This window comes from Lissotriton vulgaris, chromosome 3_1, assembly GCF_964263255.1.
Source record: "Lissotriton vulgaris chromosome 3_1, aLisVul1.2, whole genome shotgun sequence".
Taxonomy (NCBI): Eukaryota; Metazoa; Chordata; class Amphibia; order Caudata; family Salamandridae; genus Lissotriton; species Lissotriton vulgaris.
The window spans coordinates 975,437,116-975,581,294 of record NC_141689.1 but is presented as its reverse complement, the minus strand read 5'-3'; positions in this window follow the sequence as shown (position 1 = coordinate 975,581,294).

The following is a 144,179-nucleotide window of genomic DNA, read 5'->3' as shown; positions in this document are numbered from 1 at the left end:
TCCAAGAATTCCTTTGCAAAAACATGTGTAAGATGAATTTGTTTTTTTAATATGTGGTTCACTGCATATGAAAGTCCAGACAAGTCACTTTCAAACAGAAGATTAAATAAATATGGAACACACTGTTGAAATCTTGGATCTTCTGAGTACAATCTAGTCATATGATATTCTGTAGGTGGAATTTGTACTGGTCGTTCATTATATTGCTGTGGAAAACAACAAGCTTCTAAACTTTTTTCCCAACCACTCATGGGAGTTCCCTTCGCTTGCTTCATTTGGAATAATACAATAGTGTTTCCAATAACTTCTTTTGAATGTAGAGGATGTATTCTTTAATGTTCGCAAATTTCTTCACTCCTGGAGTTGTCCACTTTTTCGATTTGGCCAGTTGAAATTTCTATATCCTCTTCGACAGATATTTCTTGTTCTTCCACATACACATTTCTATAATAAATATGGTTTTGTATAAGATATAATGTAGCCTTTTGAAGTTTGGTGACATCTACTAACCATTGCCATATTTTCCGACTCTTTGTTGGTACACCATTACCTAGAATAACTACAGGTTAACTTTCATCTCTCTCTACACCAACAGTTTCAATATTTTTCTTGAAATCTAAAGGTAAATACACATCTCTTCCTTTTACACCCCTTTGTAAATCTGTTGGAGGCAGCTTACCTGTTTTGGGCTCCATACGAAGTATAGCATGAAACGGGTGCACAGACTGAATAAGAATGGATTCATACCTATTTAAATCTACCAGTTCAGGAGGAATAGCTACTAACTCTAATGTATTATGTGCAGCTCCAGCTGGCATTTTGTTCTCTTCTAATTTGTTGTAACAATATTTACAAATATGTTGATCACTACCCAACTAAAAACGACCTTTCACCAACAAATAAGCACCAAATTGCACCCACTTATCATTGTTTTCCTTTTTCCTTTTTAAATACACATCAACATTTCTAGTTTGAGTTCTATAGTGAGTACGTCAACAACAAATTCAATCATAGTTTGGTTTTTCACAAGAAACTACATTAAACGTTTCAATTTCTTCTGCAAACTTCTCAGTAGTACTATCTTCCAGCTCTTGTTCAACACCTACACTTGAAATTCTCACTTTCTCTACACTCCTCTTGAGGACCAAAGAAACAAAATTATATATCATCAGAAACCTTTTTTACATCCAATACTGAACCATGGAAAAGAGCTGTGTTTATTTCACTTAAAGATATTGCAGGACTTTTTACATAGTACAATCTTCTTACTAACTTCTACATTTCTGAATTATGTACTGTCAATATTCGTAAATGATTAAAAGTACTTTGACACACTTTTCTAGAAAGACAAGCCAGAGAATGAACTTGCATGCTAGTACATATTCTCATTTTAAAAGGATATTGTCCTTGCAATACCTTAATCTTCTGTTTAACACTGTTATTACCATAATCTCATAATAACTGTTGTAATATATCAATAGATTCCTGTAGTATACTACAAATACTAATACAATCCCTCTTATACACTGGAGATTGTGTACTTCTTCCTTGAACTTCTTTAGCTATTACTTCTTCCACAATTCTAGGAACCATCTTTTCTTTTTCAATTGGACAACCGTTTTTAACATCATAACAATGACCCCTGGTATCAACTGCATGAACTAATGTGTTTTGTTGAAAGTAGCTTTCTTCATTAAAAAAAAGTTCAGTGCTAGAAGTGTGCTTCCACTCACCCAAATTGTTTTTGCAAAAGTAAGTTCTATTAACCAGTCTTTTACTTTTCTCCTTCATAAAGTGCATTGTTTTATTCAATAGTTTCATTCTCTTCAATACTAATATAAACAATTTTCTTTTCAAATCAAAGCCTTTTCGACTACACTTTCAATCTGTTCTTTCCGCTTGTAAAATGCTGATCTTCTTTTATATTTTTTGCAATCTTTCAATACATTTTGTAGTACTCTACTTTTATACATTCTCTTCCTAATTTCATTATATTCTTTCATCCATTTTTTAACATGGATTGTTTTCCTTTAACCTGATTTTGCATTAGTTTCTCCTTTTTTCTTTTCCTTCTGATTGCTTGTAGTACTTTTCTTTCTCTGTTCCCCATTTTTAAAATCGATTACATTTTTAAAAAGACTTTGAATTTTTTTTTGTTCTCTTACCAGAAGACTTTGTCTTCAACGTTACATGTTGTACTTCATCTACTTTCTGCTTTTCTCTATCCTTTAAATTGTTCTGTTTTCTTTGTTGTCTTTTCTTTTGAACTTTTCTTGTCATACTGAATATTTCTTAATAATTATGGAGAGTTTCTAAAAAGAAAAGTTTATTATCTTTCTGAAAACTATTTAATATTATTACAATAATCATATACAAATATTGTCATCTATAAATAAAGAAGTAGATTGAGGAGTCCCTTGGTGAATAGATAAGTACAACAGTAGGACCTGGAGGATTCTACAACTGCAAGGGTAGCACATAACTATTGCCTGAGTAATTGCATGACTGAAGGGGTAATATCTGAAGGATTACTGGAGTAAATAGCAAATCAGTGTGTGATTTCATAACTGTAAGAGTACTGCTTGGGTGATTGCAGGCGTACTGGGAGAATGCCTGAGTGATTGGAGGACTACAAAGCTAGTGCCTAGGCGATTTTATAAGTGCATGAGTACTGGCTGAGTGATTACGTAAGTACAGGGGTAGTGTCTAAGTGACTGAAGGAGTGCAACATTAGTGCCTGACTTATTATATAAGTGCATGAGTAGTGGCTACATGATTCAAAGAGTGCATGGGTAATACATTAGTCATTGCATGAGTGTATAGGTAGTGCTTGGATGTTTTCATGAGTACAGTACTAATGCCTGAGTGATTACAGCAGTCTATATGTAGTGAGTGGATCATTGGAAGACTGCATGGGTAGTACTTGGGTGTTTTTATAACTGCATGAGTGTTGGGCCTAGCTAAATATAAAGCAGAATACTATTAAATGACTCAACTATAAGTCTCTCTCTATTGTTAAAAGCATGCATACATATGTCCCTACATTTTCAACTCATCTATGTATCTAAAACAAATATGTATACAATATTTCTGGAATATAGTGAAACTTACAACTGAAACATATAATACAGCCGCCTGAGTGATTGATAACTGCATGGGTAGTGCTCGGGTGATTGTGTGCCTGCAAGGGTAGTCACTGGGTAATTCAAAGAGACTGCACAGGTAATATCTGCAGGATTACTGGAGTACATAGGAAGTGAGTGGTTGATTTTATAAGTCCTTGAGTACTGCCTGGGTGATTACAGAAGTACTAAGGTACTGTCTGTGTAATACAGCCGCCTGAGTGATTGCATAACTGCATGGGTAGTGCTTGGGTGATTGTGTGCGTACAAGGGTTGTCACTGGGTAATTCAAAGAGACAATGGATAATGACTGGCTAATTGCATGAGTGCACACATAAACATTGAGTGCATGGCTAAATTTATGAATAGCACCTAAAGGTACAGTTGACTCATTGAGTAGTGCCTAGGTGAATAGATGAGTGCAACAGTAGGACCTAGATGATTCTACAACTGCAAGGATAGTGCCTGTGTTATTACATGAGTGCATAGGTACAGCCTGCATGATTTCATGACTGCAGGAGTAGTACATAAGTAGTGCCTGGGTGATTGCATGACTGCACAGGTAATATCTGCAGGATTACTGGAGTACATAGGAAGTGAGTGGTTGATTTTATAAGTCCTTGAGTACTGCCTGGGTGATTACAGAAGTACTAACGTACTGTCTGAGTGATTACAGGCGTGCAAATGTAGTGCCTGGGTGATTTTATAAGTGCCTGAGTACAGGCTGAGTAATTACAGAAGTACAAGAGTAGTGCCTGCATGATTAAAACAGTGCAAGGATAACACCTGGGTGATTGAAGCATTGTATAGCTAATGCAATAGTGATTGCCTGAGTACAGGGGTAAAGTCTTGGGGTTAAAGGAATGCATAGGCAACGCCAGCGTGATTGTATGACTACAGGGTAATATCTGGGGGATTACTGGAGTACATCACAAGTGAGTGGGTGATTTTATAACTGCATGAGTACTGCTTGGGTGATTAGAGGAGTCCTGGGGGAATGCTTGAGTGATTGGAGAAGTTCAAAGATAGTGCCTGGGCTATTTTATAAGTGCATGGGCACTGGCTAAGTGATTGGAGGAGTGTGTTGATCCTGACAGGGTGATTGGAGGAATGCAAAGGAATTACCTGGGTAATTGAACCAGTATATAGCTAATGCATTGGAGATTGCAAGACTGCAAAGGTAATGTCTGGTGGATTAGAGGAGTACATAGGTAATGTCTAGGTGATTGCATGATTTAAGGGATAATATCTGGGGGATTATAAGAGTACATAGAAAGTGACTGGGTGATTTTATAACTGCATCAATACTGCCTAGCTGATTAGATAACTATTGTGGTAGTGCCTCAGTGAGTGGAAGAGTGTAAAGGTAGTGCCTGGGTGATTTTATAAGTGAATACGCACTAGCTAATTGATTGGAGGAGTGCATAGATCCTGGAAAGGTCATTGGAGGGGGCAAGGGTATTGCCCGAGTGATTGAACCAGTGTATAGTGAAAGCATTGGTGATTGCATGAGTTCAGAGGTAATATCTGGGGGACTACAGGAGTACACAGAAAGTGCCTGGGTGATTTTATAAGTGCATCGGTACTGCCTGGGTGATTAGAGTAATACAGTGGTAGTGCCTCATTGATTGCAAAAGTGTAAAGGTAGTGCCTGCGTGATTTTATAAGTGCATAGACACTGGCTAAGTGATTGGAGGAGTGCATAGATCCTGACAGGGTGATTGGAGGAGTGCCTGCGTGATTAAACCAGTGTACAGCTACCACATTGGTGATTGCATTCTTGCAGGAGTTATGTCTGGGGGATTAGAGGAGTACATAGGTAATACCAGGTGATTCCATGATTGCAGGAATAATATCTGGGAGATTACAGGAGTACATAGAAAGTGCCTGGGTGATTTTATAAGTACATGTGTACTGCCTGGGTGATTGGAGTAGTACTGCAGTTGCACCTGAGTGACAGGAGAAGTGCATCATCCTGAGTAGTAGCCGAATACTGATACAGCAGCACAAAAGTCAGGTCAATGACATGGTGTACACTTTTGTCCTGCAGCTTCAAAATTCTGTAACTACTCAGGGTGTTGGGCGTACTCAAAATAAAGCATAAAAGCTACACATGTGTCTGTTATAAATCTCGCCATATTCCTGAAACTTCACATGCACATATGTCTACCTTTTGATATCATCATCATATATAACAGAAATAAACAAGAAGACTGAACTTTACATTTCAAAGACACACCTACATTTCTGCAGTGTATATCAAGTGTACCTTTCCCCAGTCTCATAGAAAGTAGCCTAATCAGTAATCCCTTCTGCCAACATGTCTTAAAACTCACTTTTATTCTACAGCTTCACCATTCTATGAATATTGGGCCTAGTCAAACATAAAGCAGCAACCTATCACATGTCCCTACCATAACTTTTGCCATATTCCTAAAAGCATGCAGGCTTCTATCTATACCTATTGCCAAAAGCATTACACATATTAGAATACCTGTGCAAGTAGAAACATAACCCTACTCACAAGGCCATGAAGTCCTCAAAACTTGACAGAGTACTCTTAACATTTCAAACATATGTCTCTATCACAACACTATGCACACCTCAAACATTCACAGACCAAACTTCCAATTTCAAGCAAACACCAAAGATTATGCGGCATATTTCAACTGTACCTCTCTAGAAACTGAAAAAAAGAAGCCTAATCAATAATACGTTATGTCAACATCTTTTAAACCACACTATTATGCTGCGATTTCACCATTTCACTACTACTCACAGTATTGAGACTACCACCTAAAAAGCAACAACATCTCTTTGTTATGCATCATGTACCTTCAAAAGTATAAGTATAAGACAGAAGCACAAATATCCACCTTAAAGCAACACCTAAAATTAAGCGGTATACTACAAATGCACATATCCACACACTAAAACAAAGTACCATAATCACTAATCCATCTTCCAATATACACATATTACTAATACATAACACACCTCACGCATTTATAACTCACCTTCCAAATTGATTTGTAGAATATAAAATATCACAAACTCATAAAAGATTTTCTTCTGCACACAATCAATGTAATGCACATCTCTCAGCAAGGTAAAGCCAATGATGGCAAACTGTCCCTCTCTTTCTCCACACAAATACACGTAAGTAACAAATCATATTGCTCCCTACATTATTTCAAGTTATGAAACACATTTCTATTGATTAGACATTTTAACCGTTACCAACTGAATTCTAAAAGTGCCCAAACTGGTTCTGGAATTTTTCGAAGTTGCGACTCCACAGTGCACCAACGCGATGGAGCCGCGAATCCATACGGGAGTTCAAAAATATATTACAAATAAAAATACCACTATTTTTTAAGAACACACCACTTCTAAAGATAGTACTGACTTGGGAAATTATACTTTAATAACATAACACTTATATATGAATTACGATTTCACATTTTAAGTCCACAGTTAAGTTTCAACACTTCCCCCATTCTGTTTAGTGCCAGTTTCCATAGTAACAGTTCATGGAACATTCAACTGAACTTTCAGGTCACAGGTTTACCATATTTTCAAGTTCAGCACACAAGTTTACAAATGCAAACAGCAGGTATCGTTGACATTTGCAAAATATGAGCATATCCTATCCACTGTACCTTTCAAACATTTTTTACTAACCAATAATGAACATGCTTTTTAAAGAAAGTAACATGCATCTTATTTTTGAGTGTACAACGTTCTTAAACAGCCAATCAATTATCTACTTTTTAAAAAACAGCATCTTGTCCACCATTTTAGATAGCTCTCATTCTATCAACTGACTACCTCAGCTACAGACATCTTTTAATTACTTCCAGACATCCCTTGAAGAAGCTTACAGTATGAATTATTGGACACAGTTATATTTTCTGGTGCAAAATGTATGCTGAACGCAGAGGTATTGACAAAAACCTACCTTTGCAAAATGTGGATATTAAATGGATTACACAGAGAGGATTAAAGTGGCACCAATTGATGCCTTTGGTTAAAACCTTTTTGCATCTTTAACACCCTGACCTCATGATTGTGCACTGTAGTGGCAATGACCTAGGCACATTGACTGGGGTAGGTCTGGAAATGCTAATGAAAGACACCTTTGCACAATTGATGTTACTTTTACCTCAAACTGTGTTTGTATACTCTAATATATGCCAAAGACAGAAATGGACTTGGTTAAATCAATTCTGTCCACAGATTGAGAAAGCTAGAAAAAATGTGAATAAAGCTGTTTCTGCTTACCTCAGAGACCATAGGATGGGCTACATCTAGAACAACTATCTATGTTTTGATATGGATGCTATCTACAGAGGTGATGGAGTACACTTCACAGATCAAGGAAACAGAGTCTTTCTCAACAACCTAAAGCTGTGCATCTGCACTTACATGTATCAACAACAAACTCATAATGAAAACAAGGGCTCTTTTTAGAGCCACCCTATAATATAATAGTGAATACAAATTCTTTTTTTACAGATACATACTTTATTTTTATTTGTTGTGGATTTGTGCACCCAGCGCAAATCTGCTAAAGCATGAATTCAATGTACTACAACACAATACACTTTCAGGTCTAATTATACATTTTTAATTTTACATATTTTTAACAACTCTATCAATTGTAATCTTGTCATTAACTTGAATCACAGTAACTCCTTAAAACAACTTGACAAATACAACACTACCTTCTAAATTATAAACTACTTAAATATTTATTTAAGGTGAAAATCCAATGCGACGTTACACGGGGGCCATGCATAGAGCGCGTTGGGGTCACAACTCCAAACTCAAAATAAAAATAAAAGCACCCCACTTCCATTATTCAGTATTCACCCAGGGGACTCCATCCCCTGGGGCCTACCAGCACACATTTAAAAAAATAATAATTAGGAGGTGGACCACAAGGCCCCCTCCTCAGACCAATAATGGCCCCGGGGACCCTTCCAAGAAGCAAAGCAATGTTTGCTTCTCCCGCCCTGCCATAGCAAACAGCAATGTCGTGGGTTTGGGTGTGGACACCCCGAGACATTGCAGGAGCCGGCCCTGGCGGTCCCCAGGGCCATCAAGTGCTCATTGAGGGGGGCCGAGCACCTCTTCTTACCTTGGCCTGCTCCCTGTTTCTCTTGCGGTCCCTGCCTCCCAAGTTTCCAGCTTTTTCCTCTGTGGTTGTGGTATGGTGGTAGCCTCCCGAGTATCCTGTCATCCGTGGCGGTTGCAGTTCGGAGACCTTCTGAGCCCCAGTTCTTCTCGGCGATAGAGGTGCAAGCTGCTTCCCTGCCTTCCCGTTCTCCTTGTCAACTGGGGTTTTGTGGGTTTCTCCTTGGCCACACCTCTTTTTCTGTAATACTGCAAAAAAGACAGAGAAGTCTTCATTATGGTAAAAACCTCATTTGCACATAGTTCTTGACTAAATATATAATATACATACACTTATCTGAGCGATTTCCTCCACTCCCTGAGGTCTGCCTTGACCAAGTATGATTTAGAGATTTCCTGAAGAAAAATAAGTTATTTTGGTTATTAGTTCCTAAAGTAAGGAATATTCAAGGCATATTCCAGGCTTATGCTAGCACTTAGCTAGCATATTTATTCAGTTATTTTTCTCCTTCCCTAAAAGCCAGCTCTTATATTAATCAGGTGGGTGTAATTAATGTCTCCTGGGTTTTCTATTATATTAGGGTGAGCATCAGAGAACAAGTCAGTGATAAATGTTTCTCTCAATAGATACATACCTCAATATGCCGGTCCAATAATTGGGAACTAATAACCAATAATTGGGTTATTCCATGGAAGATGGGAATCACTCAGGTATTTACATTACTGTCGCTTTTACCATCTATTGAACACTTTAAGATCTGTTTGCAAATATCTTACCCTATCGCAGTTGTCTTTTGTTCCTGCCTACCTGAACTACCATTCGAGTAGGAGACATCGTTGGATCTATTTTTTCTCTCATTTTCACTTCCCCTCTTTCACTGATTTACCACTGTTGTTTTAACAATGTTGGGCACCATAGCCGAATAAGGGTAGTTGGGACGTTTCCATCTTGCATGCTGTTTTTGCAGAATACCCCAGTAAGAGTTTGACACCGGCTTCAGCTATGCCTTGTCCGAGTCCTGACTGCCAATCCATTATTCTATGGCAGCCATCTTAAAAGTTCTTCCTACTGTATTCATCCTCCATAATCACTTTTAAATATCCTGACGCTTCACTCAACCATTCCTTTCTTTTCATAAACCTAGCGTGTATCTCAAGCATATACTGGGCATTTACATATTTGCTGTCTTTTATAAATGCTGGAACCCACGCTTCCATCTTTTAAGATGGCTGACATTGAATAATGGAGTGGCAGTCAGAACTCAGGTAAGTCTTAGATTAATAACAAGAAACCTGTTATAAGATGGCAGCCACTCTTGAGTTTATCGGAATAGCCATTACAAGATGGCAACCACGTATATGTATTGTTAAATGATTGCTGCCTACAAAAGATCTAAATTATTTCTACAACACTGGGAAAGAGAAAAGAGTTTCACTTTAACATCTCCCACAAAAACCTCCAGGGGCTGTATTATAGAAAGGGTGCACTGTCCCTGTTTGCACCGCGGTGCACCTTTAACAGGATGCACTGGGTATAAACAGGGGCACTGAGCCCTACTACAGTTAATGCACTGCCCCAGGGCAAACATGAACTTGCAGCTGCCCTTGTGGCTATGCATTTGTGAAAGGCTAAGTAGCTATTTGTAGCAGCAGCTCTGTCTTTCACAATACAAGTGGCACCTGTCCTGGACTTAAATGGGAACAGAGGGCCCCCTGCGGGCTGGTACAGGAAGTGACTGCACCCGCCTGCAGGGAGATGCCGGGGGGTCTAACGGGACCCATTTCCTTGCTTGTAGGAGTGATCCTTGGAGCGACTGACCGTGCATCATCTATGTGTGGTGCAGTCACTGCACCACACATAGATGGCCTCTTTGCCTCTGTGACAGTTTCCATAACATAGAGCGGTCACAGAGGCAAATTGATTCCCTCATTGAGGGGGGCCATAGCAAATGAGGGAATGTGCCTTTAGTATATCGCTAGGGCTACATGGGTGCCGGTCCCATCTCTTTTACAGAAGGGGCCATGCAAGTGACCCCCAGACCCTCCCGGTACTTTATGTAATACAGCCCTGATCAACTAGATATTACAGCATTTAGTTGAACTGGAGGTATCCTGAAAGATTGAGAAATGAAACACAGCTATATTACGGCATAGTGGGAGCCAGGCCCACCTTCTGTAGGAACAATGTTATTCGAAAAATCTTAGTACCCTTAGGACTGCTTATGAGTTTATATAATGTTGGTGCTTTTTGTGAGTATGTTGATTACTACTCCAGGAAGTTGATTGAATGCAGACAGCTTGTTGGTAAGAAAAGTGTAGTCGTTGTTGTTCATGGGTTGTAAATGTGATGCATGGTGTTTGAGTTTGTCATTGTATATTCCTTGCACACCAGTGCACTCATCAAACAATACAAATGGTGTTTGTGAGAGTATGAATACCTGAAAGTCATCCCTCCAGACTGCTAGTGAAAGAAGCACCCAGAAGCATGAATACGGGTGTAGCTTAATTTTTAACCCCCCCCCCCCCCCCATCCACTGAAGAAGAAAAGGTCCAATCAACAATGTTAACAACGATGATATCTTTTTGGCAGTGGGAAGCAAGAAAGTAGAATCTAATCTAAAATCCACAATAGCTCAAGTTTAAAACATGAAAACAGTTTGCTGAGTTGTTTCCCTCAAAGCTAAATCTTGTAGATATACTGTTATCAGAGCAGGAGACACTTTGAACTAAAATCATGGAGAAAGCTGAATTATTCACTATTGCCAAGTGGGACATTGCACATGAACACAGTGTAGAACATTGCAGCAGATTGCCTAGTGATACACCATTCAAAGAATAATTCCATCACCTAGCAGCTGCAGATGGGGGAGAAATGCACACACACCTGGAAGAAATATTGTCAGCATTAGGTTGTCCATCTGTCTATATGCTGCCCCTATCGCTATGTGCCACAAACCCAAAAATTATATGAGATATTACAATAATTACCACAAACTCAATAGCAGAATTGCACCTGACTATGACACTGAAACAAGACAAGAGCCCATGCCACCTTGGTATGTTTAACGGGAAGGCAATAGAGTTCTCTTCTAAACCTTTGACGTGGGTATTTGGAGATCTCAATGACTCCTCAAGATCAGGACAAAAATGCCTCCATCTGTCTGCTAGGATTAAATATAGCACAGCGTCAACTACCTTTGAAATGTCAATTTGGTGGAAGTAGTCTGAATTCTATTGGAAATATGATATCATTTGAAAGCATAGGTGTTGATCCATCCAAAGTTGGCCAAGACCTAATACATTGAATGAACTTCAATGCTTCCTAGGTTTTATGGGCACTAGTGCATATTTGTAGCATGATTCGCCAGGGCCGTTTCTACCATTAGGAAAGACTAGACGGCCACCTAGGGCAGCAAAAGGGCTAGGGCGGCAAAAGGAAGTTGAGACATTTGCCCTTGTGTGCGCAAAATCTGTGGTTTCTGTGTCGCCCACAGGTGTCTGTAACAATCAGGGCCATCAATCATTCATAGCTCGAGTGCACTACTTATGACGGCCCTGTTTCTTGTTTCTGGCCTGCCCCCAGAGAGAATAGACCAATAATCTCATGAAGGCAGGCCTGTCATCATTTTTTTATCGACTTTTTATTCCTGCATTTGCCTAGGCACGGGCGCGCAGTAGGCCAGGAGTGCTGTTTTCTGGAAATCGAGAGAGGCGGAGTCAGGAACTTCAAGGCAAAGACTAGTTGGCCTACCCTGCAGCCTGCTACTGTTGTGCGTGGGAGTCCCTAGGTGCCCAGCAGGCGTATTAAGGTAAGATCAGTGGTTGAAGTGCCCTGTGTCCACTTTTCTTCCTCTGCCGCTGTCAGATGCCCCCTCTGTTTCTTCCTCTTATTCCCTTCCTTTCTGACTCTAATGCTTTACAACCTGTTCCCACCGTACTTGCTTCTCAAAAGGGGCCGCTTCAGAGACTACAGCCTCTAGCTGTCAGCACGAGTCCATGAGAAAGGCGCCAATGACCGATAAACAGGAAAGAACAGTTTAGTGCCCCAGGCTCCGCAGGCGCTCGACATGTTCGCGAAGCGCCCAGTCAAGAGCATGGGTTAAAACTGGGCCAAAAGCTGGCCCTTCTGCAGCTGGACAAGGCCGGGCTGGGCCCTCTTCTTTGCCCCTTGCTTCTCCCTGAACACTCACAATAGGGAAGCGCTAGTTGCCGACACTTAAGGCACAAGGTAAGCCCAGTTCTTAAATATCGAACTATCCAATAATTACTATGGGTACCCTCGAAAAGAAATACCCTCAGTTGAACAGAGTCAAGTTTCCTGTAACCACCCTGCTGGGACATCCAAAGTTCCTTCCACATTGTCACCCTTTCCAGGGACATCTCTGGTCATACGGTTAATGTAGCTAACAGGTGTGTTCACCATACTTCAGATGCAGTTCATTACATTTCTCTCTCCGAATGGTAGTAAAATGGAGGGGAGGCCAGCCCGGACTGGCCCTTGCGGGTAACTGGGCAGTCCCCGGGTGGGGGCCGGTTTTGGGCCCCAGGGGGCCGATTTTGATACTGGGCCGTTTTTGCAAAATCGGCACTGTAACAAAATCAGCCGAAAACCGGCCCCAGAAAAGAGCGCGGTTGCGCCCCCCCCCCCGAGCAGTTTGCCAGGGTCGGTTTTGGTTCCCAGTCCAGCCCTGAGGGGAGGGGCATTTTTCAATTCTTGCCTAGGGCGGCAAAACACCTAGAAATGGCCATGTGATTCACCAAGATCTGCACACCAATGACTGTCTTGACAAAAAGACATCTTACAACCAGAAAGACAGCGAACTGCGAGAAAAAAATCTGAAAACCCTTACCATAAAATGTGTAAAACATTTGGGGCTAGATGTAGGTAACTTGGAAATACCGATTCCTAAATACCGAATTTTACCGATTCGGTATTTAGGAATCGGTATTTCAGATGTAGGTAAGAATTCGGTAAAAAATACTGAATTCTTAATATTCGTTATTACCGAATCGGTAATTGAGATTCGGTAATAACAAATACCTACCTATTCATTCCTATGGGCTTGGAGGCCCATAGGAATGAATGTGAAGACATTCTGTATTACCGATTCGGTATCAATGAATCAGTAATACCAGGAGGTATTTCAAGGGTGCCAGGGTGTCCAAAGGACACCTGTTGCACCCCTGAAATGTGCATGTGTGCACATGTGGCACACATGCATGCCCTTAGGGCATGGATGTGTGCCACATAGCACATAAAAAAAAGCAAGAAAGTGCTTTTTTAAGGAATTCGAAAATTACCACCAACTTGAAGTTGGTGGTAATTGCCGATTCCTAAAGGCACAAAAGCACTCTTTTAAGTGCTACCTACATTGCATTTAAGGAATCGGTATTACTGATTCCTTACATGCAAGGCCATAAGGAATCAGTATTTACTGATTCCTTAATACCGAAACCTCCCCACATCTCAAATGCCTAAATACTAGTCGGTAACCGTGAAATTTAACAAATTTCGCCGTTACCGACCGGTATTGGGCCACCTACATATGGCCCTTGGTTTCAGATAAACTGTATAATGCAAAGAAACAGTCAATATGCTAATCATGAAAATTATAACTGACTCAGCATTTGTGCATGCAATAATTCATTATCCACATTGATGCTAGTCAATATGTATAGGCTCAGTTCCTTATCAGAGGATTATCCTTCTTTGAGAAGGACTATTTAACGCCTAAACTTGTGTTTTTAGCACTAAAATGGGCATAAAGGTCCAGGAATACATTTAAAGACCAAGTCTTTGTTTGGAACATGACCTATTTTCTGAAGAAATGTAGGATATATGCTGTTGAGCATAGATGGCTCACTCCATTATCCTTGTCACAATGACAATAATAACCCAAATACTTATAGTCTAACCAGGAACTCACCCACATCACCACCTACAGAGAAATGGGGTGACGAATCAGGAGTACTAGCTGTGTGTAATATCCTCTGTGATCAACCAGAGCTTCAAAATCAATTCTGAGACATATTCTGGCTGGATAACATCCAGACGTATACCGAGACATTGCAAATCTGGTGTTGATAGAATTACTTACACTGACAAAAGAATGTTGTGCACAAGAACAAATATCTGATATAGAAAAAATGTGTGTGTTTAATTTGAGATGCTTGAACATCAAACACACTGAAGGGCAAAACTCCAAATACACATATCTTGCTAAAAGTGTGACATAATTGGTTTCGAAAGGTGGCATCGTCTACTAAGGGCCCGATTCCGATCTTGCTAGGAAGGCCACCAGACGGGTTCCAGATCGAGCAAATCCGATTCGGAGCCTATCAGGTACATGCATCATTGTTGGCTTTTGCGATTTCTTAATTGTGATTTTTAAGGAATCGCAATTAAGAAATCGCAAAAGCCTATGCATGAAGAAATCGCTGAACAATTTGCGATTTCTTAAAATTCCTTAATTGCGACTCGCAAATTGCGAATCGCAATTAAGGAATACCTCCCCATTCATTCCTATGGGCCCAGAGGCCCATAGGAATGAAGGGGAAGACATTCTCAATTTGCGATTAGCAATTAGCCAATCGCAAATTGAGAATGCGATTTCAAGGGTGCAGGGGTGTCCAAAGGACACCGTGTTGCACCCCTGAAATCAATCTGTGCACATATGTTGTACACACACATGCCCTTAGGGCAGGTGTGTGCACAACATCAAACTTTGAAAAATGCACAAAAGTGCATTTTTCAAAGTTTTCGCAAATTACCATGAGGTTCAACCTCATGGTAATTTGTTTCCTTTATTTGCGAATTCACAAATTTTTTAAGTTTGATGCATTGTAATTAAGGAATCTCATTTTGAGATTCCTTAAATGCAATCGCAATTTAAGAAATCCCAATTTTGCGATTTCTTAAATTGCGAAAAAGGACAAAAATGGTGATACATCCCAAAAAGTGAAATTGCATTCGCAAACGGCCGAATTTTGCGATTCGCACCATTGGCAAATGCAATTTATAATGATGCATGTACCTGTATGTTTCCAACCAAACCGTCCCCCATTGTGAACAACCAAGTACGATGCGCAGATCTCGTATTTGTTGACCGAATCATTTATAAACCCGATCCTGGCAGTCCGACTCGTTCATAGCCGAATCGTGCCGCACAATGGAGCCAGCTTCAGAACGAGCGAGTACGATGCGCGATTCGGACAGCCATTTCGACTCTATTGTGGTGAGACGAAGTAGCGTTGGGAAACGGGCTTCAGGGGGGCTGTTGACGGCTCCCCTTTACCCGGGGTCCTATGAACCGATCCCGTGGGGGAACCCATGGGTCCCCCCTTTCCATTCATGTGCAGTGGTGCCCGCCACAGAGTGCAGGCTTTTCCCCACACACCTCCTTTTGCTATGGGAGCCTGTGTACACATTCAGTATACAGGCTCCCATAGAGTTCAATAGCAGTCCGAGCGAACCAAGTCGGTCACTATACGGATGCATTGGAATAAGTCACTCGGACTTCCGAAGCACGATTCGCTAAGAAAACCCTCTGGATTTGAGTCGTATGGAGGGCTTTCCTAGCGAGATCAAAATCGTGCCCCAAGTGTCAATCAGTAACAAACAGAGCACATGCCAGGGACTATTGTTACTTGTGAAATATGGATAGCAAGGTTAAAAATGAGAAAGAACATGTGGGAAACATCAACACTCTTGAACGGGGAGGCGGAGTTTCATTTGACTACCTTGAAAGAAATGTAGTAGTACCCTGGAGGAATAATGCTCTTTACATTTCTTGCAAGACTATATCCAGGCCAGCAGCATCTATGGGATTGTGAGAGTACATGACACATGGATCCCTAGCAAAGAGATAAGGAGGATACAGAACAGCATGTCATCAGATGTGTCGGTGTTGGGCCCCATGAGCACACAAGTTTAGGGACCTTCAGGTACATGCATCATTGTAAATTGTCTTCGCAAATGGTGCGAATCGCAAAATTCGGCCGTTTGCGAATGCAATTTCACTATTTGGGATGCATCACCATTTTTGTCCTTTTTCGCAATTTAAGAAATCGCAAAATTGTGATTTCTTAAATTGCGATTGCATTTAAGGAATCTCAAATTGAGATTCCTTAATTGCAATGCATCAAACTTAAAAAATGTGCAAATTCGCAAATAAAGGGAACAAATTACCATGAGGTTGAACCTCATGGTAATTTGCGAAAAACTTTGAAAAATGCACTTTTGTGCATTTTTCAAAGTTTGATGTTGTGCACACACCTGCCCTAAGGGCAGGTGTGTGTACAACATATGTGCACAGATTGATTTCAGGGGTGCAACAGGGCGTCCTTTGGACACCCCTGCACCCTTGAAATCGCATTTTCAATTTGCGATTCGCTAATTGCAAATCCCAAATTGAGAATGTCTTCCCATTCATTCCTATGGGCCTCTGGGCCCATCGGAATGAATCGGGAGGTATTCCTTAATTTCGATTCACAGTTTGCGAGTCACAATTAAGGAATTTTAAGAAATCGCAAATCTTTCAGCGATTTCTTCATGCATAGGCTTTTGCGATTTCTTAATTGTGATTCCTTTAAAATCGCACATAAGAAATTGCAAAAGCCAACAATGATGCATGTACCTGCTAGTTCCTGTTTTAAAACTCACTGTGAAAAGAGTAGTAGAATTTATCCAAGCTTGAGTGAAGGGTAAGGAAGCGTTGTTTATCTTACTGGCGAGTGTGGATTTCTATTAGTGGGTTAGAGTCCTACTAAAGATTCATGTATGTGTGGTTAGGGATTTTTCTGTATTAATGTGCGACAAATTTATATATTCTGTGAAAATAGCGTAGTCTATTTCACGCGAAAAGAATACTTGAGTGTTTGAGAGAACTATCACTTTATTTTAGCGAAACAGTCAAATGGTTTGTTATTTGTGAAGTTATTAACCGAATATCATCGAAAGTTTTGTAAATATTGCGCTGTGAATTTTTTTTATAAAGGAGGGGTTAGTTTAAGGAGCGAGAGCAGGAGCAGATTCTCTGCAGCGGTAGCATACGTCACTAGAGTCGCGCTGTGATTGGCTAACATACGTCACAGGTTCACGCAATGATTGGTTCACGTGACAAGACAAGCTTACAGCTGACTGGCTCATTCTGAAAAACAGTAATTCTATTGGTTGAGCAAGCAGTGACGTAGCTTAACCTGATTGGCTTGTTAGTGACTTTCGCGCACAGATTGGTTGGTGCAGCGGAACAGCAGGAAGTTATTACGATCTTTCCTGTAGTTGAGGAAATTGTTTAAAAACATGGATTATTATTTTCGAAAAGAGAAAAAGAAACTTACGTGGTTTCAGAAATTGAAAAATAAATTTAAATCTGACAAGAGAATTGAAACGAGAAGCGGAAAATTAATTCATAAGTACAAAACTCCTGCAGCTTATATGGAAGGTGAATATGGTTACCATACTTGTCTCTGGATGGAGAATTGGATGAAATATACTGAGAATGATGGTGTTTTAGCATGGCCAGAAGATGGATCATTTAATGTAGCGATTTTGAGGAACTTGAGAGAAAAAATGACAGATCTTGCACCAAGACCTAGACCTACACAATTTGAGGCTTTAGTTGAATGGGAAGATGAGATGCATGAAATGGAACGAGAAAGCAGAGGTTTTCTTAAAAGAATACCTAGGGAAACACACCAGGATAGAATGCGTTGATGGAGAAGTGCAGACATGTGTAATGGTTTGTACCCAGTGAGACTAATTAACGAGACTTCTGGAAAAAAACATTCCCAAAAGAGAAATAATACTAGAGAAGAGAGTGATTCAGAAGATGCGGTTTTAGAGGAAATGTTTAGTAAAAAACCGTCACCTTATCAATCAGTTTGTACATGGACTACTCCGCCAATTCCAAGTGCCCCACCTAGAGAAATTGTTGATGAAACATCCCCTGAAACGATTTTGACCAATAGTAAAACTCCAGAAAGAGTAGAAACAGAATATAACACAAATATGTCACCAGAAAGTAATAATTTTACTGAAACTCCAGTTCAGAGAAGTGAAACCCCAAGAAATGAGATTAGAGCAGATAGGTATGAAGGGTCACCAGTACCAGCTACTTCAGAATATATTCGTTCAGCAAATGAATTAATACAGCAGTTAACCAAAAGCATGGAAGCAGTGACAGTACCAGTAACAATTGGACCTGTTCTTCCAGTATTTGATCAAAAAGAAATTAGACATTCAGCTTTAACTGTTTCATTAAATTCAGAAATTCAAAAAGTAACTGACAAATTTTATTCAGATTTGACTGAAATACATCGAGAGAGAATGAGGATGCCTGACTTAACTCTTATTCAAAGTTTAACATGTAAAACACCAATTGGTGCAGATTCTAATTCTGAATCACCAGAAAAGAGTGTTAATGAAATAAATTTAACTCCAGAAGGTAAATTACTTGATGTTGGTAAACTGAAGGCAGATATAGAGGAATTGATTATTGGAACAATTGGAACTGACAGTTTAAAGGCATATCAGGATTTCTCTGAAAAGGATATTGAAAACATGAATGCTTCAGGAAAAATTACACATATAAAAGATTTAATTACAGTTTTGAGAAAATAGGGTGAATTAAGTAAATGGAGAGCGAAATGGTCAAAGAAAAGAGATGAAGACAGAGTAAGTTTAAATAATTTGGTAAAAGAAAAAGAAAAGGTAGCTAATGAATTTCCAATGAGGAAAATAGCAGGTGGAGGGTTTGTGCATGTTCCATGGATGAGACCTGTCACTGTTCACAAATGATTTTCCCCGTTTGAGAGAAAAACCTGTAGAATGGTATCGACAGATAGAAAGATTTGTGAAAGTTTCAAAGGTTTTGTGGGTAGACCTTGATGGATTATTTGACATAATTATTCCATCAGACCTTTGGCCAGAATGCAAAACTGCTATAGATTGGCCTAGAGAGGAACCTCAACGAGATAAAATAACAGGTGCTCCTTCAGAGGATGTGATGAGGAAATATGAACAGGTAATAGTATTTCTGAAAAACAAGTTTCCTCCAAAAGAAGTAGATTGGGTTAAAATTGATAGAACAATTCAGGAAACAAAAGAATCAGTGCATTCATTTTATGAGAGATTGCTGCTGGTATTTAAACAATACAGTGGTTATGAGCATCTAAGTGAGAAGTATATGAGCCATTTTATATACAGGTTTGTATATGGCTTGAGACCTGAAATTAGTGAAATGATAAGAACTGGAATAGTTGGTCGGCAATCACATACAGTTGATGATATTTTAAGAAAAGCACAATACTGTAGTGATGGGATAGAAGCTAAACAAAAGAAGCAGAAAGAAAAAGCAATGTGGGCACAGGTGAAAGTGGCTGAGCAACAAATAGAAACTTTAGGAAATAAAAATCCTGATCAAAATCAAGGTAAATTTGAAGGTAATTATAATAAGCCAAAATTGATGGGAAATATAGAAGAGTTAAAACAGAAACTCCCATGTTTTAATTGCGGCGAAATTGAACACTGGAAGCGCGAATGTAAGAATCCGCCCATAAATTTTGCTAAAAATCAATCATTAAATCCACAGATGCAGAATGAGATAAATCAACAGCAACGGCTACAGCGACAGGTAGTGATACAGCAAAGTCAGTTACCACAACAGTTACCACAACCGCCACTTCCAAATTGTGTAAATTTGCAGAGATACAGTACAGAATCAGGATTCAGCGGAGGTGAACAGGTAAACAGATCACAAAGAGTGAATGTGTCGCATGTGTCTCAACAGTATTGGTTGAAAGAGGATGGAGGGAGCGAATCTGATGATTACTTATGACGGTGCCTGAGAGAGGAGGAAGAGTGTGTAATTGGAGCCACTCTTGAGGTAGATCAATCTGGTCCATTTGTTAATGGTAAAGTGAATGATGTAGAAATTACTTTCCTAGTGGATACAGGTGCTACCCGTTCTACTGTCAGATCAGTGGAAATAGAAAACCTTCCTCTCTCTGGTCAGAAAATCCAATAGTAGGTGTAGCTAATCAACAAATGAAAACAGATTCAACTGAACCAGTTGAAGTTAAAATAGGTAAATTTAAAGACATGCATAGATTTATAGTTTGTGACAGCAGTCCTGTTAATCTGTTAGGTAGAGACATACTTTGTAAGATGAATTGTGCAATTTACTGCTCACCGGATGGTATAGAGCTACAAACTCCAGAGGAAGATAGTCTTTACAAGTTAACAATGTCAATGGTTGAGGTAGAGGAAAACAGATTATTTCCTGTGTTTGACAAAAATAATTTACCTGAGGAATTGAAAGACACAGTGAATGTTAAAATTTGGGATTTTACAGGAGATAAAATGGGCTTGATGAAAAGTGTAGCTCCAGTTCAAATTACAGTAAAACAAGGAGCAGATTATCCAAATGTCCCACAGTATAAAATGAAAGCAGAAGTGATTGAAGGAGTTATTCCTGTAATTGAAAAATTCATTAAACAAGGTGTTTTGAAAGAAATTGAAAGAAGCCCATGCAATTCACCGATTATGGGAATCAAAAAGCCAAACGGAACTTTCAGAATAGTTCAAGACCTGAGAAAAGTTAACAAAATTGTTGTACCATGTTGTCCAGTTGTACCAAACCCAGCGGTAATTGTATATCAGATTCCGCATGATGCAGAATGGTCCACGGTTATTGATTTTTGCAATGCATTCTTTACTGTTCCATTGCATCCAGAAAGCCAACAAATTTTTGCGTTCAGATTTCAAGACCGTATTCTAGCATGGTGTAGAATTCCTCAAGGGTACACTGAAAGTCCATCTATTTTTATTCAGTTGCTTAAAAAATCCTTGGAAAACCTAGATTTGCCTGGAAAATCTATGTTAGTGCAGTATATTGACAATCTTCTTGTTGCTGGGAAAACCAGAGATAATTGTGTACCAGATACCATTACTCTTTTAAATCATCTGGCAGATGAGGGACACAAAGTATCTCCTGCGAAATTGCGAAACAACAAGTAAAATATCTTGGTCACAGAATTGCAAAGGGTACCAGACAGGTTACAACAGACAGAATAAAAATGATTCAAGCAATGCAACCCCCAAAAAAACAAAGACAGGTCAGAATGTTTCTAGGCATGGTTGGTTATTGTCGCCAATGGATTAGTGGATTTTCAGTAATTGCAAAACCTTTGCAGAGACTGACAAAAGCAGACATAAAAGACCCAATTGTGCTAACAAAAACTGAAATGGAAGCTTTTGAGCAGCTAAAGAAAGGTTTGTGTGAAGCTCCAGCATTAGGAATGCCTGATTATGAAAAAGAATTTGAGCTGTATTGCAGTGAAAGAGAAGGTTGTGCATTATCAGTTCTGATTCAAAGACATGGAAGAATGAGAAAGCCATTAGCATATTTCTCAGCAGTACTTGATCCTGTTGCAAAAGCATTACCAGGTTGCTTAAGAGCAGTAGCTGCAACAAGTGTGAGTTTGGAGCAAAGTGAAGGAATAATTATGGGTTTTTCTGTTAAGGTATATGTTCCACACTCTGTGGAAATTTCCTTACCAGAAGCGAAACACAACATTTGACAAGTAATAGGTTAACAAAATATGAAAAAGTGATTCTTGGATCGGACAATGTCTTGATTGCAAGATGTGTAAATTTGAATCCCTCTACATTATTACCTAATACTTCTGAAACAGAAATTAGAGATGAAATTGTTGATCATGAATGCCTGGATGTATTAGAATATTGCACAAAACCAAGGCAGGATATTAAAGATGTCCCGTTGCCTGAATCAGATATGGCTTTGTTCGTTGATGGTTCATGCTTGAGAACGGATGAAGGTGTTCTGAGTGCAGCATACTCAGTATGCACGGTTGCAGATGTGATTGAAGCCTCAAGTCTCAAAGGAATTCGTTCAGCTCAAGTAGCAGAATTGATTGCTTTAATCCGAGCATGTGAATTGGGAAAAGGACAAAAAATTACCATAGTGACTAATAGTCAGTATGGATATGGCGTAGTCCATGACTATGGCCAGCTCTGGTCTCAAAGAGGTTATTTAACTTCTGCGGGATCAGGAATGCTAAATTAATTAAAAGCCTGATCGATGGAATTCAGTTACCAGAACAAATTGCAGTGGTTAAATGTACGGCGCATTAGAGAGGAATGGATTACATAACAAAAGGAAATTCATATGCTGATGAAATAGCGAAGTTTTGTGCAAAGCACAATGCAGAAGTCAATCGGGAAAAAGAGAATGAACAAGTTTTGAACTCACTTATGCTAATATCTGTAGTTGAAACCGGGCAAGGAGTAAAAGAATTGCAGGATGAGGCAAGTGAAGAGGAAAAAGACACATGGTTAAAAGCAGGTTGTAGGCAAAGAGAAGAGGATGAGATTTGGGTCTACAAAGATGACAGAGCAGTGATGCCAGACAGCATGATTTCAGACATGGCACGTATGTATCATGGTCCAGGACACATAGGGAGAGATTACATGATCAGGTTGTTTAGGCAGACATGGTACAATCCAAAATTCAGAATAATTGCAGAATCCTTTTGTCAGAGATGTTTGATCTGTCAACAGATCAACCCGAACAGAAAAACATATGTAAGCATGGGAACCATAGGACGGGAGGGAGGTCCATTTACCAGAATACAGCTTGATTTTATTGACATGCCACGTCATAATGGACTCAGATATGTTTTGGTGATTGTCTATTTGTTTTCAAGATGGGTGGAAGCATTTCCAACTCGCCATAATGATTCAATCACTGTTGCAAAATTACTTCTGAGAGAGTTCATACCAAGGTATGGATTCCCAGTGTCGGTTGAAAAAGATCGCGGCACACATTTTGAAAACAGATTGTTGAAATTGATTTGTGAAGCATTAGGCATAAAGCAGAAAATACATTGTGCATACAGACCAGAGGTATCAGGTGTTGTTGAGCAAGTCAAAGGTACAATAAAAAACAGAATCAGTAAAATGTGTTTAGCAACAGGAATGAAATGGACAGAAAACAGGATTAAGCCCCCATGAGATACTAATGGGCAGGGTTATGAGGCAAGCATTTGTTCCAGCTGATAAGTTATTGACCATAAATGATAGCATCATTATGGATAATTGCAAAAATCTATCTGACGTGGTGACTTCTGTGTTCCATCATGTAGGAACTGAAGTGCTCACAAAAGAAAAAGAACAAGCTCATGATCTGTTACCAGGAGACTGGGTAAGGACAAAAGTGCATCGAAGAAGAAATTGCCTAGTACCAAGGTGGCAAAAAGCAAGACAGGTGATTTTGGTCACATCAAATGCAGTTAAGTGTAAGGGATTGAAAAAGGTAGATTCATGCGAGTCACACCATACGTGTGCCAGAACCTAAGAATCCTGACAAAGAAGGTGATACAACAGCTGATTCAGATTCAGAAGAAGAAGAGCCTGAAAGAAATACAGATCCTGAAGATCGACAAGATAGTCGACATCTGGAAGATTCAAATGCGAATGAAGCATTGAATGAAGAAAATGATAAAATTGTAATACTAGACTCAGAAGAAGAAAATTACAAAGATCTGCTAGATCAATAAGCAGAAAGAGATACTGATCAAGAAGTGATTCAAGATCAAGATCAGGAAAGTATTGAAAAGCAGATTGGAATCTTTGGAAGAAGGAACGAAAATTCTGAAACTGGTGAATTGGAAGTAATTGAAGAAGAGGAAGAAGAAATTCCAAGTACCAGCTATAAGGATGCTGTTCCTAACAAAGTGAAGCTGCCGAGTAAAGAAGTACCTGAATTTGATGAAGAATCTGAATCAGAAAAATTGATCATTGATGTATCAGCTGAAAATACAGCAAGTGAAACAGATGACAGTGAGGATGAATCAAAACTGAGGAAAACAAGAAAAAGAGCTTGGAGAGTGGAGTATAATTTGAGTCAACCAAAAAAGAAGCTAACAAGAAAAGGGGTTAATTGGCCAAAAGAAATTGGAAGTATTAAATTTAAATTAGTGAATAAAGCAAAAGAGCAAGTAAATGAGATCACAAGCCAGAAAGAAGAAGACTTGAATAAAAAAGATAAGGCAGGAAAGAAAATAGAAGTGGTTAGCAGCAGAGCAAAGAGAACAATTAAGCCAAACCAGAAATATAAATCGCCAGAGTGGGATTACTTTATTATCCCACCAGTAGAGGAAGTTAATGATAGCGTGGAAAACTTTGATGTTGAAATTAACAATGATTGAACTTATTGATTAAATGACACAAGGTTGAAGAAACTGTGTTAGGAGACACAAGGTCGAAGAAATTGTGAACACATTTTATGTATGACATAAGGTCGAAGAAAAGCTGTTAGAATATAAAATTATCTGTTAATAAAAAATAAAAAAAAGAAGAGGGGAGTATATTTAGTATTTTCAATTTTTTTTGTTTTTATTTTAGCTGTTATTCTGAAAAGTAGAGATGGCTTATTCTTATACTAGTAAAAATTCGAGATGTTCAATTCTCAAGAGATGTTGTAAAATGTCTTCAATATGTGTAGTTTTGATTCTTTTAGTCTGGTTAATTTTAGCTGTCATTTTTCCTTTAGGTGTAGATAAAGAAATGTATAAAGCTAACATGACAAGTAAAGTTATGGTTAAATCTGAGAAAACTGTTACAAATAGAATTATTGAGCATAAACCAGAGATTCATCAAGATAGATCTGTTGGAGATTTTTCTAAAAATACTTTTTCTAGACTTTTATCTGAATATGTTAAGGTGATGGACGCAAAGGATTGTTACGTCTGTGTAAAATTACCTGCTTCAGTTTCTGAGGGAATCACATATAACATGCTTCCTCTTACTTATGGTTCTTACTTATGGTGTAACCTGTAGCGTAATAGCTAGTTTATTTTATCAAACCGGTCGTTTAGAGTACTATTACTCAGACTTTGATGACATTTTTGCAAATTTAAAGGTTGTAAATAACTTGAATAAGGTGAGACCTGCTAAACAGATGAGGGAATTTTTCTTAGTGACTAGTGAACTCACATATGAGTATGCTTATAGAAACAATTTAACATGCAAATTGAGAGCAGAGGAGAAATCCTTTTTGAGCATGGTGGAAGAGAGAAGGGCAATTTATAAGCGAAATGAGTTGTCGAAACAGACTAAGTCAAAATTTTGGCAAATGGAAGATGAAAAGCTTAATGGTAGAAATGTTAATGTTGCAATTCACATAGATAAACCTGTTAGTGGAAATTTTGCATAAGAAGAGACAATACGTTATATGATAATTATTTTGTAGGTGCAAGTCAATGTGAAGATACTTATGTTATTACAGGGGGTTGGGGATTTAAAGTAGGCAAAGATCCAATTTTTCCTGGAATTTATTTTATTTGTGGGAATAAAGCTTATTACAGCCTCCCGGACCACTGGTACAGGACATGCTATGTAGGTTTAGTTTTTCCAAAAATGTTCCATGTAGATAGAAATGCTGAAGGTTCATTTGTAATTAGCAAGCATGTAAATAGATTCAGAAGAGAACGTTTTTCAGAAATCCTGGGAGATATTTTTGGTGCATTGATACCTATGGTGGGAATTACCTTGAATGCCGGTAAAATTAGAAAAATGTCTACAATTGTAGACAGATTGTCAACTGACACTGCAAGTGGATTTCAATTAGTAAATACTGAACTTGTTGCCATGAGATCCATGGTAATGCAAGATCGTTTAGCACTAGATATCCTGTTAGCTAAAGAGGGTGGAGTTTGTGGAATCTTACATGTTCAACACTGCTGCACATACATCCCTGACAAAAGCCAGAACATAGAAATGTACATAAAAAATATTACTGAATTACATCAGGAGGTAGAGCCCTTAGAAGATGAGAGTTTTTCAGAACGTCTAAATAAAAGATTTTCAGCAATTAAACATTTGTTTCAAGAGAGTGGTAGTTCAATTATAGGTAAAATAGTTTTTCCTTTGATAATTATAGTTATAGTGATACTTTTGTTAAAAATTAGTTGTATGTTACACAAGAGAAGAAAGCATGTTTTAGAAAAGAAGAAAATGTATAAGCTAAGGAAGGAGAGAGAAAAAAAAATAGAATTAGAAGAGTTTCGTAGAGTTCAAGATGATAGTTGCAGAAAAACAGCTGATTCTAAAGTATAGAAATACTAATATCAAGAAAGTACAAAACATGTTCAAGGGTTGAAAAATTTATAAATTCAGACATTTTGGGTATTGTTTGGTGATTTAGAAATCCCCAGATGAGGGAGTTGATGGAGCAAGATGAAGAACAAAATTTTGTTCTGACTTGCAAAGTTAACCTCTCTTATTACATGTAACAAGATTAACAAGTTTGTGGTTAGATTATTAATCAACCTAGTTTAAAGATACATTCATCATGGGTTTACACGCGGGATTAATATGCTTTATGTTGCATTTGCAAAGAGGAAATAATAAATTGACCTTGTCTATTGTCTTTGTCAGTATTAAATGCGGCTGATTTAAATAATGGCATATGCTTATTTTATGTGCTTATGTTATATCTTTTGTGATAAAAGCTCTAAAAGTTCCAGCTATTCGAAAAGGAAAGGTAATTATAAGGCTGCCTTCTTGTGCTCGCTAGGTAACATAATTAACCATGTTAATTAGTAAAGGGGGAGGGTAACAGAATGGGTCTCAATTCTTTAATTAATTGATGTCTTGTGTTTGTTTAATAATAGTTTCCGAGGTGAGGCCTAAAAGCTGGTTCAGAAATATGGCTGACAGAGCTGCAGACACGAAAAGCTTGTCCAGAGTGACATTTCGCACATGCGCAGCTGTGAAGAATTTTGCAGCAAACTTGTTATGAAACAGAGAACAATTTCTTTGCCGTGTTGTACGTGTTCATGGAGGCCAGCCAAGGACAATAATGTGATTTCTTTGCCAAGGCTAGGAAGCGAGTGTCCTAAGCTCAAGTAAAAGTATCGTTTTGAGGAAATCGAGGATATGGAAATGAAAAGACAATGGGCCTTATATGAAGCCTGGATTTTGGTTAAAAGTTGAATGACTTAATCATGAACTGAAATGGAACAGCCAATAGAAAACACGGATTTCTATGAAAGAATGTAAAATGTAGAAAAATAAGCTAGAGAGAAAGGTATAAATTATGACACCATGAGCTGGGAAAAAACTCTTACTTTCCGATTCCTGAATGGTGTGACATGCTGTCGGACTTTTTGCGCACGTAAGGACAGCAGAATTTATTAATTCATTCTTTTCTAGGTAAAGAGAGATTTAGACAGGAAAAAGGTTCAGGGAAGGGAAACTGTTATTTTACTAATTCTTCATGTTTCTGAGGTTACTTTGAAATGTCAGTTCTAATTTTCATTTCCTTAATAAAACGCTGCTTATCTATTTGCTTTTGAAATAAAGAATTTAAACGTAAAATGCTCTTTCTTTATGAAAATAAAATTAATAAAAATTAGATTTGAAGTGACATGCTGGTCTTGTTTATTCATGGTCTAGTTTCCATTAGTTGATCCATCAACCATTAGTGGTTTGGTTTGTTAATAATTGATTCAAAAATATGACAATGAGGAAAAATACTGCAGTTTGTAAATATAGTGTAAATAATATGTGAATAGATTTTAAATCAAACCACTTGATTCAGTTGCTCAAAAATTGTCTCATTGGTGTTATGGGCCTGAGTATATGAGTTTAAAATGTATGGTGAGTATTGAGGAGACAGATGGTGATTTGTGAGACAGTTTTTCATTCGGAGCGCTGGATCAAGTGTGACCTAGCAAGCCACCTGCAAAATGCAGTTCCAGCCAGTGGAGAAGCTATATGATAGGGTGAACCATAAAAGGAGAGTTGGTTGCACTTTCTCCGCTTTTGTGGAACGCTCGTGTTTCCTTATTTCACAAACAAGGAAAACCTGCTTTCCAGATTCTAGTAGCGTTGCTGTTTGAGAGTGCCGGTACTGCCGGGGTCCAGCAGAATGGTGGTTTAGGTTTAAGTGTAATGCACCTAAATGGTGTTTCTAACATTAAGGTCATAAATGCAAGGACTTCTTTCCTTGTTACTCTCGTCATGGTGAACTGCACTGAAAAGCATCACTATATTTAAAATGTATGTTTTAAATCAGCACCGGAGCACTGGGCATTCACGTGAAAGTTCGCTGAGCACTGCTCCCCGATTCAAAACATACATCTGGAAGATAAGTGCACAGGTATGGTTCATTTTACATTTACTGATTTTTTTTCACAAACTACAACTCTGCTTCCACTGAAACCTCTTCAGCTTTTCCTTTTGGTTTTCCTATTTCCTGTGGGTATAACCTGCTCTCTCAATCTGCAGCTTTTCTCCTTTTCTTCATCTCTTTACTCCGCTTACAAGTCACACTGCGACATTGCTTGTGTCTCAGTCTAAGCACCAACAAAAGGAAAATAAAAATGAGCCGCACTGGCCCTCGTCTGGATTATTAAAAACAACCATAATTGGTGGTAGGTTCAATTGCCATCCTTTTCAACCTGGTCCCAGGTGTAACTGCCACTGCTGCACTAATTATTGCCACCCTTCTTCAATCATATCAATGGTTCGTTTTATAGCCAAACATGGGTTTTGGGAGTTTGAATTGACACAAATAATTTTTAATAGGATCATAATAAGCTAGGAATGCACAATGCTTTTGAGGTGAGGAACACAGGGACAATATTTATAACACTTTGCGGAGTTCTTCTCCACGGTTTCACAATTTTGCACGTGAATAGCTCATCCAGTCCATGGACCTCATTTATGAGGCTATGCGTCACTTATACGCCGCCGATGCGCCACTTTTTGTGACGCACCAAAGGCGTAAAAAATGTGCCTTGTTGCGCCATATTTACAAAGTGACGCATCTAGGCATATGCGTCACTTTGTAAACCCCTGCGCCACATTATACCTGCACCAGGTATAATGTATGCAAGGGGGGCGTATTGACGCAAGGAATGGTCGTAGAAGTGACGCAGTGAAATCTATGAGATTTCACTGCGTCACTTTTAGGACGTCGTTGCGTCAAAATCTTGCGCCTGCCTCACAGCAGGCGTAAGACTGACGCCGGCCCTTTCACATGGGGCTTGCCCCATGTGAAAGGACGCATTGCTGGAGTTGCGTCACTTTTGTAACACACTCCAGCAATGCGTCACTTTTGCGCTTACAGATACGTCAGAAATACTGACGTATCTGTAACTCCTTGCGACATGATGCGTCATACATTAAATATGACGCATCAGGAATGTCGCAAGGAGTGCGTACTGAGAGGTGACGCATCGCTGCTTTCACGCAGCGATGCGTCATTTCTCATAAATGAGGCCCCATATGTTTTTATTTGCATTATGGTACTTGTAGATGTGTTGTTAATGGTACAAGCAGGGCTACTAGTACCAGAATACAAAGCAAAAATGCGTACTTCATCAGGTACTAAGGCATTGTCAGGAGAATGAAGAAATCTGAGTTAGTTGGAATTGAGGCTGGACAGTTCATAGTGCATTGTTTTGTTTGCTCGATACTGTATGCCAAAGGACATTGCATTCTGCGTTTTCCTTTTGAACTCTGACATAAGCGGTTGGGGTATGCAACTTGGCCCCTCATGATTAAAAAAGCAGTGTGCCTCCCAAACACATGACGTGTTTGCGACATTGCCTTGTGCAAATATTAAAAACTGCGACTAGTCATGCCTTTCACACCATAGTAGATTAAACAAGAGTGTTCAAGTTACATCTTGAACCTAATGTTTGCAATTCATTGGCTTGAATGCCAACAGTAAAAATGTGTTCTTTCAAATAGAGTTGAAATGACAGTATAACAGTGTTTGGCATGCACAAAGAGGGTCATTTGAGACTTGATTTGTTATGTACAGAAATGTGCAGTTATATTAAATCGGCAGCATGTAATGTGTGCTTAGACCAGTGAATTGTAGATGCTTTTAAACTGGGTTTTACATGCCACACTGCATGCTCTATATGCTCTGAGCACACAACATTATTCATAGTGAGTTATGTTTTGCCGTTTTCACAACATTATTTATAGTACATTGTGTTTTGCCGTTTTCTGTAATCTGAGCAAATCCCTAGATTGTGTTGTAGTCCTACGGAATATATTGGAGATGAGTAGCCCAGACGCCAGGGGGAGAGATCAAAGGGTCATCTTGGGAAAGTCTGTATGGTACGAAATCAACACTTTATTATCCAACTGTACTGTAAGCTTTGTTCTGTGCCTTTAACATCAATAAAAATAGTTATAAAAATAAGAACGTGTTGGATTAAATTACACATTTCCATAAATGGACACAACATACTTCACAATCTGTAAAAAGGGTTCCTTTGACAATTGTTGGTCCAATTAAATTTTAGGGGCCAATTTCAATCCAGGTAGACAGCCCTTTGTTCTGCCAGGATGATGGAGTAAATTACTCTGTCGCTGTGGTGGATGGACCGTCACCAGACTTATAAATGGCTACCATGCTGGTGGTCATTTCCCAAATTTTTTTTTTTTTTCAAAAAGAATTACCTGGCCACCAGTTTTGGAACTGCTAGTTACTCATGCAGATTTGGAAATACAATGCATCACGTCATTGCATTTTACTTTCTCAGTTGTATTAATTCAACTTAATTTCAAACAACCTTTAATTTTTTTTGAAGCATGAAAAAAATACACATTTCATTCACTTATACATTCCTCATGAATAAATGTTAATAAACACATAAAAAACTGGACAATTCAAAAACTTAAACATGACGACAATAAACATCGATCGCGCATAAAAAATAAAGTACTGACTGGCCCAATGGTCCAACACTTTGTGAACCATAACCATTCAGAAAAAGAATTTGAATGGACTGTTTTATCCTGCGTTAAGCCACCACCGCGTGGAGGAAATATGGAAAACATGTTGGCCAAAAAAAAAGCGTATTTAATACTTAAATTCCATTGCACAACCAATGGGCTGAATGACCTGACAGAACTAAATCAATTCTGAACAAGCGCAACGTTTGAAGATTCCAAAACTGGTGGCCAGGTAATACTTTTTGAAAAAATATTGCACGTCCTACCGGGCCCCTGAAACGGACATAACCCCTATAGTTTAAGGTGGTCATTTCTAAAGCATTGCCAGGAACCGCTGTCAGGGCAGTTCATGTCAATGCATTTTGCTGTATTGTGCATGGCTCTGTCAACCAAGGGCGGCTCCCCTGTGAGAGCTGAGGAGCCTCGCCCCACTGCCAAAAATGCCCCCAAGGAAATCCCCAGAGATGAAAAATAAAATGGTAACATTTATTTTTTATCCACCCGTCCTGAACCAAGTGTTAGAGCGGGGCAGGCCACTGCTGCAATACTGCTGAGTGGCAGCAGTGAGCTGTGCACTTCAGTTTAAAGTGCACATGTCTTTTTGGCCGGCCATCTTGCAACAGCCAGCCAGACATGTGCATTTCAAACTTCTTTAGCCTAGCTGTCTGAAGACAGCTGGGATAGAGCAAGCGCAAGCCTCCAGTGCCCTTGGGAGCGCTGATAGAGGCCACTCCCTCCAATCCTGGCACTGCTCTCATGCTGTTTTAAGGAATTTGTTGGAGACAGCACAACATGAATGGAGTGAGGAGGATGTTGGATGTCGTGCAGCAAGCAAGGTGAGTGGTTATTCCTTTTTATTTATACTTACCACTCTCCTTGCGTGCATGCACGCACCAATCACACATTTGCCCCCCCCCCCCCCACTCTGACTACTTACCAGCCACCGCTGCCGTCAACATGATGGAGCCTTGCACCAAACAGTTTTCTTTTTTCATGTTCAATTAGAAAATTCTGAAACTGTTTCTTTCTTTTTGATATGAAAAAAGCTTCCGTCATCATGAGAGCCCTCTCCCATTGCAAGGGGAGTATTTAGAGGTTTTGACTGCCCTTTACCACTCAGGTTTTCTTGGTGGTGAAGGGAAGCGAAAACAAACCTGTAATTCCGCCCATCTAAATTAGATGGGGGAATTTCAGGTCTACCTCCAAAGGCCCTTACTCCTCAAACCCATCAGAGGGCCTTATTCATGGCAGAGACGGAGTATTCTCGACAGTGATTAAACCTATGGTTCACCCGCATCTAAAACGGGCTGGCAGACCAATATTTTTGTGGTTAGACACTCCATCATCATTGCGATGGAATATCTACCCCGCAAAGATATAAATTGGGCTCTTATTATTCAAAATAGTTCGACAGAGTGATGACTATTTGGGGGTCATAGCAAGAAATATACTTTTTTGATTAAAACTTATGGTAAAGTTTCAGTAAAATAAGCGGTCATCATACCTTTCAAATAAGTGTAACTTGAGAGTTAGTGTGCCGTGTGTAGGCCTTTTCACTTTACCTCCTTTAACAACTGGCCAGAATTGCCTTTATAGTCACTTGCCCAGAATACAGTGTCATCATATATTAATAGCATGTTGAATGTGTCATGTGATGTTACTTTCTCTAACGTCACCAGGGCAAAGATCATGTAATATAGGTTCCTGATGTCAATAATAAGTCAAAGGGCATGTGATGTCACTTCCGCTACCCCTAGCATCCTGGTGAATCGACGTCCATGGGTAAATGGTGGCCATATCATGCTTTAAGCTAATGTATAGCTGGTCTTATTTAGACTGCTTTATTAAAGAGATATACAATTACTATGTTGGTCGATTGTGTTGTTTCTGATCGTTGTGAAAATAATAAACTTTGGGTATAAAAAAAGAGAAACTAGATTGCAGACATTTGGCCTCATTTAGAGGGTTATGGGCCGGAAACTCTGTCAAAACGTAATGGCTCTCCTGTCCGCTGTGTTTTGTGCTATATTCTGCTAGACTTGTAATATGGTGGAAGGGCCATCTGCCACATTTTTGACGGATTATCCCGTCCATCAAGCTTTAAACAAGGCCCTTTGTGAATTAGGTAAACCGAATTAAAGTTTCAGGAAGTGTAGTGTAGTGTTTTGTAGGAAGAAACTTGCAAAATCCTAATATTGACCTCATCCACTTTTATTTTTTTTTTTAGCAAAGGAAGGCAGAGGAGAAACCCTCCAGAGTCTTTTCAATGACAGTAGCAAGAAGGTACACTGAACCATCTATTGACAAAGACATGGGAAACCTAATAACCCCTTTTAAAGTTTGCTCAGAATATTTAAATTGTAAACATGTGCGTCTGTTACAGAAATAATGAAGATTGATGTGCCCTGGACACGGAAGCTTTTAGTGATCAGAGAGATTTCTTGTCACTGAAGCAAACAAGCACGAACAAGCCAGAGTTCAAAGGAATGGAACTTCGGATGTATTCAATATATTTTGAAGGTATTCAAGCCATTGATTGAAACATTACAGATGGTACAGAGAGTATTGACTCCTTAGACTTTCCAAAGATATCTACTTTGCACGCTCAGCAAACAAACACATTTAATGAACTGTTTGTAAGCATAGTCATCTAAAATTATAGCTAATGCTACAAGATATATAATCCACATATTATATTGTCAAAACACATGGGCATTTTCAGAAATTCATGTCAGCTTTATTTATGTGCTGTTCTAGCTGAGCCAGACACATTTATTTTAGTTACAGATGCAGTAACAACAGAGAAAAGTGCTCTTTGTTATTCAAAGTGACCCACCATTTAAAGTGTGCATATTTATTTCCCAAAGGGTTATTGTATATTGAAAGCATCTGTCTATTCTTGGCTCACAGCAATCAGGAGGAATTACTTTAATGAAACAACATTTACAACATTTGTTTATTTGAATCAGCATATTTCAAAAGCTTTGAACTTGCTTCCACCTGCATCCCATCTCCATTGTATAACACATTAATATGTGCATGTTTTATATTAGGTACAGTTTTAAAATACATATTTCAATTCAAATTACTGTTTGCAGGAAAACATTTGAATACATATATTATATTTACTGATGCATAGAGTGTTTACATACTTATGTGGATATATAGAATTATGGGATATTTTTAACAGAGGGGTTGTAAGTGACATCAAATTGACAACATCTTGCCCCCAAATGCAGTTAGTTGAACATAAGGGAAGAAGGGGAAGGACCTTACGGGCTGAACGAAGCAAGCCAAAGCAGATGCCAGCAGTTTCCTTGGCTTGAAATTTAAATGAAAGGTCCTGATCAATCCAGACTCCTAAACTTTTGATTTCATTTTTTGGAAGCGGGGGGTCTCCCATACAGGCCGGCCAGATGGCATCAGGCAATGATGTCATCTTATGCCCTAGAAGCATTAGCTCGGTTTTTGAGCCATTTAATTTAAGCGCGGACTTACTCATCCACATATGTATTTCAGCAAGGCATGAATGAAGATTTCCAGAACTTTGGTCCGATTGGGCAAGTGAGATGACAAGTTGAGTGTCGTCAGCATAACTCAGTATTTTTATCCCAAATGGGACAACCACCTCCTCCAGTGGGGACATGTACACGTTGAATAGGGTAGGGCTCAATGAAGAGCCCTGCGGCAAACCACACTGGAGGGGGATCAGACTGGAACGTGGATTTCCTTCCCAAACTTGATACATCCGTTTGTCAAGGAAGGAAGTTAACCATGCCAATGCCGTGCCTGAGACTCCGATGTTGGATAGGTGCTGAATTAGGATACAGTGGTTAACCGTGTCGAAGGCTGCACTTAGATCCAGGAGGATCACTGCCACTGATCCTCCTGAATCCATGATGCACCTTGCTTCTTCCATAACTGCTATAAGGGCAGTTTCCATTCCCTGTCCAGGTCGAAAGCCTGTCTGCGATCTCCGGAGTAACTCATTGGATTCCAGAAAAGACGATAATTGCTGGTTCATCATTTTCTCTGCAATTTTACTGAGTCCTGGTAACAGTGAAATAGGCCTCAAGTTGGACAGTTCTGTAGGATCCATCTGGGGCTTTTTTTAAAGAGCTTTTACAATCGCACCCTTCCAGCTAGGGGAAACAATGCCTTGACAAAGAGAGGCATTAATTAAGTCAGTAGCAAGAGGTGAAATGGTAGCAGAAACCTGTTTAAGAATATGCATAGGTGCGGGATCACTCGGGGACCCGCTTTTCATAGATTCTAAGCTTTTTTGCACCTCTTCTACTGCAACTGGAACAAAGATATTCATCTGTGGACTAAGCCCCTGACACTTGTCGCCAAGATCTAGAGTGTCCTCGGATTGCGGCAGAGTTTTTAAAATATTTTGAATTTTTGAATCGAAGAAGACTGCAAGCTGGTTACATTTTGGTAACATACAGAGACTATGACTCATATGTGTGTAAATCAGTGTATAGAGCATGTTACATAAAGCAAAGGGCACTACAAGGTGTAGGATGCACATGTCACCTATAATGGTAGGTATCTTTTAAGAGGGCTTGGTCTGAAGAAGCACAAACTCAGGATTCAGAACATCCCACCATGGTTAGGCTTAACTTTAATGATATGAATCTATTCCTACCCTACCAAACCTGTGTTAGCAACATCGGTATAATGAAAGACTGGGAAGAAAACATTACTTTGTAACCTGTACCATGCAGCTTGCATGCAGCTCTTTGATGGCAGTTCATAGCTCACTGTGCTACATTACATATGTAAATTATGAACTGCACAGTAACAAAATAATCTCAGTGACAAAAGTAGTAACCCACTGTGATCTGCACATAAAATACTATTCTTTGATATGGATGATATACATTCTTTGCAGCAGAAATATTAACCCACTGTGCTACCTTAGATGATTCAAAACGCCCATCATGCTCCAGCAGGTACATTAGTCACCAGAAACTGGTGAACCACACCTGAATATGAGTGAGGCTGCTTTTATTGTTGACTGAAAACTGCTGAATATACCAGGAACTTAGCAATGACAGCCCGCAGTAACAAAACCACTCCCCCGCACCTTCCCAGCCTCCCAGGGAAATGCCCGATGCCCGGTCCGGCCAGCCTTGCTATTGCCCTCCAATGGCACCCCTCATCTTCTCATAGACCCTCTCTTATGTGTGTTTAATTTCTTTTATAGTGCTACTCATCCCAAGTATGTAGGGCAGGATGTCAGAGTGCGTTACATCACACACATATTATATAGAGACAATGACTCATATAAATGTGAAAGTCAATATATATGAAATGTTACTTAGAATAATGGGGGCTACAAGGTGTAATCATTCTTTCATCCATCATTCAGTCTTTCACCATTCAGTCTGTCCTTCCATCTGTGTGCCCATCCATATCTAAACATATTCAACCATTTGCAAACCTATCCATCATGTATCCTTCCATCTATCATTTCACTCATACATCCCTCCATCCACCCTTTTACTCATCCATCCACTATCCATCCATCCACCCTTTCACCCTATCCATCCATACACTCATCCATCCACTCTTCCAACCATCTATCCATTCACTCATCCATCCAGCCATTTACCCTTTCACCCATCCAGCCATCATTTCACTTACTCATCCATTCACCCAGTCACTCATCCTTCCACCCATTCACCCTTTCAGTCATTCATCCATCCATCCATCCTCCATTTCTCTGTCCATCCCGCTTTCACTTAGCTATCCATCTACTCATCCACTCATGAATCCATCCATTGACCCTATCACTCATCCATCCATTCACTCACCCATCCATTCCATTCACTCATCCATCCATCCTTTCTCTAATCCATCCCCCTTTCACTCCTTGACTCATCTATCCATCCTTTTGTCAATCTACCCTCCCTTTCACTCACTCATCCTTCCGTACATCCACCCTTTCACTCATCCATCTAGCCATTCACTCTATCACTTATTAATTAATTAATCCATCCATCATTTCACTCATCGATCCGCCCATTCACTTGCCCATCATCCACCTTTTCACTCATCCATCCATCCTTTCACCCATCCATCCACCATGCTACCCATCCATTTACCCTTCCACCCATACATCCATCTATTTACCTTTTCTCTCATCCATCCTTCCACTCACTCATCCATCCTTTTTCTCATTATCCATCCATTCACCCTTTCATTCATCCTTTCATTCATCCATTCACATATCACTAATTCATCCAGCCATACACTCATCCCTTCACTTACTCACTCACCCACCTTTTCACATTAATTATGAGCTGAGCCTTTGTCTGCATAGTTGCAGACAGAAGAGATCCATCAAGAACTCCACCCTCGCTGTAGTTTCTAAAGCAAGGGGTGAGGTGGGGGGAGGGTCCACTGTGCCCCTGCACATAAGAAATCTGAAAAAGTGGAAGTAATGAGTCATGCATGATGCACAGTGCCAGGACGTGAGGTGACTGTGACATGTGTTGTTTCTAGGGCTTTAAGTGGGAGGAAATATCTGGGTGGCCTCTCCAAAGGAGGTGTTAGATGTTTTTAAGGGCATGGTATTCTGCTACTTCTACTGCTACTTCCGTTATTGCTTCCATATATATATTACAATACATATACAACAAGCCAGTACTATTGGCTTTGTCAATGGTTGCAAGTTGCATAAAATAAAAAGCGGTACAAAAGGGCGTGGTGATGGACGGAGAATCTGAACTAATCAAACACTCACACCCAGTCAACAGATTTGGGTTTAATCCATCACCGTTCTTTAGCCCACTCTGCCACCCCAGTTCAGACATGGCCGTATGCAAATCAGTCAGACCCTGTGCCTCATGGGAACAGTCCAGCCGAACTGCCAAGCCATGCCTTCCCTGGACCGGAAACAAGCTTCCGAGGACCGGTTTCTGGCATTTCAGCCGTCTTCAGCCTGGCTTGCTTGAATCCAGTGGCAAAGTAAGCAAGGGACTCACGTCTGAGCATACCCTGCCAACTTATGGCGACAAAGCGGTACAAAAGTAAATTAGTATCTTATTCTTTCTTGGTGGTCATTCACCTTTTTATTGTTGGCAATTGTCAAAGCATGAACATTTAGAAGACTTGAAAAGACAGTATGGACAATCCCAGAGAACTGCACTCAGTGCATAGAGCTATTGCTGACTAGAATGGGAGTCCAATGGAATTGCCAAATGTGCAATCTTAGTTAGCTACACAGACAGACTAATAATAATAATCTAGTAATACCACAGGGAGTCATAGTCGAGGCAGGATAAGAATTTAGATCCAGTCTACAAGAAGATCAAAGACGATTTAGAAAAAATCGAATGATGAACGCTTGGAAAACGTAGGTACTCTATATTGTGGAGAAGTGTGGCTCACTGGTTAGAAGCGGCAGACCCTGAAGCAGAAGTCGGCCCGGGGCCAGGGTTCAATTCCCGACGCGGCAGGGTCTTGGGTCAATGTCCGCGGACTCGATAATTCTCGCCTAGGTGCCTACGCTAACCATGGGTCCCACTCTGCAACTCTGGGCAATAGCTTGCTTAATCTTCACAACGGCCCCAGCAGCGCCGGGGATGCCTGGCTTCACCTTGGGGGTGCCCTTTCACAGGGAAAGCCAGGACGGGTTCCCCAGTGGTATACAGCGCCAGGACACCACGTAACGAGGTAACAGTGCGCTTTACAAGTATACATACATACATACATATTAAAATTAAAACTTACCGGGGCCAGCAAAGGAGCCCTCGCCTGCCCGATCCTGGCCTGCATCCTGGCGAACAGCAGCCTCCTCCTCCTGTGTCCTCTTGCCCCTGGGGGGAGCTGATGTACAACATGAAAGAAAGAAAGACCAGAAAACATGGATGAGATTTGTCAACCAAATCAAACATTTCAAAAGAACAATAACAAAATATTTTGGCGAAATAAATCGTGATTGCAGATCAGCGACAACACTAAAGTTTCCTACTACATTAACCAGTCATTAAAAAAAATACTCAAACTATCAATCCACCACCACTATTTCTTCTTATCGCCATGTGTACAAAGGAAGGACTGGACTTGAGTCTGTAGGGGCTGATTTAGAAGCCCCTTGCGGCTCTTTTGCTCCATTGTTGCATGACTTTTGTAACGCAGCGGCAGAACAAAAGAGGCGCAATGGTGCGGCATATATTAACAATGTGACGCATATGGGAGATGCATCACGTTGTAAAGCGCTGCGCCATCAGGGGGCGTTCCGGCACAAGGGAGGGCGTTCCTGCGCAGGAACGCATCCTAAAAGTGGCTGAGGGAAATCTACAAGATTTCAATCAGTCACTTTAAGGACAATGATGCGTGACTCAAACCCTGCGCCTACTTGAAGCAGACGTACGGCTTGACGCAGCATTGGGGAGATAGGGCACCCCAGAGCATTGATGGAGCTGCGCCATCGTTGCGACGCAACTCCAGCAATGCGCCGCCTTTACGGCACAGATGCGTAACGCTTTGGTGACGTTTTGGGCCCATGGTGCGCCGCATTGTAAGTACGGCGCACCATGGGTGGTGGTGGCGTGGCGCACAATTACTGGCGCATCCCTGCTACTTTGCAGGGATGCGCCGGTAATTAAAAATCTGAACCTTAGTGTCTAGCATTACGCAGTTCTTTAAACTACACTCATACATAATTTCACAGGCCAATGAAATGAACACAAAATCGAAAACAAATAAGCATAGTAGCAACACTACTGAGAAGGAGAGCAGTGCACCTGAAATGCACAGAAGATTTTGAAATATAATTTACCTACAATGTAATCAGCAGCATTATTGCTCTTGGTAAAAAACAAAAATTTGCAATATAATAACACACAGAGCAGGAGAAAACAGAGTAGTAAAGAAATAGCTACTACTACTCACCAAGCCCGGGGATCTCAAGGCCAAGCAGGTCGAGCAGATCGCGTTAACGGTCCAGGACATCCGTCCAGCGGTGGGTGGCCTGGTTGTAGGTGCGCCGGACCCAAGAGTGGTGGTACATGACCCGGCACACCTTCTCCCACCGCTTCCGGCGCTCCCGGATCCCGTACCCGCTACCGATCTTGCCGCCTGCCATGATGGTCCTGGGGAGGCAGCGCTGAACATAAAAAATTAGTGCGGCCACCTCCTCCGGGCTGAAGATCTCCCAGGGTGCGACTGTCTCCCCCCTCAAACGCCCGCACGGGAGCCGGGCACGGGGTGCGGGACCCTTCCCCTTCTCGGGCTGCTTCCGGGCTCCCTTTACCATGGTCTGGGCAGAAAGGAAGCTAAATAATAAAGAAAATAGAATAGGGAAGAGAAGAAAAGAAAAGAGCTTAAAAAAGTAGTTTAAAATTAACCAAAAGTAGCAGAAAACACAAAAATATAGAGCTAGAAAAATAGAGGGATAGATAATAAGTAAAAGAGATAAAAAAAAACTTCAAACAAGCAAAGGATGGCAGAGATTCAGAGAGGATAGAAGAAGCATGCCCAGAACCATAGTAATGAATGAGAAACAAGATGGCCGCGCCCGGTTACGACCGCGTGGGTAAGTTTGCGCGAGATTTTGCTCGTGAACACATGCGAAATTGTACTAGCGAGCCGCACACTTTGCGAGATTACACATCGCGCCCGGAAACGGAAATTCGTCATGCAAACAAGATGGCCGCGCCCGTGAATGACCGCGAGGGTAACTTCGCGCCGTTACGCTACAAGCGGCTCACTAAAACGCACAAAACCTTGCGAACTAACAAAAAACAAATCACATATTCGCACAAATTCACGGCTTCTGAATTCAATCTCGTGCAAGTTCGCGCCCCGCGAATCCCGCGAAATTGCAGAAAAACGAGTTTTGCAAAAGTGAAAGCACTCAGCAGGTGCAAAAGTTCAAACTCATCATTAGTAACCATCCCTGTAGTGCTTCCTGACTGGGGCCCCTCCAGAGTTCAGTTGCTAGTTGCAACAATTTTATGACCCTGCTCTGACCCTCACAGCAGGCTAATAGAATAGCTACAAGTAGGCCACAAAGGTCCTGGAAAAAAAAATGCACTGCAACAGAAAGCAAATTACTGATAAGGAAGCAGGTGCCAGACTGGAATTTTAAAACAGTGACACATTAATAAACCAACCCCAAATTAATTAATGTCAGTTGAAGCAGGGCAGGTGTGCTTGCTTTTCCCCCCCATAATGTACAGTGATGATGAACCAGAGGGTGGCATTGATGTACCAGAGGGTGGCATGGGTGAAACAGATGGTGGCAGTGTTGAAACAGAGGGTGCGGTGAACCTGTGATGATGAACCAGACGTAGAAACAACATAGTCGCGACCGTTGCGTGCCAATTGTTCGCAATTGTGAACTTGTACAAAACCCTCACGAACTGGCGGAAACCCTTGCAAACACAAAAAAAACAAAAAAATCCGCAAATTCGCGAGAATTCGCAGATTTTGCGGATTGCGAGTTCGCAAATACGCAAATTCGCGAACGCCAGTTTCGCAAAATTCGCCCATGCTTAAATTTGACCTCCTCAGTCTAGTGGTGGAATTTGATTTCCAGGTCCTGGGTTCACCTTATACCAAATGATAGGGACTTATAGGTATGTTAAATATACCAATTAGAAATATGCCAATTAGACCATGTTTTAAGGGGAGCACTGGCACTTTACTAATAGTTAGCAGAGCTACATGCACAGAGGTCTAACAGCTGCAAAAATATATAGTCCAGCAAAAGGCAAAAGATATGTGGTGACCACAAAGAAAAGGCTGGTATCCTATATCCTATGCACTTGGACTAAGGCGGACTGGATAGCTTTCAATTTTGCGACAGGGTAACCCATATGCCAAACCCAAATCTGTTCCAGACACCGGGGATGAAAGCTCTATTGACTGTACAGGATGTTATACATGAAATTGAACTTTCAGCTAAGAATAAAACCCCTGGTTAAGATGAATTTCTGTCCGACTTCTATACAGTAAATGAAGAGATCTTTGTCCCTAGATTCCTTGTCGTCTCTAGCTAGGCAGTTGAGAAGACTCCTCGGACAACGTGAAAGCGATCATAATGGTAATGCCAAAGACTGATTGGGATCGATCAGATCGGACCTTGAATAGTCCTCTTTCCATGCTAAACCTAGAACATATTTAAATTTGAGCAATGATGCTAGCAAATAGGATATTGCTTTTGCTCTTTGATTTGGACCAGCATGATTGAAATGGGGAAGCCCCGGAAATAATACATTATCAAAGTTAAGTAGACTGATACACCTGATGCTAACCCTGCCAGAGACCAGGCAGTTGTGTTGTGACACATGGAAAAAGTATATAATACTGTTTCATCCATGCCAAGAGCTAACCAGAGGTGGCAAACCTTCAGACAAAGACTGCATCCACACTGTACTGTCAGGCAGCAGGTAAGAGGATCTCATTCTCAGACTGCAGCTGGATGTTCTTACGACATAGATCTCATTAGTGTTTCTGTAGGTGTGGTCATTTGGAGGATCTTTGGAAGGGAACACTAGTGGCAGAACTGCAGAGTTCTGCATTGGATGAAAGAAATCATAGCTTGCTTCATCCTCAGGTGCTTATGCAGCACCATATGTTAGAAGACAGGGGCATGCCCAAGCATTAGGAATTGTCCTTTCTGTGAATATGGTCAGGCTAAAGGTTTCTGCCTAAGGTTCCCAATCCAAGATGAAATTGATTATTTTTTCCTGTGATCTCAGTTCTTGTTTGAATACATGAAGGAGGCATTTAGAAAGGTCATCTGTGGTTGGATACATGCGCCTAGTGAGCTATAAAATGCTTGATTATCTGGCACACTTTCTTAATATTTACCAGTGCTTCTTTTGGTTGAATTCCACCATTCGCTTTTGTTTGAATTCACTGCTTGAGTGACACCTAATAAATATGGGGTTGAACAAACAGGGCCCGGTTTCAGCTAGTCAGAGGCTTTCTGCCCGAAATTGATGGTTTCCCTCCGACCGCTGTATTATAATACTGGTGGTTGGAGAGAAACCTACAGGGGGGTTCTGCTGTGCTTCCGAAGGGCTTAAGGAGACTGGGGGAGCATTGGAAGGACTCATAATCCCATAATGACAGTGGAGCCAGCCTCTGCTTCGCCACTGGGATTATGATGTCACTTTCCACCTGCCCTTTCATGGCGGTCCACCTGCCCTGAAAAGACAGTTGGAAAGTGACTTTGGAGGCCCTTAGCAGGGCCCTCCTGGCCCTCCGCTATGGGGGCCTAAACATCCATTTTACAATTGTAGCTTGTGCTGCGGGCCTTTTCTGCCCTCCTCACAAGCTGAAATTGTAAAATGGATGTTTCCAACCACCCATAGGGTGGTCACATTCAAATTCTGCTGTGGAACCACCGACCTATGGTCGGGCGGTTCCATTCCGCAACTGTGTTGGTTGGACCCAAGTCCGACCGACATTGTAATAAGCCCCATAGTGTGTGGGCCTTGAATTTTATGTTATGAAGGAGCCCCGTGGGGCTTATTCATCACTCTCATTTCATATTTCAGTCCACTCTCACTGCTCAATCCTCTCACTATCCTTGGTGCGAAAAGTATATAACGATTCCTGAACCTCGGATATATTTTAGTCTTCACTAAGGAGTTAAAAAAAAGAAAAGAAAAGGGACAATTAATACTTTATTTTACCAGCGGGGGAAGATTTAGTGCAGAGATGGAACCTGGAAAATCGAGCCATTGCAGGTTTGGTTCATTTGCACAAATGGTAGTGAATATCATCTTTAAACCTTTGTTTAAAACACACTTTTTTAGGTGCAGCTTGACAGTGCAGCTGTTTGCTAGCCTAATGTTACCAATGCTTTCAAATATTCATAAAGTGGGCTTTGGCTCCACCAACATTTGCATTACCCGCTCACCTTTTGTTATTGGCTGTTTGAGGCATCATTCTGCATCCTATGAAGTGCTTCTATTGCCATACATGAGGGACTCTTTTACATCTCAAAGCTATACTCGGTCATCACACATTAAATTGTTTATCTCACAGATGCACTGTATATAGAAAATAATTGCTTTTTGTTTATATTTTCTCGCTGATGCAGGTTTTTAAGAAGTTTTAGTCCAGTCTATTAGCTGTTCCAATGCTAATTAAGCCAAGATAAGTCATTCCAAGCGAGAAAGAGGGTAAGTGTTGGTTGTAAGTACTCTCAGTTGAACATAAAGATCTCTGTGTGTGAGATGCACTGATTCCTTCTGTAGGTATTGCCTTGAAGCCAAATACAACTGTATTTAGCAACGTCAGCATTTAGCACCGCGCTTGAACTACTGTGCATCCCATAGTGGGGTGAACGATTGGACAATCGTAAAAAGGTTTGCAGAGCTATTTGCTGCCCCATTAACTCTTATTATGAGGAATTATTTGAATGTATTTCTTATAGCTTTATAGTCCATTTACACTGCCCCCAGAGGGCATTTTTATTGTCAGCGCCCTTGATTTCCTCCAACAAAGCTTGACGCCATCATATTAGGTTAACACGCGAAAATCAGAAAGTCATTATTAAACTAACTATAGCTACCAGTGCTGCAGTCACCCAATCATTTTTTCAGAGTGTGGTGAGTTATGATAGAAGAACAGCTCCTCTTTCGTTCATCTCGTGGAAAGTGCGTTGAAGAGCCACTTTAAGAGGCTAGTTTAGATTCTGATTGGCTCACTGAATCTCCAGGGCCCCCAACTCTGCTCCTATTTCCTTTAAGCTCGCAACAAAATTAATGAAAATCCAAGAGTGAACGGATGACGAGCGAAGCTAGTGGATAAATGTGTGCAAAAATCTAAATGTGAGCTATTAGGCTTAAGGCTACATGCATCAAAAGAAAAAGCGGTCCCAACCGGGCAGATTCTGAGAATCTGCCCCTTTGCGACAGGTATTTTTGCATTTGGGATGCACTAAAGTGCATTTTTCAAAGTTCCATGTTACAGACACACAAGCTCTTGGGACATGTTTGTGCGCAACATCTGCACACATTCATATTTCTGGGGTGCAACCGGGTGTCTTTTTGGTACCCTTGCACCCTTGAAATTGCATGGGCAATTTGCGAGTACCTATTGGGTACTTGCAAATTGCGCATGCAATTCCAATTCATTCCTATTGGCCTGTAGGCCTGTAGGAATGAATGGAAAGACATTCCTTAATTGCGACTCGCAATTTGCGAGTCGCAATTAAGGAATGTTTAGGAAGCGCTATTTTTTTTGTAATTCCTACATGTATAGGCTTTTGCGATTCAATAATTGTGATTCCTTAATAATCGCAATTAAGGAATCGCAAAAGCCTACCTTGATGCATGTGCCCCATGGTTTTGAATTTTTCTATGACCAACTCGACCTATCATTAGCTTTCTGAAGCCAATAAAATAATTGAATGGTTTAGAAAATAAATCTGTCTTATTTTTCTACTTCTTATACCGTATTGAATTTATGATGTGTAGTACAAAAGGTGTTTATTTTTCACTTATGTTTTTTCCAGATGAGCAACTTGTTCAAATGTACCGATTCATTATATGCACTAAATATTATACATCGATTTCTCTCTCTCTCTCTCTCTCTGTCTATCTATCTGTATATATTAGTGTTCTTCAAAATTAGCAGACACAATGCATACCGGGGTCCGAATTGTTGCTTGGTTTTGATGATATTTAAAGGACAGAGAACACTTTCCTCCCTCCATAGTGAAGCACGGAAGTGACGTGCAAGACAATGTAATAGGGAGCAAGATGATAAATAAATCGAATTATTAGGTAGTGGACTGTAAGTATAATCCTCCTTTGGCATGTAGGTATAAAAATGCAAATATTTGATCTTTGGTCAGTTTCAGCCCCTTTGTGTCATGTTAGTGAGGAGTGTGGCGTCCCCATTGGTAATCTCTCTCGGAAGGTCCACTTCGCTCGGCCCAAGATGTCAGTAAGTGGAGGAACTAGAGAACACTTGGTAACTGAATTGCTATATTGTTGAAAACATTTCTTTACGTGCTCTACTCTAATGCATTTCTTTCAACGTGGATGGCGAGAAGGGCGGCCCAGATAAGTTCAATGACTAGACTTGGAAACAGCACAAAGAGTGGTATTAAACACTATAAAAGTCGGCTATTTGTATTATTATTAGTTGTTGTACATCTATTTGCTTTGCTATTGCTATTGTTATTAATATTGTAGTTGTATATGAATAACTGGATCAGAGTCCAGTAATTCACTCTTATGACATCACAACAGTGCTTTACCAAAGTGGTTCTTTGGTGGTGATGCCACAGAGGAGAAGCATTTACTTAGTATTTGTTTCTCTCACCCACCTAGGTCTCTAGAGGCTAAAGTGTAGTGCCAGAATTTCTGTTGCCAGTTTCGCCTGTTACTACTCTGGGTGACATCATAGAAAACTCAAGCTTCACTCTCAATAATGATCTGATATCTCTTAGAACCCCTCGGCGATTACCATGCATGGTATTCAGCTACCTATCTATAATTCTATATGTTGTGCATGGTTCTCAAAGAGATGCTCTATCGTTTATTCCAGTTTCTGAAAATCATAACTCCTTGCTATGACATCATAGCAGTTTATATAACAAAACTGGTTAACAACTGTTGGGAAGTCATAAAGGCCTTCCTGGCCAGGCGGACAGGTCTCCCATAGAGCCTGTTAGTGCAGTTCTGCTTGTCTGCTTTGGCTGAAAGTAGAAAGCACAGCTGCAGGAGGACGAAAGACGCAGGGAAGGTGGTGGGTTTTGGTTAAGGATTGCAGGTAAGATATTTATTTTTCACATTTGGGACAGGTGGGAGAGGGTACATTATGTATATATCCCCCATTATCCTCTGCCCCTGCGCAGTAGTTAAAGACATGGACAGATGATTTTGTGGGCCATGCATAACATAAAATTATAGATGGGTAAAAAGTGGATTATGGGGACGTTTTTCCCCTGAGTGTCATCATAGACAATTGGAGCTTTGCTCTAGCTGTCTATTTGATGTCATTCAGGACCCCTTGGTGAAAAGCATCCCTTAAATTCACTGTTACATATCTATAATTATATATATTTTTACATGGCTTTCATAAGAAGTCTCAATTGTTTACTTTAGATTCAAAATCCGGTAATTCACTTCTATGACATAGCAAAAGTGGATAACAAAACTTGATGCTTACTGTTGATGCTCCATAAAGGATGTCCAGGCCAGGCTAAAAAGGCTTGCTTGGGGTTCTGGGCGAAATGAGAGACAACTCGATCTTTGCTCTAGACGTTTATTTGATGTCACTCAGAACCTCAGTAAAAAACATCCTCATAACTCACAGTTATCCAGCTTTTATTCTACATGTTATGCCTGGCTCTCACTGAGAGCCACTAGCTGAATACCAGATTCTAAATCTGTTTTGTCACTACTACGACATAGCAATAGTTGATAAAAAGAACCTGTTAACCACTGCTACCACATCATAAAGAAAGTTCATGTTGCTCTGACAGCTGGTGAGTGCAGTTCTAGCTGCCTGCTCTGATGGAGGGCACAGCTTTCGGAGGTTGGGGTGCAATATGGCACAGAGAGTGCTGAGTTGGATGCTGGAGAACAGTCATTTTTACACACCTGGGACAGGCCATGTTATGTATGGCTCCGTATCATACCTTTGGGTAGCAGATGGTTCTGGGGCCCATGCATAACAGCAAAAGTATGCACAGGAACAAAGTGAGTAACTGGTATGCTTTTCAACTCAAGGTTTCTGTGTGACACCATAAACAACTCAAGCTTCACTCTTGCCTATTTGATGTCACTGAAACCCCCTTGGTGAAAAACATCCCCATCATGCACAGTGACCCATCTATAATTTTCTATAATGTAAAATATTATTATTATTAGTAGTATTCTAGTTATCATTAATATTATTACAATTACTGCAGCCACAGTTATTATTAGACTTCAGATCTAAACTTAGACTTTAGGTCTAAACAAGATATTTTCAGACTGACAGTGAATCATTTGCAATCAGATGGGACTACATTCATATCCACATATGGTTGTGTGACACTATGGGGCACATTTACAAGCCCTTATCGCTACAGGAAGGTCACTTTTTATGCTGTTCCTGTGGTGATAAACCCTTTGCCTTCCTTAGAAGGCAGTGTTAACCCACTTAACGTGGCTTAACACCGCCTTGTAAATGAGGTCACCTTTCACGCTACATGTAGTGTGAAAGGGTTGGGCAGTGGGTGTTGCAGTGGGCGTTCCGCCGCAACACCCATTGATTTTGATGCTGCCCGCTATTTACATGGGTGGTGTAAATAGTAGGTAGCACCAAAAATAAGACCAGGGAAAACCTGGTCTTAAGATGGCGAAAGGAGGAGAAATTGTTAATTTCTCCTCGTGTTTACTGTTTCTATGTGTGCCGCATTGTGCAGCACAGATAGAAACAGCAAATCGCCATGAATTATTGTGTATGTGCAGGATGGTTTCCCTTCCTGGATATAAACAATCATGAAACAAATGGCTATTTGCAACTTTTATATGTGCTGCACAATGCAGCACCCATAGGAGTTTCAAATAGGCATTCTGAATTGTTTATGTGCAGGAAAGGGCACATTTCTGCACATGAACAATCATTCCCCCCAACGCAGACACCCTTGCACTATGGTGCAAAGCTGCCTGCATTGGCGCTATGAAGTTAAATTTAGCACCAGTGCTAGGGGAAACGCAGGAATGCGCTGCATTCTTGTGAATACAGCGCATTCCTTCATTTTCAGAATAGCCAAGTGTGGCATTAGCAATTTTTGTTTCAGTCCAAGCTTCCTCTTTTTGTTGTAAATATGCCCTTTTATCGGGAAGAACAATATTCACATACATAAATATTCCCCCAAAAAACATAAATATGGTGAATCTATACTAAAATAGTAATCACACAAATACCGATGACAAAATATCAAGAAAAAATATCTGAAATCCAAAAATATCATAAACAAAAAAAACGAAATAACAAATGTCACCTACACACTAAAACTAATGAAACATACCAACAATCACAAAAACCTAAAAATTGAACACCAGAAAATATTCATAGCTCTAAATAAAACATGCAGTATTAAATTACATATATAAACACATGTAAAAACAATTCTACTACTCGACAAGTAGGTGGATGAAGTCTCCCTAGCTCATACGTCTTCAAATTGTGGGGCGCGCCCCCCTGGGGGGGTGCAGCATCCCCTCAGGGGGGCATGCACTAAACCCCACCACACCACTTAACCTTCTATTGTTCCTTCCAGGCCCATTAGGCTTCGTGTGTCTCAGTCAGAGAAGCTGCTGCAGCGCGGACTGCTGGGGACCCGTCTGGGCAGTGTCTGGAGAGTTATCTCAGAACACCACCATCGTGAACGAGGAAGAGGTTACTCCGCGGATTTATCTTCAATATATGCCCACGAACCCACGGTCTGAGCTGTATACGATTTCTGTATAAAGAGACATGGTCTTTGGGACCTTCTTTAACACCTTGGCTGCTAGCGATATTTTCCTTCTGCGCTGCATTCCCAGATTTACCATTGTTCATGATGAGCTCAGCTCGTCATCAGCACAGCTCAACCGTGCCTCATGACGAGCTGAGCTCGTCATGAGCATCGAAGGGGTTAAATATTAACCTTGAGATGCAGAGATTCAAGCCTGCTACACCATGAGAAATTAATTACTCTATCTACACATCGTGGATAAGGAGTTAACACTTAACCTGGGACACAGAGTGAAGATATTCCACTTGGTCCTTCCCACTGTTGGGGCCAACACTACTCCTTGGGTTTCCCAATGTTTTAGTCCTGATGAAGACTTGCATGGCCACGGTCCAACTCACCTCTAGACCCTAAGACAAGTCGAAACGTCGACGCTCTCTCCCCTTTTTTAATACCTGTATTGTGAGACACATTTTCTGGTGCAAAAAGTTTTTGGAAGTTATGTCTCCATTTAATGAAAAATGTGTATAACATTTATATTGCAGGTCAGGTTATTGTAGGACGGTGAATCGTGTAACCGATCCCTTGTGTAAATAACTTTGTGAATACTTCTATGCCTTTATCTATTCTTTTCTACTAAGCACCTGAAATTTCTTTATCTCTTGCACACCTTTTTTGGGCAACCTAAACAGTTTCTTGTATAGAGATAGTTGTAAACGCAATGCATTAAAATTGCCCCTGATTTTGTAGTTTTTGCTGTGGCATTTTTTTTATTTAGTTGTAAAGATTTTTGACATTGAATGCTTAGGGTTGATCTGAGAGACATACCCCATAACTATGTGATAACATTGATCAAGGATTGATTAATTCAGTTACGTGAAAGTAATGGTTGAAGACCACTGTATTTCAAAAGTGGAGAGTTATCTCCGGCACGCCCAAGCTTTTCACAGATCTTTAAAGACCATGTAAAACACATGCATATCTTGAGAACGGTACACAAAGAGCCAAACAAGAGCTCTAAGCGAGCACAAACTAGTAGAAAAAGCTCAAAGAAGGGTACAAATAACACAAAAGGGCACAACAAAGCAGAAAATAGCAAAAAGGAAAACGAAAGGAGCACAAAATGCACATCCCAAGTGCGACCTGTTTTATGTTGCCTTGATAGGGAATTTCAGAATAGTTAATGGGTGCTAAACTGTTCAAGTTATTTTAAATATGCTTGGGACAAGTCTGAACCGAAAACTAACATATTGATAGCGAACCATTGAAACTTTCCTGTTATATTTGAATGGCATTCATAGCTTCCTAAACTCCGGTCATAAAAGGCATGATTGTAGGCTTAATAGCATTCCTTTAGAGAAAACCAAAAATAAAGTAACTTTTTTTTCTTTTTATGTAGTGTTTTTTGTTCAGGCTTTTGTTTGACCTTTACTACTGTTTCAATGTTGCAGGTAAAGGGGCAGGGCTACATGTTTAGCTGTGTCTGGGAATGCAACCTGCATTCAGACAACTCACTCCTCATTCTCGCCCTTCACTTTCATGCTCATCCTGCACTCACAGCGATCACAATGTATTCACACTGATCACCATGCACTCACACCACCTGCTCACCCTGCACTCAGTGACCACACTGCACTATGCCACTCACCATGAACTCACATCGTTCTCCCTCCACTTACCCTGAAGTCACATGAACACACCGCTCACTCTGCACTCACAGTGATCATTCTGCACTCACAATGCTCTTGCTCTATTCACCCTGTACCTCACTCTGCAGTCACAAGAGCACACTACTCACCCTGCTCATGTGACACTTCACTCACCTGTTCCCTCACTGCTCACTCTTCAATCCCACTCAAACAAGCCCATCACTATCCATACATTCATTTGTCCCACTCTGCATTTACATCTGCACCCAAATGGTCACCTCACTCACCCTGCAGCCACTCCTCTCACCCCACTCTCACACTGTTGCATCATTCACTGTGCACTCACACGAGCACTCCTGTCACCCACACAGCGCAGAGGGCTAATGGGCCTGCTACAAAAAATGTGTACCATGCAGATCACAGAACTGAGTGTTAGTGAATTGCGTTAGCCCTATAAAAAAGTGAAATGTTGGTCAAAAAGTGGCTTTAGAGAGATGAGGTGCATTGTTGGCGAGTGGTAGTGAGGGAATTCATGGAGAAGGAGGAAATGGGAAAGGAGGTGCTCAAAAATTCTGTTGCACCGTGGGCAACCAGTGTTAGGGCCAACTCTGGCTGGAAGTCCTAGCCAAACCCCCCGAATGTTCGGTCTAGTTGCATCCCTGGTTACTTCCCATGTCAGAAGTATATTTGCTGTCGGTTTTCCTAATCCCCTCTTGAGTTAGGGCTCTCTGATTGGAGAAGTTATCCAGAACCGCCAATGAGCATGTAGTTCCTGCAGCAGAGCACTGCTTTGACATCAGCACTGATGTTCCTCCAATGAACAAGACAGCAGGAGAGATGCCAGGGAGTGCCGCAAATTTTGTATACATAAAGTTGCAAAATACTTCAACTTTGCTAATGAAACAGCACTTCTTCACTGTTGCCTTTTGCCTCGTGGTTGCTGAATTTGACATCTGGTTGCTGCCATTTGCCTCGCTCTTGAATCCTTCCCCCCACCCCCAGGTTATCCTAGTTTCATCCCTGGCAGCTACTGCATTTTACTGCAAGGAATATACAATGGTTGTATCTTTCCTGAAGATTCCATTCTCTGGCAGGTCAGAGTGAAGAGCTTTTTGTTTTATTATTTTAAAGCTTTGCTCCTTTCCCCTTCATCCCACTACTAGTCGGAACCTTGGAGGCTTCAAGGCGGAGAGGATTTGAAGATAATGTCATAGGTGCGGACTTTAGTTCTGGGAGCCAGGTTCGAGTCCTGGCATCTGCTCAACATCATGTGATCCTAGGCAAATTCTCTTAATTTACCAGTGACTTACGAAAAAGGAATTTGACCTTGATTAAAGTCGCTGGTGCCTATTCAACATGTTCCGATTCCTAGAGCGGAGTGCACAAGACTAGTATAACAAATATTGTGAAGTATGCCTACCATCTGTCCTCACTTCTTTCTTAGACCAAATTTAAATGCTTTCTTGTGCAGTTATTTCTGAAACTTTAAAAGGTGATCTTCTTTCTAAGCCAACTATGCTAACAAATTGACTCTTGATGCATGCTAGAGAATAAAGATGTATATATCCTCTTGAATCACTTATATCACATGTGTATGATGTAAATGTCCCCTAGGCCTTTTTTGAAAACTGTGGCTTGCCTCCTGCTGGCACGGTAACATCTGGCCATACTTCACATAATCACAGATTTTGTAATTGTGTCAGAAAGCATGTTTTGTGGAACCCCTTTTTCTGATATCTTGTATAGGGGCAAGAACGTGGCTCAACAGCCAGAGCTGAAGACTGTGGAGCCGGCGGAACCAGGTTCAATTCTTGATGTCTGCTCAACATCCTGTGGTTCTGGGCAAATCACTTAATCTCCCTGTGCTTTCAAAAAATGAATGTTTGCTTGTGTAATGTAAAAGATGCTCCAATACCTATGGGTCATGTTCACGCTATATAAAACAGCAAAAATATATTACAAAATTTGTGAGCACTGCATTTTCCGGGTACTGCTCAAGTCTGGAAGTGGAGCTCAACCTAAGGATGGCAGTAGCAAGAATCCATCCACACATTGACTGTCTCTGTGGAGAAAAACAAGCACACCCCTCACTGTGTTTTGGGAGTGTTTTTTTACTAATCTATCCTAAATTTTGTTTTATGTGAAAAATAAAGCACCAATATAATTTTTTGGGCCTAATGTTTTCTTGGAGAATTTTCATTTGAACTTTATAATAAGCACAAGCACTACAAAAACTTCAGTTTACTAAACACTTTTACTTTATTTAATATGATTTGCCCTATACGACGTGGGCTCTGCAGGAGGGAATGGCCATCAATGATGCAGAGTACCAGCTTCCAGAAAGTTTTTGTCAGGTGGTAGTGGTGGGGGGTCTTGACATGTAAAAAGGTTCAGTCAACAAAAGTTTTAAGACCTCTGCCCTAGCTGCTAAGGGTCTCAGGGGGTGTACAACCACTTCTGCTACCTCCTGTAAGTCCCACACAGTGGGATTGCTAAGAGGTCTTTAGAGGCTATAACCCCTTTCTCCACCACTCTGCAAACACATCCCCTGGCTCACTACTGGTTGGGGAATTAAGCCATCTTGGACACTGAGGGAACTTGGGGGCCACGAAGCTCTCTTAGTACTTTCTGTAAGTCCTACACAGAGGAATTCCTGTGAGATGGTCAGAGGCCCCCACACCCTTTCTCCACCACTCTGCAAAAACCATAGAAATTCCTGAAAAAAACCAAAGGTTACAGGGACGTTATAGTTAGGAATTAGCATTTAAAAAACCTTAGAAATTCACTGGAAAAAAACAAAGGTTAAAGGTACGTTATAGTGAGTCTCATGTTTCAATTGTACAAAACTAGTGAAATTCAGCAGTTATACTTAGCTGAACTAACTATAACTCATGCCCCCACAATGCACTGCTTATGACCTCACAAATCACATCACTCATGAAATGCCCTGTGACATCACTCATTACATCACTAATAACATCTCAAATTACATCACTGTTGACATCCCTGATAACATCGTCTACTAATGCATCCACTCATAGCAACATATAACTGTTCATATACCCAATGCCACTCCCAAGCAACCATTTACAAGCCCATTCACAGACCCATACCAGTACTTACACACCCACTCACTGATTCATGGATCTACACACATATCCACTCAATCACTCATAAAACCACTTATACAGCCACATGCTCACTAATACAGCCACTGAGATATCCAATCAGACATCCATATAGCCACTCACACACTGAGTCAGTCACCCATACATCTACTCAAACACCTACTTACTCACCCATACAGTCAATCACACAGTCACTTACTCACACATACAGTTAGACACATACCCACATACTAGCTCATACAGATACTAACATGTACTCATTCACCTATACAGTCACTGACACAAGTACACACTCACCCATACAGCCACTCTCACATTCACTCATTCACCAATACAGTCACCCATATACCTCATCACTTACATATACTGCCTTTCACATACCCAGCTACTCACCCACTGACACATCCACTCATTCACCCACACAGCTACACACACATACTCATCAACCCATACAGCCACTGACTCACCAACTCACTCATCCATACAGGCAGTTACACACCCATACAGACACTCAGACACCCATACAGGTACTCAGACAACCAATCAATCAGCCATACAGCCACTCACATACCTATTCACACACCCCTACAGCCACTTAGACACCAACTGACAGACTGACACAAACACTTACCCATACATTAACTGAGACACCTAATTACTCACTTATACAGTCAGTCATGCACCCACTGAATCATCCATACAGACATTCATTCACCCACTGATTCACCAATACACCTTGGTATATATATTTAACACTCATACATTTTTTTTAAACACCAACAGTCACTGGATGATGTCATCAGTGATGTAATTAATGATGTCACAGACATTGTTATGAGTGATGTAATATGTGAGGTCATAAGCAGTGCATTGCAGGGGTGTGAGTTATTATTGGCTCAGCTATCTATAACTGCTGAATTTCACTGGTTTTGTATGAGTGGAACCTGAGCATAACTGTAATGTCCACGTAACCTTTGTTTTTTTAGTGAATTTCTAAGTTTTTCTAATTACATTTACTAACTATAAAGTCTGTGTAACTTTTGTTTTTGTATATGTTACATCTCTCACAACACGGTTCGTGATATTTGAAATGACATCTCAAATGACATCACTGATGACATCATTCAGTGATTGTGAGTGTTTTCTAAAAGTTTTTGAGTGTCATACATATATATTGAGGTACCACAAAAGTATAATTAGTATTCTTTGTGTACTACTAATGAGAGATATTATTCCTAATATATATTATGTGAGTGGCTGTGTGACTGTATGTATCTGTGTATGAATGGATGTGTGAGTGGATATATGGGTGTATGAGCGAATGGGTATTTGAGTGGCTGTATGGGTGTGTGAGTGAATGGGTATGCGAGTGTTTGTGTGGGTGTGAGAGTGGGTATATGAGTGGCTGTATGGGTGAATAAGTGAGTATGTGAGTAGCTGTATGGACACGTGTATGGCTATTGTTTGAGTGGCTATATGGGTGAGTGAGTGGTTGTGTAAGTGGCTAGATGAGTGAGTGAGTTGGTGTGTGAGTGGCTCTACGGGTGATCGAGTAGGTTAGTGAGTAGTTTTATGGGTATCTGAACAGGTATTTGAGTGGATGTGTGAGTGTGTGAGTGGGTGTATGAGAGACTGTATGGGGTGTAAGTGATTCTATGAATGAGGTCATCAGTGATACCATTCGAGATGTCATCAGTGATGTCATTGACCATGTCATGAGTGATGTAATAAGTTAGGTCATAAGCAGCGCATTGTGGGGGTGTAAGTTATAGTTAGCTCAGGTAACTATAATAGCTGAATTTCTATGGTTTGTATGAGTGACATCTGAGCCTAACAACACATCCCTGTTACCATTGTTTTTGTAGTGAATTTTTAAGTTTTTTTAATCCTATTTGCTATCTATAATGTCCCTGTATCCTTTGTTTTTTTTCTGTGAATTATGAAGGTTTTTCTTACTTTTATTTACCAACTGTAACCTGTAGCCTTTGTGAGTGGGTGTGTGATTGGCTGAATGGGTCTGTGAATGGCTGTCTGGGTCTGTGAGTAAGAGTTTGAGTGGCTGTATGGATCTGTAAAAAGGTGTATGAGTGACTGTATGGGTGTGTGAGTAGTTTGTGGGTGTGTGGATGGGTGTGTGAGTGGCTGTATGGGTCTGTGAGTTAGTTTGTGAATAGTTATGTGGGTGTGTGAGTAGATGCGTGAGTGGCTTTATGGGTGTATACGTGGGTGTGTGAGTGGGTCTGTAAGTGGGTGTCTGAGTGGCTGTGAGGGTCTGTGAGTGTATGTGAGAGGGATTGAATTGATATGTCGGTAGGCGTGTGGGTATTGGTTTGGGTATGTCAGTAGTTCTGTGGGTGACTGAACCAGACGAAACCTCACCTGTTCCTTTTTTGAACAAGAGTTCACAGTTTTGCAGGAAAAGTCTATGCAACAGAAGTACTTTCTGCTGGTTAATTAGTAAGTGCTACCTCATTTGCTAATATGAGTGCATATTCTACACTACAGCATTCTAATGGACCAGGAGGTAATATCTCCAGCCACCTTTTGTGTATTTCGGCAATGTGATTGTTCTTCATGCATCCACATCCAGAAGTCTGTGATAACATGAATCCTCCAACAGAGAAGACAATGAGATACGAAGAGGTGAATCTGTACCAAGCAGGGTTATCTTTCTTAACTATATGAAGCAGGTTCTTCTTTGCTTGGTGGAGATGTCCTTATATTCTTCAGCATCAAGAAAGTTTCAGAAAAATGGGCTGGAAATGCACTGGCGGGTCTTTTGGTAAACTGCCCATCATCCTGGCAAAAGTTAGAAAGACCATTGCATACTACTAAGGTGAATGGGATGGGACCAAAAGGGTGGAGCTTCAGGTGATTTTGTACATTTAGATACTCTTAGGGAGACCCGTGGACTCTGCTCTCACCAGGAGAGACCAAGAAAGAACCCACTCATCACAGTCACTACAGATTGCACCCTGATAAATACATTCAACTTCACCAAGGATTTCAGATTGTTTGTCACAGTGGAATTGCAGAGAAAACACTTGCTTTGCCTTCACCAAGCCGAGGAAGTTAGGATCGTTTGGCCTTTACAGGACTGGAGCTTCAACTGGTGCATCCGCCTTGTTTATATCTGTAAGTGACCCCCGTTGGGGTTTAATTTCTGTGAAATGAGTATCAGGGCCAGAACGGCCCCTCCAAAACTTAAAATGGCAGAAGGGGGTTGTGCGCCTCCCTCTCTAGGCCAATTTTGTCAGGGGACCCCATTGCCCAGAGCATGGCTATGTGTACTGGAGCCAACCTAGTGCACCCAGTGTGCAATGAGAGAAGTGTGGCTCACTGGTTAGAGCAGGCAGACCCTGAAGCAGAGCTCAGACCCGGGATCAGGGTTCGATTCCCGACGCGGCAGGGTGTGAGCTCAAATGTCCATGGACTCGATAATTCTCGCTTCGGTGCCTGACCTAATCATGGGTTCACACTCTGCAACTCTGGGCATTAAGCTAGCTTAATCTCCACAACGGCCCCCCCGCGGCGGGATGCCTGGCTTTCACCTTGGGGATGCCCTGTAGGGGCTATCTCACAGGAAAAAACCAGGACGGGTTCCCAAGGCAAGCGCGGAGATACCCCTTCGGGGGTCGATTCTGGCGCTATATAAGAAACATAATAATAATAATAATAATAATAATAATAATAATGATGGGGTCCATGGGGGGATCCTCAATGCCCCTGTGGTCCCTGTCGGGTCCACACCTCCAGTGGGAGCCGGCATTGCTCACACATGCAGGGAGCAGACAAAAGTATTTCTCACTGCATGTGGGAGAAATCCTTTCATCTGTTTTCCTGCCCACTGTTAAACAGATGAAAAGTATACTCCCAGAAGGCAGTGGCAGTTTTCCTGCTCCCGCTAGCTGGGAAAAGACTTCCAATTTCTCTAGCTTGACGGGAGCTGTTAAAGCTCCTGCCAAGCAAGAGCAAACTCTTATCTTCCAAAGGTGAGCACCTTGGGAGAAATCTGGAGCTGTCCCTTGGAAGTGGTGGTCCCTATGGCCATTAGTGGCTCCATGATGTGGCCACGCTGCCCCCTCCTTTCATTTTCAAGGGCCTGCCCTGGGGAGGTGGTGGTCCCTGTGGCCGAATATGGCCTGGGTGAGTGACTATGTGACCCCCTCCCTCTTTTGTTTCTATTTTTGGCCCCAGGGAGGCAGTGGTCCATGGGGCCCTACTGGGGCAAGGAGTGGGGTCAATGCAGCCCCCCTCCAATTTTGTTTTTGAGCCCTTGGGAGGTGGTGGTCCTTGGGCTGCTGTACGCACAGGAGGCGGTGTCCGCATGGCACCTCTCCAATTTTGCAATAATGCCCTAGGTAGGTGGTGGTCCTCAGGGATCTTACAAACAGGGACCTCGCCCACTCAGGAGTATAAACCAGCGCAGAAGACATTGCTTGTTTTTTTTGTGCCAAAAATTCAAGAATATTCATGATTTCATGGCAAAATCTTATTAAAAATAGGCTTTTTTGCCTTAGCCTGGTTCCTGGGAGACCCCAGCACAAGGTCTAGGAGGTCAGGGTGTTCCTACCCTGCCCTCATTTCTTTACTTTTACATATTTGTGGGGACTTAACTGATGCCAAGTCCCAAAATGGCTACCAACACTTCCTGGTTGAAGTGTTGGTAGCCAATCACATCTCTGCAGGAGATCCTCAATATTCACAACGAATTTGCACATCTAGATATACAAATTTTGTTTTTCTTTAAATATCTCAAAAACTAATCAACAGATTTACACCAAATACGAAAAAGAGCTCTTTCTAGAGCAAGAGCTTCCTTTCTGCTAAACTTGTTGTAAATCCATCCAGCGGTTTGGGCTGCAGTTGTGCTCAAAATTCTCTATGTAAATTAACATGGGAAACACACTTTTTTGACCGCCTGCCTTGTTTCGCCCCCGCTTGACAGATCACCCCAAAACTTTCCATGCCCCACAAGACCTAGCGGAATACATGTTTGGGAAAATTTCATGAAGATTCGTCAATTGGTGCCAAACATATAGGCAAGTCAAAAACTGCTTTTCCTATGGAAACTAGGTCCTAACTATAACGACCTACTGGCAACCATCAGTAGGTAGCTATAGTTCGGACCTAGTTTCCATAGGAAAGGCATTTTTTGATTTGCCTATAACATTGGCGTTGTTTGATCAATCTTCATGACATTTTCCAAAGCAAGTGTCAAAGTAGGATCTGTGTGTCTTGGAAAGTTTGGGGGGATCCTTGCAATGGGGACTGAGAAATGGGGGTGCAAATCAAGGATGCATTTGTAATGTTAATTCCCATAGGAAGGTATTGTCAAAACTACAGCTCGAACCGCTGGACGGAATTACAGCAAATTTGGCAGAAAGAAAGCTGTTGTTACGCAGATTGTGCTTTTTGTTATTTGGTGCAAATCCATTCCGTAGTTTTTGAGAAATTAAGTGACTAATATAGTGATATCTCTGGCCGGGGAAATTTCGTGGATGTTTTGCAGTGGCTGTGGACATTTCGTGGCGACATCATGATAGATCATGAATGCGCGAACCTACAGGAATACTGCGATTGGTTGGGCTCAACCTGAACAGAAAGTTGCGGCCACCATTTTATCAATCAGGAATGGCTACTAGTGCAAAACATTTCTGTGAAATCTAACATAAGAGGTCAGGGTGGGGGTACTCTGACCCAATGTTTAAGAAATAGGAGTGTTAGTGACACATTATGTGTCCAAAATAGATTTTTTTATCACGTTCAATATTTATTCACTACAGATATGCGACAAAGGAAAATGTGGACAGAAAAACAAGAACAAGGAACACAGGCAGGAAGTAAAGTCTGCACAACATCAACTTGAGCACACTACGGGATGGAGATCAGGAGAGAATCATCCGGCTCTGGGTTCAAAGAGATAGTGTTTTTTCACAGTCCGGCGTTGGGTTCTCGATACGAACCGGAGCGTTCAAGGAAGAGGGCTTTGAGTAGCATCTTGAATTGCGGGAAGGAGGCGGTCATTCTGATATGGGGGGGTGGAGTTCCAGATCTTGGGAGCATTACCCGCAAAGAATTTATTTGAGGTTTTGTGTTTCTGTGATTTCAGAGGGATGAGTAGGAGTGTGTTGGAGCTTCTGAGGTTCCTGGACTGACCGGCCCTTTTGAGTTTGGTGGCCAGATATTCTGGTTTGCCTGTATGCAGGGCTTTATGTGTGAGGCAAGCTGCATGGAAGCTGGCTCGTTGGTCTATCGGGAGCCCCTTCAGTTCCTTGAGTGCCGGAGAGAAGTGCTCATATTTCTAAGTTCTTGCTGCTGCGTTGAGGGTGAGGTAAGAGGTCCCAGGTGAGATTTGGCTGTTCCAGTCAGCACTGCAATGCCATAGTAAATTCTGGAGACCACCAGTGCCTGAGTGGCCTGTTTTAGATCTTTTGGGGGGAGGAAGGGTTTAATTTTGTAGAGAAGTTTCAGGTTAAGGAACGCACTTTTGGCGGTTTTTGAGATGTGTTTTTTCATGTCCAGTTTGGGGTCTAGAGTGATCCCTAGGGATTTTGCAAAGTCCGTTGGCGCTAGAGAAACATTGAGGGCATTTAAGGCTTTGAGCCATTCCACTATTTGGGGGTTTTCATCTTTATTCGAAATGAGTAGTACTTCAGTTTTTTCTTCATTAGGTTTGAGGTGTTTGGCTGAGAGCCAATGTTGGACCTCCATGAGTGTACCGTTTAGTCTGTGAATGTCTGCGATTGATGTGGTTTCCAAATAGAGTTGTGTGTCATCCGCGTAGAGGTGGAAGGGGATGTTGGAGTTCCTTAGAAGTGAGGTGAGGGGTTCCATGTAGATATTGAAGAGTTGCGGGGAGAGTACTGACCCTTGAGGAACTCCTCTACTGATGGGGAGGGGGTCCGATTCGAAGCTGTTGATCTTTATTCTTTGAGTGCGGTTGTTGAGGAAAGAGGAGAACCATTTTAAGACCGTCTTTTCGATGCCCGCTCTACCCTGGAGGACATTGAGTAGCAGGGTATGATCAACTGTGTCGAACGCAGCCGAGAGGTCAAGGAGGATGAGAAGGCTACATTGGTTGGAGTCGAGTGAGAGGTGCAGATTATCTAGGACATTTAGGATTGCGGTTTCAGTGATGCAGCCCTTTCTGAACCCTGATTGGTGTGGGTCAAGTAGATTAGTGTTCTCTAGATCTTGGGTTAACTGTGAGAGCACACATCTTTCAATATTTTTTGATAGGAGCGGAAGGTTCGAGACCGGTCTGAAGTTGTTCATGTCCATGGGGTCAGGCCAGGTTTTTTCAGAAGTGGCATGACTTGTCCTAATTTGAGGCAGTCAGGAATGGAACGCTCGCCCAAGGAGCTGTTGATGATCTTGCCCCAGATTGGGGCTAGAGTGAGCTTCAGCTCCTTGGTCAGTCTCGAGGGTAGCTGATCGAGGGAGTGAGACGAGGGTTTAGAGGAGGCAATAAGATTGCTTATCATTTCATCCTGGACAGGCCGGAAGGATGACCAGCGGAGAGACGAGGTCACTGGGGGATTGTGGTTAGTTGCAGGAATCCGGGTAACTGTGCGGGAGGAGGGCTTCGAGTTGAATGAACAATCAATTTTGGTGATTTTTTCATTGAAAAAGCTTGCAAAGTTGTCGCAATGGGTTTTGGACGCCGCCAAGTTGGCTGCCATTGGAAAGGAGGTTTGGTTCCTAATGATGTGGAAGAGTTCTTTGGAAAAACCAAAGGGGATGATGGATGGAGCGTTGACAATACAAACACTCACCCTCAGTCAACTGATCTGGGTTTAATCCATCACCATTCTTTAGCTCACTCCGCCACCCCAGTTCAGACATGGCCATATGCAAATCAGTCTGACCCTGTGCCTCATGGGAACAGTCCAGCCCGAACTGCCAAGCCATGGCTTCCCTGGACCGGAATCAAGCTTGAATGTATGACATTGTTCTGCATTCTGTCCATCAACTGTGGTTTTTGCATTTGTTACCCCGAGTGGAATGGGTACGCTCAGACGTGAGTCCCATGCTCTCCACACCACTGGATTCAAGCAAGCCGGGCTGAAGACGGCTGGAATGACAGAAACCGGTTCTCGGAAGCTTGTTTTCGGTCCAGGGCAGGCAAGGCTTGGCAGTTCGGGCTGGACTGTTCCCATGAGGCACAGGGTCAGACTGATTTGCATATGGCCATGTCTGAACTGGGGTGGTGTGGAGTGCAAAAAAACAATGGATTTAGGCCCAGATCTCTGTACTGGGGTGAATGTATGACATTGTTCTGCATTCTGTCCATCAACTGTGGTTTTTGCATTTGTCACCCCAAGTGGGATGGGTATGCTCAGACGTGAGTCCCATGCTCTCCACACCACTGGATTCAAGCAAGCTAGGCTGAAGACGGCTGGAATTCCAGAAACCGGTCCTCCGAAGCTTGTTTCCGGTCCAGGGAAGGCATGGCTTGGCAGTTCGGGCTGGACTGTTCCCATGAGGCACAGGGTCAGACTGATTTGCATATGGCCATGTCTGAACTGGGGTGGTGTGGAGTGCAAATAAAACGATGGATTTAGGCCCAGATCTCTGTACCGGGGTGAATGTATGATATTGTTCTGCATTCTGTACATCAACTGTGGTTTTTGAAGAGTTCTTTGGGGCAGTTTTCATCATTGTCTAACGCAGAAGGATGACTTTTTGCTCTTGATATGATTATAATAGTTTTTGCGTGCTGCCTGCAGTTGACCCCGGTGGAGGGAGGTGGGGTTGTTCCTCCAAGTTCTTTCTAGGAATCCGTGGTTGAGAGGGACTCCGTCATGTACGGGAGGAGTGAGCTGAGTCCTTCTTACAGCTTGTCTTGGGGGACTCTGGATGTGTTCCTGATCCACTTAGGGGAGGCTTAAGTGGGTGGGAGGGATAGGGCCGAATGGTTGATATGAAAGAGAATGATGTAGTGGTCTGACCAGTCCACCGGGATGATGTGATCAATCGTGATTGCGTTTTTGTCCGCAATGATTGCATCCAGGATCGCTCCTCTATGGTGCGCTTCATCTGAGCAGTGTTGGATCATATCGTTGTCTTGCAGAAGGGTGTTGAGAGATTTAATGAGCGGTTTATTAGTTTCGTTCCATCTTAGGTTGAGGTCGCCCAGAATTAAACTGTGGTCACGGTCGAGTGAGAATTGGGTGATCAAATCCGACAGCTGAGCTCCAAATTCGTAGGAGTTGCCTGGAGGATGGTAAAGGAGATGGCATTGAAGTGAACTATGAGTGGGAGATTTAAAGTTGACCGACAGGCATTCGAAGGAATTATACAGGCAGGCGGGAGTTTCAGAGATGGAGAGGTCACTTTTGTGGATAATTGCTATGCGGACACCTTTGTGTAGGGGCCTGTCTTTGCGGATAATTGAGAAACCGGGTGGCACCAGAATGTCCAGAATGGGGAGGGATAGGGTGTTTAGCCACGTTTCCGTGATGAAGTCTACATCCAGGTCATGAGAGAGGATGGATTCAGCTATTTCCATTGCATGTTTGACTGCGGACCGTCTGTTGATGATGTTTGTGATGACGCCACGACAGCCAGTTTGAGCCCCTATGTATTAGAGCGGGGACATCGCAAATACCGCAACATCATCTCAAATATTGGTAAAAATATTTTACAAATATATATATATATTTGTACACACTCACTGGTCACTGCCACAGACTCATGTACCCACTCACAAAATCACTCAGACACTTATACACCCGTTCACATACCCACTCATACACTTATACATCCAGTCACATACCCACTCAGATACTCATGCACCCACTCACATACTCATTTGGGTACTCATGCACCCACTTACAGACTCACTCAGAGTGCTGCACCAATGTACAGACCGACTCAGTGACTCACACACCTACTTAGAGAACCACTCATAGACTTAGGCGCACATTCTCAAACCCACTCACATACCTACCTGGGCACTCATGCATACCCTCACAGCCCACTGAGACACACACACCCACTGACAGACCCACTGAGACACTCATACACCCACTCATACACCTATACAGTCACTCATACACTTAGTCAGAGACCCTATTAGAGACTTCTGCACTAAGTCACTCACTCATACCCTCAGAGACTCACTCGCCACTCACAGACTTACTCAAAAATACACGCACACATCAATTACCCACTCCAAGACTCATGCATCCACTCATAGACCCACCCAGACACTCACCCTCTCAGTCACAGATCCACCCAGGCACTTATGCATGCACCCATTTACTCACCCACTCAGAGACGTATGCTCTCACTCACAGATCCACTCACTCATACACCCATTCACTGACCCACCTAGGTACTCACACACCCATACAGTCACTCACACACCCACTTACAGACCCACTCAGAGACTTATGCACCCATTCCATGATACACTCAGAGACTGGTGCACCCACTCACAGTCCCACTCAGAGACCCATGCACCCATTCACAGAACCACTCAGACACTCACTCTCCCAGTCATTGCCCCACTGAGAGACTCATGCATTCACTCACAGACCCACTCAGAGAGTCATGCACCCATTCACTCACCCTCTTAGTCACCCACTTAGACATTCATATATCGAATCACAGATTCAGTCAGACAGTCACATAGTTAGTTTCAAATGCACAAACACTCTCATGTACCTATTCACAGATCATCTGAGAGATTCATCCAACCAATAACAGATCCATTGAGACACTGATGAAACCATTCATAGATGCACCATGACATTCACACAGTTCGTTATAGAACCATTGATAGACTGATGTACCATTTCCCCGATCCACTCAAATATTTATACAGTGAGTGAGAGACTTACTGATACAGTGATGTATGCAGTCACAGGTTCCACTGAAAGAGTTATACACTGTGTTATAGAGATATTAAGGGAGTTATACTTGTTATAATAGAGTATTTTAGATAGTAATGTGTTGGTTATAATACATTTTGCAGTTATAAGTTTTGTCTGTGGTGGTGGCTATTGAATGTTTGCTTTTGTTTTGTCATTTTCTTGACGTGTTCGCAGTGATTGTGGTTTCCGGCATCATCATGGCACCCAGCATCATTGCAAAAACGGAAAATCAGTTTAAAATATTGTTTTTATACAAACTCTCTACAAAAATATGACTTTAAATAGTGCAGTGATAACCCCTTGTGTCTAAAATACTGCACAATGTGTGCATATATGTGTTTAACACCTCTGAAAAAGGCATGTTCATCATGGCCACTGACATCATCATGACTTCTGGTGTCGCCGCAAACAAGGAAAATGCATCTTGGATGCACTTTTTTCGACAAATGTATACAAAGGGGAAAGTTAAATCAATATCCTATTAAACATCTAGACTCAATGTTAACACATTGCCAAAAACATGCGGTATTTGCGACCAATAACGCCATTATACCTGTCCGGTTATGCTGCGAACAAGGAAAATGTATTTCAGAAGTAATTTTTGTGCCAAATGTTTACAATGGAGAAAATTAAATCACTATCTTACCAAAAAGCTACACTCAAACATTATGTAAAATATGTCTATATATGTGTTTTACACTTTGTCAAAAACACGCGGTATTCACTGTGTGTCCTTGGCAATCACGACATCTCAGTGAAAATCAAAAATATCTTGAAATAAGATGGTTAATGCACTTTTTAAATTAATAGATGAGAAATACAACAATAAGTGGTGCACCTATTTAGTGCCTCTATAACTTCCTCCTCTAGCAAGATCGTACGATCCATGGTTCATCTAGTTTGGCCAACCCCATGCCTAAATTCAAGCGAAGCATCACAGCAGAGTGAGCTGACAAATGTACCCCCACATGATTGATTTCTTGTACCCAATCCTTCATGCTGCTATCTATTAGGAAGTAATCAATCCTTGACTGATGTCTAAACTTTTTATTATAAAATGTGCACCCTTTCTGTGACCCTGCCCTCTGACGCCAGATGTCACACAGGCCCAGCTGCTTCATCATTTGTTTGAAAAGCCCCGACATTTTGGGATTTACCAAGGCCCTGCAATACGTGGATCTGTCTAGAGTGCAATCCAAGCCTGCATTAAAATCACCTGCCTTGAATATCGGGTCTAAAAAATTGAGCAGTTCAGTGAATAATTCCTCTAGGGGAGTAGTGTCATCCTGATTCAGACCTTTATATCCCACCAGGGTGAAGCGACGGCCCAGGATCTTCAGTTTTGCCACAAGCCATCGTCCAGCTTTGTCCGAGACACTATCTTCTATACATATTTCTGCCCCTTGCTTTGCCAGGAATGCCACCCCCTTATGACTAATTGTCCTGTATGTACTGCTTGGCTGATCCTTTTTTTGGCCTTAAAAAACTCCAGACCCTCCTTCTCTGTCAAATTTGTTTCCTGCACGATGATAATCTGAGCAGGGCAATCTTTTAAATATTGCAGTATCCTCTCACGACTTCCCCGCACCCTAAGGCCATTTACAGTCCACGATAGAATTCTTATTACATTCTCTGGCTTCTTATCCATCCCCTCGAAAGTCTAAAACTAGGGGCCAGTTCAGTATTACTGAGGCTTCTGAGGATACTTTTTTCTTTTTTCTCGCTCATGCTCCCCACCCTGTGCTCCCTGACCCACCCTCTCCCATGGAAAACCCAACCCTGATTCTTTATGGCTTAGAGCCCTATGGGTGTCCCCCCAGAGTTGCATCTGAACTAGTGTTTATTTGTGAGTAAGCGAAAAAAAACTTGGAAAGACAAAAATTATTTGAACAGCCCTGGATAAGTTAGGAAAAACAGATCATAAATCGTATATGAATAGCCGAAATCCTATTCTGGAATTATTAGCCACCTGGTTGCAGGCTTTCAATAAATCATCTACCTCCTCGCCAGAGTGAAAGGTTTGCATCTTATTGCTAAACATCACCTACAGGAGTGCTGGGATTCTCAACTGCACTGAGGTGCCCAACCTCCTTAGTGGTTCAATCCTTTTTCCTAGTTCCCACTCCCTGTTGGTAGTGACACTTGAGACATCTGATCTGAATTCATATTTAACCCCATCTACCTCAATCCACTTCTTGCTCAAAACCTTAGACAGAATCTTCTCTTTTAATGTGTAGGTTAAAAAGTTAAGCAGTATTCTCCTCGGCTTGGTCTTGTTATTGTTAAGTCTAAAAGGGTCCCTGAGAATTCTCTGAATATCTTTAGAAACCTCCAGCTCTGATTCCTCCAACTGCAGCTCCCTCTTTATCAATTAGACTATGTAGGTTTTAATATCGTCCCCCTCTCTGTTTTCTGGAACTTTTAGAATGTTCAAGTTATTCCGTCTCTGTAACTTTTCCAATCTTTCTACTCTATCTAGCTGCTCCCTCTCCTTCATTTTTAGCTTCAATATTTCAGTGCTATTGGCCTGCATTGCTTCTCTGAGCTCCCTTACCCCCCTTCTAGAATTGTTGTTCTGTTGCTTAAATCATCCATCTTCCTCTCTAGTACTTCACAGGCAAATCTTATCTCCTTCAGATTTGCCTGCGATGTCTCAAACCTGCTTTTAATTTCAGTAGTCAGGGCTGCTAAGAGAGTTCCACTAGGTGGGTCCTCCTTGTCCTTGTTGGAGTGTTTAGAATTATGCACAGCACCCTTGGTGCTATGATTTGGGCCTTTTGACACTTCTGGGGTCCGTTCCACCTCCTCTGGAATTTGATGCCCACCACCAGAGGCAGCAGATGAATCTGAGGCAAGGACTTGATACTGATTCGGGGTCATGTCATTGGCCCAATCCTCCATACCTTCTGTATTCTCTCCTTCAGAGGTTCTTTCTTGCACCTCCTGCTCCTTACTTATCCCCTCCTGATGACTTTCTGCCCCCGCTATTTTACTATTGCCTAAAATAAGCGTTTGGGGTAGAACCTTAAATTAGGTCCTACGTGATGGGGTGAACTTGATTCTCTGCTCAGGGGTAAGTTTTTTCAGTATTTTTTTAGGATTTGGTGCAACCCGAAGGACTGGTGACTCCCTCACTGTAGCTCTTGATTTATCAAAGTTTTTAGCCTCCCTCCCTACCTCCTCCTCCATCTTGAAAGTAATCATCAATGGGCCCAAATCTGCCTGACCTCTACCTCTCCCTGTGCTCCTTAACGTATATCTGGAGACCCACTCTGCAGAAGCACTCCCACCCTCTGCCCTCTTCCTACCTTAACCCCCTTAGTCCAGGGAAATCTGCTTTTTCCGTGGCTACACACTCTTCCTGGTGTTGGAGCAGAGATCGACTGTGCTGGCTAGAAGGATCCTTGCCGCCAGTCTTGATCACCACAATCAGCTCCTCAGCCTCCACTTTACTGCTGCTGCTGCCTCCGCCTCCTTTCCCCCAGAAGGAGATCCTTGTGGCCGTGCGCCGCCATCTGCGAAACTCCAGGGCCGCTCTACCCTACGAGCGCTCCGTTGCCATGTTTGCTGCTAACCCCAGGATGCCTCAGGAGCGACAGGTATAATGAATTTTTGCCTTTGGTAGTCTGATGGTAGTCTGATTCTTTCCTCTGGCAGGGATTTTCACTTTAGACCAAGTGCTGGGCTTTAGAAATCATGTTTCGCTCATTCCACACTCTGAGGCGCTCCCGATATAATTAGGAAATGGAATTTGAGAAACCCTAGAAAGTCACTGGAAAAACCAAAGGTTACAGGGATGTTATACTAAGGCTTTCATACACCCACTCCAACTTCCACAATACCATTCTCAAACCCATTCACACACCTATACCAGTACTTACACAGCTGTTCATTGATTTATGGCTCAATACACTCATCCACTCCTCACTCATAAAGTCACTCACACACCCACTCACTCAATACTAATACAGCCACTGACATTCATTGCTACACCCATACAGCTACTCACACACTGAGTCAGTCACCCATATAGTTACTCACATATGCATATACACACACACACATATACATTTTTCACACATATACATATAAACACACACACACATACACACACATATATATATATATATATATATATATATATATATATATATATATATATATATATATATATATATATATATATATATATATATATCCATTTAAAGCGCAGCAGCTGCCGCACTCCGCTATGACCCCTCCTCTAACAACAGCGGTCCGTACCGGGCAGCGAGCCCAATCAATTTCCAAACAGTCACACTCACGTCCTTTGGATGAAGGAACAGTGCGAAGGACGGACACAAAATAGCGTGTTCCAAAGTTTCTTTATTCAGCAATGACCAACAGAAACAATGTCTCTCCGACGCGTTTCGGGGCTCTTCCCCTTGGTCACGAGTGACCAAGGGGAGGAGCCCCGAAACGCGTCGGAGTTTCGGACGTGAGTGTGACTGTTTGGAAATATATATATATATATAGATATATATATCACATACTTTACATACTTTCATTTTTCATGGTAATGGAATGCATTGTAAAAGCAGGTTGGGGTAAAAATGTGCATGGTAAAGGCATGTGTAATAAAGAACCATGCAGTGTAAAACTTGAGATGAAAATATGGGGCCACTGGACATGGAATCTGCTGTTGCCTGGAAAGTCGGGATTCAAGCATGGATTCGGGACACCAACGGACACTTCTTCCCATTTGGGGGTTTATCTAAATCTTTTTAATGAATCACTTCAATTACAATTTGGTTTAATGTTGGCTGCTGCAAACTTCATTTCCCAGTATGCACTGGAATACATGGTGAAAGCTCATTGGAGGATTGGTATTTAAATGACGGCGTCAGCAGCCCAGTGAGTTAGTGATGGAAGCCTTTGAGGAAGGAATCATTTCAGAAACATGTCAGGCTGATAATGTGGAGGTGCGCGATTTTCTGTGCCCTTGCTTGCAGAGCAACCATATTCTGGTTGATATTATATATATACATATATATATATATATATATATATATATATATATATATATATATATATATATATATATATATATATTACCTACTGGCATCTCGCCAGTAGGTATATATAGTTAGGATTAATTCTCTATGGAACTTTTGAAAATTCTATGTCTAATAACTTTGGCGTTTGTGGACGGAATCGGCTGAAATTTTCAGGAAAATGGCACATTTTGTTTCTGAGCAGCCCTTGAAAATTTGGGGGGGTTTGTCAAGGGGGGGCGAGAAAAAAGGGGGGTCCCAAAACGCGTTTTTCCCATGTTAATTTCCATAGGGCGGTTGGCCTCACTTTTAGCTCGAACGGCTGAATGGATTTGCACGAAACTTGGCAAAATTGTAGGGACTGTTAGCCCGATGTGCCTTTGCTAGGTCTCAATATATGTGCTCCAGTAGTTTTTGAGAAATTAACGTTCAAAACAAGATATATATCTGTAACAGCGCTCCGGGCTGCGCTCCGGTCCGCTTACTTTTCGCGAAACGGAACTTTGAGCGCAGAAAGCTGATTGGCTCTCCGGTGTCTGTCAACATTCTAAACAGTCCGGAGCGGCCACCATCTTATCTCTCGGTAGGATCGAGAGAGAAGAAGAGGTGAAAAACGAAGGGGGAAGTTAATGAAAGGGGGCAAGGTATACCTCTCTTGACCCCCTAGGAATGATGTTGGGGGTTATTAAAGGGTCTCGTGGGGAAAATAAAAAAATATATATTTTTCACGGTAGAAGCGCTTCCCGGGCCGCGAACTGGGCCGCAAACTGGTAGCGAAACGGGAATTCGCCATTTTGTGTTTCGTTTTAATTAAATTACTAGGTATAAGGGGGTGCGGGAGACGTATCCTGACCCCTTATGTTTTCTGAGGGTGGCTGAGGAGGCTCATATATGTTGATACATGTCTTCCAGCGGCTGTGCGTGAGCTTTTTTTTTTTTTTGCTGCGTGACGTTTGTTAACGTTCGATTCGATGGAAATGAGGAAGTGTTGACCACCATTTTGTCACTGCGAGTAAATATTTTGTTATAAATGAATCCTTATTGATAAACATTGTCTGCGCCATCTTGCCTTTTTGTCCAATGCCACAATTTTGTCGTGCACGGCAGCCATTTTAGATGCCTTGACCAGACCCACTCTCTGCACGCCGTCGATTCTCAGCACGGCTCCCCACCCTCGCAAGCATCTCCCCCACGCACTGGTCACCCCCGCTCTCTCTCTCATGCATGGGCCATATACTTCCCCCCATCTGCGCTGCTCTTCCCTGAGAATCACACCCTGTGCCCGCCCGACACCTTCCTTTCACCCTATTCACTACCGCACCCTCTGACACTCCTCTTCCTCTGTGTCCGATTGTCCAGGCCGGACCCAGGCTATCACCTAGCCCTGCGGATGTAGTTTATGGCCCCAGCTGTAGAGAATCCAGACATACCAATCCTCCCGATTCAGGCGTGAGACTACTGATTTCAGTGCTAGTCTTCCGCCTCCCGATTCCTGCAAGGAAAAACCCGGGTGCATATTACCAACAACTAGCGATAATTTTTGTCTCTAACTTGTTTTGGAGACAAAAATTATCGCCGCACATCGGCGAATTTTATCGCAGATAAACCTTGCTATTAGCAAGGTTTATCGCAAATGCGATAAAAAACGGCCGCAATGCATGAATATCGCTGAAAAGTCAGCGATATTCATGCATTATCCAGCAAATGCTCTTAGCCATGTTATCCACCTTCCATTGGATAACATGGCTAAAAACTGCTCAGGGCAGGTGTTAGCTTTTGGAGATATTCGCGCTTAGCGCGAATATCTCCAAAAGTTGGTAATAGGAGATAGCGATGGTTAGGGACTGTTTCCAGTCGCTAACATCTTGGCACGCCCACTTTGCATGTCATTAGTGATAAATATCACTGACATGCAAAGCGGGGCCCAAGATGGTCGCTATCTCCTTTTAGCTGTCACTAACTGGTGTTAGCGACAGCTTGGTAATAGGGAGATAATTTTATCTCCTTTTTTTTGGCTTTTAAAGCCAAAAAAGCGGAAATAAACCCCCTTGATAATATGCCCCACGATTCCTCGGGGGTTTCAGCTGACAGGGCTTGGTATTGTGTTACGTGCTAATTCTTCCAGGAAACATCAGAGGGTCGATGCAGGGGTTCTAGAAGGGGTGATAAACCATTTAAGCCTCATGAACAAGCGCATGGTCTTTTAAAGATTTGTGAAGTACTCGGGGCGGCGGTGTGTGTGTGCCCTCTTTCAGGAGCGGGCGGGGGGGCACTGCCAGCAACTTGCCAGGCCAGGTAGTGTTCAACACGTGCATCACCCTTTCTCTGCAAGCTATTGCGCTCCATGCTTCGGAAAGGTAAGAAAAAGAACGTGCATTTGAGTTTGAAATGTCCGATTCTGTAGCAGTACACTTGCAAAGCCCACACATGACAATAACCCGATTCAAGGCCCCATTCACCCGATTATTTAAAAATATATAGCACTCCAACAAAGTAGGATTATAAAACTTTATTAACTTTTAAATATAACGAACGCAACAAAAACTGTAAATATATTTAAACATTTTTTGAAATTAACCAGAACTATAACGATAACAACAACAACAACAATAATATAACTTTTATGCCTAAATTACGCAAACATTTAGCTAATCTGCTAAAGGGGGGAGTCGCCATTTCTTTACAATAATCAATAATGAAAAATCAACATCAATAGGGTTGTCCGTATTCCCGATGCAGCACTATAGTGCAACATACACAGCACCTGGGGTGTCAAGAGTGAACAGGTCCTAGCTGCTTAACCAATGACTGACAAATGCTATATTAAACACTTACTATGTATAATACTTGCGTTCACAATAGTTTTACTTTACAAAACAGAACAAAAGATGACCCCTGTAAGTAAACCCATATTAGGTGTTTCAGTTATTGAACATCCTAAGGTTTTATGACATGGGGAACAGTGGTGATATCCTGGGCGGGTGATGGAACTGGGATTGTTAATGGAAAAACATCTACAAAGAAAACTATTGGTAAATTATACTTCTCCGGAAACTATAACGATAACAACAACAACAACAATAATATAACTTTTATGCCGAAATTACGCAAAGATTTAGCTAATCTGCTAAAGGGGGGAGTAGCCATTTCTTTTGATAATTTATTTATCCATCCGTAGCCTCTCTAATCTCCATTACAATATGTTTCTTGCTGTCGCTAGCTGATGAAAAAACTAAAGTGATAACTTCCTCATCCTTATTTTGTCTTTCTTTGTTCCTTAAGATGTTATCTGTGTCAACCTCTTCCGAGAATGCTGATGCGTTAGGGATTTCCTTGTGTTTCTTAATAGCATTGGTGTCTGCACACTTCTTTGTCAATTCTGTGAACATGATAACTGCTTCATAGACAGACGATATCTTTGTTAAGTCATTAGTGTTAAGTGTGTCTGAAACTACAGTGCCCCTCTGTTTTTCTTTCTTCAGGCTCTACAGAGTTTTGTGTGTTGTTCTTTTGAGCGACAATTATTCCAGAGGTTTCAGGTTCACTTGTTTTGCCCTGCAGTGAGTTAACAGCTTTAGAGACTTCATGTTTATTTGCTATGTCCTGCTGTTCGTCAACTGCTTCAGAGACGTCAGCCTCATTCGTTATGTTTGACTAGATCCTGGACCTGCCCGGCCGCGCCCAAAATGGCGCCGGTGTAAATGGGACTCGTAACTGCTTGTTGTGTACTGGTTGCCCAACCTTGATATCACGAGATACGTATGCAGTTTTGAAGCACATGGCAGAGGCTCGTCTGCTGTAGTGGGGCGCCCCTTATCGTTTCAGTCGCCATTCCGTCCGCTTTTGCTACACTGTGCCTTTTCCGCCATTCAGCTGTTTACCGCCCGCTCTTACGGCTACAGCGTCTCGCTCACCATGTAGTTGAGTTGCTCCCACTCTTGCGGTGCAGCGATAGGCGGCTGCCACAGGACTCTTAAAATGGCGGCCGGCTCTTCGGATTTGGGCCTGGTCCAGTAAAATGGCCCTGGGACACCTTGGAACTCGGACGCTTGTCTGCCAGGGCTTGGGTTCCATTCTCGAAAGCGTCCCCTCAGCCTTGAAGATTGTACAAAAGTCTTGGGGGCCCTCGACTCCCGCAGGCTTCCGGTGGGGAGCGGCTGCCATGATTGCTTGCAGAATGGCCACGACGGAGCTACGAGATGGTGGTGCTCTCATGGTGACGCCAGCTTCAGTCTGAAACATCCAGAAACAAGGTGGGGCTTTCATCGTTTGGGAAAAAAAATGTTTTAATCCAATGAAAAGTGTTATTTTTAGGTCACATGACCTAGTCTTACATCATTAGGAAAACAAAAGTAAAATGAACCAATGAAAAGTTTTATTAACAAGTCACATGACCTGTTATGCTTACGTTACGCGCTGCGCGGCGCGCTCTGGATCGTTTCCGGGAAGCTGCGCCTTGCGCACCGGAGCACTTCCGGGTGAGCTAACGCGGCGCGTCATATGACGCATTACGCGACAACGGAGGTCCAGAATATAGTCAAAATGTCTCCACCAACCAGCGGTCGGAATACAACCGCTTTCAGCAGTCCAAAAAGTTTGGTTAAATCTTAAAAGCGGGAGCAACTCAACTACATGGTGAGCGAGACGCTGTAGTCGCAAGAGCGGGCGGTAAACAGCTGAATGGCGGAAGAGGCACAGAGTACCAAAAGTGGGCGGAATGGCAACTAAAACGGTAAAGGGGCGCCCCACTACAGCGTGTCTTCAGGTCAAACGGATTGTGGGACAAGGTCCAGAATGGAAGAGTCATCAAAAGGGAAAAAATTCCGCCGGACCCCGGGAGCCGGCCGCCTATGTCGGGGGCGATCTCAGGCCACACCAGGGCAACACGACTTGGGGAGGGGGCAGGAGCCAAGCGCCCCCTCTCAGTCCGCGCCATCTCACCGCCCCTCGGGGGCCTCCGTCAAGCGGTTTAGGGAGGCACCGTATCACATTGTTTTCCAATGTAGTCAGGTCCACAAACGGACCCCACTTACTTTGAATAGTGAAGCTGCAGCAGGTGCAAATAAGGTTTAAACAGTGTTACAAGCGCTGCTTAGAACTCTGAAGTATGGCATTCAACATCCAGGACTTATGCCATTTGTGTAAGGCAGTGACATCGAAGCAACTCAGGGACAAAAAGCATGAACGAACATTCACGTATGAAAATCTTATTTGGGGAAGGAGCAGGATCCAAACGCCCCCTCCTAGTTCGCGCCACTACACCGTTTGTGGAAAATCTGAAGCCATCGTTCTACAAACTCTCAACGCTTGCTATCAGTGCATGAGTTTCATGCTCGATCGATTGAGCTAGCCGGATCGGGCAATAAAAAGTATAAAATAGTTATGTAAATAGTTATTTAATAAAATGTTTTACCCTGTTTCTTTGCTGGTGTGTTGTCTATATTTATAATATTTGCATAGGGTTTGTCGTTATTTTGGGTGGGGTGGGTGACGGAGCCGAGCTGTCTTGCAGCCCTCATGGTGTGGAGCTCAGTTCATTTCACTATTTTCGTATTTCTCATGAAGGGTTGTTCCTAATGTGTGTATTTTAGCGAGGTCAAAAAGAGATCCAATTAGTGGTCTACTGATTTTGCACGATTACTTTTATTTTTTTACACGATTTTTCACTATCTGCAAAGACTAAACAGAGTATTGCGACTTTGTGCTTGTTTGTAAATAGAGAATGATCCAAAGAGAACCAATGCTAAAACAGTAAATGCTTGGATAACAATCAATCAAATGGAGAGACAAGCAGGTACGACGGATTACAACGGGGGTAAAGGTCTGCGTTAACTACCCTTCACTATCTGCAAAGAGAGAGTACTACTAAGAGAAAAGAGGGGAGTGGGGGGGGGGGAAGCGTTCAAAGCACATGAGCGTGCATAAACACGAAAACGTTTTTACCTATCACGTACTTGACATTTGACAGCTTTTGATATTTGCTATTAAAAAACCATTGAAATTCACAGAAAAAACCATAGGTTTTAGGCCATATATAGTTAGGAATTTGCATTTACAAAACCTTATTTTACTCGCATAAAACCATTGAAATTCCATATATAGTTAGATGTGCTAACTATATATCGCGGACCCGCAATCCACTGCTGATGATGTCACATATTACATCATTCATGACATGGTCAGTGACATCACTGATGACATCACTGATGACAACTCAAATGACATCACTGATGACATCTCATTTGACATCACTGATCACATCACTGATGACATCACTCATGTGATAATACAATGAACCTCTTCAGACTCTAATATAACCTTACATACACTCAGTATAAACAGACACTCACACACTGTCACTCATCCATGGAGTTACTCACACACCTAGTCAGTCATGCAAAGAATCAATCACACCTCCATTTCCTCAACTATACAGTTATACACACCTTGCTTATTCAAACATATTCTAACACATATTTACTCTCTTATACAATCCCTGATACAAGCTCACAGTGATCCATACAGCCACTCACACATTCTCTGGCTCTTATCCACAGTTATTTATATATGTCAACTCTCACATGTATTGTGTTTTACATACGTACTTACTTGCACATGTAGCACTGAGATATCCATTCACTCACCAACACACCCATGCACAGTCAACCGCCCATATAGCTGTTTCCACATGCACTCTTGAACTCATACACCTAGTGAATCAACTGCTTACACTTCTATGCACAGAGTCACACACCTCCCAGCCACCCACACACACACTCAGCCTCCCATTCAAATACTTGGGCAACCAATCAATAACCCATATAGCCACTCTTATAGCTACTGATCAACACATGCAGCAGCTTACACAACAACAGACATACTGATGCACAAATTAAGACAGTTTAGTCACTAACCCATGCACTCAGTGAGACACATTTAATCACTCTTTCATACAGTCAGTCATGCACCTACTAAATTCTTCATCCAGATACTTATACATCCACTCATTCTTCAATATGTAAAACATATTTAAACTTTACAGAAACATAGTCACTGGATGTTGTCATCAGTGATGTCATCAGTGATGTCACTGACCATGTCATGAATGATGTAATATGTGACATCATCAGCAGTGGATTGCGGGTCCGCGATATATAGTTAGCGCATCTAACTATATATGGAATTTCAATGGTTTTATGCGAGTAAAATAAGGTTTTGTAAATGCAAATTCCTAACTATATATGGCCTAAAACCTATGGGTTTTTCTGTGAATATATATATATATATATATAACGCTCACATTTTGCTGCACTTCGGCAAAAATAAGCCGCACTCACACGGGGGAAAAGTTTTGGCAAAACTTCTTTAATGCGATGTAAACAGACGAGTTTCGGCGTCAAGCCTTCGTCAGTGTTTGTAACATAGGGAAGTAAGGGCATTGATAAAGTTTTTCGTCACACGCTGAATAATAAACAACAGTGAAAAGGGACATTGTAACTCACGCAGAATGCGGGCGCCATCTTTGAATTCTATCAAATACTATTTGGTCCGCTAGTATGTATAAGCTATATTCTAGCAAAATAAACATTGCATGCTCTGCTGGGTTACTTGTTGAAGCTGTGTATTGGCACTGATCCCTACTTACTTTATCAGTAGAGAATATCAACTGCCCCCCATGATCGTTACCCTGTACAGTTCACAACCACATAAAACCATCAAGAACTTAGTGTGATATGCGATAGGGTAGTACATACATTAATCCAAATGCTAAACCCTGGTAAATGGGGTGGCAGTGTATCATGCCGTGTATCGGTAATTGGATAGCAGTGTGAAGACAGAGTCAAGCCCAAGTTACAGAACCTCACAGCATTTCATTGTCGCATTGCAAGGCATATACCTTAATATCCATTACTATACAACCTACCCTAGAACCCAAATATTTACAGTTCATTACATTCAATACAATCAATTCATAACGGAAAACGATTTTTCAAATTTCAGATTTTCAAAATGACAGAATTTCAAAATTCATAAAGATTTTCTAAATCAACGAACAGTACTTCATAAACACACAACATGTGCTCTACGCCAGATATACAGTACATACATATGCATTGTCAGCCAACTATACAATCCTTTGTAGACCGGGATGTAAAGAATTATCTCTTTGTACATGTGTGTGCACATGTACGCAGCTAGACGAAGTGTCTAAATATTGGCCTACCCGATTTCACCCTCTACTTGCCTAAATGGACTGCTAGTTCTTCCCCGCTGTTCAGTCCTCTTGGGGATTTCGACATAAGGTCAATGATGTACCTAGATTCTAGGCGACGCAGCTTTCGTAGCCTATCAACCCCTCTGATATTAATGGGGATGGAATCCTGTCCAAAATATTGAAGTTTGCTCCTGTCTTTTTGGTGACATTCGGCAAAATGTCTTGCGACAGGGTATGCAGGGTCAGCTTAGTCTATGGCTCGAAGATGTTCCAAGATCCTCATTTTGAGCTGATGTATGGTGCTCCCCACATAACGTAGCCCACATGGGCAGACCAAACAGTAAACGGCAAATGGGGTCCTGCATGTAATGAATTTATCAATGGTTTTTGTCTTTCCTGTGTCCAGCAGATTATACGACAGAACCCGTTTACTTCCTGCGCAGGCTTTACACCTGCTGCAGGGAAAGAAGCCCTTAATTTCTCTCAGAGTACCTGTTCTTGGTGTAACTTTCTCCAGATGACTTCTGACTAACATATCTCAAAGAGATCTTGCTTTACTGAATGTGACTAGTGGGAATGCTGGTATATCCTCCCTAATGGTTGCATCTGTTTTGATATGCCAGTTCTTTTGTAACATTTTCTTAAGATGATCTGCTTCTGCTGAGTAGGGCGTAATCATACAAAACTTGCCACCTACCTCTTTCGATATGTTGGGCCTTTTCTTCAATAGAAGTTCTGTTCTAGGGATTTGTCTTACTCTACAAAGACTTTTCTCCAGAGAGTCTTGTTTATATCCTCTCTTCTTGAATCTGCCAATACAGTCCAGAGCAGCTACTTCAAAATCCTGGTCTCTAGAGCTATTTCTACAGATCCTTAAGAGCTCACCGTAGGGAATGCTCTGTACTAGCTTGGGTGGATGATTACTGCCGGCATAGAGAATAGAATTACCGGCCGTCGGTTTACGGAAAAGCCCCATCTGCACCTTCCCTTTATCTACAAATACCCTAAGGTCCAAATAGTCAACTGTCACTGGACTAATGGTGCCAGAGAAATGCAGATTATACTCATTGTAATTCAAGACATCGATATACCGACGAGCCGTATCCACCGTCCCCTGCCACACAATGAAAAGGTCGTCAATAGACTGATTCCAATAAATAACCCTTCCACCTTCCAAACCATGGCCCTGCCTGGGCACCCGCTCCTCCCACCAGCCTACGAACAAGTTTGCATAGCTGGGGGCAAAGCAGGTGCTCATCGCGGTCCCAGATGTCTGCCTGTAAAATTGCTCCTCAAATAAGAAAATATTATTTACCAGGCAGAACTCAACAAACTCTAGTATCATCTCATTATGCTGTGCAAAGCGTAGCTGACGTCACTCGAGATAGTGTCTTAAGGCTATCAGTCCATGCTCATGTTTGATACTAGTGTACAAGCTAGTAATATCTAGCACCATCAGTACGTAGCCTGGGTCCCAGGAAATTTCAATGATCTTGTTAATAAAATCTTTTGTATCTTGAATGTACGACTCTAGTTGGGTTACAAAAGAAAAAAGGTAGTTATCAACAAACATAGACATATGTTCAGTGAGGCCATTGACAGAAGACACAATGGGCCATCCCGGTGGTTCTTTATTGTTCTTGTGCAGCTTGGGCAGATGATAAAATGAGGGGATGGTTGGATTATTACTGCCTAAGAACAAATGTTCATCGGTCCCCAACATGCCCATGTCATACCATTTCCTCACAAGAACACCGCCTAAGAGTGCTCTGATGTAGAGTTGAGAACGAGCATTTATATATATATATATATATATATATATATATATATATATATATATATCTTACCTACTGGCTGTCGCCAGTAGGTAGTTATAGTTAAAACCTAGTTTCCTTAGGAAATCCGCAACATTCTATTTGGAATAACTTTGGCGCCGGTGGACGAATCTTCGCGAGTTTCTCCAAGAAGGTGGCCTGCTCCGCTCCGCTCCTTCCTTGAAAGTTTGGGGGTGATTCGTGAAGCGGAGGGCGAGAAAAAAGGGGGTCCCAAAATGTGTTTTCCCCATGCAATTTTCCATAGGACCTTTAGACGGGGCTACAGCCCGAACGGCTGAACAGAATTACACCAAACTTGGCAAAAAGGTAGACTTCTGTTCGCAGATGGGCCTTTTTGTTAAATGGTGTAAATCCGTTCAGTAGTTCCTGAGAAAATCAAAAGTAAAATCATAAGTATATTTAGAGATGCATACGGTAAGCTTACTGTAAGCTTACTGTACTCTGTACCTTCCCGAGCACGAGCTGAATGCTAATTGGCTGTCAACTGTCTGTCAACACTCCAAACTAGAAAGTGTTTATTTATTTATTTATTTATTTTATTCGATTTATATAGCGCGTTATAACCCAGGGGTCTCTAAGCGCTTTGTCAGGTACGCACAGCAGAGATTCCTAAAAAGCCCAACCAGGAGTTATAGCCCAACCCAGGCCTTCTGGAAAAGAACAGTTTTCAACTTCTTCCGGAAGGACATCAGATTGGATTCCTTCCGCAAATCCGCAAACAGATTATTCCAGACTGCTGGGAGGGTATTGGAAATGGCGCGGCGACCCACTGTGGCCAATCTGAAGCGTGATTGGTTAAGAAGAGTTGCTTCAGCAGATCTCAACGACCTACCCGGTTTGTATGGAGTCAGACGGGTCTTAATATATCTTGGCGCCTTTCCATAGAGCGATTTGTGTGCCATGCAGAGCCCTTTAAAGAGCACCCTCTGCCTTACTGGCAGCCAGTGTAGCTCGCGCATAAGTGGGGACGCATGCGAGCTCCTTGGTTTCTTAAAAATGAGCCTGGCGGCATCATTCATCACCACTTGAAGTTTGTCCAGATGTTTTTGGGGCAGTCCTAAATAAAGCGAATTGCCATAGTCCAACCTTGATAATAGCATTGCGGAAACCGCCCGTCTCAAGGTGGAGAAGGACAATAATGACGCAATTTTCCTAAGTTGTCGGAGAAGACCGACACAGGTTCCTACCACCGTGGTGACTTGCTTCCGCATGGATAGTTTATCATCCACATGGATGGCTAGGCTTTTTACCACCGCTGCAGGTTCTGGGGGTGGCCCAAGTTCTCTTGGCCAAAACCCGTCGTGCCATGGGTTACCAGCAATGGTGATTGGTAAAACCTCCGTCTTGTCAGGGTTAATTTTTAAGGAGTTTAGAGACATCCAGTTGGCTGTATGCTTGAGGATATTTTGTAGCCTTGCTAACGCCCCAGGAGCATCATCCATTTGGATGATGATTTGGGTGTCGTCAGCGTAGTTATACACCTGACAATCCATTTGATTGAGGAGTGAAATCAACGGTTGAAGATATATATTAAATAAAAGGGGCGACAAGGCAAACCCCTCCGGCACTCCACATGAAATTGGTGTTGCAGTGGAAAGCAATTCTCCCAGCTGTACTCTTTGCGTCCTCCCGTGTAGGAAAGAGGCAAACCAGGCATGAGCTGTGCCCTGAATGCCGAAATCCCTCAACCGCAACAGAAGTTGTTTATGACACACGGTGTCAAACGCCGCGGAGAGGTCTAACAACACCAGGGCACCAGGCTCTTCCTATCTGCCCTATTCCTGAGCTCATCCAAGATAGACAGCATGACCAGCTCTGTGCTGTGATTCGCAGCCATCTTGTGCCTCGGTAGACTGAGGCACAAGAAAGCAGAAAAACAAATGCGTAGATTGCAAAAAGGCCTGCTCAGGGGTCCCACAAGGACCCCCAAGCCCCCCCCACATTTTTTTGTGGACAAAAATCACGGGGTACGAATACCGTACAAGTACCGTACAAGTACCTTTCCGAGTACGAGTTGCATGCTTATTGGCTGTGAACACTCCAAACCAGGAAGTGTTGGCAGCCATTTTGTGCTCGGTAGACCGAGGCACAAGAAAGCAGAAAAACAAATGTGTAGAATGCAAAAAGGGGCAGGGTAGAAACATCCTGACCCCCTAGGCACGCTCAGGGGGTCCCACAAGGACCCCCAAGGCCCCCCCAATTTTTTTTGACAAAAATTGCGGGGGCATTGTGTGAGTTTGTGTGTGAGTAACTCTATAGATGAGTGTCCGTGTGTAATAAGATGTATAGGTGTATGAGTACATATGATGAGTGAGTACATGTATGAGTGCCTATATAGAACTGTTACTGAATGACTGGATGTGTATGTAGATTTTGGAATTACTAAATAGGTTGTTCTAACTGGAATTGGTATCTCCATTTTTTTGAAAATTGTAGTTTCTATTTTTGAATGTGTGTATCAAGGGTTATATTACGCTGAGAGGAGGTCTGCCACTCTTTCACAAGGATGGTGTCATCAGTGATGTCATTTGAGATGTCATCAGTGATGTCATGAGTGATAGCACTGACCATGTCATGAGTGATGTAATATGTGACGTCATCAGCAGTGCATTGCGGGCGCGCGAGTTATAGTTAGCTGAATTAACTATATATAGTTATTCGACATAGAATTTTCAGAAATCCCATAGGAAAAAAATCCTAACTATATATACCTACTGGCGACCGCCAGTAGGTAATATATATATACATGTAGACTCTGAGAAGCCGCCCCACATGGGGTAAACCTGCAGCACTACAATACCCAGAGTGCCACGTGATGGACACGTCCACTGAGGCTGACATTTGAAAATATAAAATGTGCTACAAATCGGTGGTCTCAGTGACTCTTGACCACGCCACTGAAGAAGGGATAAGATTTCCTGAAACGCGTTTGGCTGATGTTAACATTGGAAGCTTGTACTCGAAAGGTTGCCTGCTTGCAGGATGCAAATAAATGAAGTGCGATGCAAATTTCCGAGAGGCTTCACTCTTTCTTGGGACTAACCTGCATGTTGGATTATGTACGGCTTGGTCCGGCCGTGGAGAGAGGCCCACTGCTGTCAGGCAGGCTCATTGCTGGTTTCATTTGTTGCTGGCAGAGATGAGAGGAATTAAGCTACAGGGTCACAGCAGGGTGATTCTGGCTTACGCAGGAATCTGCATCGGCAAAGCAGGGCAGGCAGAATTCAATTACAAAGACTTCGACCCACTGGGGATATTATTATCATAATAAAAGACTCTGAGAAGCTGCCCCACATGGGGTAAACCTGCAGCACTACAATACCCAGAGTGCCACGTGATGGACACGCCCACTGAGGCTGACATTTGAAAATATAAAATGTGCTACAAATCGGAGGTCTCAGTGACTCTTGACCACGCCACTGAAGAAGGGATAAGATTTCCTGAAATGCGTTTGGCTGATGTTAACATTGGAAGCTTGTACTCGAAAGGCTGCCTGCTTGCAGGATGCAAATAAATGAAGTGCGATGCAAATTTCCGAGAGGCTTCACTCTTTCTTGGGACTAACCTGCATGTTGGACTATATATATATATATGAATATATATATATATACATATATATATATATATATATATATATATATATATATACATATATATATCAACTTCCTTTTCTCCGGGAAGGAGCCTCAATCCCACAGGGCAGGCATTGCTAGGGGACGGAGAGCCCCTAGAAACACACACACCAAACTTCCTCCTTGCTGTAGAAAGAAATGCACTGCTCACTGGACTGGCGGGCAAACGTGGGTTTATTTCAATTAGTACAGCAACATAACAGCAAAGTCCTGTCGTGAAACCTGACGCGTTTCAGCCGTCTTGCAGCCTTGTTCACAGGTGAGTTCAGGATTGTGGCGTGATCCGCTTACTGGCGCGCCTTTTGAAGACTCCCAGAGTCCAAAGTAGTCTTCCAGTACTACAATCCCCATAATGCACAGTAACTCATTTCCGGATTGGCTTCTTAACAATTTGCAGTTCGTTTTCCTTTTAATTTCATATTCGGGGACACTGCAGTTAGATGAAGCTTTAAACGGGGTTACTTGGCATAAAACATTCACGTATTGCCACGCTGTCATCACTGTAAGTCTTTTAAAAACCCTTGTGAGCCTTTCTGTCCTTCGTGAAACTGACAAACTCAGTTTCACTCCCTTGCCTGATAACGCATGTAATTTGGAAGGCTGAAATCTTCAAACCTTTATTGTTCATTTTGCTTCATGCAGGCGGGGGGCTCCTCTTTAGACGCAACGTCTGAAATACCAACTTCCTTTTCTCCGGAAAGGAGCCTCAATCCCACAGGGCAGGCAGTGCTAGGGGACGGAGAGCCCCTAGAAACACACACACCAAACTTCCTCCTTGCTGTAGAAAGAAATGCACTGCTCACTGGACTGGCGGGCAAACGTGGGTTTATTTCAATTAGTACAGCAACATAACAGCAAAGTCCTGTCGTGAAACCTGACGCGTTTCAGCCGTCTTGCAGCCTTGTTCACAGGTGAGTTCAGGATTGTGGCGTGATCCGCTTACTGGCGCGCCTTTTGAAGACTCCGAGAGTCCAAAGTAGTCTTCCAGTACTACAATCCCCATAATGCACAGTAACTCATTTCCGGATTGGCTTCTTAACAATTTGCAGTTCGTTTTCCTTTTAATTTCATATTCGGGGACACTGCAGTTAGATGAAGCTTTAAACGGGGTTACTTGGCATAAAACATTCACGTATTGCCACGCTGTCATCACTGTAAGTCTTTTAAAAACCCTTGTGAGCCTTTCTGTCCTTCGTGAAACTGACAAACTCAGTTTCACTCCCTTGCCTGCTCACTGGACTGGCGGGCAAACGTGGGTTTATTTCAATTAGTACAGCGACTTTGCTGTTATGTTGCTGTACTAATTGAAATAAACCCACGTTTTCCCGCCAGTCCAGTGAGCAGTGCATACATATATATATATATATACATATATATATATATATATATATATATATATATATATATATATATATATATATATATATATATATATATATATATATATATATATATATATATATATATCAGCTTCACTTGCACCAGCCTGTCGCACTCCAAGGCGGGTGCCTGCCAGTCGGGGGTGCACCCGACGTCAATGTCAGCTCCGACAATCCCTCCCCACAATCCTAGGGAATTAGGAGGCAGCACTCTGAAGATAGATGCACAAAGATTTAATCTCACATGTAGTTCTGCAATGACGTGGCTTCCCACCATTTTCTGCATTCCCTTTCGTAAAGACGTTCCAACGCGGTTAATTTCGTGTTTAAATCACTTGCGTTTTTGTCTGTGGTTTCAGACGCTTCACCCTGCGCCCCCGTGGCCTTTTTCTTATTTTTAAACATGCCCTCTTCAGCTTTGCGTCTCTCGGTTTCATCAAACATTCTCGCTCCACGTGGTTACAGCCGTGACCACGTAAAATGTATCTATCTCGCCAGCGGTATTCCAACGATGTATCTAAGGATTACAGGCGGTTTATCTCTTACCCGGTAGCATCCGGGGACGCGCTTCAATTGTTGCCTTCGGGAACCAGCGTCCTATAGATGAAAAAACCGCTCGTATATCCTGCGTTGAGTCCACGGTGCAACAGGAATTCAAATATCAGCTTCACTTGCACCAGCCTGTCGCACTCCAAGGCGGGTGCCTGCCAGTCGGGGGTGCACCCGACGTCAATGTCAGCTCCGACAATCCCTCCCTTGTCGGAGCTGACATTGACGTCGGGTGCACCCCGACTGGCAGGCACCCGCCTTGGAGTGCGACAGGCTGGTGCAAGTGAAGCTGATATTTGAATTCCTGTTGCACCGTGGACCCAACGCAGGATATACGAGCGGTTTTTTCATCTATAGGACGCTGGTTCCCGAAGGCAACAATTGAAGCGCGTCCCCGGATGCTACCGGGTAAGAGATAAACCGCCTGTAATCCTTAGATACATCGTTGGAATACCGCTGGCGAGATAGATACATTTTACGTGGTCACGGCTGTAACCACGTGGGGCGAGAATGTTTGATGAAACCGAGAGACGCAAAGCTGAAGAGGGCATGTTTAAAAATAAGAAAAAGGCCACGGGGGCGCAGGGTGAAGCGTCTGAAACCACAGACAAAAACGCAAGTGATTTAAACACGAAATTAACCGCGTTGGAACGTCTTTACGAAAGGGAATGCAGAAAATGGTGGGAAGCCACGTCATTGCAGAACTACATGTGAGATTAAATCTTTGTGCATCTATCTTCAGAGTGCTGCCTCCTAATTCCCTAGGATTGTGGGGAGGGATTGTCGGAGCTGACATATATATATATATATATACATATATATATATATATATATATGTATATATATACATATATATATATATATTACCTACTGGCGGTCGGCAGCAGGTAGTTATAGTAACGACCTAGTTTCCATAGGAAAAGCATTTTCTCTTTTCCTAACAACTTTGGCGCCGGTTGACGAATCTTCGCGAAATTTTCAAAACTAGTGGGGCGCTCCGGTCTGCTCCTATGTTGAAAATTTCAGGTTGATTCTGTAAGCGGGGCCGAGAAAAAAGGGGGGTCCAAAAACGTGTTTTCTCCATGTTAATTCCCTTAGGAAACTTTAGACACGGCTACAGCCCAAACTGCTGAACGGAATTACACCATATTTGGCAAAAAAATAGCCCTTGGTTCAGAAAGAGCCCTTTTTGTTAAATGGTGTATATCTGTTCAGTAGTTCCTGAGACATTTTTTAAAAAGTGGTGAAACATGCATTTCCCATTATAAACTTTAGACACGGCTACAGCTCGAACTGCTGAACGGAATTACACCAAATTTGGCAAACAGGTAGCTCTTGCCTCATAAAGAACTTTCTTTCTTAAATGGTGCAAATCTGTTCCGTAGTTGCTGAGAAAATGAAGAAATTAAAATATCGATATACAGAGGCGCGGTGGATCCGCGCACCCTGCCGATCACGAGCTGCATTCTAATTGGCTGTCAACACTCCAAACCAGGAAGTTTTGGCAGCCATCTTGTGCTTCAGTAAAACCGAGGCACAAGAAAACAGTAAAACAAACATGCAAAACAAGAAAAAGGGCAGGATAGAAACACCCTGACCCCCTAGCCCTGCTTAGGGGGTCCCACAAGGACCCTGACGGCCAAAATCAGCAAGATGCTCTGAAGATCTGCAGATCTAACCGTGAAAATAATAAAAAGAAAGCGCGGGCTCCAGTTCTTTGTTATTAATTAGCCCCCGGGTGGGCTAAATCCCAGGGGCCCAATCCCCCCACACTGCCCAGGGGACCACCACCCCCCGGTGCTTTGTTTTTTTATGTGTGGGGGCCTCTAAGCCCCGTGGACCACCACCCCCGGGGCTTTCATTAATAAATTTGCGGGGCACAGGGCCCCTTCTGCCCCGGGTACGGCCACAGAGAGGTGTTCTGAGGCCACGTCTTTTTTACACCTCTCTGCAACGCAGCTCTGTGGCTCTTACTGGAGGTACCTGGTGGCTATTTGGCCCCCAGGGACCCTCATGATTGAAGAGGTATTAATTCCCTAACTTAAAACGCACCACGGGGCACGTTTGCACAGTAGTGGAGAAAGGGGGCAAGGGCTGAGGTGATATGTGTGCAAACGGGCCCTGTGGCGTGTTTTAAGTTGGGGAATTAATTCCTCTTTAATACTGAGGGTCCCTGGGGGCCAAGCAGCACACCAAGTACCTCCAGTAAGCGCCACAGAGCTGCGTTACAGAGAGGTGGCCCAGACCACGCCCCTTTTTACACCTCCCTGCAGTGCAGCTCTTTGGCGCTTACTGGAGGTACCTGGTTGGCTAATTGGACCCCAGGGATCATCAGGATTCCAGGGGACTTAGGGGCAATATTAACAAGGGCTTTATCTCCGCTTTTTTGGCTTTAAAAGCCAAAATAGCGGAGATAAAACTATTGTCTTATTTACAAGAGGGTGCTAACATGCGTAATCGCATGTTAGCACCCTTTTTCCTGACACCTTCCTTTGCATCTATAATGAGATGCAAAGGGGGCGTCACTGGGGAGAACAGTCTTGCAAATATCGCTGATGTGCACATCGCAATATTTACAAGGCTTCTCCAGCATTTCAGCAGACGTTAGTTTTGGGAGAAAACTGCTGTTTTCTCCAAAAACTAACGTCTGCTAAAATCCTGACTTACCCATCCCTAACATAGGGGGTAGATTATGCTGCTATGACCACAGGGTCGTATCAGCAAGGTATCGCCCTTTTCCAGGGAACATCACTGGAAAACCAGCAATGTTCCCTGCAAAATGGCGATTTCCCACACTAGCTCTGGTATTGTTATCGCCCTGGAGCAACGCGTTGTTGATACCGCGCTACCAGGGTGATAAATTCCCGAGATAGACGGTGATGAATAACAAAGCGCTATGCACACTTTGTGTTATCCATCACCGTTCCTTGCTGATATGCCCCTTAATCTCCCAACTTAAAACGGCCACAGGGCGTGTTTGCACACATGTCACCTCAGGTCCCCCTCCCTTCACAACTGTGCTAACGCGCCCCTTATCGCGTTTTAAGAGGTAATTTTAATCCCCCTGCCCTATTATGTACTAGGGCCTTACAGAGGAGGTCATGCTAATCACAGGGGTACCCCAATGCATAATGTATGTAGGTGTTTTCACTGTATTCTAAGAGTCTTTTAGCATACCACTGGCGCTAGCCCTGGTTAGATGGAGTCAGTTACCACCAGTACCCGTCTGAACAAGTTGTGGGCACAAGACGATTTTGTAACAAGGCCTCTTTCTGGTCCTCTGTTGGCTCTTTCTGCAGATGTCTTGCTTCTTCCTGCACTCTTCTTCGTCTTTGTGGACTTCTGTTGCTTCTTTCTGCATTTCTTTTGCTTCTTTCAGTGCGTTTTTTCTTTTTTCTTCACATGTCCTACCTCTGTAGGCATAGTTAGAAACTAGCATTTGAAAAACCTTTCAAATTCACTGAAAAAAAACATAGGTTTCAGGCACAGTATAGTTAGAAATTATGATTTAAAAAACCTTTGAAATTCACTGAAAAAACCATAGGTTTTAGGCATGTTATAGTTATAAATTAGCAATTTAAAAAACCTTAGAAATTATTTGAAAAAAATCATAGTTTTCAGGGGTGTTCTAGTTAGCTGTACATTTCACTCTTACAAAACCATAGAAATTCCTCCGTTATAGTTAGCTCTGCTAACTATAACTCGCGCCCCTGCAATGCACTGCTGATGACGTCACATATTACATCACAGATGACATCTCAAATAACATCACTGATGACATCATCCAGTGACTGTGTGTTTCTGTAAAGTTTAAATATGTTTAATATATAGGGAAAAGCATATTGAAGAATGAGTGGGTGTATAAGTGTCTGAATGGATAATTTAATAGGTGTGTGACTGAATCTATAAGTGAGTGATTAAACGTATCTTACTGAATGCATGGGTTCGTGACTAAACTGTGTGAATGTCTGTATCCGTCTGTCTGTTGGTGTGCAACCGGCTACTTGGGTTTGTGAATAGCTACATGAATGTCTATATGTGTTATTGATTGGTTGTCTGAGTATCTGTATGGGTATCCGAGTGTTTATGTGGGTGTGTGTGTGTGATTGTGTGCATAGCTATGTGATTAGGTGATTCACTGGGTGCATGGTTTCAAGAGTGTATCTGTGATGGACTGTATGGGTGGGTGAGTGTGTGTATGGGTGTGTTAGTGAGTGAATGTATATTTCAGTGGTACATGTGTGAGTAACTACATATTTGAAAGGCAGTATATATGTGTGTTGAAGTACATAAATGGCTATAAGTGAGAGTGTCTGATTGTGAGTGTGGCTGTATGGATGAGTGTGTGTTTGTGTCAGTGATTGTATAAGAACGTAAGAAGGTGCTAGTATTTGTATGAGTGATTGAGCTAGTGTGTGTATAACTGTATAGGTGAGTAAATGCCAGTGTGATTAATTATTTGCATGACTGACTAGGTGTGTGAGTACCTCTGTGGATGAGTGGTGGTGTGTGAGTGTTTATATAGGTGTATGAATGCATATGATTGTCCTGTACTGAGTGACCATAAGTATGAGTGACTGTACAGGTGAGTGAGTGGATGTGTGTGTAAACCTAAGAATCAGTGAGTTTTATGTAGTTATTGCTGTTGGAGTGTCTATTTATTTATTTATTTATTTCAAAGTTTTATATAGCGCGAACAAGATCTTCGCAGATATCAGAGCGCTTAACATAGAAGGGTACATGAGGGAACAAAGTCAAATAGGTAAATCAATAGATCACACAGTACAGAAGGGTACATGAGGGAACAAAGTCAAATAGGTAAATCAGTAGATCATACAGTACAAATAATACAAATAGGTGGCTGCAAAGCCAATCATGTGAGTGATAAGGCAACTCATACAAATAAGTAAAGGGGTCAAGCAAGTAATGCAGATCAGTGCAGGTTGTTAATAGGGTTCGAGATAGTAGTTCAAGTGTATTTAGCCATGAGGATAGCTTTTACTTCTTTTTTAAAGAGTGTAGTGGAGGAGATAAGCCTGGTTTCGGGAGGGAGTGAGTTCCAAATCCTAGGCGCCATTCCTGAGAAGGAGCGCTTGTATGTTTTTTCCTTCCGGAATCTTCGAGGTTTCAGCAGAAGATTGTTTGTGCCTCTCGTGTTTCTGATTCCCCCAGAGATTGTCAGTTTCTGAGCAAGGTAGCCGGGTGAGTTTAGGTGTACCGCCTTGTGTGTCATGCAGGCGATTTTCAGATGTATTCTGGCTTCAAAAGGCAACCAATTCAGGGACTTCAAGCCAGGGGTAATGTGGGAGTGCTTTTTTGACCCAGTGATGAGTCTCGCTGCAGCATTTAGAGACGCTTTTAGTGGTGCGGTTGTAGTTAGTGGGAGTCCGCAGAGGGCGGTGCTGCCGTATTCAATTCGTGGGATGACTAGTGCTTGTACCGCAATTTGGAAGTCTTTGGCTGGAAGGTAGGGTTTAAGGTTTTTTAGAATGGCAGTCTGTAATTTAGAGTGGGTGTATCAAAGGTTACATTAGGGTGTAAGAAGATGAATCAACTTACCACATGGATGATGTCATCAGTGATGTAATTTGAGCTGTCATCAGTAATATCATCAGTGATGTCACTGACCATGTCATGAGTGATGTAATATGTGACGTCATTAGCAGTGCATTGCAGGGGCGCAAGTTATAGTTAGCAGAACTAACTATAACGGAGGAATTTCTATGGTTTTGTACGAGTGAAATGTCCAGCTAACTATAACACCCTTGAAACCTGTTTTTCAGTGAATCTATCTGTCTGTCTATCTATCTATCTATCTATCTATCTATCTATCTATCTATCTATCTATCTATCTATCTATCTATCTATCTATCTATCTATCTATCTATCTATCTATCTATCTATCTATCTATCTATCTATCTATCTATCTATCTATCTATCTATCTATCTATCTATCTATCTATCTATCTATCTATTTATCTATCTATCTATCTATCTATCTATCTATCTATCTATCTATCTATCTATCTATCTATCTATCTATCTATCTATCTATCTATCTATCTATCTATCTATCTATCTATCTATCTATCTATCTATCTATCTATATATATATATATATATATATACATACATATAACACATACTTTACATACTTTCATTTTTTGTGGTAATGGCATGCATTATAAAAGCAGGTCGGGGTAAAAATGTGCGTGGTAAAGGCAGGTGTGATAAAGAACCATGCATTGTAAAGCTTAAGTAATAATGGCATACATTGTTCAGACGACGTTGTAATTTATTTTTTCGCCCTGTGGAGCCATACACCTAGCATGACAAGACAGCAATCGTAGATTGATACTATGTCATAGGCACTGTGTACGATTTAGAGCCCAGTGGGTCTGATAATATACAGAAATCAATAATAATATATCTTGGGTTGTCAGTACAATATAACTTAAACTAGAAGGGTGGCCTAGCAGGTTAATGCACATGCTGCAGAGATGTGTGAATTTCAGTTCTAAAACATACTTGACTAGACTCTGCCACCAGACGTATCTAGGGGATGTGTCTGCCAGGATGAGCGTTGCATTGAGCGTCTTCCAAGTTCTTCAGCTGGGCAGGGCAGGAGGGCCAACAGGCTGCAGCTGAAGGCAGTACTGATTTATGTAGGAGGAAGAGCTACAGATGATCCAGGCCTGAGTGGCCGGACAGCTTATCTGTGTTTGCCAGCCGAACTGGAAAGGAAATATCCCCCTCTGGTCAGAATTGGACTGGAACAGAAAATATGCTTGGGCACAGAAATAAAAGTGGCCCCCATTAACAAATCAGACAGTTCACAGAGTGACCCACATTTTCCAAAAATGCCACTTTTAAATGCTGTATAGATGCTTTGCAAAGTATAGAAGAGTCTCTGTATTTAGGCGTGCTGCAGGCAAAGATTCTTTTTTTTGTCCCCAGACAAAAACGCCACTCCAACAGGTTCTCTGTGACCATCTGCAATTTCCACTGCCAAACCTCCTTCGGCTATAGGAAATAGGGTAAAAATAAACTTCTAACTTACCTCATATCAGCATGTAAGGCTTAATGACAAGACCCAAAGATGTTTAGATTACTCTCTCTCCATACAGTGAGTGCTGCCCAAAACTAACCCTTCTTCCTGCTTCTCTTGCAGTCCAAATTCAGATTACTAACTCTATCCACCAATTTCAGCAAACTACTGAGAATAGGCAGGGTGGGCCTAGGCCAGCCTATGCAGATATTCCTCTTTGCCAACAATATGAAGCAGAAAAACAAGCGCTTCTGCTTAAGCAATATACACCAATCAGACTGAACATTTGTTCCAAATAGGATCAGAAGGGGGCACAATGTGATTTGACCTCCCATAATATCAGAGATTGCTCTCTGCACCCCCTCACAAAAAACAATCAGCCCAGAGCAAGACACGAACCTGTGATTATTGTCTGCCTTTTCTTTACCACACCGATAGCAGCAGGGGGGCGGGCGCAGCAACACATTTTGTGCATCTCTTAAGGGTGGAGTATAAATATGGGGGCATATTACCAACATTAAGCGATATTTCTTGCTAACGATGCTTAGCAACAAATTTTTTAACGCTAAGCATCGCCAGAAATTATCGCAGAGATAACTTGCTATTAGCAAGGCTTATCTCAGAAGTGATAAAAATCCTCACGCTAACTGCCAATTGAGAGATTATCGCTGGAAAACCAACGATAATCTCTCAAAGTTTGGCATTAGCTTGATGATAGGGGCTCACAAACTTAGCCATGATATCCTCCTGCCATAGGATATCATGGCTAAGTCAGGAAAATATCAGGTGAAAAAAAAGCAGTGCTAACCGCGTTTAGCGCGGCTTTTTTATCACTAACAGGGTTAGCGAAATCCTTGATAATAGGAGAAATGTCTCGTAACAACATTTCTCCTATTATTTTTCTCTGAAACGCCCCCTTTGCATCTCATTAGAGATGCAAGGGGAAGCCTAGAGAAAAAGGGTGCTAACATGCGAATTTGTGTGTTAGCACCCTGTTGCTGATAGGGAGATCATTTTATCTCTGCTTTCTTGGCTTTTAAAGCCAAAAAAGCGGAGATAAATCCCTTGATAATATGCCCCATGGTTCTTCCTAAGTGGAGCGTCTGTAATTGTGGAATATAGAAGGCATAAAGAGGACTGCCAATTATCCAGATGCTCTTCTACCGGCTGATATCCACCCCAGGGATGCACAGGGATCTTACATCTCTCATCGTCAGCCCACACCAACTCCCAATACCAAAAAGAGATCTTCTTCTTTTTTGTAGGCTTGGGGTCTTGTAATCCGTCCTGTAAATCCCATCTCCCCATACTAGCCCTTCTATTCCCAGTCCCCCAGGAGACCAGCGGCATGTACTTGCACCACAAAAGGGTACCCTTGGATTCTGCGCTTAACTCCTTCCACGAAATTACCTCAGAACCTTCCTATAACTGACCCCAGCAAATAATGCCTGCCTTAATCAAAGGGTTACTCAGCTTTGGCAGGATGCTTTCCTGTATAAGTTTGGGGACCAGAAGTAATTCAAAAAGGTCCGGCTGAAAGTGCTGCAGGCCTTCCAGGAGGTTTGATGTCATATGAGGAAAATGCTTGGAACTGATTACTATCAGAGTTCTCCCCAGTTCACCCCAGTTTGGAATTCCCCAGGTACTCACCCTTTCTTGTTGGACAAACTGTTTGTTGTATCATCAGGCAAATCAACAGTGAACCTGAGACACCCCTAGCTCCTGCTCTCCTGGGCACGATTTCGGCTGTGACTTCTACACTTATTCCAAAAAAGGGCTGCATCAGGCAGATTAGACCCTGATGGATACCAGCCAGTCACCAGCTGGTGTACTTTAATACTGCTGCATCAGCCAGGATGGATCTGCTGTGAAAACAAGGCAGAAGTAGAGAGCACATCATACCACAGTGAATAAGTGCATGGAGTCAGACCAAAAAGTTATAATTACTAGTCAGTGGAAAGAGTAGAAGTCTACCTGCTTAAAGAACCAGTCCACCTCTCACACTGACCTGAGGATGAGGACCATGTGCTGAAAAAGGAGATTTACTGATGAATCCCTGTATTACCATGGACTTAGCTACCACCCATCCTCGAGGACCAATGCCTGCCACAATGTTGACCAGGCGTGAGTTGAGCAAATAAATCCACCTTCTCAACATTCAGCAACTTGTGTGTGACTGAGCACAGCTGCTGCAGGGACAATTCGAACACCCCAAATAGGCCTGTGGTGCTCGCAAGTCTCAGGCCTACACTGCCACCTACTCCTAATTGTAGCCCCAGGTGGTGGGGCATTGCATCATCCCCAGAGATTGAAACACACTGTGTCACACACATGTGAGAATGTTCACATACCTCCTGAGTCATGCTCTGTACTCCCAGTCAAAGAAGTTGGACCACCTTAAGTATCAGCTGCCCAGGCTGCCTGCAGCCGATCACAATGTACTTGATTCAAGCCACCTTCAGTGTGACTTCTCTTCTGTGAGACCCCCTGCACAGCACTGAAAAAGTGGGCATCATAATGGTCAGAGCTGAAGGAGGTTTCAGGGAAGATAGCTGACAGGTCTCGAAGTGAGGAGAAGAAAATGCCCCAGCACTGTATCATGCCTGTGAATGCCTTGGGGCTCCTCAGGACCACAAACGGCCACAAAGAAAAATCAGCTGACAATCTGACCTGTTACCAGTGGTGGCTTGCAGAGGGAGTGCTGCAGGGCGGGGCTGGGGAGGGGCAGGTTGGGGGGGTAGTGAAGTCGGACATAGAACAGCCAGGAGTAAAGCAAGTAAGTAAATAAATACAACTTATTACCTTGTGCTCGCTGCATCGCCAACTCGCTGATGCAGTGAGAGCAATGTAAATAGTTTCATTTGTATATTTACCTATTTTACTCCTGGCCATTGTATGTCCGACTCCACTACCCTTGTCCTGCCCCTCCCCGCCTCTCCCCACCGCACAACAGCATTCCCTCTGCGAGCCGCCACTACCTGTTACTCATGCCCTTCAAGGACCTGACAGAGTGTCACATGTACCCTGTGGAGGGATGCAGGTGGGAGCTGTCCTGACGATTGGTAGGTAAAATGAAAGCTGGTGCCTGCCTTCTCAAATGCAGGATAGGTGCTTTGCAAGACTCCATCCATTTAAGCGTGCTGCAGGCAAGGTTTATTGAATTAGTAAAATTAACAGATAAACCTGGCGCCCCAGACCCAACAGGCCTACAAACAGAAAAAAATCAATCCACACACTGACCTGTCATATGTAACCTCAGGACACGTAACTGCACGGGAGGCGTCTAGGGAACTTCATTGAAAAAGAAAGCTGCCCTCTGCAGCCTCACTGCCTCAGGGGGACAATCAGACAAGGTGCTTGGTCTCAGCTATACCAAGTGCTGGCTGACAAAATCATGGGGATGTTCTAAAGAACGTGTGATAACTATCTCAAAATTAACTTAACACAACTTTCAACATCGCAGTCTATTGCGGGAAAAAATACACCATGTTAACTAAGTATTTAGAACCATGCAATAGGCCCCTGACAACACGTCAAATGTCCGTGATAAAGTCAACGCGCCGCCGCAAAAAATGCGAAAAACGAATGCAAAAAAAGCTGCAATGAGACCAATCGCGATACAAAAAGCATCGAAAACCAGCGACAGGCCTGCAAATCCCACGCATCAGGTGGGAAAATGCACTATAAAAGCCACCAAAAAAACACACCAAAAACAATTAAGTACGTAGCAACATGAATGCACCATGACCGAGTGCAGAGGTGAACGTGAACCCCACTCGCCCCACAGACCACCAGCAAGGAACAACAGGGTCGGGGAAGGCCAAGGAGAAGAGGGAGAGGTAGACGGGGTGCAGTCCGCAGGCAAACCAGATCAGCGTCACAGAGGTGACAGAAGACTATCATCAACTGACCCACAATCAGACTATCATGAATGCAGTCGGAGTGTTGAGGAGGTCAATGGAGGAGGCCAAGAGGCGCTGGCATGATGTGAAAATCTAAACCAGGCACAGAGCCCCTGCCAACAGGAAGGCAGCAACGGGGACATGAGGTGGGAGGCCAGCGCCACAGGAGGAGCTGGAGTAAACAGAGGCCACAGTGATCAGTGTGGAGACAGTGCAAGGAGTCGGGAGTCCGGACACAGCTCGAGAGGACCTGCCACAACATCAACAGGGGGAGTAATGACCAGGGACTGGGGGCCGGGGGGAGATGGGCACAATGGCACACATGCACAATGATTTGTAGCACACTGCACATCCACAATGACCCTGGATCATGTCCCTGATCCCTGCAGCACACTGCAGCACACACATATAGCAATAAGAGCACATCCACATTGACGACAATGTGGTACAATGTGCAACCCCGACACTGCAGAACAGAGGACACAACTCGCTTCGCCCATGCGCAGAAACAGGCCAACTACATCTGACAGAGCTGGAAACTGTGAGATGGAAATGTACGTGTACAACCTCACATCCATCATGTAGTTCAAATGTCCACTGTCCTGCATCTAAATCCAGCACCTCACAAACAGTCACAATATACATTTTCACACAGTCTGCATGTAAACAGGAACAATGCGCCAACATACAAGTCAACACAATGTCAACATGCATCTCCCCTTCCCATTTCAGCGGGACACATAACACCTCCAGCAGAGCAGACCAGACTACTCATCAGTGATGCCAGAGAGGACCACCACACCTTCGACACCGACACCCTACAACAGCCCATGGACATCCCACCACTAGGACAATAGCACAGAACACAGCCCCTGCAACAGACCACACAGCAGTAAGCACCCGCAAGCACGGCTGGTTCTCAACACTTCACCGACCCACACATGGCATCTCAATGCCAAGTATCAGAATGCCAAAAGAAGGTGGCTGAAGAGGTGCGGGTGGGGTCCGAACCCATGGAAGATGAACTAGATCACATATGTGGGTGTCTCATTCCACACCCAGGTCCCTGCTATTATCAGTCACACACCCGCACTGGACCTGTGTACGGCAGCCTAGCCCACTACTCTTACGTATTGCGTGGGTGACGACAAAGCTACATATCCAAGCTCTAATCTGCTGCCTGCGGTGACATGGTTGCATCCGCTGTACACAGTACATAGTAATGTTGTTGGGCCTGGGGCCCTGCATACATTATGACCGCACTGACACACGCAGATAGTATGTGGAACTGGCTACGTGTGTGGCCCCTTTATTGGAAGGGTCACATGTACAATGATGCCTGTGCTGGATGTGTGTGGGGTGAGTGTAAGCCAGCCCTCACTGAGTGACTGGTGCAGGCAACAACTTGAAGAGTGATCACTATTAAAACAGAAACGGAAAACACCAGCATTATATAAACAACTGCAAAGCATCATGGTGGTAGCCGGAGCAAGCACAGGGCACACACAATATGCAAACAGAAATGTCTGTGAGTTGCTGTGGTTGCTGAGGTTGGGGCACTAGAACAGAGCGTGCCCATGTGAATGAATTGTCTAGGATTGTGTCCCTTCGGGATATACCTGATGCAGCTACAGTGGGGTGTGTTATACCTGCATCATCTTCCTCATCATCGTTCCAGGTCTCCCACATTGCCTGAGGTGACATTGCTGCGTAGCCTCTACACAGCACAAAACTCAATCAGAAACGGTGCATGGGTTGTGGTGCATTGAGTTAGTGGCACCTGGAGTGCTGAGCAGGGTATCAGGCAGAGGGTGGCATCCACGACAGGTGTGAGCAACTCCATTAGTCTGCCAATACGACTGTTATGACTCTGGCAGTTGGCGGTTGGAGGTGGTCCTGGCAGTGGTGGCGTGTGCCTCCTGCGGTGATGCGACGTCCGGGCTGGTCAGGACTCGATTTGATGTGTGAGCCCTGGTGGACCGCAGTTGAGGCCGGAGGCAGCAGACAGCGCAGGCCACAGACACATTGCGTCGATGACCCCAAGGCCATTGTCTCAGAGGCCATCCAATATCTCAGAAGACAGGGTCCCTGACTTGAGCTCCACAGAGTTAGTGGCCCCGGATGACACAGCAGCCGGCACAGGCTCACCGCCACGGGAAGCTGACTTGTAGTGCACTGAGGTAGGGCTACGCAGACTGAGCGGGTTCTCATCGACGTTCAAGGTGAATGTGGCGGAGGGTTGTGGGGGACAGTGGAAGGTGTCCTACAGGGTATGATACACAGGGCAGAAGTCATCCGGAAGCAGCAAATTGAGGAGTGGAATACTACAGCCTCATTTCCATCACCAATTCGGTATCAGCTACATGAGGATGAAGACAACCCCCTAGTCCATAGACTCAGACGCCATCAAAGTGCAACCATGGAGTGTCCATGAATGTTGGGGAACAGACTTAGTGGCACCGGAGCTGAGAGGGAATTCAGTCTGCGATGATGCCAGGACAATGATCTAAATTCGGCCATTGCTCAATCAAGACTCAGTCTCACATGTGTGACCTACTCGACTGCAGTGTAGGCTGGAGGCAGCGGTCAGCAGTGGCCCACAGCCATGTGTCGTTGGCTCGCGATGCACAGAGTAAGTGACACCAGTGCAGTTATCGGTAGTGTTCGATCACCTCCATAACGATGATCATTATTTCCTCCTGACTAACAAGCATCATCCATAAACAAAAAAAGGGGGGAGAGAAGGAGGTTAAACCAGACCAGGTCGGCCTCCAGTCAGTATATGAAATACAGGAACCCTATGTGAAGGGTCCAGAGTCCTGGTAGGTATTGTGTGGTTACTGCTTACTAAGTCAGTGTGTACCAAATATATGTAAGAAAGAAAAATTTCTTTCTAGAGTCCCCTCACTCACCGGGGTTGCCCCACGGTGACATGCTTCATCATTGGGGCCATCCCAGTTCTCTACGAAAAGGGGCTTGCTGCGACAAGGCGACTACGCTGGAGCACTGGTTTTGTGAGATGACTATGTGTGGTGCAAGTGTGGTGATGGTGGAGTGGGTGTGGAATTAAAAATACCGTGCTAGTGGGCCTCAACAATTTATTTTGCTCCTAGTGTGGTATAAAAATTAAAAAGGGGTAACACTGTATTCTAACTTTTACTGAGCTAGATCAGTGTTAAGGTCAACATGTTTCAAGCTCCCCCAAGCTTTTCTTCAGGACCATACAGGGTCCAGCCCTGTATTGCCACTCCTGTTTTTCAAATGAAAAAAGTGTTTGCTAAAAAACTACTTATTTACATTAAACGCTGTTGTTAAATAAAACATGCGTGTTGTTGTACATACGGTTTGTATTCTACTTGGAATTCTGTAAAAGAGAATAACAGTTGTTAAATAATGGACAGCCCCTTCCAAGAAGGGGGACAACTCACATGCATCTCACTCCTTCTAGGGCGTGGGTGTGCCCTTGGCACCATACTGATGCGTGCTGGTTTTCAAACCGGTGTGGAAAGATAAATCACTGTGGATCAAGTGGTTTAGTGGTTTCACACACAAAACATATAGACTTAATGTGACTATTGACAAGACACACAACACATACACACGAAATAATAACATGGCTGATGGTTATATTTACATAAAAGAGTGTCTGATTACACCCCATGGTCTTAGGCAAGGGCAGGAACGCCTCGTGGAAACATTGCTGAAAAAGGAGTTGCAAGGTTAGAGTTAGAAGGCTCCTTTACTGTTTACCCTTTTAAAATTGCCGGTTTTCTTGCAATCTAGCGTCGCTTATAAACTTACTTCCTATCGGCAAACCCGCTCGGTACTACCTGATGCTTCCTCACCCGACCGCATACTGAAGCCGAGCGAGGCTAGCGGTGTATTTAGAAAGCCCTAGCTTCCGGGTTGCCGGCAATTCTCTGTACACTAGTGCGCTCGTTTAGAGCGGCCATCTTGGTAGTATGTTATCGCGCTTGGCGCGAGTGATGGTGAATAATAAGGATTACTCTCGAATTTTACCGAATTTAAAGATAAGAAATAATTTAGAGTGATGCTAGGTATGGGGGCTTTCTAATAAATAAATTTAGAACACAGCTTTTTATCACGGATGGACATTGTTTTTGTAAGATAAGGCTAGCTATATTTTTATGGAAAACGGGTGTTTTGGCATTTGGTAGATAGGAGGGCTAGTGCCTATCTTTAATGGAAAAGCAGTTGAGTGTCTTAAATTATTATGGAAGGTATTATTCATGGTTGCTGGGGTTTCTTATCCTTGGGGGCAGTATTTCCATAGTGATGATTTAGTTTGGTTTTACCCATCACAGTTCATTTAATTGTTACAGATGGCTTACGGGCGAAAGGCCCCCCATGGGATTTCATCATTGAGTCCCTGGGTGTCCGTATGTAGACGAAACACCCATCTTTGTTCTTTTTCATGGAGGATTCGTTCCTGATTGTCTTTGTTTTTGACTACGTCTATGACCACCCAGGTTAGATCATTGGGTGTGTGGTTCTGTTCAATGAAATGGGTGGTCATTCTTGTTGTGGCTCTTTTGCACCTGATGTTGCTTCTGTGCTCTACTATGCGGGTACTGACCTTTCTAGTGGTCATACCTACATAGTGTAGGTTGCATGTGCAGGTTATCAAATACACAACTCCACTGGTATTGCAATTAGAAAATCCTTTTAGCTCCCATTTCGTAGTGTTGTTGAAGGTTATGGTTTTGGTTGGGGAAGTCAAATGACAGACACTACAGTTGTTACATGGGAAATGACCATCCGGTAGTGGTTGGGATCTTACTGTCTGGATTGTGGATGTGGGACGTGTATGTACCAAAAAATCTTTCAAATTCTTTCCCCGCCTATGGCTGAACATTGGGGTAGGTATGTTTAGGCCGCTGCTGTTGAGTATTGGCCAATGTTTTTTGATTATTTTGGACACACTGTCAGAGACTTGATTGTACGTAGTTATACAGATTGGTTTTTTGTTTTCAGGTTGTGTTCTTTCTTTGGGTTCCAATAGTGCTTCCCTATTGTTGTTTGCCGCCCGTTTCTTAGCCTCTTTGATCAGTTTGTTTGGGTACTTTCTGTTTCTCAGCTTGTTGCTCAAGTCCTCCGCTTGGGTTAGGTAGTCAGATTTTTTGCTACAATTCCTGCGCAAACGGAGGAATTGCCCAAAAGGGAGGTTTTGTTTGAGATGGCGAGGGTGGAAACTGTCAAATGTCAAGAGGCAGTTTCTTGCTGTCTCTTTGAAATGGGTTGTTGTTGTCAGTCTGCCTGACTCAGCATGAATGTTGAGATCCAAGAAAACTAGATCGGTCTTGCTCATTGAGCAGGTGAATTTCAAAAAGGGATCCTGTGTGTTGAGCCAGGTTAGAAAAGTCTGTGCTTCTTCTTCTGTGCCTTGCCATATCAACTAAATGTCGTCGATATAGCGTTTCCAATGTAGGATTTGGTGTCTGTGTGGATTCCTCTCATTCAGTATTTTGTTTTTCTCCAGTTGATGGACGTACAATCCGGCTATGCTCGGCGCAAATGTACTGCCCATACTGGTCCCGTGTTGTTGTTTATATAGGGTTGATTCAAAATGGAAGAAGTTCTCACACAGTGCTAAATGACAGCATTCTAGTACTACATGGCGAGGGGTGTGGAATTCCCACTCGTTCTCGTATAGTACTTCCTCCAGAATCTGTAAGGCCTCTCTGTGTGGCAAGCTGGTATACAGACTTTCGACGTCCAGACTTATCAAAAGACTGGATGTTTCGTCAAAGGTTAGATCTTGTAACATGCACAGTACGTCCTTGGTGTCCCTCAGATAGGTGTCCGTTTTTTGCACTAGAGGTCTGAAAAAGGCATCCGCGAATTGTGAAAGAGGCTCTAGAATTGAGCCTATCCCCGAGACTATAGGCCTCCCTGGCGGGTTGTCTAGTCTCTTGTGTATTTTGGGGATGGTATAGAAGTATGGTGTTGTTGGCTTTTTATTTTTTAGGAACTCAATTTCTTTTTTACTAAGCCAATCGTTGGCTTGACATTCCTCTGTTAGGTATGCGATTGAGATTCTCATTCTTTCTGTCGGATCTTCATCCAGTTTGGCGTAGTTTCTTGTGTCTCCCAGTAAACGGAGGCATTCATTCCTGTAATCCGTGGTGTTTTGTAGTACAATCGCTCCGCCTTTGTCGGCTGGTTTTATAGTAATAAGGTTGTTTTTGGACAGTTCCTGCAATGCTGATTGTTCAGCTTTGCTAGTATTATGAAATACCTTGATGGTTCGTGGGTCTAGATCCTGGACCTCTCTCATGACCGCTTTTTCAAAAGTTAATACTTCCACAGGTAGGCTGTGTGCTGGGGGGACAAAGTTTGATTTTTTATGTAGTCCCGTGTCACTCTTCGTTCGTTCTGTGGGATCTTTTCCTTGGAAGAATACTTGCAGTTTGACTTTTCTCAGGAACTCTTTCAGTTCACAACATAGTTTGAACTTGTCTGTGGTCGGGGTAGGTACAAATCCTAAGCCCTTGTTAAGCACTTGGATCTGTATAGCTGAGAGGCTTAGTGATGACAGATTTACAACTAAATCGAGCTGGTGCTCGTGGTCGGTTCCGGGGGGCCTTTGCTCCGTGTGTGACGTGTTGTCGTCACCACTGGTTCTGCCCATTGTACTCCCTGGCTGGGTTTGTTTTTTGCTCTTTGCGCCTGACGGCCTCTCCCTAAAAAAGGTTTCCTTTGGTTGCCTTGGTTTCCTTGATCATTTCCCCAATTTTGATAGTTGGGTTGATTGTACATTGGTGGGCCATAGAAGAAAGGCGGGGGCGGAGGGCAATAATTATATGGGTCTTGGTACACTGGCCACATTGGTGCTTGGTTGCCTCTGTAACCCCTTGTGTTGCCTCTTCCTCTTCTGGGTCTTCTGTTGGGGGTGGTGTTGTAATTACTTGATCCCCCAGAGCTATTTGATCCTGTGTCAGAGCCATCACTGTCAGTATTATATCCAGGGTTCTTGTTGCTGGTTCTGTAATCGTCCCTGATATAAGGATAAACTTTTTCGTGAGAAAATGCTTTTTTATCCTTAGATAATTTGATGTATTTTGAATCCTTCAGGCTGATTTCAAATTCAGACATAGTTTTGTTTAGCTCATTCAGTCTCTTTGTTAGTTCAGCTGGAGTTTGGAAAGACTTGAGGCGGATCTCCATGGAATTTATCTCTTCCTTCAGGGAGTCTACTAATCTGGTTGCGGTTTTAATGATCAAAACCAGCCAGTCTCTGGTACAGTGCCAGGAAATTTGTGACCAGTCAAGTTTGAATTGTTTGTCATGCTGGAATATAAATGGTTCATTCCTGACTATGAGGCCCCTTGGTGCTGCGTTAGCTTGTAAGTATTCCGCCATCATGACGCCATGAATCAATGTTTTTATCTGTGTTTTCTTTAGTTCAGTCAGTTCGTCCCAACATTGGCTCGCATCGCTGTTTTCTCCTGTGGGTGCTCCTGCATGTGGTAGCATGGAGGCAATGGCTCTATCAACTTCATCCTCCGAGAAGGATAGTCCTGTGTTCTGTGCCATGGTTTCCTTTGTGAGTTTCTTTATGTGTGTGATGTCTTAGTCACTGGATCAACTAGGTGTGTACCTTGCAGTTGACCTTTGTTTGAGAAAAAACTCCCGCAGCCCGTGGCTGCTTCATGCATAAACAAAAAAAGGGGGGAGAGAAGGAGGTTAAACCAGACCAGGTCGGCCTCCAGTCAGTATATGAAATACAGGAACCCTATGTGAAGGGTCCAGAGACCTGGTAGGTATTGTGTGGTTACTGCTTACTAAGTCAGTGTGTACCAAATATATGTAAGAAAGAAAAATTTCTTTCTAGAGTCCCCTCACTCACCGGGGTTGCCCCACGGTGACATGCTTCATCATTGGGGCCATCCCAGTTCTCTACGAAAAGGGGCGTGCTGCGACAAGGCGACTACGCTGGAGCACTGGTTTTGTGAGATGACTATGTGTGGTGCAAGTGTGGTGATGGTGGAGTGGGTGTGGAATTAAAAATACCGTGCTAGTGGGCCTCAACAATTTATTTTGCTCCTAGTGTGGTATAAAAATTAAAAAGGGGTAACACTGTATTCTAACTTTTACTGAGCTAGATCAGTGTTAAGGTCAACATGTTTCAAGCTCCCCCAAGCTTTTCTTCAGGACCATACAGGGTCCAGCCCTGTATTGCCACTCCTGTTTTTCAAATGAAAAAAGTGTTTGCTAAAAAACTACTTATTTACATTAAACGCTGTTGTTAAATAAAACATGCATGTTGTTGTACATACGGTTTGTATTCTACTTGGAATTCTGTAAAAGAGAATAACAGTTGTTAAATAATGGACAGCCCCTTCCAAGAAGGGGGACAACTCACATGCATCTCACTCCTTCTAGGGCGTGGGTGTGCCCTTGGCACCATACTGATGCGTGCTGGTTTTCAAACCGGTGTGGAAAGATAAATCACTGTGGATCAAGTGGTTTAGTGGTTTCACACACAAAACATATAGACTTAATGTGACTATTGACAAGACACACAACACATACACACGAAATAATAACATGGCTGATGGTTATATTTACATAAAAGAGTGTCTGATTACACCCCATGGTCTTAGGCAAGGGCAGGAACGCCTCGTGGAAACATTGCTGAAAAAGGAGTTGCAAGGTTAGAGTTAGAAGGCTCCTTTACTGTTTACCCTTTTAAAATTGCCGGTTTTCTTGCAATCTAGCGTCGCTTATAAACTTACTTCCTATCGGCAAACCCGCTCGGTACTACCTGATGCTTCCTCACCCGACCGCATACTGAAGCCGAGCGAGGCTAGCGGTGTATTTAGAAAGCCCTAGCTTCCGGGTTGCCGGCAATTCTCTGTACACTAGTGCGCTCGTTTAGAGCGGCCATCTTGGTAGTATGTTATCGCGCTTGGCGCGAGTGATGGTGAATAATAAGGATTACTCTCGAATTTTACCGAATTTAAAGATAAGAAATAATTTAGAGTGATGCTAGGTATGGGGGCTTTCTAATAAATAAATTTAGAACACAGCTTTTTATCACGGATGGACATTGTTTTTGTAAGATAAGGCTAGCTATATTTTTATGGAAAACGGGTGTTTTGGCATTTGGTAGATAGGAGGGCTAGTGCCTATCTTTAATGGAAAAGCAGTTGAGTGTCTTAAATTATTATGGAAGGTATTATTCATGGTTGCTGGGGTTTCTTATCCTTGGGGGCAGTATTTCCATAGTGATGATTTAGTTTGGTTTTACCCATCACAGTTCATTTAATTGTTACAGATGGCTTACGGGCGAAAGGCCCCCCATGGGATTTCATCATTGAGTCCCTGGGTGTCCGTATGTAGACGAAACACCCATCTTTGTTCTTTTTCATGGAGGATTCGTTCCTGATTGTCTTTGTTTTTGACTACTTCTATGACCACCCAGGTTAGATCATTGGGTGTGTGGTTCTGTTCAATGAAATGGGTGGTCATTCTTGTTGTGGCTCTTTTGCACCTGATGTTGCTTCTGTGCTCTACTATGCGGGTACTGACCTTTCTAGTGGTCATACCTACATAGTGTAGGTTGCATGTGCAGGTTATCAAATACACAACTCCACTGGTATTGCAATTAGAAAATCCTTTTAGCTCCCATTTCGTAGTGTTGTTGAAGGTTATGGTTTTGGTTGGGGAAGTCAAATGACAGACACTACAGTTGTTACATGGGAAATGACCATCCGGTAGTGGTTGGGATCTTACTGTCTGGATTGTGGATGTGGGACGTGTATGTACCAAAAAATCTTTCAAATTCTTTCCCCGCCTATGGCTGAACATTGGGGTAGGTATGTTTAGGCCGCTGCTGTTGAGTATTGGCCAATGTTTTTGGATTATTTTGGACACACTGTCAGAGACTTGATTGTACGTAGTTATACAGATTGGTTTTTTGTTTTCAGGTTGTGTTCTTTCTTTGGGTTCCAATAGTGCTTCCCTATTGTTGTTTGCCGCCCGTTTCTTAGCCTCTTTGATCAGTTTGTTTGGGTACTTTCTGTTTCTCAGCTTGTTGCTCAAGTCCTCCGCTTGGGTTAGGTAGTCAGATTTTTTGCTACAATTCCTGCGCAAACGGAGGAATTGCCCAAAAGGGAGGTTTTGTTTGAGATGGCGAGGGTGGAAACTGTCAAATGTCAAGAGGCAGTTTCTTGCTGTCTCTTTGAAATGGGTTGTTGTTGTCAGTCTGCCTGACTCAGCATGAATGTTGAGATCCAAGAAAACTAGATCGGTCTTGCTCATTGAGCAGGTGAATTTCAAAAAGGGATCCTGTGTGTTGAGCCAGGTTAGAAAAGTCTGTGCTTCTTCTTCTGTGCCTTGCCATATCAACAAAATGTCGTCGATATAGCGTTTCCAATGTAGGATTTGGTGTCTGTGTGGATTCCTCTCATTCAGTATTTTGTTTTTCTCCAGTTGATGGACGTACAATCCGGCTATGCTCGGCGCAAATGTACTGCCCATACTGTGGGATCTTTTCCTTGGAAGAATACTTGCAGTTTGACTTTTCTCAGGAACTCTTTCAGTTCACAACATAGTTTGAACTTGTCTGTGGTTGGGGTAGGTACAAATCCTAAGCCCTTGTTAAGCACTTGGATCTGTATAGCTGAGAGGCTTAGTGATGACAGATTTACAACTAAATCGAGCTGGTGCTCGTGGTCGGTTCCGGGGGGCCTTTGCTCCGTGTGTGACGTGTTGTCGTCACCACTGGTTCTGCCCATTGTACTCCCTGGCTGGGTTTGTTTTTTGCTCTTTGCGTCTGACGGCCTCTCCCTAAAAAAGGTTTCCTTTGGTTGCCTTGGTTTCCTTGATCATTTCCCCAATTTTGATAGTTGGGTTGATTGTACATTGGTGGGCCATAGAAGAAAGTGCTTAACAAGGGCTTAGGATTTGTACCTACCTCAACCACAGACAAGTTCAAACTATGTTGTGAACTGAAAGAGTTCCTGAGAAAAGTCAAACTGCAAGTATTCTTCCAAGGAAAAGATCCCACAGAACGAACGAAGAGTGACACGGGACTACATAAAAAATCAAACTTTGTCCCCCCAGCACACAGCCTACCTGTGGAAGTATTAACTTTTGAAAAAGCGGTCATGAGAGAGGTCCAGGATCTAGACCCACGAACCATCAAGGTATTTCATAATACTAGCAAAGCTGAACAATCAGCATTGCAGGAACTGTCCAAAAACAACCTTATTACTATAAAACCAGCCGACAAAGGCGGGGCGATTGTACTACAAAACACCACGGATTACAGGAATGAATGCCTCCGTTTACTGGGAGACACAAGAAACTACGCCAAACTGGATGAAGATCCGACAGAAAGATTGAGAATCTCAATCGCATACCTAACAGAGGAATGTCAAGCCAACGATTGGCTTAGTAAAAAAGAAATTGAGTTCCTAACAAATAAAAAGCCAACAACACCATACTTCTATACCATCCCCAAAATACACAAGAGACTAGACAACCCGCCAGGGAGGCTTATAGTCTCGGGGATAGGCTCAATTCTAGAGCCTCTTTCACAATTCGCGGATGCCTTTCTCAGACCTCTAGTGCAAAAAACGGACACCTATCTGAGGGACACCAAGGACGTACTGTGCATGTTACAAGATCTAACCTTTGACGAAACATCCAGTCTTTTGATAAGTCTGGACATCGAAAGTCTGTATACCAGCTTGCCACACAGAGAGACCTTACAGATTCTGGAGGAAGTACTATACGAGAACGAGTGGGAATTCCACACCCCTCGCCATGTAGTACTAGAATGCTGTCATTTAGCACTGTGTGAGAACTTCTTCCGTTTTGAATCAACCCTATATAAACAACAACACGGGACCAGTATGGGCAGTACATTTGCGCCGAGCATAGCCGGATTGTACGTCCATCAACTGGAGAAAAACAAAATACTGAATGAGAGGAATCCACACAGACACCAAATCCTACATTGGAAACGCTATATCGACGACATTTTGTTGATATGGCAAGGCACAGAAGAAGAAGCACAGACTTTTCTAACCTGGCTCAACACACAGGATCCCTTTTTGAAATTCACCTGCTCAATGAGCAAGACCGATCTAGTTTTCTTGGATCTCAACATTCATGCTGAGTCAGGCAGACTGACAACAACAACCCATTTCAAAGAGACAGCAAGAAACTGCCTCTTGACATTTGACAGTTTCCACCCTCGCCATCTCAAACAAAACCTCCCTTTTGGGCAATTCCTCCGTTTGCGCAGGAATTGTAGCAAAAAATCTGACTACCTAACCCAAGCGGAGGACTTGAGCAACAAGCTGAGAAACAGAAAGTACCCAAACAAACTGATCAAAGAGGCTAAGAAACGGGCGGCAAACAACAATAGGGAAGCACTATTGGAACCCAAAGAAAGAACACAACCTGAAAACAAAAAACCAATCTGTATAACTACGTACAATCAAGTCTCTGACAGTGTGTCCAAAATAATCAAAAAACATTGGCCAATACTCAACAGCAGCGGCCTAAACATACCTACCCCAATGTTCAGCCATAGGCGGGGAAAGAATTTGAAAGATTTTTTGGTACATACACGTCCCACATCCACAATCCAGACAGTAAGATCCCAACCACTACCGGATGGTCATTTCCCATGTAACAACTGTAGTGTCTGTCATTTGACTTCCCCAACCAAAACCATAACCTTCAACAACACTACGAAATGGGAGCTAAAAGGATTTTCTAATTGCAATACCAGTGGAGTTGTGTATTTGATAACCTGCACATGCAACCTACACTATGTAGGTATGACCACTAGAAAGGTCAGTACCCGCATAGTAGAGCACAGAAGCAACATCAGGTGCAAAAGAGCCACAACAAGAATGACCACCCATTTCATTGAACAGAACCACACACCCAATGATCTAACCTGGGTGGTCATAGAAGTAGTCAAAAACAAAGACAATCAGGAACGAATCCTCCATGAAAAAGAACAAAGATGGGTGTTTCGTCTACATACGGACACCCAGGGACTCAATGATGAAATCCCATGGGGGGCCTTTCGCCCGTAAGCCATCTGTAACAATTAAATGAACTGTGATGGGTAAAACCAAACTAAATCATCACTATGGAAATACTGCCCCCAAGGATAAGAAACTCCAGCAACCATGAATAATACCTTCCATAATAATTTAAGGCACTCAACTGCTTTTCCATTAAAGATAGGCACTAGCCCTCCTATCTACCAAATGCCAAAACACCCGTTTTCCATAAAAATATAGCTAGCCTTATCTTACAAAATCAATGTCCATCCGTGATAAAAAGCTGTGTTCTAAATTTATTTATTAGAAAGCCCCCATACCTAGCATCACTCTAAATTATTTCTTATCTTTAAATTCGGTAAAATTCGAGAGTAATCCTTATTATTCACCATCACTCGCGCCAAGCGCGATAACATACTACCAAGATGGCCGCTCTAAACGAGCGCACTAGTGTACAGAGAATTGCCGGCAACCCGGAAGCTAGGGCTTTCTAAATACACCACTAGCCTCGCTCGGCTTCAGGATGCGGTCGGGTGAGGAAGCATCAGGTAGTACCGAGCGGGTTTGCCGATAGGAAGTAAGTTTATAAGTGACGCTAGATTGCAAGAAAACCGGCAATTTTAAAAGGGTAAACAGTAAAGGAGCCTTCTAACTCTAACCTTGCAACTCCTTTTTCAGCAATGTTTCCACGAGGCATTCCTGCCCTTGCCTAAGACCATGGGGTGTAATCAGACACTCTTTTATGTAAATATAACCATCAGCCATGTTATTATTTCGTGTGTATGTGTTGTGTGTCTTGTCAATAGTCACATTAAGTCTATATGTTTTGTGTGTGAAACCACTAAACCACTTGATCCACAGTGATTTATCTTTCCACACCGGTTTGAAAACCAGCACGCATCAGTATGGTGCCAAGGGCACACCCACGCCCTAGAAGGAGTGAGATGCATGTGAGTTGTCCCCCTTCTTGGAAGGGGCTGTCCATTATTTAACAACTGTTATTCTCTTTTACAGAATTCCAAGTAGAATACAAACCGTATGTACAACAACACGCATGTTTTATTTAACAACAGCGTTTAATGTAAATAAGTAGTTTTTTAGCAAACACTTTTTTCCTTTGAAAAACAGGAGTGGCAATACACGGCTGGACCCTGTATGGTCCTGAAGAAAAGCTTGGGGGAGCTTGAAACATGTTGACCTTAACACTGATCTAGCTCAGTAAAAGTTAGAATACAGTGTTACCCCTTTTTAATTTTTATACCACACTAGGAGCAAAATAAATTGTTGAGGCCCACTAGCACGGTATTTTTAATTCCACACCCACTCCACCATCACCACACTTGCACCACACATAGTCATCTCACAAAACCAGTGCTCCAGCGTAGTCGCCTTGTCGCAGCACGCCCCTTTTCGTAGAGAACTGGGATGGCCCCAATGATGAAGCATGTCACCGTGGGGCAACCCCGGTGAGTGAGGGGACTCTAGAAAGAAATGTTTCTTTCTTACATATATTTGGTACACACTGACTTAGTAAGCAGTAACCACACAATACCTACCAGGTCTCTGGACCCTTCACATAGGGTTCCTGTATTTCATATACTGACTGGAGGCCGACCTGGTCTGGTTTAACCTCCTTCTCTCCCCCCTTTTTTTGTTTATGCATGAAGCAGCCACGGGCTGCGGGAGTTTTTTCTCAAACAAAGGTCAACTGCAAGGTACACACCTAGTTGATCCGGTGACTAAGACATCACACACATAAAGAAACTCACAAAAGAAACCATGGCACAGAACACAGGACTATCCTTCTCGGAGGATGAAGTTGATAGAGCCATTGCCTCCATGCTACCACATGCAGGAGCACCCACAGGAGAAAACAGCGATGCGAGCAAATGTTGGGTCGAACTGACTGAACTAAAGAAAACTCAGATAAAAACATTGATTCATGGCGTCATGATGGCGGAATACTTACAAGCTAACGCAGCACCAAGGGGCCTCATAGTCAGGAATGAACCATTTATATTCCAGCATGACAAACAATTCAAACTTGACTGGTCACAAATTTCCTGGCACTGTACCAGAGACTGGCTGGTTTTGATCATTAAAACCGCAACCAGATTAGTAGACTCCCTGAAGGAAGAGATAAATTCCATGGAGATCCGCCTCAAGTCTTTCCAAACTCCAGCTGAACTAACAAAGAGACTGAATGAGCTAAACAAAACTATGTCTGAATTTGAAATCAGCCTGAAGGATTCACAATACATCAAATTATCTAAGGATAAAAAAGCATTTTCTCACGAAAAAGTTTATCCTTATATCAGGGACGATTACAGAACCAGCAACAAGAACCCTGGATATAATACTGACAGTGATGGCTCTGACACAGGATCCAATAGCTCTGGGGGATCAAGTAATTACAACACCACCCCCAACAGAAGACCCAGAAGAGGAAGAGGCAACACAAGGGGTTACAGAGGCAACCAAGCACCAATGTGGCCAGTGTACCAAGACCCATATAATTATTGCCCTCCGCCCCCGCCTTTCTTCTATGGCCCACCAATGTACAATCAACCCAACTATCAAAATTGGGGAAATGATCAAGGAAACCAAGGCAACCAAAGGAAACCTTTTTTAGGGAGAGGCCGTCAGGCGCAAAGAGCAAAAAACAAACCCAGCCAGGGAGTACAATGGGCAGAACCAGTGGTGACGACTACACGTCACACACGGAGCAAAGGCCCCCCGGAACCGACCACGAGCACCAGCTCGATTTAGTTGTAAATCTGTCATCACTAAGCCTCTCAGCTATACAGATCCAAGTGCTTAACAAGGGCTTAGGATTTGTACCTACCCCAACCACAGACAAGTTCAAACTATGTTGTGAACTGAAAGAGTTCCTGAGAAAAGTCAAACTGCAAGTATTCTTCCAAGGAAAAGATCCCACAGAACGAACGAAGAGTGACACGGGACTACATAAAAAATCAAACTTTGTCCCCCCAGCACACAGCCTACCTGTGGAAGTATTAACTTTTGAAAAAGCGGTCATGAGAGAGGTCCAGGATCTAGACCCACGAACCATCAAGGTATTTCATAATACTAGCAAAGCTGAACAATCAGCATTGCAGGAACTGCCCAAAAACAACCTTATTACTATAAAACCAGCCGACAAAGGCGGAGCGATTGTACTACAAAACACCACGGATTACAGGAATGAATGCCTCCGTTTACTGGGAGACACAAGAAACTACGCCAAACTGGATGAAGATCCGACAGAAAGATTGAGAATCTCAATCGCATACCTAACAGAGGAATGTCAAGCCAACGATTGGCTTAGTAAAAAAGAAATTGAGTTCCTAACAAATAAAAAGCCAACAACACCATACTTCTATACCATCCCCAAAATACACAAGAGACTAGACAACCCGCCAGGGAGGCCTATAGTCTCGGGGATAGGCTCAATTCTAGAGCCTCTTTCACAATTCGCGGATGCCTTTCTCAGACCTCTAGTGCAAAAAACGGACACCCATCTGAGGGACACCAAGGACGTACTGTGCATGTTACAAGATCTAACCTTTGACGAAACATCCAGTCTTTTGATAAGTCTGGACGTCGAAAGTCTGTATACCAGCTTGCCACACAGAGAGACCTTACAGATTCTGGAGGAAGTACTATACGAGAACGAGTGGGAATTCCACACCCCTCGCCATGTAGTACTAGAATGCTGTCATTTAGCACTGTGTGAGAACTTCTTCCGTTTTGAATCAACCCTATATAAACAACAACACGGGACCAGTATGGGCAGTACATTTGTGCCGAGCATAGCCGGATTATACGTCCATCAACTGGAGAAAAACAAAATACTGAATGAGAGGAATCCACACAGACACCAAATCCTACATTGGAAACGCTATATCGACGACATTTTGTTGATATGGCAAGGCACAGAAGAAGAAGCACAGACTTTTCTAACCTGGCTCAACACACAGGATCCCTTTTTGAAATTCACCTGCTCAATGAGCAAGACTGATCTAGTTTTCTTGGATCTCAACATTCATGCTGAGTCAGGCAGACTGACAACAACAACCCATTTCAAAGAGACAGCAAGAAACTGCCTCTTGACATTTGACAGTTTCCACCCTCGCCATCTCAAACAAAACCTCCCTTTTGGGCAATTCCTCTGTTTGCGCAGGAATTGTAGCAAAAAATCTGACTACCTAACCCAAGCGGAGGACTTGAGCAACAAGCTGAGAAACAGAAAGTACCCAAACAAACTGATCAAAGAGGCTAAGAAACGGGCGGCAAACAACAATAAGGAAGCACTATTGGAACCCAAAGAAAGAACACAACCTGAAAACAAAAAACCAATCTGTATAACTACGTACAATCAAGTCTCTGACAGTGTGTCCAAAATAATCAAAAAACATTGGCCAATACTCAACAGCAGCGGCCTAAACATACCTACCCCAATGTTCAGCCATAGGCGGGGAAAGAATTTGAAAGATTTTTTGGTACATACACGTCCCACATCCACAATCCAGACAGTAAGATCCCAACCACTACCGGATGGTCATTTCCCATGTAACAACTGTAGTGTCTGTCATTTGACTTCCCCAACCAAAACCATAACCTTCAACAACACTACGAAATGGGAGCTAAAAGGATTTTCTAATTGCAATACCAGTGGAGTTGTGTATTTGATAACCTGCACATGCAACCTACACTATGTAGGTATGACCACTAGAAAGGTCAGTACCCGCATAGTAGAGCACAGAAGCAACATCAGGTGCAAAAGAGCCACAACAAGAATGACCACCCATTTCATTGAACAGAACCACACACCCAATGATCTAACCTGGGTGGTCATAGAAGTAGTCAAAAACAAAGACAATCAGGAACATATCCTCCATGAAAAAGAACAAAGATGGGTGTTTCGTCTACATACGGACACCCAGGGACTCAATGATGAAATCCCATGGGGGGCCTTTCGCCCGTAAGCCATCTGTAACAATTAAATGAACTGTGATGGGTAAAACCAAACTAAATCATCACTATGGAAATACTGCCCCCAAGGATAAGAAACCCCAGCAACCATGAATAATACCTTCCATAATAATTTAAGACACTCAACTGCTTTTCCATTAAAGATAGGCACTAGCCCTCCTATCTACCAAATGCCAAAACACCCGTTTTCCATAAAAATATAGCTAGCCTTATCTTACAAAAACAATGTCCATCCGTGATAAAAAGCTGTGTTCTAAATTTATTTATTAGAAAGCCCCCATACCTAGCATCACTCTAAATTATTTCTTATCTTTAAATTCGGTAAAATTCGAGAGTAATCCTTATTATTCACCATCACTCGCGCCAAGCGCGATAACATACTACCAAGATGGCCGCTCTAAACGAGCGCACTAGTGTACAGAGAATTGCCGGCAACCCGGAAGCTAGGGCTTTCTAAATACACCGCTAGCCTCGCTCGGCTTCAGTATGCGGTCGGGTGAGGAAGCATCAGGTAGTACCGAGCGGGTTTGCCGATAGGAAGTAAGTTTATAAGCGACGCTAGATTGCAAGAAAACCGGCAATTTTAAAAGGGTAAACAGTAAAGGAGCCTTCTAACTCTAACCTTGCAACTCCTTTTTCAGCAATGTTTCCACGAGGCGTTCCTGCCCTTGCCTAAGACCATGGGGTGTAATCAGACACTCTTTTATGTAAATATAACCAGAAGCCATGTTATTATTTCGTGTGTATGTGTTGTGTGTCTTGTCAATAGTCACATTAAGTCTATATGTTTTGTGTGTGAAACCACTAAACCACTTGATCCACAGTGATTTATCTTTCCACACCGGTTTGAAAACCAGCACGCATCAGTATGGTGCCAAGGGCACACCCACGCCCTAGAAGGAGTGAGATGCATGTGAGTTGTCCCCCTTCTTGGAAGGGGCTGTCCATTATTTAACAACTGTTATTCTCTTTTACAGAATTCCAAGTAGAATACAAACCGTATGTACAACAACACGCATGTTTTATTTAACAACAGCATTTAATGTAAATAAGTAGTTTTTTAGCAAACACTTTTTTCATTTGAAAAACAGGAGTGGCAATACAGGGCTGGACCCTGTATGGTCCTGAAGAAAAGCTTGGGGGAGCTTGAAACATGTTGACCTTAACACTGATCTAGCTCAGTAAAAGTTAGAATACAGTGTTACCCCTTTTTAATTTTTATACCACACTAGGAGCAAAATAAATTGTTGAGGCCCACTAGCACGGTATTTTTAATTCCACACCCACTCCACCATCACCACACTTGCACCACACATAGTCATCTCACAAAACCAATGCTCCAGCGTAGTCGCCTTGTCGCAGCACGCCCCTTTTCGTAGAGAACTGGGATGGCCCCAATGATGAAGCATGTCACCGTGGGGCAACCCCGGTGAGTGAGGGGACTCTAGAAAGAAATTTTTCTTTCTTACATATATTTGGTACACACTGACTTAGTAAGCAGTAACCACACAATACCTACCAGGTCTCTGGACCCTTCACATAGGGTTCCTGTATTTCATAACAAGCATCATCCTCTTACACCTCTCCTTGCATGCGATGCCATGTACTCTGCCATTGAAAAATCAAGACTCAGTTCCAAATGTGTGACCTACTTGAGCACAGTGTGGCCCGAGGGCAGTTGTCAGCGTTGGCCCACAGATCCTTTTGGTTGGAGTCCAAAACACAGACTTGGTGGCACCACATCGAAGGGAGTATAGTGATATAAACTCTGCCATAAATAATGTTCTTTGCCATGGTGCAATCAAGACTCAGTTCCAAATGTGTGACCTACTTGTCCGCTGTGTCAGCCAGTGGAGTACATCAATGAGAAATGAGTACTGCAGTCCTGTGTTGTGGCAGACGTGATGGTCTGAGGAGGCTGCCAGGTTCGCAGGCCCTCGGGCTTGGAGTGTACACCGGCACATGTTGCGCCCTCTTTGACACACTCCAGTGGTGGCAGGTGAGCAGTGAGGCCTGGGTGCGCAGGGGCGGGCATGACTGGTTCGGGACCAGTGGCCTGGGGTGCAGCAGGCGCACATTCTCACAGGCAACACCGCTTATCGCGACAGCATCAGCCTTGTGGCAGGGTGAGAGGCGCCACCCTGGCAGAGACGTTGGGCATTCCGGAAGAGAACCACGCCCAGAGTGACGTGCCTTTTTTTCACACCCCAACGCTGGCCTGGCATACGCCAGGCCAGCCCACTCCACTCACGCTTACGGGGACCGCAACTATCTACTTTTCTTTGATCTTCCCCACTGGCTAGGGTAACATGTTTGCATCCACTGTCCACAACACTGCAACCACTAGCAGTGTATGTTGCCATGGATATGTGTGTAGTCTGCATACTGCAGTCTGGCCCTCACATCCATGCCTCACTTGGAATTGTGTACATTCTCATTCATCGGTCACTTGCCTCCTTCACACATGCCTAGTCCCCACCCCTTCCCACATTCTGCTATTGTGTCGCTGAGGTGCCATGCCTTTGATGGCTTATGTGCATGGCTGGCCCAGGTTCCCACAGTAAGTTGTGCTGTTGTGTCTGGTGGTTGGACATGTTGTGTGGCATGTTGTATGTGAGTTTGTGACGTGTGCATTCTCAGAGTTGTGAGTTGCATGAATGTGGAGTTGAGGTGTGTGATGTGTTCATTTGGTACTTGCCAATGAGCAGTGCATTTCCGTAGGTGCCATCCTGGTAGTGCTGGTTAATGGTGGACTGTCGGAAGATGTAGGGATCATGCATACTGCCTGGGTGGTTGGTGTCGACGTTGGTGGAGATTCCCCGGTGGTCCACTATTGCCTGCAACTTGATTGGATGTGTGTGCTTTCTATTGTGTTTATTGTTTGCAGTGTTGCCAGGGGGCACAAGTATGCCATGTGTGCAGTCAATTGCCCCATGACACGTGGGGGAAGCCAGCTATGGCGTAGATGCCTTGCTTGGTCTCCAGCTGTTCCTGCGTAGTGTGGGGAAGTATAGATGGTGCGGTACCAAGCTGATGGTGTCATCCATGACCATTGTAAGGGACTTGGATTGGGCTGGCTGTGAGGCTCCTCCAACTCTGGCGGTTGTTGGTTGGGAGGTACCAGAAGCCAACAGATGTAGCACAGGCAGAAGCTTTGTCTGAGGTGGGATGTTGGATGTCCCCTGTGTTGGTTCTGTCAGCCTGTGGGCAATGATGTTCAGGATACGGAGAAGAGTTGTCCCTTTGATCCTGTCGTGGGCAATGACATTTTCTGGTGTTGGGTCTGTGAGGTTGGTGCGTTTTCTGAAGGTCGCTCTCTTTGTCTGCGCTGCCTCAGGGTTGGTCCAGGGGGGTTGGGGTCCGGGGAGGCTCCTGGGGGTGGTGGCGGTGGTTGTTGTAGCCCTGTTGGGGCTCTGAGCTGCATGATCGTTGGCTCCATGGCATCTGTTGTTTTTCTGGTGTGGCTCTGGCCTGGGATCAAATTTGTGGTGCGGGCTGCCGTCCGACTTTACACCAGGTCAGAGCGGGTGTTAATTTCCTGCTGCTAACACGCCTTATAGCATTTTTGGAATCTTATTGTCCATCTGGCTGGTCATTGAGAATGTTGCGGAGTGGTGTTGTCGCGGCTTTTGGAACGGGAACACCTACTCTGCATCTCATTAGTGTTAGTTGCGGGGGTCATCAGTGGCAATGTTTTTTGCGGCTGCTATCTCAGGTAAACTGGTGATAAGGGCTGTTAACACCAGCTTGTGAATGGGGCAATGAATGTATTACCACTTTGGCTGTGATAAAGTGCCATTAACTCGGCGATAAGTCCTTAAGAATATGTCCCCATGTGTTACTGTGGAGCAAGAGGCTGGGCTCAGAGTCATTAAAGGCCCGGTCTAGCCAGCAGAGAACAAAATTAACTATACAGTTCACCTGCTCGTCAGATTGTGAAATCAAGCCGCAACTATTTAAAACAGCAGGTTCTCATGCAGCACAGAGCACACTCACTAGTAGTGCTCTAGTGGCTTAAATACAGTTCCTCCCTGAACGCTCCTCAGGGTATTAATGTATAACTAATACATTTTAGTGCAGTGATGCGGACACCACACTGTGTTAGTCTAACCCCTGATGTGTGGTAGTTGACAGGTGTGGAGATGTGCTTGCACAGTAAGAAAGCAAGATGTATCCGTCTGTATTAGTACACACATATTGATTTAAACAGCACCTATTCATTTTTTTTATTTCATTCTTTTATGGCGCTACTTTCAGAGCACTTTACATCACACACAGAGACACAATAAATCATACAAGTTTGTAAATCAATGTACAGGAATTATTAAGAGTTATAAAGTGCAGGAATCCTATATCATCCGTACTTGTAGACATTGCATGTTAAGAGTAAATGGCGGAGAGAGAAACACAAAGTCAGGATGTAAAACGTAACACTGTGATTGTGGCTGTATGTACTAACAAGACTTCATTACTTCCCCAAGGAATCCTTCTCTATAATCTTAAAATAACAGCAGATTAGAAAAAAACAATAACAATCTAAACACACGACATACAGTTTGCATGTAGCTCCTTGATGATGGTAAGTGGATCCTTGTGTTGTAGTAGAAGGCTTGCAACTTAGGAACTTGAAGTAACAAAATGATCTAAGTGTCAAAATAGTAGCCTACTTACCTATACGCATAAAATATAAATCTGTGATCTGCATGTTACACGATGCGCAGGTACATTAGCCCTCTATACTACTTTATGAATCAAAACTGTGACTTGAACAAAACACAGAACTCTCCCAGAAATGTGTTAACCAACAGAGTTATCTTCTCGCTATTTAATCCCTTCAAAATTGCTAGAAACACAATGATCTCTGCAGCAGGTGGCTTAGTTCTGTAAAATATTTTTAAATGCTGTCTCTTTGTTACCAATTAAATGATCTAGGACAGATTTACTATCACATATGTCCTTGTTGCCAATTTCTTTGCAGCAGAGGTTTTTTTTTCAATAAACATATAAACTGAGTTTCAAACTCTGCTTTTCAAGCTCTGCCTGTCGTGTATCTACTGCCACACCTTGACTTCCAATTTATGGGTTCCAATTAATGGGTTTACTGCCTAATCTGAAGGTGCACATTTCTCCTGCTTGCCTGGGGTCCCACGCCCCCTTTCCTGCGCCACTAGCTGCTTCTGCAAGCTTTTTCAGAAGTATTTCACACACATCCTTCCTCGCTGTACAGCATGGAGGTGTACCTGGGCTTTTGGATTTAATTTATCTAGGGTCTACATTTACAGTGGAAAAACCAGATGACCCCTGGCCTGTACAGCTCCGCTTTCCCCACGAAATCAGCTCTGCCCGGGGCCTGAGGGAGCACCCAGTAAACTCGATGTTGTAGGACGCTGTACCTATGTGTCGATTTTGCTGCCTAATCTGAAGGTGCACATTTATGTTTGCATTTTGGATAAGTGCCGCCTTTTAGTCGATGCATTTATAGTGCCTCGCACCTGACGGGGCCTCGAAATGCATTTTGCTGCGGGTCGCACTTCCCCTAACTGTGGAGTGAGCGAAGACGAGGCTGACTTACAGATCGGCGGAAGGTTACTCCGAGACCCCATCTGCTGTAAGGTTCACCTCGCCCTGGCAGGCACTCTCTCCCATCTCCCCCTTACCCTCCTCACACACACGTGCTGTCCCCTCCACCTGCCTTCTCTGCCTCGCCGTGATGAATGACCTCCATCGTAAGTCAGACAGCCATGAAAAAAACTTAACTTACGTGGTTTCACTGTCACAGACTGACTCTCACGTCGTCAGTCGAAGAAGTCAATGATTATTGCACACTGCACAGGCACGAGTCACGAGGTCTGAGTCACTCTCCTCGTGACTCTGGTGTTGTTGTTGTGGCACTGCAGTCAACGCCAGGGCGCAGTGAAGTCCCCACAGCGGCCAACGAACGTAGGCCAATCACAACTCCATGGATCCAAATGGCCACATGTGATTGGCCATACAGCGCTGAGCAGAGCCAGTCAGCCACCCACCCACGCGTGGCAGCACCACCATCCTCGTGCGCGTGAACTCAGCCAATCCTGGCGCAGGCATAACATCGCCACTGCGCCAGGATTGGCTAAAGAGCAGGGCTAATACTGCCCATAATGAGACCCGGCTCCCCCGGGTCTCTGCCTGTGTCACGGCTAGGGGAGGAGGAGGGAAGGGGCTTTTGCGTGTGTGCGCATGCGTGGACAAGTCATAAAAATGACTTGTCCGAAATGCGCACACACACTGCTGCCCCACGACACACTGCCAGCCTGCCACATGCCACTCACTGCTGCAGGCCCGCCCCCCACACCTTCCGCGATAGGACTGGATGACGTCACGATTTGTGACTCCGGTCTGGCCTCAACTGCTTGTGCGCTCATAATTTTACTTTTTTTAGTGTGTCAGACAGTGACAGCAGTGACGGTCGTCCATGGATAGTAGGGCAATGCCCCAACGCCCCCCAATGGACGAACCGCCACTGTGCTGACCCCATTCGCCCCACTGCTAAAGGCAGAGGCGTAGCTTGCTCAGTAAGACTGGGAGAGTGTGAGCTTCCGATTTTCCGACAATCACACTAGCATACCACGCCAATAATTATATGCAACAACAAAGCTTTAGTTCGATATAAAAAAATATCTTAAAAAGCAAAAAACAGTTAAAATACAATACATTTTTTTTAAGAACACTTCATAAATAATTAAAAGGACAGAAATAAAAAAATCATTAAACCAGTTTACAGCTATGAACGTAATTTAAAAAGACAATTGCCTTATAAAATTTATATTAGATCTTTAAGTCTGATCACCCATGCCCAGCTAAGAAATGTAGCTACCCACAAACCAGTGTAGTACTAAGATCTGTCTGAAGGATTCTTAGGGCAGAGACATGGCTCCTGGTCTCGAGCTGCCGACAGACAGGTTTTAACCATTTTGATCTTGGTTTTGTAGGCACTACAAACAAAAGTAAAGTGCGGAATGGTTTCAAGTGCATCATTACAAGACGGGCAGGTGGCAGGTGTTTGATTGGGGGGTTTCCACTTGGAAGTACGTTCCCGTACCGGTAAGGTTCCCAATCTAAACTGGATGTATAAGATCCTGTCTTTGGGTTTTCTAATAAAATCCATATACGGTTCAAGAGAGTGTACTGTCTTGTGCAGACGAAACTCGTCTGTTAGTCTACCCAGGTTAGCAGCTCTGGATTCTTGGGCATCAACCCACAACCAATAGGCTCGCTTTACCTCCAGTTTAGAAACCGATACACCGGTCTCCCACGCAACATTAAAACCAATTGCCATTAACAACTTCTTAACCTTTGTTAGCCATACAATTTTATGCGACCCCTGCATATTCATAACTTCTCTAAGGCCGTCTGCATAACTAGCTAGTGCAGGTGTACGCCACAGGCGAGCCCAATAGAGAAGCGGTTGCAAAATGATAAGATCTTTAATAGATCTGCGACCAAGGTCATATTGAAGAGGTTTGTTCGGGGTGCCCCTGGGTAATGACAGAAGCTCCATAAAGAACTTATTTTCGGCCATGACAAGGTATTCAACATTATTGAAACGCCAAAGCTCCGTTCCATAGAGTGCACTGTTTATAGCTTTTGCGGAATATATCTCCAGTGAAGGGGCTATGGGTCTGGATAATGAGGCTCTGTGCTCCCTACCGATAATACCCAGGACACATTTGTGATTTAGGGCCATTTTCTCAATATGTGAATTCCAATTCAGTTTGTCGGATATCCTAATCCCTAGGTAGTCAAACGTTTTAACACGCTCTAGTGGCTCCTTGTGAAGTATGAGCGTACAATTGGCTTTCCTGCTAGGGTTAAAATACAGGAGCTTGGTTTTGGAGGTATTAATGACCAAGCCCCTAGAATTGCATAAAACACAGAACCGATCCAAAAGCTTTTGGAGCCCCATAGGCTTTTTAGAAACCAGTAACGTGTTGTCCGCAAAAAGCATAGCAGGGACTTTAATACCGGCCAAACTAGGGGCATCAGCATCAATGTCCGATAGAAAAGAGACAACCCTGTTTACAAACAAAGAAAAGAGGGCCGGCGCCAGGACACATCCTTGACGGACACCTCTGTTTACCGGGATTTTAGCAGTTTTCTGCTCCTGCGTGCCCCACCGAATGCATGCATACGTTCCGTCATGCATGCGGGCCAACAAGTTCAGAATGGGCAAAGGGAACCCCATCTCCTGCAAAACCGCCCACAGACCCTCTCGGGGGACCAGGTCAAACGCAATTTTCAGGTCAATAAAGGCCAAGTACAGACCGCCCTTGCCAATGGATACTGTCTTCCAGTGGAGTAGCATCAGCCTAAATGCCTGATCGACAGTGCCTGTGCATGCCCTAAAGCCTGCCTGGAATTGGGAGATGATGTTATTCTCCTCCACCCAGGAGAGGATCCTTTCCAAGAGGACCCTGCCAACTACCTTCTGTCCAGCATTGATGAGGCTGATTGGACGATAGTTGGCAGGGTCACCCCTTTGTCCCTTCTTATAAATTGGAATCACCTCGGCCCCTTTCCATAAACTCGGAACTGGGGACCCATGGAGAAGGGCGTTAATCAAAAGGGAAAAAAACTGCTTGGTGCTGGCACGAAACAGATCGCCAGGGATGCCATCCTGGCCTGGTGCCTTCCCTTGTACTATTTTGTTAATGGCTAACTCAACCTCTCTTTGCCCTACGGGATCAATGAGGGTCGCGGTGGCAGTCAGGGGTGGTGTGCAGTATACGGACGGCTCACTGTTATCTGATGCCACTGACCCTTCATAGAGCCTTCTGAACTGGCCAAACCACTCCCCAACAGTAATATGATTGGGTATTGGTTCAGTGCTGCCACCGTTTGCTCTTCTTACTAAGGCCCAAAACTGCTTGCCATTTTTGGACTGGCTAGCCAGCTTCAGCTCCTCCCAGTGGGAGTCATCCCAAGCCCTCTTTGCCACCAGTAGTGCTCGCCTGTACTCGGCTCGGGCTAAGCGAACCTCGGCTGTATCACGGGTTTGGATGGCACATATCAATTTGGATTTAGCCCCCTTACAATCTTGGTTATACCACTTGGCTGTGGGTTTCCTACTCTTTGATTGGCTTGACCCGCGAGAATCAAGAAAGAGAGCGGCCAGCCTGTCAATTGTCTCCGCATAAACCACATCAGCCTGGGCAGGACCTAAATCATTAGTACAGATTGCAGAGAGCTTCTCCGTATGAGCTCTAACAATCTCCCCCAGAGCGCTATTCTTTTGTTCATTAATGACAACATTTTGTCATTTAATGAATCTTTTACAGTTTGAAGGTACAATTTCTATGGTCACCAGCCTCAATCTGTTACTGGACAGGGGCTTCCCCTCAATTATGAGTTCCGCAGACTAAGAGATAGGGGGTTGTGGTCGCTATGGATAGATGAGGTGACAAACATGTCACCCACATGTCTCCACAGTCTCCTATCCACCAAGATATTGTCTATTCTGCTGGGGCAAGTGATCCTGTTATAGGTACAGGCACCCGCAAAATCTAATGGCGTGCGCCCGTTCACAGCTACCAGGGCATGCTCCATTACCAAGGCATTCATTTGGATGACGACCGGTGTCCATTTTTTAATTGGCACAGTCGGCAGTTGCGGAATTCCCCATCTCGCGTCCTCGTCAGAAAAGCCTTCAGCACCGTCCACCGCCAGTGGTTCAAAAGTACAATTAAAATCGCCGGCAAATATGGGAAGAGAATCTGGGGGGCAAGTGAGGAGTGAATCTGCAAGCAAGGAGATGGTCGGGGATTTGGCCCCCCATTGCAGACCTCTGGCATAAATGTTATAAAGCTCCAGAATTGCTGTGGCCTGAGGAACCCGAATCGTTAGCCTCATCATGTCTGTTGAGGCGCAATGATGGTGGGTAATTTTGCAATTTAGTGAGATTTTGACCCAAATTAGCAGGCCGCCAGACGGGTGACCCCGTCCAGAGGAAATGGCTGGGACATAGAAAGAGGAATAACCAGACTTATACATTGGCTCAAGGCACCAGGTTTCTTGAAAAATGCACAGGTCATATTTTTCAATTAAATTATTCCAGTCGGAAAGTAATATTTTTTTCCCCAAACCCACTATGTTCCATGAGATGATATTCAGGTAACTATTTTGGCCGTCAGTATGTATTGAGGCAGGGTCTTTGCCACTACCGTCAGTTAAAAACAGGTAACAAGGTTCTTCAGGTACTATGGGCTTCATATGTCCATGTTTTCCATCTCCTATCAGGGCAGAGTGGTCCTCAGCGGTCATCAAGCACATGGAGTGATTTAAGCCCTGGGCGTTAAAATTATTATCCCCATATAGCGAGGAAACCAAAATTGGAAGTAAACTATCACAACATTCAGATGACCTAGATCGGCTTCTGTCAATGATGTCAAATGCAGCAGATGGAACAGGGGAAGCCTGGGAGACCTCTACCTCTAATGAGAGTCAGTCAACAGCTTCCAATTCACTATACCAGTTGTGGCAGGGGATAAAGGATGGAATAAGCTGTGGGCCTAACCATTCTCTACTACACTGGTTACCACCTTTATTAATCCTCCCACCTCTTCGCTGTATTATTTTCCAGCCATCATCACCCCCCCCCCCCTCTCCAACTATAGAGGTTCAAGTCCCTGTGCACCTTGCGCCTCCTCCCTCCCCTGGCGTAGTTGATTTCCCTGGTCCAACTCCATCCATTGTCTGGTTGATCCGCTGGCGTGTAAAAATAAGATAGGGGTCTAGCCATAATCGTAGTTCTGTTATTTCGGGAGACCCCCAAGCAAATATGCTCCACTGTTTGGGAGTCTTCAAAGGCTACAACTACACAATCCCCCTGTGATCTTTTTCTATTGTATCCCACCCAAGGGACTCTCTTGACCATTAAGATGTTGCTGAATGTATTTGGTGGTAGAGGGTGACCGTTGTTTAACCAGTGGGATACCTTATTTTTAAGTGCCCAAAAGGGTTCTGTAATTGAGGGAACCAATTCCGGGACCCCTGTCAAAACAACCACAAAGGGACAGGCATCTGGCGGTAGGTTGATATTTCGACGCTTCCGGGTCATTTCTTGTTGGGCTATATCAGGGTTTGGGGCAGGAGTATTGGGACCAACTGGTTTTTTGTTGGTGGGCTCGTTTGCTACAGGGAGTTTAGCACATGCTTTGTTGCCTTCTAAGTTAGGGGGGTTCAGCAGGGGGGTCTTAGGTATTGTATTTTTTGCCACTGCTGGACATTTATTCGATGACTGGGGTTTGCTAACTGGTACAGTTGCAAAATTTGCTCTTTTACCATGATTAATATTCTGAGATCTAATATCCTTCTGCAAATCATGGAGCTGTTTTTCTATACCCTGAAGCCTTACTTCTAAAGGAGTGAGTAGGGTTTTGATAAGTTTCGTCAAGGTGCATACAAGGGGATCTTCCCTTTCTTCTTTTGCTCCTGTACTATCGGCAGAGGTACTATCAGCAAGAATGTCAGCTAAGGTATTATCTAGAATGGTATCATCTACGATGCTCAGGTGTAGCGATAGGGTTTCAGGTCTGGCCTCTTCTGTCCCTGTCTTTTGCCCATTAAATTCCCTCACCACCTCTGTGCTATGCTTATCACTGATGCTCCCTGCCTTAGCTAGATTTACTTTCCTAGCTCCAGTGGTGTTGTTGTTAGTGCGCTTACATTTGGGAATTGCACCCTCCCGTCTCCCCTCGATTGACTATTGCTGTTCTCAGCTTGGGTATCTACTAATGTACCTACCGGAATAGTTTCCAAAGGGACCGGAGCCTGGGGATCAAGGGAGGACAGGTCTTGAAGAACTGGTTGAGCACTAAGAGTGTTATGGACTTCAACATGAGTCTGCAAAGGATTGGATATAATTATAGAGTTATCAGGGGTGCGCAGAGAAGCAATATAGCCCAAGGATGACCTTTTAGCTAGTGCGAGGTCTTGAGAGACCCTTCTGTCCATCAGTACAATTCCCTGATCAATTAATGAGTTAGTACGTATAAGAAAGTCATCCAATGTGCCCGTCAACTTTATACCACCCGCCGCAGCCTTGCTTCTAGTTTCACGGGTTGACATTTCCCTTTACTAAAGTTATAAAAGGAAACAACAGAAACAACAAACAAAGGTCCCGAACTGGTTCCACTGTAGGAAGGCGGCTGGTCAGTAGTGAGGGTCCCAAAAATGGATTACAGATAGTTCAATAGAAGCAAAAGTATGCTTACAGTTCTGGTGTCCGTAGTAAGAGTGAATATCAGGGTCCCTGGCCCAGACCAGCCTCCTCAGGCCTCTGAGGGCCACAGAGGGCCCGCCCTTTGACCGGGCTTCGTCCGGCGACGCTCCAGCGTGCTCCCGCGCAGCGGGGGCCCTCTGCAGTTATATACTACGTAATGCGTGTGAGGGGCGGAGCAGCCAGGCAGCGCGAGCCAGGTGGTGGATGTCAGACAGGGACTCCTGGGAAAGTGAGTCCCTGCAGCGCCACTCACAAGGCTGCCTTGATGGTGGTGAAGCGCCCCCGCAGCGTCCCGAGCAGCGAGTGCTCTACACCCCAGGCGAGAGGTAGGTGCTAGGTCAGCAAATCCAGGGGCAAGGTTTCCTCCAGGAAAGTGCGGCAATGTCCCCATAATTATATGTAAAGCAGCGCATTGGGGCCTTAAGAGCCAGTGGAAAAAGAAGGGAGTGTGGATTGTGAGGGGATACTTAAAACACAGTATTTGTTAAATAACCATGTTTTAAGCACTTTAAAACAGAGACGAGAAAGTGTGTGTATGTGCGTTTTTGTCTGAGTGAGGATTTAAAAATGTCACTTGAAATAATCGGAGAAACATCTTACCATTCCTGACTGAAAGCTTCTGTACCCAACTATTTATTAAAAAATAAACTTATTAGGGGATGTAACACCCCAAATACCAGCCCTGAAGCTATGCCCCGGCTAAGGACTATTTATAACTAGCCTTACCTCAGCACTTCCTGTTTAAATTCCTGTTTCCGTCTGAATGTGAGGGATGCAGAAGTGACTGCCAGGCTTTCACTGCCACTTTTTATGTCACAAGTGTTACTTCTTCTATTGGGCTTTGGGAAGGCCTGTGGCAAATGAGGGCGTAGCAGACGTCGGGACATGCATATGGCCTTCCTTGGCTCATATCAGGTAAGCAGTATCTACCTACTTCCTGTAAAGGTTACTTGATGCCTCTTCTATTCGGCTTGGGCTGCAGAGTGTGACTGTGTAGTCTTGCTCCGTTTAGGTGGCCGGTGCCAGATTTGCTGGAGACCCCATGAGGATTGAGGAGCTTATTTACAAAGCCCTTGCGACACTTTTGTAATTCTGGGCGGAACACTACGCTACGCTCGCGGAGTATGCATAGTTTAAGCAACTACTCGCTGTGCGAATTGCACGTAGCGCAGTGCAAAAACGCGTAGCAGCATTTTCAGCTCTCTCGCAGTCCTCAATGCCAAGTTGGAGACCGCGAGCGAGCAAAATCACCATCCCGGTGAGATTTTTTCTTGTTCACGATCAGCAACATCAAGTTGCCGTTCGCGAGCGTGGAAAATAAAGCTCAAAGCGAGATTCTCAACGCAGGGAGGTCAGGTTTCTCATTGCGAGTGGTCGCGTATGCTCGCGACCGCTCGCAATGAGAAACTACCAGTCAGCGTTGAGAAAGCTGCCGCTCGAGTACAAATCTACTAGAGCGGCAGAAAACGACCTCTTGCACTGTGCAAGATGCCGTTTGAAATGATTGGACAGTTTGGACAAGCATCCGGCACTGTGCAATCAGTGCAAACAGCATTTTCTCTACTACACTACGCAGTCCGCGTAGCTACGTGTAGCTTGTGTAGTGCGAAGTGCACTTCGCGTAGCTACGTGTAGCGCTACTATGCGTACTACGCCCAGGGTTACACGTATGCATCATTTTTAACATGGGAAAAGTGACGCAAAAGTGGCATAAGGGGCTTGTAAATCTACCCCTATATGTTTGGCACAGAAGTGTACGGATGCCGGAAGAGTGACTCTGTCAGATTTAAACATTGCATGCGGGTGCGTTCAGAAGCTCGGCTTCTGAACGCAGAACGCAGAAGAACTACCGCCCCATCTCGCTGCTCCCGTTCCCTGCAAAAGTCATCGAGAAGACCGTCAACAAGCAGCTGGCCGCCTTCCTCGAGACGAACGGATCCCTCGAACCCTCGCAGTCTGGCTTCCGGGCCAACCACAGCACCGAGACCGCCCTGATCGCAGCCACCGACGACATCCGAGCTCTGCTTGACAACGGTGAAACAGTGGCCCTCATCCTCCTAGACCTCTCCGCGGCCTTCGACACTGTCTGCCACCGTACACTAGTGCAGCGACTCAGCAACGTCGGAATCCAGGAGAAGGCACTGGAGTGGATCATCTCCTTCCTCGCCGGAAGGACACAGAGAGTCCGCCTCCCCCCGTTCAGATCTGAAGCCACCGAAGTCATCTGCGGCGGTCCTCAGGGCTCCTCGCTCAGTCCAACCCTCTTCAACGCCTACATGAGCCCCCTTGCAGACATCGCACGCCAGCACAACCTCAACATCATCTCCTACGCCGACGACACCCAGCTGATTCTCTCCCTCACAAACGACCCTGCCACCGCCAGAGCCAACCTTCACGAAGGGATGAAAGAGAAAGAGGTAGCCAAATGGATGAAGATCAGCCGCCTGAAACTGAACTCGGACAAGACGGAAGTCCTCATCCTGGGATCCTCACCCTCTGCCTGGGACGACTCCTGGTGGCCCCCCGCCCTAGGCAGCGCACCCAAACCAACAGACCACGCATGCAACCTAGGCTTCATCCTGGACTCCTCCCTCTCCATGACCAGACAAGTCAACGCCGTCTCCTCGTCGTGCTTCAACATCCTGCGCATGCTACGAAGGATCTTCCGGTGGATCCCCACCGAGACCAGGAAGACGGTCTCCCAGGCCCTCGTCACCAGCCGCCTGGACTATGGCAACGCCCTCTACGCCGGAACCACCGCCAAACTCCAGAAGAGACTCCAGCGGATCCAGAACGCCTCAGCACGACTCATCCTGGACATCCCCCGACACAGCCACATCTCCGGACACCTAAGAGACCTGCACTGGCTCCCGGTCAACAAGAGAATCACCTTCCAACTCCTCACCCACGCACATAAAGCCCTACACAACCAAGGCCCAGGATACCTCAACAGCCGCCTCAACTTCTACGCTCCCAAACGCCAGCTTCGATCGACCGGCCACGCCCTCGCCGCCGTCCCACGCATCCGAAGAGCCACCACAGGGGGACGGTCCTTCTCCTACCTCGCCGCCAAGACATGGAACTCCCTCCCAACCCACCTCCGCCTGACCCAGGACCACCTCGCCTTCTGGAAGCAACTCAAGACCTGGCTGTTCGAGCAGTAGCAGACCCCCCCCCCTAGCGCCTTGAGACCCTCTGGGTGAGTAGTGCGCTATATAAATGCTCTGATTGATTGATTGATTGATTGATTTTCGCATTGTTTGCATGCCGTGCTTCGATTAACAGTGATAATTATGAGCCTTGAGCTGTCAATTGTGCATGCGCTCTGGTTCAATTCAGTATGAAGCTGCATTTATGAATGTGTATATAAGGATTCGTCCTGCTTTTGCATTTACTCATTATCAGAGCTGTTGTGGAATACTTAGCTTTTGCTGTTGGCTGCAATTATGGGGAAGCATGTAGAAAAACTGAGGCATTGATCTCTTTCATCTTCATCCTCTTCAATGGGCATTCCTGTGCAATCCCCTCCCCCTTAGAAAAGGAAACTGGGAGAGGGGGAGAAACTTAAGAGACTGATTTTGCATTCTTTTCTTCCTTAATGGAAAACAAGAAGGATCACCGTCTTTGGGAGTACGTGATTTGTATTTAGATATTTCAAGTTCTGATTTGTCAGATGAGTCGTTTCTCGGGTCAACGGAGCATATGTGTCAAAAAACATGTTACAAGACATTCTTGCCCATGTTAGTGAAAATATGGGATTTCCAGAGAAGGGGGTGGCTAGTACATCCAAATAAGCTGTGTTGCCACAATTTAGAGAGCAGGTTAGTAAAGCTCTACTCATTCCTCCATTGTTATGGACATCCTGTTGAATGAATGGAGGGTCCAGAATGCATTAATTTGCCTCTCTTCATGGCAAAGCTTTATCCCTTGAAAGATATGGAGGATAAACTCTCAGAGACAGTCCATATGGTTTCTATAGTGGCCAGTCTGGTGAGGCACCAGCCAATTGCTGAAGACAATAACCTTAAGGATGGGGCTGGCAAAAAGATTGACACTTCCTTGAAGAAGGATTATTAAGCATGGGCGAATTTTGCGAATCTGGCGTTCGCGAATTTACGTATTTGCGAACTCGCAATCCCCAAAATCCGCGAATTCTTGCTAATTTGCGGAATTTTTTTTTTTGTGTTCGCAAGGGTTTCTGCCAGTTCGTGAGGGTTTTGTACCAGTTCGCAATTGCGAACTTACTTGTCGGCTCGCAACGGTCGCGACTATGTTGTTTCTACGTCTGGTTCATCATCACAGGTTCCCAGCACCCTCTGTTTCACCACTGCCACCCTCTGTTTCACCCATGCCACCCTCTGGTACATCAATGCCACCCTCTGGTTCATCATCACTGTAGATTATGGGGGGGGGAAGCAAGCACACCTGCCCTGCTTCAACTTACATGAATTAATTTGGGGTTGATTTATTAATGTGTCATTATTTTAAAATTCCAGTCTGGCACCTGCTTCCTTATCTGTAATTTGCTTTCTGCTGCAGTGCAATTTTTTTTCCAGGACCTTTGTGGCCTACTTGTAGCTATTCTATGAGCCTGCTGTGAGGGCAGAGCAGGGTCATACAATTGTTGCAACTAGCAACTGAACTCTGGAGGTGCCCCAGTCAGGAAGCACTACAGGGAATGGTTACTATTACTAATGATGAGTTTGAACTTTTGCACCTGCTGAGTGCTTTCAGTTTTGCAAAATTCGTTTTTCTGCAGAACAGCAACTGTAATGCCCCAAACAAACATAGGCAACTGAACTCTGGAGGGGGCCCTCAGAAAGTACTACAGGGAATGGTTACTAATGATGAGTGAACTTTTGCACCTGCTGAGTGCTTTCTGCAGAACAGCAACTGTAATGCCCCAAACAAACTTACTTATGAAAGTTGATTTCTAATCCAAAAGTGATCCAAAGAGAGTCAAAAGGCCTCAAATCCAAAAAAGTGCAGGCAAATGTCAACCTGAGGAGTTATTCTGATAAAAATCATGATTTTCAGAAAGTCTATGCTGCTTGCTAGTGGGTTTCTTGTGCAGAATTGCAAATTTTGTAATTTCGCGAGTGCGAGATTGTTGCTGCCCGCCGCACCTACATGTTGGCAATTGCGAACTCTCGCGATTCGTCGCCAAACTCCCGTGGGATCCCGCAGCAAGATACAAAATGGTGCAGCACTCGCAAAATATCGAGAAAAACAACTCGGCAAACGCTGAATGACGGTAAGTGAACGCGGCACGACGCAAAATTGTATCACCAAGAAAAAAAAATGCGCTGCGTGCGAATTTGCAGATTTTCGGTAAATCCGCGAGCGTTCGCGGATTGCAAATTTACCGAAAATCCGCAAAATCCACGAGCGGAACGGATTTTCCGCCCATGCTTAAGGATTATGCTGGCTCCTTTCTAGCCATTTGTTCTGCCATATATGGAGCATTTGTAGCACAATTTTTACTGTCTGACTTTAAGACTTTCTTCATGACTATACAAGAAGGCAGACAGTGTACAGAGCTGTTGGAGTCAATGGAAAGACAAGCTGAATTTCTGTCTGATATAGTGTTTAATTCTATCAGGGCATCGTCTCTGTCATGTGGAGCATCTTTCGCGGCCAGGCACAACGTATTCCTTAAGGGTTGGAACACTGATTCAACTCAACGGTCTATCGCCTTGAAGATGCCATTTACAGTGCTGCTGCTGTTTGGTAAGGACCTGGAAGACAAGCTTCATAAATGTTCTCAAGGAGAGAAAACATTATTTTTCCTTTTGGAAGCAACAGCAGAACAAACAATCGTTCTTCTCTTCTTCAAAGCTATTTCATCAACCTTCCCACAGTCAAAGGAATTCTATGAGAGGGCAGAAATTCCATGTAAAAGGTTTCCAAGGGAAGTTGCAGGAGAAAAATCAACAGGATCCTGGAAGTACCCCCACAGTGGTTCTATTTGGTGAGATACCAGAGGTTGGTGGGAGACATTGTCATTTCTTGGAGCGTTGGCATTGCATGACATCCGACAAGTGGGTGCTGAGCATTCTGGAGAGGGGTTATCAGATTGAGTTTATGCCCCTTCTCCCATCATCAGGTACTGCTCAGATGCCGCTTCCAAGGGATCCACTCAGAAGGAGAGCTTTAAAGGAAGGGATTTGTTCCCTACTGCTGAAGAAGGCAATTGTTCCAGTACCAAAAGGGCAAGTCGGACAAGGAGTTTATTTGATTATGTTACTTTGATTCAAGCAGGATCTGTAATGACTGCATTAGAACTCATGGATGCATATCTCCATGTTCCCATGGCACTAGATTCCCAGTAGTATTTATGATTATCTCTGCTGGGACATCATTGGCAGTATTGAGTCCTACCATTCGGCCTACGGTCACCACCCAGGGTACTTAGAAAAGTGGTAGGGCCTCTGGTGGCTCACCTTCATCTACATGGGGTTTCAATGTTTCCTTACCTGAACGTTTGGCTGCCCCATACCCCATTTGTTCAGGTGATGTAAAACCATCTAAAGAGCCATGGGTTTTATGTTTATGTTCCAACGTGCAATCTCCAGCACTCGACATAGAGGACATTCATCGGGGCAGAATTCGACTCTGTTCTTTGCAGGGTGTTTCTTCCTCAGTACAGGATCCAGCATGTGCAATCTCTGCTGATATCTCTGTTATCTCAGAAGATGGCAACCTTGTTCAGTGATGGAGGTACAAGGTCACTTGGTAGCCTCTGTCTTTACAGTGCAGTGCTGCAATGGCCGTTACTGTGGCAATTTCACCGATTTGTGACATTTCCCATTCAGGATATGACTTTGGAAATTCCAGTGTCTCTAAACATTAAACACAGCCTGCAGTGGTGGTTGGACTTAGGCAAACCTCCCCAAGTGGATTAGGATGCATCCTTCTCCTCCAACAGTGGTTATGGTGGATGGCAATGCCTGGGGTTGGGGTGCAACAATGGGGCAGTTGTCAGTCCAAGCTCAATGGAACAGATCGGAGACCACAAGGTCGTCCAATTGGATGGAACTGTCCGCAGTGGAGAGGTCCCTCTGGTATTTCAAGCCCAACCTATCTGATTGCAATGTCCTGATACAATCAGACAGCCCAGTGACAGTGGCATATATCAGACATCCGGGGCAGCAATCACAGCCAGTCATTCGATCAGGTGGCTGCTGCTTTGGCAAGTTGGGCAGAACTTCATCTCCAGTCCATATCTGCTCAACACATCAGCGGTATGGACAATGTTGTGGTAGATGTTGTTGTATGTAAATAATTTATACCTATGGAGTTATACTTACCAATAGCCCCTATACCAATTACCAATAATCAGTCAGTTGGCAGAGAGGAAAGTTCAATTGTTTATTGACAAAGTACTCAAGGAGGAGGAGCCTTCCCATGGCCTCTACCCTCGAGGTCCGCAGAGAAGACTGACGGCTTACATTTAAACAGGGCATATATACCTTTTTGTTACACACATGAAACACTATAATAGGAAAAGTACCAGCCGGCCCTCGAGATCCCAGGAATGACCATATATGGCACACACAATTGGTTTCATTATTAGACACAGCTATTGTGGGTGTAGGTCAGTAGGGGTGACTCCCTTTCATCTTGGTGCTAGGGAGGGCAAGAATGGCGCCTTCAGGAATGCGCTTATCGCACTAGCAGCCAGATGCGACCTTGGTTCCCAGGACAGAGAGGAGAACTCCCCACATTCAGCTGCCCACTATAACTTATTATATTCGTGCAAGGAATAACACGTGATCTCCACTGAAGCTTAAGCAACAACATATCAACATGTCACTGGTCTTGCGAGGGCCTAGCCTATTTACAAGAACAATCAATATACTTCTGTGAGAACAAATATATGCAAAATACATTCTGATAAGTGCAAATACATCCTTCTAATTCAAAGGTAAATACTTATTGATACATAATGCTAATACAATATATATCGACAGTACAAGCTTATTATAATTTATACATGAGCACGGGGAAATCAGATTTTTATCCTTCAGGTCCACCCCTTTTAGCCTGATGTATCTAATAAGTACAGACTTCTCAATCTTTGAAATTTCCTTCATCAATCTGCATTAGGTCATTTATCTCTTTCTGAACTAATTGGGCCTTAGCTTTTGTGGGTGAAAGGGTTTTTATGGTGGAAGCAAGTGTAGAAGCAAGGCATGAACAACAGGCTGGTCCGCACTGTATGCAAAGACAACAGGTAAAAAAAACTGCAGCTATCCTTGCTAAAATCATCAATATTTTCCATCCCCAAGTGGACCAAGTCCCCGTATCAGCATGTATTTTCTGAAGCCAAATGGTGCAGTTTCTGAATAGCTAAGTGAACGGAAGGGGCGGAGTCAGGGATATATACACAACAGGAGCTGCCACTCACGTGGCATGCCCCCCCCTCGATTGGCTAGGATAACGTCCAAGACCATCCGATTTTGGAGCGAAACAAGCCTCGTAGCTTGAAGCTCTACAGTTATATTGGTCAATATACCTGCCGTAATATTAATCACCCTCTCCACTACTCTTGATAGACATCGTACTTCTTTTCTGGTTATAATGGGTCCCCAAATTGGAAATACTCCTTTTACAATAACAACAAAATGTTGTTCAGGGGTATCGATTTGATAAGTATCAGTAGTGTCTATCATTCTAGGTACCCTATGCAGAGACAAACTTCGTTTTTCCAATCGATGATGTTTATGATAATCAGAGGGGGCTATATACACCGGAGGGTACAGGAAAGATAAGTAACAACGCCCAGACCATACTCTAGGGAGCCAAGTATATGCAGAGTCTCCACATACAAAATATATATTGGGAGGAGTAAGCAAAGGAGGGCTACTATAAGTTACCATCCGGTAAGTGTAATTGCATATGCTCCTCCCTACCGGGATATGACCAGTTCCTTGAATACAAAAGGGTGAAGTATGATTCAAAATAGGTATGGGGAGTGCTTCATCATTAGTGACATTCCGTTCCCTAAACTGCCTGAAATACTGGGTATGATTGAACTCCTCGAAATCCGTTAATTCATTTTTTAGCCATGTTGAATTTGCCTTCTCTGTATACACATTCATGCAGGCTTCTGGATCCAAGGAGGCCTGACCTCCATTTCTCTTCGGGTCAAAACCCTGATGCTCTTCTATATACGCTAGGATCATATCGTAATCTTTTTCAGAATATGGTTGTGGATCTAGTGCATGTACATTACGGAAAATAATTTAAACCAAGATTCGCAACTTCCCAAGTATGATAAGGGTAGTGAAATAAATTGATCCTGTCTATGCATAACAGGGGGTAAGAGACCACAAACCCAACAATTTTTAGTTTTGATAGCATTATGAGTTTGATGTAACATTTCAATAATTTTTTTTTACTATAAGTCTGGCAATGTCTCTCTTCATGTGGGGCCATCGTATAAAACACATGCTCAGGTGGAGGAGTGGTGGTCCCTATAAGCTTATGCACTGGATAATGAAATTCTAAATATAGAAACACACTCATTAAAATAATCAATAAAACAGTAATGCTGACTACAAAGCATATTTTTACACGTGACGTCCAACTGGAGAAGACAGGTATATAATCAAGTTGACGACGGGGTACAAAAGGGCGTTCCTCCTCGGGAACGAAACGAGCAAAGGGATACATGCTAGCTAAAAGTCCAATACTAATCTCGGGCTCTGCAGTCCGGCCTGCCAGAGGGTTCTTCTTCCCTGTGTCCATCTAGAGCCTCACAGGCAGGCTCTTATTGTTCATGGAAAAGATTTTTAAAGCAATCCTGGTGTTGGAGTTATGGTAGCAATATAACCCTTGAAGAAGTTGCAACCTGGGCCTTGTTGTTGCAATATTGTCTTTCCCTCTGAACAGAGCAAAATCAAATGTTCCAAGCTCTCATCAAGTTAAGTCCAGTGTCTCCCTCAATACCTTGAATAGCTTATAGCGAATCCTACAACTCAAATTCTTTCTTATCTCTTAACACCTTTGTCTGAGATACTGCGTTGTTTTCTGGGCCACAGGTTGTACCGCAAATTACCAGTATCTTCCTGATCGGAGAACAAAACAGGCAAAGGAGCATTCCCTACAACAGGAATAGGATGGGCTTCTGGTTCAGCACCCAACTCTGCTGGCGCTGTTATCGGAGCTCTCGCAGGTTCCACAACTCCCTCCTCTTGCCCCTCACCAACTTGGAGGGCGTCAGAGAAAGGAACAAAGCGTACTGCCCGCTCTCCTTCCAGGGTCAGGATATCTCCACATTTCTGCTGATTACACGGAAGTGGGAGAGGCAACCTTTTCGTATGTGACACATGCGTCCAATGTCGCTTTCCTACCTTTACTGCGGTTCGGGTTGCCAGGAGGACTTGATAGGGTTTGGCCCATTGAGGCTCCAGACTAGACTTCCACTGATAGTTCCGGATCAACACCCAGTTGCCAGGTTCCAAACGATGTCCAGGACCCTCTGGAGGCAGCTGCAGTACTGCTGACACCTGTTGATGAATGGAACGCAAATCGTTAGTCAAAGTATACAAATAATCTGTCATCATAGGGTACTCAATGTCACAGAAAGATGTTGGTCTAGGGACACCCCATACATTCCCTGGCCATCCAAAAATAACTTCATAGGGAGACAGTCCACCTCGAGAGTGTGGTGTAACTCGTATAGACATTAATGCTAAAGGAAGCGCATCAGGCCATTTTAACTGAGTTTCGTCGTGTATTTTGGCCATTTTCATTTTCAAAATTCCATTATATTTCTCAACTAATCCTGCAGACTGGGGGTGTCGGGCTGCATGAAATTTCTGAGTGATATGTAATCCATTACAAACATGTTTCACTTATTGTGCATTAAAATGTTTTCCGTTGTCTGACCAAATCACTCGAGGAATCCCATATATTGGGAAATACTCTTTAATCAAAGCTTTTGCTGTAGCCAGGGCAGTATTTTCCTTGGTGGGTTAAGCCTCCACCCATTTTCTAAAGGCACACAGTACCACTAGGACATATTTTAGATTGATTTGATTTGATTAGATTTGATTTTAGGATTTCTAAAGCGCGTAGCTACCCATTGGGCATCCCAGCGCTAACATAAAGCTTGACATACCTCCAATAGGTGGAATTATTTGGGGAACAACCAGGTTTTTAGCAGTCTGCGAAATGCGAGGAGATTGTTTTCTTTCCGGATTTTAAGGGGAAGGCTGTTCCAGAGTCTAGGGGGGTTGTAAGAGAAGCTGCGACCGCCGGCGCGAGCCTTTCTTATTCTGGGAATGTCTGCTAAAAACAGGGTGTCTGGTCTCAGTTCTTGGGAGGATTTATGGCGCTTAACCAAGGGTCTCAGAATTGGTGGGCCCTTGCCTTGTAGGATCTTGTGGGAGATGCACAAGGCTTTGAAGGAGATACGTTCTTGGATGGGCAGCCAGTGAAGGGCCTTGAGGAAGGGTCTGGCTGAGCATCTTGATTTTGTTCCCGTCAGTAGTCTTGCTGCGGCATTTTGAGTGTGCTGCAGTTTCTTTATGGTAGCTATGGGTGCACCTAGATATAAGGCATTTCCGTAGTCCAGTCTTGATAAAATAAGGCCCTGCATCAGAATTTTTCTAGACTGGTGGGGAATGAGCGGGAGGATCTTGCGGACTACTCGCATGAGCCCAAAGCAGGTTCCGGCTGTCTTTCTTGCCTGGGTTCTTAGTTTGAGCTCCTGGTCCAGCCAAAAGCCAAGACTTTTGATTTCTTGTTTTGGTGTGGGAGGGATGCCCTGTTGCGTACTTATCTAGGATCCTGATCGATACTGTGACCTTATGCCCCTATTCGGCTATAAATCCATTTATTCCCTATATTGGCATAACCGTTCAAGTGCGATATTCAGAAAGTCATCTCTAGCCTCACACGAACAGAGCCACATTCCAGAATAGTTCTCTGCCACTTCCTTTGCAACCAATTAGTGCAATGACAGAGCAGAAGTCACTATCTGAAGATTCCTAGATTAACACTCCGAGTTCTTCAACAAGATAAAAACTCAGCAAACCTGGAAATCCCCGCTTGCTGTGTTTTGATTAGTAATGGAACTCTAATGAGCAACTGATAGCTATCACCTCCTAGTGACATCTTTAATTGACGTCTTATGTCTAGCAAACTTACGTCAAACCAGGCACCTGTCAGGTATAAATATTACCAACGTTGCCTTAAGCAATTGCCTGTTGCTAGCTGTTGTATGCGGTCTGCAGAGCGTTCCTGTTGCTGCAGCCTGCTGCCCGTCGCTGCTGATACCATTATCGCTGCTAAAGCGCGAACGATGGTGTGGTGTAACTAGGAGCTGAACAGCCGTCCCTCTGCGAAGAAGCCCAGCAGATGCAAGCTGCCCGTGGACGCTGTCCCCCCTCCTTCTCCTCGACGCGCTGAAGAGAGACGCTGCCTTTCTCCTGCAGAGAAATCCAGCTCCAGCGTTTCTAGTCTGCCCTCGCGGATGACTGGGATACCGAGTTCCCCCTGAAGGAGATACCAGACCTCCATCATTCTATTCAGAGGTATGGTGTTGACTAAACCCTTAGTGAGAATTCTTGAAGCAAACCTTGGCAAAACCAACTTAACTTAAAGCTACTTACTTACTCCCCTCCCAAGTATTAGGCTTAGGTCAGGTACACTGGGGTAGGCGTAGTTAGAAGCACCAGTTGAGTATTTTAGCCTAATGTATATATGAATGTATATATGTTTTATTACTTTTAAACCATTGTATGGCTAAGAAACCATATCAATGCTTTTACAGTATTATCTTGCAATACTTATCTTACTGTACGTACTTTTTATCATAACAAGTCTTGCAATTGTGGCAATACATTTCTCTTGTACGAGAAGAAAGACTGTTCAATAAATGTTAACCTTTTATTGACAAACGCCCGTCTCTCTATTCTCTACATATTGTGAAAGTAAACTGCACTGACCTGACTGAGTAAAATAACTGTCTATTGTTTCACACGACCCTGGAGATTGACTCTTAATCTGAGGAGCAAAGTTGTCATGTTGCACGGTTGTTGGAAAGCTGAATCCCTTCCTGTCTGTGCCAGGGAAGCTGATCACTTCCTATGCAGAGAAGAAAGTTTCCAGTGACCTCTGAGCTAGTTGGTAACACACCCAATTAAGTTTAGCATAGTCAGTAGAGGCCTGGAAGATCCGCACTTCTACGTCGATACTACTGTTTATGTTATTCCAATGCGCAAGGCCTAGTGGGAAACTAGGAACTACACTACATGGCGCCCAAACGTTTGGTAAGGCGATAAACTAATGCAAGACGTTAGAGTAACTCAGTCGTGCATATTTCACACAGACCCCTTTCTCCCGTAAATACTCCAATAGACGTCTGGAGTGGGTGAAAGGTTAAAATCCGCCCGACCTTAGTAGGAAGAGATTTCTATGTAAAGCTCTGGTTTATTCAACGTTGAAGGATACAGTGTTCCAAAATATTGTGCACCTAATCTTTGTCTCCTTGGAGACCAACTCTGCAAACCTTGCATTTTAACAATGCCAGGAGAAAACGGATCCACTGGGGCCGCAGCAGATGCGACTCAGCAGGGTCCCGAACACACAGACCCGGATGCTATTATCATCCTGGTCCACTTAAGAAAATCTATAACTCTAAAACTTATAGAGAACGGACCGACACCTCAAGGTGGTACAGTAATTTTCGTGATAGAGGCTCACGAGTATCGGCAGACAGAGGTATTCTATTCATGGATAAACTTTCCAGCGGCAAAAGCTACAACAAAAGAGTTTCACTATTACAAAATAGAGGAACCTCCGAAAGAGTACGCTCCTTTCGAGGAGATTGAAATTCCACTTAAATTTCAAGAGCACCTGCTCTGGTTTAATGGCGCCCTAAAACACAATGATCATATTACCAGGCTCGGTCCACTAGGTAGACCAGGAGCAACGTGGCCGGTTCTAGCCAGCTACACACCACATCCTGACATTGCAAAAATGTCAAAAGAAGAACTCTTAGTTAACATAAGAGAATTAACAACAGCATATAGAGAGTTAGTAAAATTATTTATTAAAAATAATTCAAACACTCCTAAAAAGAGCTGGGATGGAAATAAACAATCCACTCCCAAGGAAAAAGTTTTCCAGTCCAGAGGAAGGTCTCCTCGACGGAGGGAAAGAACTCCGACTCGAGAACACCAGTCTCCCCAGAGGGAGCCCTCTGAGAAAAGATATAACCTTAGAAATAGGGATAATCTGAAAAAACCTGATAGATATCAAAGTATTGATACACGTTCCTCTCTATCTTTTCCACAGAATTCGGAAAGAAGAGGACGGTCAGACCCAGGAGAGCACACCAAGTCCAAAGACAAGGAACCTGCTCAAAATAAGAAATCACAATTTCCTAAAAAGAAGGTAGCCAGTATTAGAGTAATCGAACATGCCGAGAATACTGAGGACACAGTTGAAAAACGGGGAGTGGACATTGACAATGTTGGACAGTGCAGCAGAAATCAGTATAGCGCGCAAGATCTTGATGAGTCATCTGGAGACAGTGGACACGAATGAATACATTCAGGTTGAAACTGCCGACACCAGACTTAGCGAGCCCCATAAAATATACGAAATAACATTGCGTATAGAGGGTGATAAGACTAGGAAAATAAAGGGTCTATTTTGGGATAAACTCTCAAAAGGCTATGATATTCTGTTAGCTGAAAAAGATTGGCCCCCAGAGTTTGTCAGGGAGTGCCCTCGTGGCGAAGAAGTGATTATGCCTGCCTTCTCGAATCACATTCCGATTCACAAAAAATATACATATGCAAGGAAATGGGCAGTAGCCCAGGCACCGGCATTATATAAAAATCATGTAGGATGGGATGAGGACTCAACTCCTCACAAAATCCAATTAAAAAGTGAACCAACTGCCCAACGGCAGTATCCCATTAAGCAAGAAGCTAAAAAACAAGTCAGGGAGATCTTAGATCAACTTGAATACCAGGGGTTGATTGAAACATGCACCTCTCAAATGAACAATCCTTTGTTTCCTGTCTCCAAGCCAGACAATTCATATCGTCTAGTTTTGGACTACAGACACCTTAATACATGTTGCAAAACTTTTGCAGTACAAAACTCGCATAGTGCAGCCCTAATGAATAACATAGTTAGGAAAAAATATAAAACGACATTAGACATATCTAACGGCTTCTTTTGTCAAAACATTGCACCGGAAAGCAGATATTTGACCGCTTTCTCTGCATTTGGGTCGCAGAAAAATTCTGTCGACTCCCACAGGGGTTCAAGAACAGCCCAGGAGTATTCTCAGCTAGGGTAACAGAGTTACTACAAATATATGATGATGAGGCATTATCTTACGTAGATGATATCTATCTCACAGACGACGACTTGGATACTCACTTGAAAAGAGTGAACACCATTATACTTGGGTTCGCAGCAGAGGGTTACAAATTCAACTTTAAAAAGTCTCGAATTGCCCATCTGACAGTACTATTTTTAGGGTACGAATTATCAAGTGAAGGGAAAAGCCTAGCGGACAACTTCTTAGAGAAGTGCGCTGTACTCCAAGCTCCAAAAACGCTGAAGAATTTACAATCCATTCTAGGTTTTCTGAATTTCATAAGAACTTACATTTTAAATTACGCAGAGAGGGTTAAACCTCTGTACGAACTAATTAAACCTGATTTTAAACAAATCAATTGGACTCAAAAACACACAGAAATTTTGAGATCACTGCAAACAGACATGTTAGCAAAAACAAAATTAGATACACGTGACAACACACGTGATCTTGTAATCCGAGTCATCCCAGGAAGATGCGGGTTCACATACCTGACCTCTAATGAGGGAGAAAAGGTACCAATAGCTTACAAATCACATTTGTACACAAAGGCTGAAATAAAATTCAGTTCAACGGAGAAAATTCTAACTGCAGTTCAGACTGCTGTAGCAAAAGAAAGGCCCCTAGCACAAGGTAAACGAATAATAATCGTAACACCTATACCGGCTTTAGAAGCGGTAACTAAAGCAAGCATTCCTAATGCTAAAGCTTTGCATCCGAGATGGATTCAGTGGGTTAATTCTCTTGCTGCAACAGACTTGGTTTACGAATTTGATCCTAACTTAAAAAACACAGGAATTTTTACAATATGAATATGAATGTCCTCTGCCAATTGAAATCCTGCCTCTCGAAGAATACGGAAGTATTATATATACTGACGGATCAGCACAACCCGCAGTTGGGTTTAAGCAAGCTTACAGTGCTGCGTGCGCGATTGTTAAAGGTCGCTGGCACAAAGGTAAATTTAGACCAATGGTCACCAAAACACAATCTCTAGGAGATTGCTCGGCTCAACGAGCTGAATTAGTAGCATTTAAGATGGCGCTAGAAAATACCGATCGCGAATTCCCCACACTAATAGTGTGCGATTCATTTTATTGCGTACAATCTTATAATGAATACTTGCAGAATTGGGTGGAAAACGGTTTCAAAGATGCAAAAGGTGGCACAATAAAGCATAAAATGCTTTGGGAACAGGTAGTTCTTTTGCAAAAAGAACTACAAAAGACTCACGTGATACACACTCTGAGTCATCAACGTGATGGCGTTCACGTTGCAGGGAATTCATTGGCTGATGAAGCCGCGAAGGCAGCTGTGCAAACGGCTTCCGTAGCTGCGATAACTCGGTCACAAACAAAAATAGACAGCGATATTCTACAAGCTGTCAGTGCGTCAGTGAAAAATGATAAGAAAACACTCCCAAAAGGCTTTCCTGAAAAGTACTTGTACTTAACAGATACGAATAATGTTCCTTTTGCTCGAATCCCTGGAGTGGGGGATAGAGTAATTCCAAACAGGGAACACAGGTTAGGACTAATCAAAGCGGCACACGAAGGGCTTGCTTCTGCACACGCTGGCGTTTCCGCAACAATATCACTATTAAAACAGAGATATTGGTGGCCTCGCTTGAGAATACAAACTAAAAAGTATGTATTAGAATGCGATATATGCCAAAGGATAAAAGTATCAACAGTAAAACGACCAGCGCAGACACCCCTTCTCATCTCGGATAAACCATTTGCATGTGTTTACCTGGACTACTGTGGTCCCCTACAAAGGGACGGCAACTA